This window comes from Nerophis lumbriciformis, linkage group LG26, assembly GCF_033978685.3.
Source record: "Nerophis lumbriciformis linkage group LG26, RoL_Nlum_v2.1, whole genome shotgun sequence".
NCBI classification, from domain to species: Eukaryota; Metazoa; Chordata; class Actinopteri; order Syngnathiformes; family Syngnathidae; genus Nerophis; species Nerophis lumbriciformis.
The window spans coordinates 10,525,001-10,655,000 of NC_084573.2; the positions used below are offsets into that span (position 1 = coordinate 10,525,001).

The 130,000-nt window shown below is 36.2% G+C and overlaps 4 protein-coding genes across 4 annotated transcripts in view; 1 reads left to right on the plus strand and 3 right to left on the minus strand.

Moving 5' to 3' along the window:
• Positions 1-5,178, minus strand: part of LOC133623581 (interleukin-17A-like) — a 9,547-nt gene extending 4,369 nt beyond the window's left edge. The window contains exons 1-3 of the mRNA XM_061986801.2: positions 5,068-5,178; positions 4,829-5,001; positions 975-1,118 (exon numbers count right to left, since the gene is read on the minus strand). Coding sequence (XP_061842785.1) covers positions 975-1,118; positions 4,829-5,001; positions 5,068-5,076 — 326 coding nt within the window. The 5' untranslated portion in view covers positions 5,077-5,178. The remainder of the gene's footprint in view (positions 1-974; positions 1,119-4,828; positions 5,002-5,067) is intronic.
• A 4,965-nt stretch (positions 5,179-10,143) lies between these two features.
• On the minus strand, positions 10,144-53,744 carry mcm3 (minichromosome maintenance complex component 3). Its single transcript, XM_061987405.2, has 17 exons — positions 53,573-53,744; positions 53,347-53,459; positions 46,967-47,175; positions 46,758-46,888; positions 41,817-42,055; positions 38,885-38,990; positions 38,663-38,816; positions 36,271-36,402; positions 35,990-36,198; positions 35,749-35,923; positions 29,411-29,537; positions 25,108-25,258; positions 22,908-23,048; positions 22,473-22,579; positions 14,561-14,634; positions 11,720-11,813; positions 10,144-11,644 (listed from the first exon to the last, which is right to left on the minus strand). The coding sequence occupies exons 1-17, from the start codon at positions 53,645-53,647 to the stop codon at positions 11,446-11,448; spliced, it is 2,436 nt and encodes an 811-aa protein (XP_061843389.1). The 5' UTR covers positions 53,648-53,744; the 3' UTR covers positions 10,144-11,445.
• Positions 53,745-56,843: 3,099 nt separating this feature from the next.
• paqr8 (progestin and adipoQ receptor family member VIII) lies at positions 56,844-66,714 on the plus strand. The gene is made up of 2 exons (XM_061987404.2): positions 56,844-56,990; positions 60,787-66,714. The coding sequence occupies exon 2, from the start codon at positions 60,824-60,826 to the stop codon at positions 61,880-61,882; it is 1,059 nt and encodes a 352-aa protein (XP_061843388.2). The 5' UTR covers positions 56,844-56,990; positions 60,787-60,823; the 3' UTR covers positions 61,883-66,714.
• A 35,254-nt stretch (positions 66,715-101,968) lies between these two features.
• Positions 101,969-109,980, minus strand: lft1 (lefty1). The gene is made up of 4 exons (XM_061986692.2): positions 109,707-109,980; positions 106,799-107,045; positions 104,979-105,218; positions 101,969-102,505 (listed from the first exon to the last, which is right to left on the minus strand). Exons 1-4 carry the CDS (start codon positions 109,978-109,980, stop codon positions 102,181-102,183), a joined length of 1,086 nt encoding a protein of 361 aa, XP_061842676.2. The 3' UTR covers positions 101,969-102,180.
• Positions 109,981-130,000: the final 20,020 nt, after the last annotated feature.

Sequence of the window (130,000 nt, forward strand, 5' to 3'; positions counted from 1 at the left end):
TACGGTATCGAGCACTATTTTTTGGATAACCTTATTAAGACATATATATATATATATATATATATATATATATATATATATATATATATATATATATATATATATATATATACATACATATACACATATGTATACATATACATATATATATACATATACACACACACATATATATATATATACACACACACATATATATGTATATATATATATATGTATAAAAAAGTTAATAAAAAATGTTTTTGTCATGTACTCATGTACATACAATACATGTACTCATACATATACATGTATTCATACATGTACTAGTATACTGTACAAATATATAGTGTGTGTGTATATATATATATATATATATATATATATATATATATATATATATATATATATATATATATATATATACATACACACACACATATGTATGAACAATTAAACATTGTTTAAAAAGACGCAGCAAACTCCAAAAGGCATCCATTGTATTATTTAGATTCAGCCCCTCAGGTTATCCAGCAGTTATATAAATCATGACATGATATTTCTGAATAGACAAAATGTCTATTTTACTTTTGTCAGTCTATATTTGTTGACAAGCACACGTAGACGGGCGACCTCATCTCTCACATCACCTGTACTTCTGCACAACTGCCAGCTCGCAATCATTTTCGCAGAGCAGTTTCAGTCTTGATAAATCATCTCCTCCCAGTATTGTGTGCGTTCTGATGATCCGCGTACATTCTGCATGTTGCTTTATGATGGGTTTTTTGTGATATTTGTTTAGTATTACTAAGTATTTCATTATATTCATGTTCATATTTTTTTTTAAATATTTTGAAAAAGTGCTTGGATCCGGTTCACTTTTACCGTGGAAGCACAGAAAGCGTGTCCAAAGTATTGATTTATCAGCACCAGCATCAGATAAGAACCCAGACTGCTGTCAGTGTTGGCGCGCACTTCCTTGTTTCTGTGCTCACCTGTGCAAAACCAGGACCTGATACTCGATAGGTCGGACCTGCAAGGTCGCGTCTTCGATGCCGCCCGGCTGGCCGAGACAGCCGCTCGTCAGGCAGCGGGCGTTGGACAACACCCTTGGGAGACGCCAGGCCATGTTGGACTCTCTGGAGGAAAGACGAAATATGTTGTGCTGTAATAATTGTGTCATAAAACAGGATCTTTACCTGTCTCAATCCCATATTGATACCACACTGATATCATCCAAACAACAAATATGTGATATGTGCCATATCATGTGTGACGCAAGCAGTCCTGCAGCGTGTTTACTTGTGTGTGATATCATGTGTGACGCAAGCAGTCCTGCAGCGTGTTTACTTGTGTGTGATATCATGTGTGATACAAGCAGTCCTGTAGTGTGTTTACTTGTGTGTGATATCATGTGCGATACAAACAGTCCAGCAGTGTTTACTTGTGTGTGATATCATGTTCGATACAAGCAGTCCTGCAGTGTTTACTTGTGTGTGATATCATGTGCGATACAAGAAGTCATGCAGTATGCTTACTTGTGTGTGATATCATGTGCGATACAAGCAGTCCTGCAGTGTTTACGTGTGTGTGATATCATGTGCGATACAAGCACCCCTGCAGAGTGTTTACTTGTGTGTGATATCATGTGTGATACAAGCAGTCCTGCATCATGATTACTTGTGTGTGATATCATGTGCGATACAAACAGTCCTGCAGCGTATTTTCTTATGTGTGATATGTGTGATACAAGCAGTCCTGCAGAGTGTTTACTTGTGGGGGATATCATGTGCGATATAAGCAGTCCTGCAGCGTGTTTACTTGTGTGATATCATGTGTGATACAAGCAGTACTGCAGAGTGTTTACTTGTGTGTGATATCATTTGCAATATAAGCAGTCCTGCAGCATGTTCACTTGTGTGATATCATGTGTGATACAAGCAGTACTGCAGAGTGTTTACTTGTATGTGATATAATGTGCGATACAAACAATCCTGCAGTGTTTACATGTGTGTGATATATCATATGTGATACAAGCTGTCCCGCAGCGTGTTTACTTGTGTGTGATATCATTTGCAATATAAGCAGTCCTGCAGCGTGTTCACTTGTGTGATATCATGTGTGATACAAGCAGTACTGCAGAGTGTTTACTTGTATGTGATATAATGTGCGATATAAACAATCTTGCAGTGTTTACATGTGTGTGATATATCATGTGTGATACAAGCTGTCCCGCAGCGTGTTTACTTGTGTGTGATATCATGTGCAAAACAAGCAGTCCTGCAGCGTGTTTACTTGTGTGTGTGATATGTGTGATACAAGCAGTACTGCAGAGTGATTACTTGTGGGGGTTGTCATGTGCGATACATGCAGGCCACCCGCAAACGAAGTAACATAATTAGTAAACCCTGTGCTTTGTAGCTTTTCCCTCTCCTAGGTTAGTTGCACTTGGTAAAGTCAATAGGTTTGTTAGTGTTTTTCATCTATAGGTATAAAAACAAGCTAACTAGCATTCTGCTACTTCTTAAATTACTATATTACTTGGTAAATATTGGACCAAAACTCGGATATATATATATATATATATATATATATATATATATATATATATATATATATATATATATATATATATATATATATATATATATATATATATATACACATATATATACATACATACATATATATATATATACCCGTCAGTCTACCCCAGGGCAGCTGTGGCTACAAATGTAGCTTACCACCACCAGGTGTGAATGAATGATGGGTTCCCACTTGTCTGTGAGCGCTTTGAGTATCTAATAATAGAAAAGTGCGATATAAAATCTAATCCATTAAATATATACACATATATATACATATGTATACACATATATACATACATATATACATACATATATACACATATATACATATACAGTATACACATATATGTGTATATATACATATATACACATATATATATATACATATACAGTATACATATATATGTATACATACATATATATATATATACATATACATATATACATACATATATATACACATATATATATACATACATATATACACATATATATATGTGTATATATACATATATACACATATATATATATACATATACAGTATACATATATACATATATATGTATATATACATTTATATATACATATACATACACATATATATATACATACCTATATATACACATATATAAAGGGACGGCGTGGCGCAGTGGGAGAGTGGCCGTGCGCAACCCGAGGGTCCCTGGTTCAATCCCCACCTAGTACCAACCTCGTCATGTCCGTTGTGTCCTGAGCAAGACACTTCACCCTTGCTCCTGATGGGTGCTGGTAGCGCCTTGCATGGCAGCTCCCTCCATCAGTGTGTGAATGTGTGTGTGAATGGGTAAATGTGGAAGTAGTGTCAAAGCGCTTTGAGTACCTTGAAGGTAGAAAAGCGCTATACAAGTACAACCCATATACATACATATATATATATATATACACATATATTATATACATATACACATATATATATACATGTATATATATACATATATATACACACATATATACACCCACACACACACACGCACGCACGCATACATATATATATATATATATATATCCATCCATTGTCTACCGCTTATCCCTTTCGGGGTCGCGGGAGCCTATCCCAGCTGCATTAGGGCGGAAGGCGGGGTACACCCTGGACAAGTCGCCACCTCATCACAGGGCCAACACAGATAGACAGACAACATTCACACTCATATTCACACAATAGTGACCATTTAGTGTTGCCAATCTATCTATCTATTATATCTATCTATCTATCTATCATATATGTATATATATATATGTGTATATATATATATATAGAAGGATATATATATATATATATATATTTATATATATATATATATATATATATATATACATATTTACTTTTATATATATATATATACACATATATATACATCTATATACACATATATGCCGTATATATATACATATATACATATATATACACATATATATAAATACATGTATATACATATATACACATACATACCGTATTTTTCGTAGTATAAGTCGCACCTGCCGAAAATGCATAATAAAGAAGGAAAAAAATATATATAAGTCGCACTGGAGCCCGGCCAAACTATGAAAAAAACTGCGACTTATAGTCCGAAAAATACGGTATGTATGTATATACATATATACACATATATGTATATACATATAGTACATACATACATATCTACACATATATATATGTATACATATAGTATATATATATATATATATATATATATATATATATATATATATATATATATATATACATGTATATACATATATACACAAATATATATATATATATATATATATATACACATATGTATGTATATATCAATGTGCAATTAATTAATGAAATATATTAATAAACAATGTATTATTGTTTACAAAGTACAAAGAAGAAGAATGCTGATTAACATTTTAAACTTGATTAGAAAAGCAATCATCTTATTCGTCTCACCATAACGTATTTACCTATTTATCAATGAGACCACTATTTATTATTTATACATTTAATGTATTTACTCACTCATGTATGTATTTATTCCCAGTTGCGTTACGGATTGAGCACCAACAAATGTGTTAGTAATTGACCTTGGATGAAATAAACTCGGCTTCTTCCTGCTCTTTTTCGGACACGCTAAATTGTATCGTGTTGGAACTGTATGCATGTTGCAAACACCATACCCCCATATCGCACCACATTCCTGTCCGTATCGGCCCGAGGCGCCCAGGCGGTACGGGGAGTGGCGCGGAGGACTCACCTGTAGGTCCAGGGCGAGAGCGACACGTTGGCCAGGTGGTCTTGGTGGGCGCTGGTCATGTGACGCAGCAGCGGGTCCAACAGCAGCCTGACGGTCGTCCGGTCAGGAGTCCTGCGGTCCGCTCGCCCATGCAAGCCGACGGCCAGGCCCAGCCGCAACACAACTCCCAAAACCTTCAACGGCGAAACAAGTTGAATATCGTTTGACGAAGTGAACGCAAGAAAAGACGTTTGACTCACCAGGAACATGGCAGACACAATCGGAGGCGTTTACAAGAGCTTTCTATCCGCTCGCTGTCCTCTTTTATATCTTCAACTACAAACGATATCTTTGCGATATCTCTTCCGCTCGTCGTCCACAACAGCAACTTCACTCGCGCGCGTAGGCGAGCGTCACTCTCGTGATGAGTCAGCACAACTTCAAAAGGTGCCCCTCTTCTTTCCACTTCCTGTTTGTCTCTCGCACCTGTCCCCGGCCGTGCCAATCAGGATGCTTGGACCTGTGCTACCCCTACCGTCTCTGCATCCTGGGGTCATGCGTCAACTCTTTTGCCCACCTTTTGAGTTATTAATGCAGAGCATTTTATTGTGTTAAACATTCGAACCAATTTTTTTATGTCAAGTTTGTTTTTTAAAATTAATAACAATGATTCATATTAACTTATTATTTTTGACAGCCTTAGTAATTAATATTTTTCATCAGATTAATAATAATGCTAATTAATCCACTTTAACATAATGTTGACAGCCTTATTTTTGTATCAAATTAATTGGCATTCACATAATTAATTAATATGAATTTAACCATATTAATTATTAATAAAAATTAAGATTTTTCAACAGATTAATTATGGATTAATCAGCATCACCAAATTCATTTTGACAGTTAAAATTATTCATCGTATTAAAAAATTAGATTAATCCACATTAACATGTTCAAATTTAGTTGAAATTGTTAGTCATATTTTTGATGAAAAATTCATTTTGGCAGCATTAGTTAAAGATTTTAATCAAATTAATAAAAAAAATTGGCATTAACATTTTAATTCAGGCAGAAATAGTCATCAGATTAATGATGGATTACTCAGCATCAGCAAATACATTTTGACAGCAGTAGTTCAAATTTTTAATCGGATTCAAAACGATGAAAAATTAATCCACATTAACGTGTTCATTTTGACAAATTCAGTAAAAATTGTTAGTCATATTGATAATGATTAAAGATTAATCTACATTAACGTGTTAATATTGACAGTTAATTGTTTAATCAAATTAATGATGGATTAATCAGCATCACCAAGTTAATTTTGACAGCAGTAATTAAAATTTTTACTCGGATTAAAAATCATGAAAAATTAATCCACATTAACGTGTTCATTTTGACACATTCCGTTAAAATTGTTAGTCATATTGATAATGATTAAAGATTCATCTGCATTAACATGTTCATGTTGACAGTTAATTGTTTAATCAAATGAATGAAAAAATATTGGCATTAACATTTTAATTCAGGCAGCAATAGATAGTTTTTAATCAGATTGAAAATTATGAAAAATTATTACACATTAACGTGTTCATTTGAAAAAATTCAGTTAAAATTGTTAGTCACATTGATAATGATTGAATATTCATCTGCATTAACGTGTTCATGTTGACAGTTAATTGTTTGATCAAATTAATGATGGATTCAAGTTAATTTTGACATTTTCATCGGATTAAAAATTATGAAAGATTAATCCACATTAATGTGTTGAAACAAAAATTGAGCTGTTTGGCCACAATAACCAGCAATATGTTTGGAAGAGAAAAGGTGAGGCCTTTAATCCCAGGAACACCACACCTACCGTCAAGCATGGTGGTGGTAGTATTATGCTCTGGGCCTGTTTTGCTGCCACATCAAAAATGGTGAAGGAATGGCTAAATCAGGCTAGAATGAAGGTTTTAGAATGGCCTTCCCAAAGTCCTGACTTAAACGTGTGGACAATGCTGAAGAAACAAGTCCATGTCAGAAAAGCAACACATTTAGCTGAATTGCACCAATTTTGTCAAAAGGAGTGGTCAAAAATTGAAGCAAAAGCTTGTGGATGGCTACCAAAAGCGCCTTATTGCAGTGAAACTTGCCAAGGGACATGTAAGCAAATATTAACATTGCTGTATGTATACTTTTGACCCAGCACATTTGCTCACATTTTCAGTAGACCCATAATAAATTCATAAAAGAACCAAACTTCATGAATGTTTTTGTAACCAACAAGTATGTGCTCCAATCACTCTATCACAAACAAATAAGAGTTGTAGAAAGTATTGGAAACTCAAGACAGCCATGACATTATGTTCTTTACAAGTGTATGTAAACTTTTGATCGTGATTATATATATATATATATATATATATATACATACATACACACACGTACAGTATGTGCATGAGTACAGTGTGTATATCCAGTATGAGTCATCTGTGTTGTGTTGTTTATCTGTTGTGATGATCAGCACAGATAAGTACATGGTAAAACTTCAAGCGTATACTGTGTAGGAGTGTTTAAGTAGGTCATGGAGTACTTCATCTACTTTGATCCTCTACTTTGTACACATCGCAACACGATCTCAAGTCATCTTTGACACTTCTTCTGTTTTTCCAACACGTGCCAAGAACAAGGTCACAAATCAGTTGGAGTGTCCGTTGTAAATACTATGAACGTGTGACTTTACAAGTATATATAGTGTATATATACGGTATAGAGACATACACATACATAACATTCAAATATATACACTATATATACACACACACATATATATATATATACACACACACACACACACACACACACACACACACACACACACACACACACACACACACACACACACACACACACACACACACACACACACACACACACACAGGTAAAAGCCAGTAAATTAGAATATTTTGAAAAACTTGATTTATTTCAGTAATTGCATTCAAAAGGTGTAACTTGTACATTATATTTATTCATTGCACACAGACTGATGCATTCAAATGTTTATTTCATTTAATTTTGATGATTTGAAGTGGCAACAAATGAAAATCCAAAATTCCGTGTTTCACAAAATTAGAATATTACTTAAGGCTAATACAAAAAAGGGATTTTTAGAAATGTTGGCCAACTGAAAAGAATGAAAATGAAAAATATGAGCATGTACAATACTCAATACTTGGTTGGAGCTCCTTTTGCCTCAATTACTGCGTTAATGCGGCGTGGCATGGAGTCGATGAGTTTCTGGCACTGCTCAGGTGTTATGAGAGCCCAGGTTGCTCTGATAGTGGCCTTCAACTCTTCTGCGTTTTTGGGTCTGGCATTCTGCATCTTCCTTTTCACTATACCCCCCAGATTTTCTATGGGGCTAAGGTCAGGGGAGTTGGCGGGCCAATTTAGAACAGAAATACCATAGTCCGTAAACCAGGCACGGGTAGATTTTGCGCTGTGTGCAGGCGCCAAGTCCTGTTGGAACTTGAAATCTCCATCTCCATAGAGCAGGTCAGCAGCAGGAAGCATGAAGTGCTCTAAAACTTGCTGGTAGACGGCTGCGTTGACCCTGGATCTCAGGAAACAGAGTGGACCGACACCAGCAGATGACATGGCACCCCAAACCATCACCCAACCATGCAAATTTTGCATTTCCTTTGGAAATCGAGGTCCCAGAGTCTGGAGGAAGACAGGAGAGGCACAGGATCCACGTTGCCTGAAGTCTAGTGTAAAGTTTCCACCATCAGTGATGGTTTGGGGTGCCATGTCATCTGCTGGTGTCGGTCCACTCTGTTTCCTGAGATCCAGGGTCAACGCAGCCGTCTACCAGCAAGTTTTAGAGCACTTCATGCTTCCTGCTGCTGACCTGCTCTATGGAGATGGAGATTTCAAGTTCCAACAGGACTTGGCGCCTGCACACAGCGCAAAATCTACCCGTGCCTGGTTTACGGACCATGGTATTTCTGTTCTAAATTGGCCCGCCAACTCCCCTGACCTTAGCCCCATAGAAAATCTGTGGGGTATTGTGAAAAGGAAGATGCAGAATGCCAGACCCAAAAACGCAGAAGAGTTGAAGGCCACTATCAGAGCAACCTGGGCTCTCATAACACCTGAGCAGTGCCAGAAACTCATCGACTCCATGCCACGCCGCATTAACGCAGTAATTGAGGCAAAAGGAGCTCCAACCAAGTATTGAGTATTGTACATGCTCATATTTTTCATTTTCATACTTTTCAGTTGGCCAACATTTCTAAAAATCCCTTTTTTGTATTAGCCTTAAGTAATATTCTAATTTTGTGACACACGGAATTTTGGATTTTCATTTGTTGCCACTTCAAATCATCAAAATTAAATGAAATAAACATTTGAATGCATCAGTCTGTGTGCAATGAATAAATATAATGTACAAGTTACACCTTTTGAATGCAATTACTGAAATAAATCAAGTTTTTCAAAATATTCTAATTTACTGGCTTTTACCTGTACGTACACACATATACACGTACACCCATATATACACACACACTCATATACACTCATATACACACACACACGGGCACGCACGGACACGCACGCACACGATTCTTGTTTCAAACATATTTAATTTGGTATAAAAATGGACTTTCAAAACAGGTTACATGTTACAGGTTTGTAAAAAAAAAAGCTGCTTTTGCCACAAATTCATTTTCATAAAAAGACAAAAAATCAATTTAGAATCTGGATGAATACGAATCGCGATTCAGATGTTTAGTGAGACTCATTTTTAAGTCAAATGAGTCTCACTTTAAGATTCGGAATAATCACAAATAATCACAGTTGCTACAAAAAGCTGTTTAATTCAAGCGGTACTTTTGTTGACATTGTTACAGGTAAACTTTGCCAGTGCTTGTTGTCAATGTGTCACGAATGTGTTTGGTTCTTGGATCATAATGAAACTTGCTGTGCTTCTCTGACAGTATCATCGGTATTTATTACATGTATTAACCACACACACTATCAATACAGCAACACATGATGTACACACACACACACACACACACGGTATGCAGTATTACTGTAGTACATACACACACATGTATGCAGTATTACTGTAGTACATACACACACGGTATGCAATATTGCTTTAGTACACACGTATGCAGTTTTACTGTGGTACAGACACACGGTATGCAGTATTATTGTGGTACAGACACACAGGTATGCAGTATTACTGTGGTACATACACACACGTATGCAGTATTACTGTGGTACTTACACACACGTATTCAGTATTACTGTGGTACTTACACACAAGTATGCAGTATTACTGTGGTACAGACACACACAATATGCAGTATTACTGTGGTACATACACACACAGTATGCAGTATTACTGTAGTACATACACACACGTATGCAGTACAAGTGTAGTACAGACACACATGGTATGCAGTATTACTGTAGTACATACACATTGTATGCAGTATTACTGTAGTACATACACACGGTATGCAGTATTACTGTAGTACATACACACGGTATGCAGTATAACTAATACATAGGCTCGGTATGCAGTAAAACTAGTACATACACACACTTATGCAATATTACAGTAGTACATACACACACTTATGCAATATTACAGTAGTACATACACACACTTATGCAGTATTAATGTAGTACATACACACGGTATGCAGTATTACTGTAGTACATACACACGGTATGCAGTATAACTAATACATAGGCTCGGTATGCAGTAAAACTAGAACATACACAAATGTATGCAATATTACAGTAGTACATACACACACTTGTGCAGTATTACTGTAGTACATACACACACACCCACAGTATAGAGTATTACTGTAGTACACACACACACACACACACACACACACGGTATGCAGTATTACTGTAGTACATACATACACACGGTATGCAGCATTACTGTAGTCCACACACACACGGTATGCAGTATAACTGTAGTAGATACACACACACGGTATGCAGTATTACTGTAGTACATACACACATACGGTATGCAGTATTACTGTAGTACATACACACACTGTATGCAGTATTACTGTAGTACATACACACACGGTATGCAGTATTACTGTAGTACATACACACGGCATGCTGTATAACTGTAGTACATACACACGGCATGCAGTATATGTGTAGTACATACACACAGCATGCAGTATAAGTGTAGTACATACACACAGTATGCAGTATTACTGTAGTACATAAACACGGTATGTAGTATTACTGTAGTACATACACACACTGCATGCAGTATAAGTGTAGTACATACACACGGTATGCAGTATAAGTGTAGTACATACACACTGCATGCAGTATAAGTGTAGTACATACACACGGTATGCAGTATAAGTGTAGTACATACACACTGCATGCAGTATAAGTGTAGTACATACACACGGTATGCAGTATAAGTGTAGTACATACACACTGCATGCAGTATAAGTGTAGTACATACACACGGTATGCAGTATAAGTGTAGTAGCAGAGCGTTGTGGTGATATTTGAATATAGTATTTACAAGATGTTACCATGACGACAGTCTCCATAGAGAGACGGTGTCAAGGAGAGCATCTTTCTCAGATGAGGAAGATGATGTCATCAGCCACCATGACCTGGTTGTCATCTTGCATGCGGCGCAGAGCCACGCCCACTTCCTGCCGCGTGAAGCCCACCTCGCGGTCTTTGTTGACGGCGTCCATCAGCGCCTGCATCTTCACCGACTGAGCGTGTGCGGACTGGAAGACGGCGAACAGAGACGACTTGAACTCCTTCAACCTGGCAGGAAGACAAAACAAAACGTTTCCAAGTTGGCTTTTTGACTTTGGGGTGTGGCGCTGACGAGGCGCACACCTTTCTGACGCCAGCTCGCCGTCTTCAGAGGAAACTTGCGCTTGTTCTTCTGCCGCCTGCTCCGCCTTCGCTCTTTTAGGGGCAGCAGTGTGAACTGAAACACAATCACAACGTATCATATTGTTTCACTGTATCAATATATCATTCAGTATCACAACGTGTACTATTGCTTTACTGTATCAATACATCATACAGTATCACTATATTACACCGTATCATTATTTCACTGTATCAATATATCACACCGTATCATATTGTTTCACTGTATCAATACATCATGCAGTATCATATTGTTTCATTGTATCAATATATCATTGAGTATCACGTGTACTATTGTTTCACTCTATCAATACATCATACAGTATCACTATATTACACCGCATCATTATTTCACTGAATCAATACATCACACCATATCATATTGTTTCACTGTATCACTATATCATACAGTATCACTATATCACATCGTATCATATTGTTTTACTGTATCAATATATCATACAGTATCACTATCACACTGCATCATATTGTTTTACTGTATCATCATACAGTATCATATTGTTTCACTGTATCAATACATCATACAGCATCACTATATCACAACGTATCATTGTTTCACTGTATCAATATATCATACAGTATCACTACATAACACCGTATCATTGCTTCACTATCAATATATCACACCGTATCATATTGTTTCACCGTATCAATACATCACACTGAATCATATTGTTTCACTGTATCAATATATCATACAGTATCACACCGTATCATGTTGTGTCACTGCATCAATATATCATACAGTATCATATTGTTTCACTGCATCAATATATCATACAGTATCACTATATCACACCATATCATATTTCAATGTATCAATATTTCATACAGTATCATATTGTTTCACTGTATCAATATATCATACAGTATCACTATATCACACCGTATCATTGTTTCACTGTATCTATATATCACACCGTATCATATTGTTTCACTGTGTCAATATATCATACAGTAACACTATATCACAACATGTATTGTTTCACTGTATCAATATATCATACAGTATCATGTCGTTTCACTGCATCAATATATCACACATTATCACATCATATCATTGTTTCACTGTATCAATATATCATACAGTATCACTTTAGCAAATCGTATCATATTGTGTCACTGCATCAATATATCATACAGTATCATATTGTTTCACTATCAATACATCATACAGTATCACTATATCACACCGTATCATATTTCACTGTATCAATATATCATACAGTATCATATTGTTTCTCTGTATCAATATATCATTCAGTATCACTATATCACAACATGTTTCACTGCATCAATACATCATACAGTATCATATTGTTTCACTGTATCGCTACATCATACCTTAACACTATATCATACTGTGTGACTACATCCCACTGTATCATATTGTTTCACTGTATCTCTATATCATACCATAGCACTATTCTAAAGTATCCCTATATCAAATAGCATCATATCATAGAGTATAATACATTACTGAATCATACTGTATCACTATATCATACTGTGCGACTATATCCCACAGTATCATATTGTTTCACTGTATCTCTATATCATACCATAACACTATCCTACTACCGTATTTTCCGCACCATAAGGCGCCCTGGGTTATAAGCCGCGCCTTCAATGAACGGCATATTTCAAAACTTTGTCCACCTATAAGCCGCCCCGTGTTGTAAGCCGCATCTAACTGCGCTAAAGAATGTCAAAAAAACAGTCAAATAGGTCAGTCAAACTTTAATAATATATTAAAACCAGCGTGATGTGGGCGCAAATGGAATCGTATATCAACATGGACGAAGCTGCGTGAAAAAAGCCACCCGGCCTCTTCGCGTAAACTTAAACTTACCTTAACCACTCGCTCATCTTTTCTTCATCCATCCCTTCGAGTTAGCTTTTATGATGACGCCGGCTGGAAAGGTCTCTTTTGGCAAGGTCTTCCTTTTGAATATCACCATGGGTGGAAGTTTCTGGCCATTAGCATGGCAAGCTAGAACCACAGTGAAGGATGACTTCTCATTCCCTGTGGTGCGAATATTCACCGTACGTGCTCCCGTTGTATCCACAGTGCGGTTCACAGGAATATCAGTTGCTGTGAAATAGTAATCCGTGTGCGGATGGAGAGATTGCGTCTTTTCATGAACCGGATCCCTGTCGTTTAGTAGGAGCCATTTTGTGGTCTTTACAGATGTAAACACACAAAGGAAATGAAGTACGGTAATATCCGCGCGCTTTTTCTTCTTCTACGCGGGCGGGTGGTTGCTTACAGTAGAAGAAGAAGCGCTTCCTGTTCTATGGGGGCGGGTGCTTACCTTGGCGGTTGCTTGCGTAGAAGAAGAAGCGCTTCCTGTTCTACCGGGAAAAAAGATGGCGGCTGTTTACCGTAGTTACGAGACCGAAACTTTATGAAAATGAATCTTAATATTTATCCATATATAAAGCGCACCGGGTTATAAGCCGTCAGCTTTTGAGAAAATTTGTGGTTTTTAGGTGCGCCTTATAGTGCGGAAAATACGGTATATCAAATAGTATCATATCATAGAGTATAATACATTACTGAATCATACTGTATCACTATATCATACTGTGCGACTATATCCCACAGTATCATTGTTTCACTGTATCACACAGTATCGCTATATCATACAGTGTGATTACATCCTACTGTGTCGTATCATTTCACCATATCGCTATATCATACCGTATCAGTGTAAGACAGAAGTATATTTGAAACAGGAGAATAAGTCAAATATAATTTAACAAAGGTGTCAGACTTACTGTCAGGGACTTGTTGTTCTTCACTGAAGTCATAAGGACTGTAAGGTTCACTGCCCTGAGACTCACGTCGCCCCCTTCAGGACACACAAGGTATTGTTAGTGCTGCAAAGGCTGCATTCATCCATCCATCCATTTATGCATCAAAAGTATGTCTGTAGTACACTATGTGTACATACAGCAGTGTGTATGTACGTAGTACACTGTGTACATACTGTGGTACGCATGTACATAGTACACTGTGTACATATTGTGGTACACATGTACGTAGTACACTGTGTACATACTGTGGTACGTATGTATGTAGTACACTAGAGGTACATACCGAAGTACATATGCATGTAGTACACCAAGTTTACCGTTCAGTAGTAGTAGTAGGTAGAGTATGTGTACCTACATTAGTAATAGTAGTAGTAGGTGTACCTACTTTAGTAGTAGTAGTAGTAGTAGTAGTAGGGAGAGTATGTGTACCAACATTAGTAGTGGTAGTAGGTAGAGTATGTGTAGTAGTGGTATGTAGAGTATGTGTACATACATTAGTAGTAGTATGTAGTAGAGCATGTGTACCTTTTCTTGTGAGATGGTTGCGACTGCTGTGTAGTATGTAGGGTAGTAGTAGTAGTAGTGTGTATGTACAGTATGTAGTAAAGTATTAGTAGTAGTGTGTATGTACAGTATGTAGTAGAGTAGTAATAGTAGCAGTGTGTATGTACAGTATGTAGTAGAGTAGTAATAGTAGCAGTGTGCATGTACAGTATGTAGTAGAGTAGTAATAGTAGCAGTGTGCATGTACAGTATGTAGTAGAGTAGTAATAGTAGTAGTGTGTAGGTACAGTATGTAGTACAGTAGTAGTAGTAGTAGTATGTATGTATGTACAGTATGTAGTGAAGTAGTAGTAGTAGCAGTGTGTATGTACAGTATGTAGTAGAGTAGTGTAGTAGTAGTGTGTATTCACAGTATGTAGTAAAGTATTAGTAGTAGTGTGTATGCACAGTATGTAGTAGAGTAGTAATAGTAGCAGTGTGTATGTACAGTATGTAGTAGAGTAGTAATAGTAGCAGTGTGTATGTACAGTATGTAGTAGAGTAGTAATAGTAGCCGTGTGTATGTATAGTATGGTGTAGTGTAGTAGTAGTGTGTATGTAAAGTATGTAGTAGAGTAGTGTAGTAGTAGTGTGTATGTACAGTATGTAGTCGAGTAGTAATAGTAGCAGTGTGTAGGTACAGTATGTAGTAGAGTAGTGTAGTAGTAGTGTGTATGTACAGTATGTAGTAAAGTATTAGTAGTAGTGTGTATGCACAGTATGTAGTAGAGTAGTAATAGTAGCAGTGTGTATGTACAGTATGTAGTAGAGTAGTAATAGTAGCAGTGTGTATGTACAGTATGTAGTAGAGTAGTAATAGTAGCCGTGTGTATGTATAGTATGGTGTAGTGTAGTAGTAGTGTGTATGTAAAGTATGTAGTAGAGTAGTGTAGTAGTAGTGTGTATGTACAGTATGTAGTCGAGTAGTAATAGTAGCAGTGTGTAGGTACAGTATGTAGTAGAGTAGTAGTATGTACGTACGTACAGTATGTAGTAGAGTAGTAATAGTAGCAGTGTGTATGTACAGTATGTAGTAGAGTAGTAATAGTAGCAGTGTGTATGTACAGTATGTAGTAGAGTAGTAATAGTAGCAGTGTGTATGTACAGTATGTAGTAGAGTAGTAATAGTAGCAGTGTGTATGTACAGTATGTAGTAGAGTAGTAATAGTAGCAGTGTGTATGTACAGTATGTAGTAGAGTAGTAATAGTAGTAGTGTGTATGTACAGTATGTAGTAGAGTAGTAATAGTAGCAGTGTGTATGTACAGTATGTAGTAGAGTAGTAATAGTAGCAGTGTGTATGTACAGTATGGTGTAGTGTAGTAGTAGTAGTGTGTATTTACAGTATGTAGTAGAGTAGTAGTAGTGGTGTGTATGTACAGTATGTAGTAGAGTAGTAGTAGTGTGTATGTACAGTATGTAGTAAAGTAGTAGTAGTGTGTATGTACAGTATGTAGTAGAGTAGTAGTAGTAGTGTGTATGTATAGTATGTAGTGGAGTAGTGTAGTAGTAGTGTGTATGTACAGTATGGTGTAGAGTAGTAATAGTAGCAGTGTGTATGTACAGTATGGGTACTGTAGTAGTAGTGTTTATGTACAGTATGTAGTAGAGTAGTAGTAGTAGTGTGTATGTACAGTATGTAGTAGAGTAGTAGTAGTGGTAGTGTGTATGTACAGTATGGTGTAGAGTAGTAATAGTAGCAGTGTGTATGTACAGTATGTAGTAGAGTAGTAGTAGTAGCAGTGTGTATGTACAGTATGGTGTAGTGTAGTAGTAGTGTGTATGTACAGTATGGTGTAGTGTAGTAGTAGTGTGTATGTACAGTATGTAGTAGAGTAGTAGTAGTAGTAGTGTGTATGTACAGTATGGTGTAGTGTAGTAGTAGTGTGTATGTACAGTATGTAGTAGAGTAGTAGTAGTAGTAGTGTGTATGTACAGTATGGTGTAGAGTAGTAATAGTAGCCGTGTGTATGTACAGTATGTAGTAGAGTAGTAGTAGTGGTGTGTATGTACAGTATGTAGTAGAGTAGTAGTAGTAGTGTGTATGTACAGTATGTAGTAGAGTAGTAATAGTAGCAGTGTGTATGTACAGTATGGTGTAGTGTAGTAGTAGTAGTAGTGTGTATGTACAGTATGTAGTAGAGTAGTAGTAGTGGTGTGTATGTACAGTATGTAGTAGAGTAGTAGTAGTAGTAGTAGTAGTGTGTATGTATAGTATGTAGTGGAGTAGTGTAGTAGTAGTGTGTATGTACAGTATGGTGTAGAGTAGTAATAGTAGCAGTGTGTATGTACAGTATGTAGTAGAGTAGTAGTAGTAGCAGTGTGTATGTACAGTATGGTGTAGTGTAGTAGTAGTGTGTATGTACAGTATGTAGTAGAGTAGTAGTAGTAGTAGTGTGTATGTACAGTATGGTGTAGAGTAGTAATAGTAGCAGTGTGTATGTACAGTATGTAGTAGAGTAGTAGTAGTGGTGTGTATGTACAGTATGTAGTAGAGTAGTAGTAGTAGTAGTGTGTATGTACAGTATGTAGTAGAGTAGTAATAGTAGCAGTGTGTATGTACAGTATGGTGTAGTGTAGTAGTAGTAGTAGTGTGTATGTACAGTATGTAGTAGAGTAGTAGTAGTAGTAGTGGTGTGTATGTATAGTATGTAGTGGAGTAGTGTAGTAGTAGTGTGTATGTACAGTATGGTGTAGAGTAGTAATAGTAGCAGTGTGTATGTACAGTATGTAGTAGAGAAGTAGTAGTAGTAGTGTGTATGTACAGTATGTAGTAGAGTAGTAGTAGTGGTAGTGTGTATGTACAGTATGGTGTAGAGTAGTAATAGTAGCAGTGTGTATGTACAGTATGTAGTAGAGTAGTAATAGTAGCAGTGTGAATGTACAGTATGTAGTAGAGTAGTAGTAGTAGCAGTGTGTATGTACAGTATGGTGTAGTGTAGTAGTAGTGTGTATGTACAGTATGTAGTAGAGTAGTAGTAGTAGTAGTGTGTATGTACAGTATGGTGTAGAGTAGTAATAGTAGCAGTGTGTATGTACAGTATGTAGTAGATTAGTAATAGTAGCAGTGTGTATGTACAGTATGTAGTAGAGTAGTAATAGTAGTAGTGTGTATGTACAGTATGTAGTAGAGTAGTAGTAGTGGTGTGTAAGTACAGTATGTAGTAGAGTAGTAATAGTAGCAGTGTGTAGGTACAGTATGTAGTAGAGTAGTAGTAATGGTGTGTATGTACAGTCTGTAGTAGTAGTAGTGTGTATGTACAGTATGTAGTAGTAGTAGTAGTGTGCATGTACAGTATGTAGTAGAGTAGTAGTAGTAGTATGTATGTGTGTACAGTATGTAGTAGAGTAGTAATAGTAGTAGTGTGTGTGTACAGTATGTAGTAGATTAGTAGTAGTAGTAGTAGTGTGTATGTACAGTATGTAGTAGATTAGTAGTAGTAGTAGTAGTGTGTATGTACAGTATGTAGTAGAGTAGTAGTAGTGTGTATGTACAGTATGGTGTAGAGTAGTAATAGTAGCAGGGTGTATGTACAGTATGTAGTAGAGTAGTGTAGTAGTAGTGTGTATGTACAGTATGTAGTAAAGTATTAGTAGTAGTGTGTATGCACAGTATGTAGTAGAGTAGTAATAGTAGCAGTGTGTATGTACAGTATGTAGTAGAGTAGTGTAGTAGTAGTGTGTATGTACAGTATGTAGTAAAGTATTAGTAGTAGTGTGTATGCACAGTATGTAGTAGAGTAGTAATAGTAGCCGTGTGTATGTATAGTATGGTGTAGTAGTAGTGTGTATGTAAAGTATGTAGTAGAGTAGTGTAGTAGTAGTGTGTATGTACAGTATGTAGTCGAGTAGTAATAGTAGCAGTGTGTAGGTACAGTATGTAGTAGAGTAGTAGTATGTATGTATGTACGTACAGTATGTAGTAGAGTAGTAATAGTAGCAGTGTGTATGTACAGTATGTAGTAGAGTAGTAATAGTAGCAGTGTGTATGTACAGTATGTAGTAGAGTAGTAATAGTAGCAGTGTGTATGTACAGTATGTAGTAGAGTAGTAGTAGTAGTGTGTATGTACAGTATGCAGTAGAGTAGTAATAGTAGCAGTGTGTATGTACAGTATGGTGTAGTGTAGTAGTAGTAGTGTGTATTTACAGTATGTAGTAGAGTAGTAGTAGTGGTGTGTATGTACAGTATGTAGTAGAGTAGTAGTAGTGTGTATGTACAGTATGTAGTAGAGTAGTAATAGTAGCAGTGTGTATGTACAGTATGTAGTAGAGTAGTAATAGTAGCAGTGTGTATGTACAGTATGTAGTAGAGTAGTAATAGTAGTAGTGTGTATTTACAGTATGTAGTAGAGTAGTAGTAGTGGTGTGTATGTACAGTATGTAGTAGAGTAGTAGTAGTGTGTATGTACAGTATGTAGTAGAGTAGTAGTAGTGTGTATGTACAGTATGTAGTAGAGTAGTAGTAGTAGTGTGTATGTATAGTATGTAGTCGAGTAGTGTAGTAGTAGTGTGTATGTACAGTATGGTGTAGAGTAGTAATAGTAGCAGTGTGTATGTACAGTATGGGTACTGTAGTAGTAGTGTTTATGTACAGTATGTAGTAGAGTAGTAGTAGTAGTGTGTATGTACAGTATGTAGTAGAGTAGTAGTAGTGGTAGTGTGTATGTACAGTATGGTGTAGAGTAGTAATAGTAGCAGTGTGTATGTACAGTATGTAGTAGAGTAGTAGTAGTAGCAGTGTGTATGTACAGTATGGTGTAGTGTAGTAGTAGTGTGTATGTACAGTATGTAGTAGAGTAGTAGTAGTAGTAGTAGTGTGTATGTACAGTATGGTGTAGTGTAGTAGTAGTAGTGTGTATGTACAGTATGTAGTAGAGTAGTAGTAGTAGTAGTAGTGTGTATGTACAGTATGGTGTAGAGTAGTAATAGTAGCAGTGTGTATGTACAGTATGTAGTAGAGTAGTAGTAGTGGTGTGTATGTACAGTATGTAGTAGAGTAGTAGTAGTAGTGTGTATGTACAGTATGTAGTAGAGTAGTAATAGTAGCAGTGTGTATGTACAGTATGGTGTAGTGTAGTAGTAGTAGTAGTGTGTATGTACAGTATGTAGTAGAGTAGTAGTAGTGGTGTGTATGTACAGTATGTAGTAGAGTAGTAGTAGTAGTGTGTATGTACAGTATGTAGTAGAGTAGTAATAGTAGCAGTGTGTATGTACAGTATGGTGTAGTGTAGTAGTAGTAGTAGTGTGTATGTACAGTATGTAGTAGAGTAGTAGTAGCAGTAGTAGTGTGTATGTATAGTATGTAGTGGAGTAGTGTAGTAGTAGTGTGTATGTACAGTATGGTGTAGAGTAGTAATAGTAGCAGTGTGTATGTACAGTATGTAGTAGAGTAGTAGTAGTAGCAGTGTGTATGTACAGTATGGTGTAGTGTAGTAGTAATGTGTATGTACAGTATGTAGTAGAGTAGTAGTAGTAGTGTGTATGTACAGTATGGTGTAGAGTAGTAATAGTAGCAGTGTGTATGTACAGTATGTAGTAGAGTAGTAGTAGTGGTGTGTATGTACAGTATGTAGTAGAGTAGTAGTAGTAGTGTGTATGTACAGTATGTAGTAGAGTAGTAATAGTAGCAGTGTGTATGTACAGTATGGTGTAGTGTAGTAGTAGTAGTGTGTATGTACAGTATGTAGTAGAGTAGTAGTAGTGGTGTGTATGTACAGTATGTAATAGAGTAGTAGTAGTAGTAGTAGTAGTGTGTATGTATAGTATGTAGTGGAGTAGTGTAGTAGTAGTGTGTATGTACAGTATGGTGTAGAGTAGTAATAGTAGCAGTGTGTATGTACAGTATGGTGTACTGTAGTAGTAGTAGTGTGTATGTACAGTATGTAGTAGAGTAGTAGTAGTAGTGTGTATGTACAGTAGGTAGTAGAGTAGTAGTAGTGGTAGTGTGTATGTACAGTATGGTGTAGAGTAGTAATAGTAGCAGTGTGTATGTACAGTATGTAGTAGAGTAGTAGTAGTAGCAGTGTGTATGTACAGTATGGTGTAGTGTAGTAGTAGTGTGTATGTACAGTATGTAGTAGAGTAGTAGTAGTAGTAGTGTGTATGTACAGTATGGTGTAGAGTAGTAATAGTAGCAGTGTGTATGTACAGTATGTAGTAGATTAGTAATAGTAGCCGTGTGTATGTACAGTATGTAGTAGAGTAGTAATAGTAGTAGTGTGTATGTACAGTATGTAGTAGAGTAGTAGTAGTGGTGTGTAGGTACAGTATGTAGTAGAGTAGTAATAGTAGCAGTGTGTAGGTACAGTATGTAGTAGAGTAGTAGTAATGGTGTGTATGTACAGTCTGTAGTAGTAGTAGTGTGTATGTACAGTATGTAGTAGTAGTAGTAGTGTGCATGTACAGTATGTAGTAGAGTAGTAGTAGTAGTATGTATGTATGTACAGTATGTAGTAGAGTAGTAATAGTAGTAGTGTGTATGTACAGTATGTAGTAGATTAGTAGTAGTAGTAGTAGTGTGTATGTACAGTATGTAGTAGAGTAGTAGTAGTGTGTATGTACAGTATGGTGTAGAGTAGTAATAGTAGCAGGGTGTATGTACAGTATGTAGTAGAGTAGTAATAGTAGTAGTGTGTATGTACAGTATGTAGTAGAGTAGTAGTAGTAGTAGTAGTAGTGTGTATGTACAGTATGTAGTAGAGTAGTAGTAGTGTGTATGTACAGTATGGTGTAGAGTAGTAATAGTAGCAGGGTGTATGTACAGTATGTAGTAGAGTAGTAATAGTAGTAGTGTGTAGGTACAGTATGTAGTAGAGTAGTTGTGTGTATGTACAGTATGGTGTAGTGTAGTAGTAGTGTGTATGTACAGTATGTAGTAGAGTAGTAGTAGTAGTAGTGTGTATGTACAGTATGTAGTAGAGTAGTAATAGTAGCAGTGTGTATGTACAGTATGTAGTAGAGTAGTAGTGTGTATGTACAGTATGTAGTAGTAGTGTGTATGTACAGTATGTAGTAGAGTAGTAGTAGTGTGCATGTACAGTATGTAGTAAAGTAGTAGTGTGCATGTACAGTATGGTGTAGTGTAGTAGTAGTGTGTATGTACAGTATGTAGTAGAGTAGTAGTGTGCATGTACAGTATGTAGTATAGTAGTGTGCATGTACAGTATGTAGTAAAGTAGTAGTGTGCATGTACAGTATGTAGTAAAGTAGTAATGTGCATGTACAGTATGGTGTAGTAGTAGTAGTAGTGTGTATGTACAGTATGTAGTAAAGTAGTAGTGTGCATGTACAGTATGTAGTAGAATAGTAGTATGTAGTAGAGTATGTGTACCTTTTCCTGTGAGATGATTGCGACTGCTGTGTAGTCGCTTCTTGGTCTTCGTCGTCAGAGGCAGAATCTTCGTCCTTTCTAGAACGTTTCTTTTCTTTCTCCAGAACCTGCAAGGTACACGTTTATGATACTACTATATTTATGACGTACCTTCTTGAAGTACACAAACTGTACCACGTTTATAATACTACTATATTCATCACATACCTTCTTGAAGTACGCAAACTGTACCACGTTTATAATACTACAATATTTATGACATACCTTCTTGAAGTAGGCAAACTGTACCACGTTTATAATACTACTATATTTATCACGTACCTTCTTGAAGTACACAAACTGTACCACGTTTATAATACTACTATATTTATCACGTACCTTCTTAAAGTACACAAACTGTACCACGTTTATAATACTACTATATTTATCACGTACCTTCTTGAAGTATGCAAACTGTACCAGCTCCACGGCCACTTCAGAGTCCTGCAGTTCTACAGCTTTGCTCATGCGGGCTTTGGCGTGCGCTGTGGACAAGCGGATCAGGGTCTCTAACGTACGCGCCGTCACTGGCGACGTCTGCAAGTCAACACGGGAGAACAATGTCATTGTATGCTGACTCAGCACCTAAAAAGTTCTCTCAAAATCAAAACCAGTGAAGTTGGCACGTTGTGTAAATGGTAAATAAAAACAGAATACAATGACTTGCAAATCCTTTTCAACCTATATTCAATTGAATAGACTGTAAAGACAAGATACTTAATGTTTGAACTGAGAAACTTTCTGGGTGTTGTTGATAAATAGCTTTGCATAGAGTTTTAACTAGCACTTACAAATGTAGCGACAAACTGTAGTTACTGACAGTGGTTTTCTGGAGTGTTCCTGAGCCCATGTGGTGATATCCTTTACACACTGATGTGATACTTAACGTTCAAACTGGAAACATTTTTGTTATATTTTGCAAATATTAGCTCATTTGGAAGTTGATGCCTGCAACATGTTTCACAAAAGCTGGCACAAGTGGCAAAAAAGACTGAGAAAGTTACTTATTTGGAACATAACACAAGTGAACAGGCTAATTGGGAACAAGTGGGCGCCATGATTGGGTATAACAGCAGCTTCCATGAAATGCTCAGTCATTCACAAACAAGGACGGGGCGAGGGCAAATTGTCGAACAGTTTAAGAACATTTCTCAACGAGCTATTGCAAGGAATTTAAAGACTTCACCATCTGCGGTCCGTAATATCATCAAAAGGTTCAGAGAATCTGCAGAAATCCCTCCATGTAAGCGGCAATGCTCGTGACCTTCGACCCCTCAGGCGGTACCGCATCAAAAAGTGACATCAGTGTGTAAAGGATATCACCACATGGGCTCGGGGAACACTTCAGAAAACCACTGTCAATAACTACAGTTCGTCGCTACATTTGTAAGTGCTAGTTACAACTCTATGCAAAGCCATTTATCAACAACACCCAGAAAGTTTCTCAGTTCACACATTAAAATATCTTGTCTTTACAGTCTATTCAATTGAATATAGGTTGGAAAGGATTTGCAAATCATTGTATTCTGTTTTTATTTATGATTTACACAACGTGCCAACTTCACTGGTTTTTGTGTGTATGTATATATATATATATATATATATATATATATATATATACATACAGTACATACATACATATATACTGTATACAAACCCCGTTTCCATATAAGTTGGGAAATTGTGTTAGATGTAAATACAAACGGAATACAATGATTTGCAAATCATTTTCAACCCATATTCAGTTGAATATGCTACAAAGACAACATATTTGATGTTCAAACTGATAAAAAAATTTGTTTTGCAAATAATCATTAACTTTAGAATTTGATGCCAGCAACACGTGACAAAGAAGTTGGGAAAGGTGGCAATAAATATTGATAAAGTTGAGGAATGCTCATCAAACACTTATTTGGAACAACCCACAGGTGAACAGGCAAATTGGGAACAGGTGGGTGCCATGATTGGGTATAAAAGTAGATTCCATGAAATGCTCAGTCATTCACAAACAAGGATGGGGCGAGGGTCACCTTTGTCAACAAATGCGTGAGCAAATTGTTGAACAGTTTAAGAAAAACCTTTCTCAACCAGCTATTGCAAAGAATTTAGGGATTTCACCATCTACGGTCCGTAATATCATCAAAAGGTTCAGAGAATCTGGAGAAATCACTGCACGTTAACCGGCAATGCCCGTGACCTTCGACCCCTCAGGCGGTACCTCATCAAAAAGTGACATCAGTGTGTAAAGGATATCACCACATGGGCTTGGGAACACTTCAGAAAACCACTGTTGGTAACTACAGTTGGTCGCTACATTTGTAAGTGCTAGTTAAAACTCTATGCAAAGCCATTTATCAACAACACCCAGAAAGTTTCTCAGTTCACACATTAAAATATCGTGTCTTTGCAGTCTATTTAATTGAATATAAGTTGAAAAGGATTTGCAAATCATTGTATTCTGTTTTTAGTTACCATTTACACAACATGCCAACTTCACTGGTTTTATATATATATATATATATATATATATATATATATATATATATATATATATAAAAACATATTTGTGTTTATGCATGTTTATAGTTATGCTGACCCGGGCGATGTCAGCACCAAGCTGCTCCTGACTCCTGAGCCTGGAATATTCTTCTGCGATGTGATTGGCCGCCTCCTCCGTCAACACGGGCGTCACTCCCTTGGCAATGTGGATGTACTTCCTCATGAACTCCTTGCTCACCATCTTCTCCCTGAAATGTTGGGTCACTCATCAATCAGCACTTTGCATTCATGTACTTGTGGCAGGCCGCATATTTTTTTACTTTTTTTTTACGATTTTTATCTTCCAGGTCACATATCTGATCCCAGTCCCGTTGCACAAAAATATACTTTGTTTGTTTTTAAGTTCCAGCAACATGCTGGTGAGTCAGCACAGAGTGCAGAGCAGCAGCAGAGTAGTACAAAGTTAGCATCAATATTCAAATAAATGCAAGTAGAAATACATTTGATGTCTATTTTGTCCGATTAAAATCTTCTGTAAACGTTTGGACAAGTTGAAAACGATAGCTATGCCAATTCCTTAGGCCGTGAATCTTTGAACAGCTCAAGTCCGAAGTTTCTTCGGCGCAAAAAATGATGACTAAAGTAATGAAGCTGTAATTGGGGCGGCGTGGCTCGGTTGGTAGAGTGGCCGTGCCAGCAACTTGAGGGTTCCAGGTTCGATCCCCGCTTCTGCCAACCTAGTCACTGCCGTTGTGTCCTTGGGCAAGGCACTTTACCCACCTGCTCCCAGTGCCACTCACACTGGTTTAAACGTAACTTAGATATTGGGTTTCACTACGTGAAGCGCTTTGAGTCACTAGAGAAAAGCGCTATATAAATATAACTCACTTAAATTGACAGTTTAGCTAAGAAACAGTGTATATTATTTCTTAATTATTAATTTACCGTATTTTCCGCACTATAAGGCGCACCTAAAAACCTCAAATTTTCTCTAAAGCTGACAGTGCGCCTTATAATCCGGTGCGCCTTATATATGGACCAATATTGAGCCACAACAGGTCTCGCAACTACGGGATGCCTAACGTAACCCCAGACTCTACTGTAGCATCTATTCTATGCGCCTTATAATGCGGTGCGCCTTATATATGAACAAAGTTTTAAAATAGGCCATTCATTGAAGGTGCGCCTTATAATCCGGTGCGCCTTATAGTGTGGAAAATACGGTAGTTAAAATGAATTCATCATGTATATAAGAAAAATGTTCCTTTAGTTTTTATGAGTCCCTTCTTTTGCAGTATATTTGATGAGTACCGTATTTTTCGGACTATAAGTCGCAGTTTTTTTCATAGTTTGGCCAGTGTGACTTATATACGTTTTTTTCCTTCTTTATTATGCATTTTCGGCAGGTGCGACTTATACTCCGGTGCGACTTATACTCCGAAAAATACGGTATTTACTTCTGTAATCAGTCTGACCTAAGCCTTGATAATAATGGTTGTGATCACACATACTTTCATATCTTTTGACAAGGTTCACCCTGTTAACCAAGTAGATTATTGAATAGAATTCAACGGATTACTAATTCAGTATTAATATTTAAGTGGGCCCCGAGGTCAAAAAGGTTAGAAACTGAGCGGCTAGTAGACCCCGAGAGTAACAAGCGGTTGCCTTGTTGCCTTTCCATTAAGAACAATAAATAAGTTTTTAGTATAAGTTTGCGGGTTTCAAGGAATGTAATGCCGAGCGCATATCATTATGTCAAGATAATGGCACTAGCAGTTACTTCATTTAAGAATATTTTTCAACATATTGAGCAAAAAGGTCTCTTTTTTTTCTACCAAGAAAAGTGCACTTGTTATTCGTGAGAATATACTTATTTTAAGCTACTTTTGGATTCATTGAGGTTAGCTAATTCCCTTTGGGACAGAGGACCCTATTGTATTTCGTGCGTTTTATTATTATTATTATTCCGCCGCCTCTTTGAGCTGTAATTTGACCCCCTTAACATGCTTCAAAACTCACTATATTTGACACACGCATCAGGACTGGCGAAAATTGCCATTTAATAAAAAAAAAAAAACCCAAAACTCAAAATTGCGCTCTAGCACCTCCTAGGAAAAAAAACAGACAAAACTCGTAGAGACATGAAACGAAAACCTCTATGTAGGTCTGACTTAGACCTAGATTTCATACATTGACATCCTTCAGCAAAAATCAACAAGAAGTTGGCAATTCCCCCTTCAAAACTAAATTCTAGTACCGTATTTTCCGCACCATAAGGCGCCCTGGGTTAAAAGCCGCGCCTTCAATGAACGGCATATTTCAAAACTTTGTCCACCTATAAGCCGCCCGGTGTTGTAAGCCGCATCTAACTGCGCTAAAGGAATGTCAAAAAAAACAGTCAGATAGGTCAGTCAAACTTTAATAATATATTAAAAACCAGCGTTCTAACAACTCTGTTCACTCCCAAAATGTACGCAAATGTGCAATCACAAACATAGTAAAATTCAAAATAGTGCAGAGCAATAGCAACATAATGTTGCTCGAACGTTAATGTCACAACACACAAAATAAACATAACGCTCACTTTCTGAAATTATTCTTCATTCATAAATCCCTCGAATTATTCTCCTTCGTTGTCCGAATTGAAAAGTTGGGCGAATGTGGGATCCAAAATGTCGTCTGGCGCTGTCTCCCTGCCTCCCTGTCTTGGTGAACGTCACGTGTGTTCGCCTTCTGTCATCCACTGTTCCCACGCAGTTAGCAGTCTAGCTTCGAAATGCCCTGTTGACACCAATATCTAGCGGCTGGAGGTCTTTTGTCAATCCACCCGGAATGACGGCGAGTATTGAATTAAGCGCGTAAGCGTGTCTCTTAATGTGATGTTATGAGCTAGCAAATATAACAACTACACTACCCAGCATGCAACGATAGTGACGAGCATGCGCGGTAGCCCTGAGAAGCGTTGTTGTATGCTGGGAGTTAGAATGTGGTTATGAGCACGCTGTGAGTAAACGTTGAGAACGCAGTTAACACGCCTCGTCTGCATTATTTATAATTAGACAGACAACACACTTAATAGGAGCCATTTTGGGGTCTTTACATAAACACACAAATGGAAATGAAACGTCACATATCCCAGCATGCACCGCGCGCTTCTTCTACGGGGAAAAAAGATGGCGGCTGTTTACCAAAGTTGCGAGACCGAAACTTTATGAAAATGAATCTTAATATTTATCCATATATAAAGCGCACCGGGTTATAAGGCGCACTGTCAGCTTTTGAGAAAGTTTGTGGTTTTTAGGTGCGCCTTATAGTGCGGAAAATACGGTAAAAACGGTCACTTTTGCGTCTTTGAGCTGTAATTTGACCCCCTTAACATGCTTCAAAACTCACCAATCTGGACACACACATCAGGACTGGCAAGAACTGCGATCTAATAAAAAATAAAAAATAAAAAAAAACTCTAAATTGCGCTGTAGCGCCCCCTAGGAAGAAAACACAGACACAACTGGTCATAGGAAGAAAACTCAGACAAAACTGCCTGTAACTTCCAGTAGGAATGTCTTAGAGACATGAAACAAAAACCTCTATGTAGGTTTCACTTAGACCTACATTTCATATATTGACAACCCCCAGCAAAAATCAACAGGAAGTTTGCAATTCCCCCTTCAAAACAAACGTTTTGTAAAAACCGGTCACCTTTTTTCAAACATTATCTCCTCTGAGCGCGTTTGTCGTGTCGGCTTCAAACTAGCACAGGAGAGAGATTGAACCCTTCTGATTAAAAGTTGACCAAAGAGTTTTAATTACTGCTCCGGTTTGGATTTTATGTGCCGTCAAAGTCGGTCCCGTCCATCGCTGCTTGCAGCTTTAATTATACTTGTTTTGGAAAGTCTTAACAAGCCAAATTTTCTTGTTCTATTGGCAGATTATTTTGCTTAGTTCAAATAAAATACCCCTCATTTTTGTATTTTTTTTTCTTGTTTTTGAACACTGACTTTTTGCAGTGCAGTATGCACACTGAAGGCATGATGCCACCATAGGTTTTCGTTAATGTTAAATCTTACTTGTGAAAAGTAATCCCCCGATTCCTATTTCCAACAATCCGCTTAGTTGAGCAGGAAAACGCTGAACCCCATCTTTGTTTTCTACCTGTCAACCGGCTCCTCATCACCACTTCAAGATGGCGGCCCAATTTCTCGCGTCACAGCAGCCAATGCTGCGTCTACTTATAAGATGTCTATACTCACAAGCATGTGAATGGGTTCTTGCCAAGCAGCAGGCCCAAAATAAAGCACAGGCTGTATATGCATATGTATATATTTTGAGACTTTTTTCTTCAGCGGACACTTTTATATCCATAACATTTCTACCGCCGTCACTTGTTGGTTACGTACTTCTTTTTCCTGATCCCGTGCAGAAGGTTGTTGTGCTTCTCGTAGACTTGCAGCTCTTCCACCTCTTGAGCCGCCACGTCCGGGTCGTCCGTCGCGAGAACGTCGACAGAACCGCCAAAAGCCATGGCTGAAACCATCGTTGGGAAGACACATGCGTATTAGACCACCAGCACGTTATTGGTCCTGACCACGCGCCATTGGAGCAATTGTTTGTTGCAAAAATAACGCGGCTAATGCCGACGCAGAGAAGAGCGCCACATTTGTACCAAAGAAAGGAAAAGTGTTGTTGACAGTTCCATTAAAAAGCAGATGAGTTTTATTGAAGTACATTTAGGACAGGAGACGAGCACAGTGCGTACCCATTTACATACTGGTAAATATTCTGTTTGGAATAAAACAAGTAAACAAAAAACTGCAAGTTTGCAATTTGTTCATCTCAATTTTAGATTGTATCGTATATTTACACGCCATGTTCAGTGTTACATTTTTGTTAACTATTTTATAATTGTTTTATTCAAAACAGACAATTTACACTTGCACTTTAATTAAATGTTGGATTGTATTATTTCCATACAATGTGTAATGCTTTATTTTGGTTCACATGTTTTATTCAAGACAAAAAAAATTAATTTGCACTTTATTCATCTCAATGTTGGAATGTATTATTTGCATACAATGTGCAAGATTACATTTTGTTTTACATAAGTGTTTTATTCACGACAGAAAATGCACTTTATTCATCTCAAATATTGGACTGTTGTATTTATTTGCATATAAAGTGCAATGTAACATTTTTGTTTATATAATTGTTTTATTCAAGACAGAAGACGCACTTCACTAATCTCAAATATTGGATTGTTGTATTTATTTGCATACAGTGTGCAATATTACATTTTTGTTTACCGTATTTTCCGCACTATAAGGCGCACCGGATTATTAGCCGCACCTTCAATGAATGGCATATTTCATAACTTTGTCCACCAATAAGCCGCCCCGGACTATAAGCCGCGCCTACGCTGCGCTAAAGGGAATGTCAAAAAAACAGTCAGATAGGTCAGTCAAACTTTAATAATATATTAAAAACCAGCGTTCTAACAACTCTGTTCACTCCCAAAATGTACGCAAATGTGCAATCACAAACATAGTAAAATTCAAAATAGTGCAGAGCAATAGCAACATAATGTTGCTCGAACGTTAATGTCACAACACACAAAATAAACATAGCGCTCACTTTCTGAAGTTATTCTTCATTCGTAAATCCTTCGTCTTCGGTGTCCGAAGTGAAAAGTTGGGCAAATGTGAGATCCAAAATGGCCGGTTCCGTCTCGTCGAAGTCATCGGAGTCAGTGTCACTGTTATCCAGCAGTTCTGTGAATCCTGCCTTCCGGAAAGCTCGGACCACAGTTGTGACCGAAATATCTGCCCAGGCATTTACGATCCACTGGCAGATGTTGGCGTCGTCTGGCGCTGCCTCCCTGTCTTAGTGAAGGTGTGTTCGCCTTCTGTCATCCATTGTTCCCACGCAGTTAGCAGTCTAGCTTCGAATGCCCTGTTGACACCAATATCTAGCGGCTGGAGGTCTTTTGTCAATCCACCCGGAATGACGGCGAGTATTGAATTAAGCGCGTAAGCGTGTCTCTTAATGTGCTGTTATGAGCTAGCAAATATAACAACTACACTACCCAGCATGCAACGATAGTTACGAGCATGCGCGGTAGCCCTGAGAAGCGTTGTATGCTGGCAGTTAGAATGTGGTTATGAGCACGCTGTGAGTAAACGTTGAGAACTCAGTTAACACGCCTCGTCTGCATTATTTATAATTAGACAGACAACACACTTAATAGGAGCCATTTTGGGGTCTTTACATAAACACACAAATGGAAATGAAACGTCACATATCCCAGCATGCACCGCGCGCTTCTTCTTCTTCCGGGGGCGGGTGGTTGCTTACAGTACAAGAAGAAGCGCTTCCTGTTCTATGGGGGCGGGTGCTTACCTTGGCGGTTGCTTGCGTAGAAGAAGAAGCGCTTCCTGCTCTACCGGGAAAAAAGATGGCGGCTGTTTACCGAAGTTGCGAGAACGAAACTTTATGAAAATGAATCTTAATATTTATCCATATATAAAGCGCACCGGGTTAAAAGCCGCACTGTCAGCTTTTGAGTAAATTTGTGGTTTTTAGGTGCGGCTAATGGTGCGGAAAATACGGTACATAACTGTCTTATTAAAAAAATGATAGTTGTAAGTTTGCACTTTATTAATGTCAATATTGGAAGGTATTATTTGCATACAACGTGCAATTGAGCCTTTTTGTCTTTCTATCCAAGACAGAAGATGCACTTTATTAATCTCAAATATTGGACTGTTGTATTTATTTGCATAGTGTGCAATGTTGCATTTTTGTTTACATGACTGTCTTAAAAATATATTAAAGTTTGCACTTTATTAATGTCAATATTGGAATGTATTTTTGTATTTGCATATAATGTGCAATGTAACATTTTTGTTTATACAATTGTTTTATTCATGACAGAAGATGCACTTTATCAATCTCAAATATTGGACTGTTGTATTTATTTGCATACAGTGTGCAATGTTGCATTTTTGTTTACATGACTGTCTTAAAAATATATTTAAGTTTGCACTTTATTAATGTCAATATTGGAATGTATTTTTGTATTTGCATACAGTGTGCAATGTTACATTTTTGTTTACATAACTGTATTATTGAAAAAAATATATATACCGTATTTTCCGCACTATAAGGCGCACCTAAAAACCACAAATTTTCTCAAAAGCTGACAGTGCGCCTTATAACCCGGTGCGCTTTATATATGGATAAATATTAAGATTCATTTTCATAAAGTTTCGGTCTCGTAACTACGGTAAACAGCCGCCATCTTTTTTCCCGGTAGAACAGGAAGCGCTTCTTCTACGCAAGCAACCGCCAAGGTAAGCACCCGCCCCCATAGAACAGGAAGCGCTTCTTCTTCTACTGTAAGCAACCACCCGCCCGCGTAGAAGAAGAAAAAGCGCGCGGATATTACGTACGTTTCATTTCCTTTGTGTGTTTACATCTGTAAAGACCACAAAATGGCTCCTACTAAACGACAGGGATCCGGTTCATGAAAAGACGCAATCTCTTCATCCGCACACGGATTACTATTTCACAGCAACTGATATTCCTGTGAACCGCACTGTGGATACAACGGGAGCACGTACGGTGAATATTCGCACCACAGGGAATGAGAAGTCATCCTTCACTGTGGTTCTAGCTTGCCATGCTAATGGCCAGAAACTTCCACCCATGGTGATATTCAAAAGGAAGACCTTGCCAAAAGAGACCTTTCCAGCCGGCGTCATCATAAAAGCTAACTCGAAGGGATGGATGAAGAAAAGATGAGCGAGTGGTTAAGGTAAGTTTAAGTTTACGCGAAGAGGCCGGGTGGCTTTTTTCACGCAGCTTCGTCCATGTTGATATACGACTCCGTGCGCGCCCACATCACGCTGGTTTTAATATATTATTAAAGTTTGACTGACCTATTTGACTGTTTTTTTTTACATTCCTTTAGCGCAGTTAGATGCGGCTTACAACACGGGGCGGCTTATAGGTGGACAAAGTTTTGAAATATGCCGTTCAATGAAGGCGCGGCTTATAACCCAGGGCGCCTTATGGTGCGGAAAATACGGTATTTAAGTTTGCACTTTATTAATGTCAATATTGGAATGTATTTTTTTTATTTGCATACAATGTGCTACATAACATTTTTGTTTATACAATTGTTTTATTCAAGACAGAAGATGCACTTCCATCCATCCATCCATTGTATTTATTTGCATATAATGTGCAATGTTACATTTTTGTTTACATAACTGTCTTAAAAATATATTTAAGTTTGCACTTTATTAATATCAATATTGGAATGTATTTTTTGATTTTCATACAATGTGCTCTAACATATTTGTTTATAGAATTGTTTTATTCACGACAGAAGATGCACTTTATTCATCTCAAATATTGGCCTGTTGTATTTATTTGCATACAATGTGCTAAGTAACATTGTTGTTTATATAATTGTTTCATTCACAACAGAAGATGCACTTTATTAATCTCAAATATTGGCCTGTTGTATTTATTTGCATACAATGTGCTAAGTAACATTGTTGTTTATATAATTGTTTCATTCACAACAGAAGATGCACTTTATTAATCTCAAATATTGGACTGTTGTATTTATTTGCATACAATGTGCAATGTTACATTTGTGTTTACATAAGTCTTATTAAAAAAAAATAGATTTAAGTTTGCATTTTATTAATGTCAATATTGGAAATATTTTTTTATTTGCACACAATGTGCAATGTAGCATTTTTGTCTTTCTATCCAAGACAGAAGGTGCACTTTATTAATCTCAAATATTGGACTGTTGTATTTCTTTGCATACAATGTGCAACGTTACATTTTTGTTTACATAACTGTCTTAAAAATATATTTAAGTTTACACTTTATTAATGTCAATATTGGAATGTATTTTTTGATTTTCATACAATGTGCTCTAACATTTTCGTTTATAGAACTGTTTTATTCACGACAGAAGATGCACTTTATTAATCTCAAATATTGGCCTGTTGTATTTATTTGCATACAATGTGCTATGTTACATTTTTGTTTATATAATTGTTTCATTCACAACAGAAGATGCACTTTATTCATCTCAAATATTGGACTGTTGTATTTATTTGCATACAATGTGCAATCTTACATTTGTGTTTACATAACTGTCTTATTCAAAGAAAGATAGATTTAAGTTTGCACTTTATTAATGTCAATATTGGAATGTATTTTTTATTTGCATACAGTGTGCAATGTTACATTTTACTTTACATAACTGTCTTATTAAAAAAAAGATAGATTTAAGTTTGCACTTTATCAATGTCAATATTGGAATGTATTTTTTTATTTGCATACTATGTGCAATGTTACATTTTTGTTTATACAATTGTTTTATTCACGACAGAAGATGCACTTTATTCATTTCAAATATTGGACTGTTGCATTTATTTGCATATAATGTGCAATGTAACATTTTTGTTTATATAATAGTTTCATTCCAGGCAGAAGATGCCCTTCACGAATTTCAAATATTGGACTGTTGTTTGTCTTGTTAAAAAAAAAAGATAGATTTAAGTTTGCACTTTATTAATGTCAATATTGGAATGTATTTTTTATTTTGCATACAATGTGCAATGTAGCATTTGTGTCTTTCTATCCAAGACAGAAGATGCACTTTATTAATCTCAAATATTGGACTGTTGTATTTATTCGCATACAGTGTGCAATGCTACATTTTTTTTTACATAACAGTCTTATTAAAAAAAAAAAGATAGATTTAAGCTTGCACTTTATTAATGTCAATATTGGAATGCATTTTTTTATTTCGCATACAATGTGCAATGTAGCATTTTTGTCTTTCTATCAAAAACAGAAGATGCACTTTATTAATCTCAAATATTGGACTGTTGTATTAATTTGCATACAATGTGCAATGTTACATTTTTTACATAACTGTCTTATTCAAAGAAAGATAGATTTAAGTGTGCACTTTATTAATGTCAATATTGGAATTTATTTTTTATTTGCATACAATGTAGCATTTTTGTCTTTCTATCCAAGACAGAAGATGCACTTTATTAATCTCAAATATTGGACTGTTGTATTTGCATACAATGTGCAATGTTACATTTGTCTTTACATAAATGTCTTATTAAAAAAAAGATAGATTTAAGTGTGCACTTTATTAATGTCAATATTGGAATGTATTTTTTTATTTGCGTACAATAAGCAATATTACATTTGTGTTTACATAAGTCTTATTAAAAAAAAGATAGATTTAAGTTTGCACTTTATTAATGTCAAATATTGGACTGTTGTATTTATTCGCATACAGTGTGCAATGCTACTTTTTTTTTTTTTTTACATAACAGTCTTATTAAAAAAAAAAGATAGATTTAAGCTTGCATTTTATTAATGTCAATATTGGAATTTAGTTTTTATTTGTATACAATGTGCAATGTTACATTTTTGCCTTTTTAATCAAAGACAGACATTTTGCCTCCCTGAGGAAGCCCTTTTGTTTGTTTTTTTACATAAATATTTTATATAAAGCGCAACATATACTTATTCCAACTTTGCATCAAGTTAAAATGCGGTGTAAGTTCATGCATCCTGTGCATTGTTTGTCTCATTCCAAACGACTTTTTCATTAAATAAAAGCAAAACTTTGTCATTTGAATGAATTGCTTTTCTAATTTGGTTTAGTACGGAGGAGCAGCTGCAGTACCTGCGCCCTCCTGCTGGCGGGGGTCCCGGTAGCGATGCATCCTGAGGACGTGATCGGAGATCTCGCGGTCCTGCTCGGCGTCCATCTGATCCAGGACGATGAAGAGCAGGTCGAAACGGGACAGCAGGGAGTCCTGCAGCCCGATGTTCTCCATGGGGGTTTTGTACTGGTCGTACTGCGGGGACAACAAGGAGCGTGCTCAGTGGCGTCCGCGTCAAGACGGCTCCTCCCCGCCACTCACCCTGCCGTAGACGGGATTGGCGGCCGCCAGAACGGAGCAGCGGGCGTTCAGGCGGGCATGGATGCCGGCCTTGGCGATGGTGACGCGACCCTGCTCCATGACCTCGTGGATGGCGGTGCGGTCCATGTCGGACATCTTGTCGAACTCATCGATGCACACCACGCCGCGGTCGGCCAGCACCATGGCGCCCGCCTCCAGACGACGCTCCCCTGGGAAAAACACATTGGTGAATATGCGAGGAAAGAGGCGCTCGTGGCCCGTCGGTGGCATCGTCGTCGTACCCGTCTCCTGGTCGGTAGTGACGGCGGCGGTCAGACCCACGCCGGAGGAGCCGCGCCCGGTGGTGGGGATGGCTCTGGGCGCCGTGTGGAGGACGTAACGTAGAAGCTGGGACTTGGCGACCGAGGGATCACCTGGATAAGAAAAAAAACAAAGATTTAGAAAAAAAAAAAATCAAAAAATTTCATTTTTTATTTTTTTTAATTTTTTATTTAATTTAAGGCTCCTTTCAAGTTTGTTACCAGGGACCGAGAAGGAGCTCAGTTATAAATTAAAAAAAAAAAAAAAAGTCCCATTACCTTTTTTTCTATGTTTAACTCTATAGATAAACTTCAAATCTGTAGTTTTTAAAATGCTCTTTGTTTAAAGAAAACCCTGTTTATGGCAAAAACACCATAAAAGTAGAATGTTTGACGTGAAGTAATAGAAGCCTTAAAATGGTCAATAATTCTTAAATTTTTTTAACAATGAGGTTTTTTTTTTAATCCCACTAAAATTCTAAAAGATCCAAAAGAGTACCACTCATAAACGTGTTAAAAACCTTATTTAGATGAACTTCAGATCTGTCGATTATACGTTTTTATTACGGTACTCGTGTTTTGTGTTGGTTTGTTTTATGCCCTTTTTTCAATAGCAAAAATGCAATATTTGTCCCAAAAAATATTTCCAAGGAGAGTATATTATGTGAGGTAATTGGAGCCTAAATAGGTCATCAATTCATGACATTAATTATGATTCAATATTTTTTGAGCAATGACAGTTTTGTTTATTTTTTTTTTTTAATTCCACAAAAATTCCTAGGGATCCAAAAGGGTCCCACTCAACAGTTAAATAGTCCATACCGGTACATGTATTTTTTTCTACTTTTAATGTTTAGTTCTCTACATCAACTTCAGATAATAATAATAATAATAAATTTTATTTGTAAAAAAACAACTTTACTTTAAGCAAACAACCTCAAAGTGCTACAATGTATTGAAAAAAATAATAATAAAAAGATAATAAAAAAATAAAAAAAAATAAAAACTAGAACAGCCTAATAGCTAGAACTAGTATGCATACATCTATAAAAAGGCTTTTTTTAAAAGAAGGGTTTTTAAGCCTTTTTTAAAAGCATCCACAGTCTGTGGTGCCCTCAGGTGGTCAGGGAGAGCATTCCACAGACTGGGAGCGGCGGAGCAGAAAGCCCGGTCTCCCATAGTTCTGTCGATTATAAGGTTTTATTATTACCCAAGTTTTTTTGTTTCTTCATTTTACGCCCTTTTTGTCATAGAAAATACTTTTTTTTTTTTAATAAATAGCAAAAACACAAAATATGCAACATTTACCTAAAAAAATTATTTCCAAGAGGAATATTTTCTGTGAAGTGATTGGAGCCTTGAATAGGTCAATAATTCATAACATTGATTTTAAATTATTTGTTTAATCCCACTAAAATCCTTGGGGATCCAAAAGGGTCCCAGTCATAAAAGTTTTAAATAGGCCATACATTTTGTTTTACTTTTAATGCTTAATTCTCTAGATTAACTTCAGATCTGTCTATTATACATTTTTAGTATCTTTTTATGTTATGTTTGTTTTATGGCCTTTTTGTCATAGAAAATGTTTTTAAATAGCAAAAACACAAAATATGCAACATTTTCCCCAAAAAATATTTTAACGTAGAATATGTCAGAAAAATTGTATGTAAATTATCAAAAAACTTTCCGTTCTCTGAGTTCCCAATGAACAGACAAGAGGCTGTTTTTGTTGCACCAAGCAAAGGCTTGGAAAATTCCATTGTGTACGACGGGAGGAGACGGGATGGGGGTTATCTGTTGTGATCCAAGACTTGCCCAAGATGAAGCCAGGACCAGGCCAAGCCATCTTTTTCTTTTGTGTTAATGTAACCGAAAACAATGACTGTTTACATACTCCCCATCCCTTTAGAAACAGATGTTATGTAAGCAGGGAAAGTCCAAATAAAAAGAGGTGGCGTACAATCTTTGGCCAGAGCGTGGGTGACACTGTAAGAAGTTACAGGTTGAGCAAAATTTAAATCTGCCTCTGTTTGATTCCTTGCTTCTTGTCCTGTTTAATAGATGTCATCAGTGTTTGAACCTGACAGAATATTTTATGTCAATTTTATCCTTGAATGACATTATTTCATAACATTGATTTTGATTCATTATTTTTAAGCATTGACAGTTTTAAAGAAAAAAACAGCCTGAATGGCAGCTTTGTGTTATTGGAGTCAACATGGCAACTTTTTCTCGTTTCATCTCACCCGTTTGCTCTTTTATTCCACCTTTTTAATGTGATTTCCGTAAATAGTCCTTTTTAAAATGACACCTTCGACACAGAAGTAAAGATGCTCAACAAGAAGCACATTAAAAGTGGGACTCCTTCCCGTACCAATGAGGAGGATGTTGATGTCTCCTCGGATGCGGGAGCCGTTTTCCAGCACCTTCTCGACGCCGCCGAGCAACATGCAGAGGATGGCCTTCTTGATGTACTCGTGACCGTGGATGCTGGGGGCCAGCGAGCGAGACAGCTGATCGAAAACGTTCTGGAAGAAAAGCGGCGTGTTAGGCTTTCGTGGAGCGCGTTCATCCCGTCTCTGCAGGGAGGACGTACGCCGCGACCGCGACTGAAGTTCCGAATTTTGCTGATGTCGTCCGCAGAGAAGACGGGGGCCACCTCCTTGCTCATCTGCTTGACGTGACACGCTATCATGATGGTCCTGGGGACAAAAAGCGTTAAAATCAGTCCGCGCTTTACCATTACCGATTATAAGTAAGAACCCTGCGAGGCCTATTGTTGGGCCGCGAAATAATGTAATTATTTTTTCAGCGTTACTCAGTTGTAATACACTTTTCCACCACTTGTGGCAATAACAACAAAACATAAGAAGTCCATAGCCTAAAGTCAAAGACAAGTGTCTTAAGCGCAAAAATTATGACTAAAGTGTTGAAGCTATATTTTGATTTTGAAAACATTTAAAAATATTAGTTATTAAATTCAGTTAGAATGTAATTTTATTTCATTATTATTTATTTATTTAATATATTTGTTTTAGCACTGTATTATTTGAGTGGGGCCCCTGGCTCATTTGTAATGGAAAATTTGGGTACTGAAGTCAAAATGGTTAGAAAAACCTGCCCTCGATTGCAGCGAATAAATATCTGTTTTGCAGTGGTCCTCAGTTGTAATACACTTTTCCACCACTTGTGGCACTAAAAACAAACAAATGAAGTCTGTAGCTCAAGTCAAAAGTTTCTTAAGCGCCAAAAATTATGACTAAAGTGTTGAAGCTATATTTTTATTTTAACAGTTTATTTTAAAAACATAGAAAAATATTCGTTATTAAATTTAGTTAGAATGTAATTTTGTTTATTATTTTTTATTTATCTAATGTATTTGTTTTAGCACTGGTTTATTTGAGTGGGGCCCCCGGCTCATTTGTAGTGGAAAATTTGGGTCCCGAAGTCAAATTGGTTAGAAAAACCTGCCCTCGATCGCGGCAAAGAAATATCTGTTTTGCAGTGGTCCTCAGTTGTAATACACTTTTACAACACTTGTGGCACTAAAAACAAACAAAAGAAGCCCATAGCTTATAGTCAGACAAGTTTCTTAAGCGCAAAAATTATGACTAAAGTGTTGAAGCCATATTTTTATTTATCGTTTAGTTGAAGAACATAGAAAAATATTTGTTATTAAATTTAGTTAGAAAGTCATTTTATTTCATTATTATTTTCAATTTATTTAATCCATTATTTTTTGTTTTAGCACTGTATTATGTCAAAATAGTTAGAAAAACCTGCCCTCAATTGCGGCGAAGAAATATCTGTTTTGCAGTGGTCCTCAGTTGTAATACACTTTTCCACCACTTGTGGCACTAAAAACAACCAAAACATGTCGCAGAAGGGGCGGGACTAACTGGAGTGCTTGCAGAAGCAGCAGAAGTATCATCCAATACATAAACAGGGATGATGTTTGATAAGAAATTATCGAGTTCGAGCCCATTATCGAATCCTCTTATCGAACCGATTCCTTATCGATTCTCTTATCGAATCCAGATAGGTTGTTGTATATGGAAAAAAACAATATTTGGTTTAACAAAAGCTCACTTTTATTTTATAAGAAAAAAATAAAAATATTGACTGTTACCCCCTAAAAAAATAAAATAAATAAATATTGACTGTTGTTACACAAAGTATATTAAGTGGGATTTTTCAGAAAAACAAATATATACAGTTACACAAAAACAACCTGTCTCTGTGATCACTATAAGTGTATAAATAATAATATAGTATTAAATAAAATCAGTCCCTTGGGCACAAAACTGAAAATACAGCTCTCCAAAAAGTGCACTCCTGCTGCTATTGGAACATCCTAACTACACACACACAGGCAGACGGCTAACAAACAATCCAAGACGTCTAATAAAGTTCCAAATCAGATTAATCATCTCGGCTCTTTATTGTTGTTGATCTTGCTTTGTCTTTTCCTATCTTTACTTTTGTCTTGCACTGGACTGTAATTTTTTATTTTTTTGAACTGAAATACACACAATGACAAATGTATAAGCTATGTGATTCAATTAACATACTGAAATTTAATACACAATATGTAAATATTAGCTTCACACAAATATACAGTACTATCATCAAACAAATACTTCTGAGTGTCGAAACTATTTCGATAGTGGAAATACACGACTGGCAGCCATTTTAAGTCCTCAAAACATCCATTGAAACAGTGCACAAAAATCGTTTTTCAATAAACATCTTAGTATCAAATTTAACCACTTTCCACCTTAATATTGAGGTACATAAACAAATAAACAGTTTACTTACACTTATCTTTTCCAATGCTTGTAAGAGCTAACACAACTTGTCTACTTCTCAATTGTCTCATGAACTGAACAGACGTCGCCAACCCGGAAGTGCCCAAACTAATGACGCGTAGTATTTTCATATCGCCACAAGGTGTCAGTAAGAGTCTACAATCAAATGGGCAAAACATTGCCGTCCCACAGGGCATTTCCTGTGGGAAGTGATTTGTTCCCAGGGATTCGAATAAAGAACCAACTCTTTTTCTTTACTTTAGTGGCATCAATAACGGGAACCGGTTCTCAAAAAGGGATTCGAGTCCATGGGATCGATTCTTTTCTCATCGAACAACCGGGAGAACCGGTTTCGAACATCATCCTACTCATAAATAAATGGCGGCTTGCCACAATTCAATTCGGTGTTACCCATTATGCCCAGGCTCATAAACACATTATGATGGGACTTTGTGTAAAATGCAGCTTGTCGTTACAAAACAGTTGATGGCATCTGATCAGCATCTGGCTTGTGACCAAAACTCCCCCCACAAAGAGTTAATTTGTATTCCTACACATTTGTTTACTTTTTATTTTTTGCTCAAACATGTGTCATGGCCAATTATGCAAAATAAACACCAATTCCATAGGAAACATCTTCATTGATCGGTTATAAATGTATGATCCCAATAATTTTCTTCAGTAGAAATTGCAGAGTGTGCAGTTTTGGCAAGTTTTCACCTGAAGGTCCCGGAGGTGAAGCCACCCTTCTTCCCAGGCAGGCAGCGGTAGGTCCCCACCACCTGGACCCGGTCCCCTGGCTTGACCACGTCCACCAGGTCGTTGTCCAGGATGATGTCCACCGAGCGAGGAAGCTGACCCGCCGGCGCTTTTTCGGGCATCTCCTGCACCGTGATGGTCTGGTGGTCCTTGTAGACGGACAGACCGAACTCCGTCTCCAGAGGGTTGTTCTCCTCGTCCTGGTGGGGGAGCAGGCCAAAGGGGAGGAGCTTAAGCATCAAAAGCCAATTTCAATAACAACTTCAGAAGTCTCTAAATATGGAAGTATTATTGCAGCAAGACTATTTGCTAATGCGTATTTCAGTCTGTGCACCTGTAATTAGATTTGTTGACTTGTCCGTGTGTAAAAAAAAATTTTTTTTTCTTTAATCAGATTTGTGTGTCCGTGTACTAATTTGTGCGTCTGTATCACAATATGTGTGTGCGTAATCTGAAGACCAGCGTGTTCGTGTTTAAAGTTGTCCGTATTGTGATTTGCACTTGTAAAAATATCTGTTGCGATTTGTGCGTGTGTAAAAAAATGCGTCTGTAATCAGATGTGTGTCTGTGTACTCATTTGTGCGGGAAACCCTACTTTAGGGGTTCTACCACTACAGACGGAACCGGGGCCCACTCAATTATTAACACTGAATTAGTGTTCTTACTCTTGATTTATAACCATATTCAATAATGTGGGTAATTATCAAGGCTTAGGTCAGGCTGATTACAAAAAAAAAAAAAAATCTTAAATAAAATAAATGAATTGAATTAAAAAATAATAATCATTTTTACCAAATATTTTAAATTTGTATTTATTTAAAAATAAAATAAATTACAAAAATAAATTATAATTAAATTGGTAATGATATGTTTCTTAATAAAACATCGTCATATAGACTTAAACACTGATGAAAAATACATTAACATTTAAAAAACATACTTTTTTTTTATACAATAAACGAGGTCAGCTGATTACGAAAAACAATCATTCTTAAATCAAATAAATGAATGAAAAAAAAATACAAATGTTTAAAAAACATTTTAATTTTATTTTTATTTATTTAAAAATAAAATAAATTACAAAAATAAATTCTAATTAATTTGGTAATATGTTTCTTAAACATCATATGGACTTAAACACTGTTGAAAAAATACATTTACATTTAAAACAATACATACTTCTTTTTTTTTTACAATAAACTAGGTCAGCTGATTACAAAAAATAATTCTTAAATCAAATGAATTTAATTTAAAAAAATGAAATCAAAAATGTTAAAAAAATATTTTATTGTATTTTTATTTATTTAAAAATAAAATAATTTACAAAAATAAATTCTAATTAAATTGGTTATGATATGTTTCTTAATTAAACATCATCATATAGACTTAAACACTGATGAAAAATACATTTACATTTAAAACAATATACTTTTTTTTTTACAATAAACTACCGTATTTTCCGCACTATAAGGCGCACCGGATTATTAGCCGCACCTTCAATGAATTACATATTTCATAACTTTGTCCACCAATAAGCCGCCCCGGACTATAAGCCGCGCCTACGCTGCGCTAAAGGGAATGTCAAAAAAACAGTCAGATAGGTGTCAAACTTTAATAATATATTAAAAACCAGCGTTCTAACAACTCTGTTCACTCCCAAAATGTACGCAAATGTGCAATCACAAACATAGTAAAATTCAAAATAGTGCAGAGCAATAGCAACATAATGTTGCTCGAACGTTAATGTCACAACACACAAAATAAACATAGCGCTCACTTTCTGAAGTTATTCTTCATTCGTAAATCCTTCGTCTTCGGTGTCCGAAGTGAAAAGTTGGGCAAATTTACGATCCACTGGCAGATGTTGGCGTCGTCTGGCGCTGCCTCCTCGTCTTAGTGAAGGTGTGTTCGCCTTCTGTCTTCCATTGTTCCCACGCAGTTAGCAGTCTAGCTTCGAATGCCCTGTTGACACCAATATCTAGCGGCTGGAGGTCTTTTGTCAATCCACCCGGAATGACGGCGAGTATTGAATTAAGCGCGTAAGCGTGTCTCTCAATGTGCTGTTATGAGCTAGCAAATATAACAACTACACTACCCAGCATGCAACGATAGTTACGAGCATGCGCGGTAGCCCTGAGAAGCGATGTTGTATGCTGGGAGTTCGAATGTGGTTATGAGCACGCTGTGAGAAAACGTTGAGAACTCAGTTAACACGCCTCGTCTGCATTATTTATAATTAGACAGACAACACACTTAATAGGAGCCATTTTGGGGTCTTTACATAAACACACAAATGGAAATGAAACGTCACATATCCCAGCATGCACCGCGCGCTTCTTCTACGGGGAAAAAAGATGGCGGCTGTTTACCGTAGTTGCGAGACCTAAACTTTATGAAAATGAATCTTAATATTTATCCATATATAAAGCGCACCGGGTTATAAGGCGCACTGTCAGCTTTTGAGAAAGTTTGTGGTTTTTAGGTGCGCCTTATAGTGCGGAAAATACGGTAGGTCAGCTGATTTTTTTTTTTTTTTAATAATTCTTAAATCAAATAAATGAAGTTAGTTAATACAAATAAAATAAAAAGTTTAAAAAATATTTAAATTATTTTTTTATTTAAAAATAAAATACATTACAAAAATAAATTCTAATTAAATTGGTAATGATATGTTTAATTAAACATCATCATATAGACTTAAACACTGATGAAAAATACATTAACATTTAAAATACATACTTTTTTTTTTTTACAAAAAACTAGGTCAGCTGATTACAAAACATATTTTTTTTAATTAAAAAAAAAAAATTAAAAATGTTTTAAAAATATTTTTATTTATTTAAAAATAAAAAAAATGACAAAAATAAATTCTAATTAAATTGGTAATGATATGTTTCTTAATTAAACATCATATAGACTTAAACACTGATTAAAATACATTTACAATTTAAAAAATATATACTTTTTTACAAAAACAAACTAGGTTGTAATAAAATAAATAAATTCTAACTAAATAAATAATCATCATGATATATGTTTCCTAAATAAGCCATCAATAAAATTAAAGTGTAAATAAAACACACAGCTTCACCACTTTAGTCATATTTTTTGCACTTAGGAAACTTCTCCACAACAGTAGCTCAATACTTCTGTTTGGGGCGGTGTAGCTCAGTTGCTAGAGCGGCCGTGCCAGCAACTTGAGGGTTCCAGGTTCGATCCCAGCTTCTGCCATCCTAGTCACTGCCGTTGTGTCCTTGGGCAAGACACTTTACCCACCTGCTCCCAGTGCCACCCACACTGGTTTAAATGTAACTTAGATATTGGGTTTCAGGGTTTCACTATGTAAAGCGCTTTGAGTCACTAGAGAAAAGCGCTATATACCGTATTTTCCGCACTATAAGGCGCACCGGATTATTAGCCGCACCTTCTATGAATTACATATTTCATAATTTTGTCCACCAATAAGCCGCCCCGGACTAAAAGCCGCGCCTACGCTGCGCTAAAGTGAATGTCAAAAAAACGCTGCGCTAAAGTGAATGTCAAAAAAACAGTCAGATAGTTCAGTCAAACTTTAATAATATATTGAAAACCAGCGTTCTAACAACTCTGTCCCAAAATGTACGCAAATGTGCAATCACAAACATAGTAAAATTCAAAATGGTGTAGAACAATAGCAACATAATGTTGCTCGAACGTTAATGTCACAACACACAAAATAAACATAGCGCTCACCTTCTGAAGTTATTCTTCATTCGTAAATCCTTCGAATTCTTCGTCTTCGGTGTCCGAATTGAAAAGTTGGGCGAATACGGGATCCAAAATGGCCGGTTCCGTCTCGTCGAAGTCACCGGAGTCAGTGTCACTGTTGTCCAGCAGTTCTGTGAATCCTGCCTTCCGGAAAGGTCGGACCACAGTTGTGACCGAAACTATCTGCCCAGGCATTTACGATCCACTGGCAGATGTTGGCGTATGTCGACCGGCGCTATCTGCCCGTCTTAGTGAAGGTGTGTTCGCCTTCGGAGCTGTGTGAAAAAAGCCACCCGGCCTCTTCGCGTAAACTTCCCTTAACCACTCGCTCATCTTTTCTTCATCCATCCATCCCTTCGAGTTAGCTTTTATGATGACGCCGGCTGGAAAGGTCTCTTTTGGATGGGTGGAAGTTAGCATGGCAAGCTAGAACCACAGTGAAGGATGACTTCTCATTCCCTGTGGAGCGAATATTCACCGTACGTGCTCCCGTTCCACAGTGCGGTTCAGTTGCTGTGAAATACGGTAGTAATCCGTGTGCGGATGGAGAGATTGCGTCTTTTTATGAACCGGATCGTTTTGTAGGAGCCATTTTGTGGTCTTTACAGATGTAAACAGGAAATGAAACGTACGGTGATATCCGCGCGTTTTTTCTTCTTCTTCCGGGGGCGGGTGAAGCGCTTCCTGTTCTATGGGGGCGGGTGAAGCGCTTCCTGTTCTATGGGGGCGAGTGCTTTCATTGGCGGTTGCTTGCGTAGAAGAAGAAGCGCTTCCTGTTCTACCGGGAAAAAAGATGGCGGCTGTTTACCGAAGTTGCGAGACCGAAACTTTATGAAAATGAATCGTAATAAAGCGCACCGGGTTATTAGGCGCACTGTCAGCTTTTGAGAAAAATTGTGGTTTTTAGGTGCGCCTTATAGTGCGGAAAATACGGTAAATATAATTCACTTCACTGTTTGTTAGATATTGTCATTACTGCCACAAGTGGTGGAAAAGTGTATTGCAACCGAGTACCGCTGATAAACCCATTTTTGGTGGCTCTTTAGGGGGCGCTGGCTGCCCAACAACGGGTCCTATGGTTAAGAAACACGGCTGTACTGCTGATGGCGAATAAAGCAGGTTTTGTACGTGAATATGGAGCATGTATGACGTTACCTTGGTTGGGTAGATGGCGCTTGAAGGAAAGGCGTCCAAAGATGTCAGATCGGTGTACTTCCTTTCCATGGTCTTGTTGGTGGCGGGGCAGTAGTGGACACTGCGTACCACTTTGGGCCGCACAAGAGAGCCTGAGGGATACACACGGACACGGAGGCGGTGAATAAGTTGCCTCTCGTGCATTTGATGCCGACGGCGTAGAAACTCACACTTAGTGATGATGCCCTCCACACACACCATGCTGCCCAGCAGCCTGGAAGTCAGCGTTCGGGGGCTGACGTGCTTGGATCCGAAGCTGCCCTCCAGGCCCACGTTGAACTCCTCGTACTGCTTGGCGTAGGTGGCGTCCACGGTGGCCACCAGGTCCTTCAGGGCCAGCTGGAAGGCCATCAGCTCTTCGAAAGCATTGCTCATCAGCCTGGTGGGAATGCGGAACCTTCAAGCGGTTGCTAATCTTGCACCGTGTCTCATACACCGATACTTTAACACATTATAATGGGACTGTCAGAGAATGCAGCTTGTTGTTGCAACCCCGGACTGTAGATGGTAGGGCGGCACAATTAATTGACATTGAGGCAGGGCTGGGCGATATATTGAATATACTCGATATATCGCGGGTTTGTCTCTGTGCGATATAGAAAATGACTAGGGATGATGTTTGATAAGAAATTATCGAGTTCGAGCCCATTATCGAATCCTCTTATCAAAACGATTCCTTATTGAATCCAGATAGGTTGTTGTATATGGAAAAAAACCACAATATTTGGTTTAACAAAAGCTCACTTTTATTTTATAAGAAAAATAAATAAATAAATGTTGACTGTTACCCCCTAAAAAAAATAAAAAAAATATTGACTGTTACCCAAAGTATATTAAGTAGGATTTTTCAGAAAAACAAATACATACAGTAACACAAAAACAACCTGTCTCTGTGATCACTATAGGTGAATAGCCATACCTTGAGGCGTTTTATCCGGTCCATTATTTTTGCTGCTTGTGTGACATAACAGGAAATGACGTAGCTCAGTCTAATGACTGAGCTACGTCATTTCCTGTGATGTCCCACAGGGCATTTCTTGTGGGACGGGATTCGAATAAAGAACCAACTCTTTTTTTTTACTATAGTGGCCTCGATAACGGGAACCGGTTCTCAAAAAGGGATTCGAGTCCATGAAATCGGTTATTTTCTTATTGAACGGTTCTTTTCTTATTGAACGGTTCTTTTCTTATCGAACAACCGGGAGAACCGGTTTCGAACACCATCCCTAAAAATGACTATATCGTGATATTCGAGTATACGTTCTCACGCAGTTGCATTAAGACTGCAGGCTCTTCTCACTCTTTCATGCCTCTCCTTCACACAGAGACATAAAACAAGCGCACCTTTTTACACACGTCACATACGTATACGCTTTCACGGAGCAGAGAGGTAGCGGAATGGGTAACATTAGCTGTGATGCTAGCGGAGCAAATGGTAATACGAGAAATAATTAATGCCCAAGAAAAACAGCAGGGGGTCCATCTTCTGGCGGTGGTTTGGCTTCAAGTGGGAATATGTTGAGCAGACAACCGTAATATGTCAAGTAAAAGCGTTGCTACAAAGTAGCATTACTGCTAATTCGTAGCATCATTTGAAAAGTCACCCGCTACAGAATGAAGAGTGCTTGAAACTCCGCATGTCAACATCTCCGGCCGGTGCCACACCCACAAAATGCCTAAGCAACCTGCACATCTACACCGTATGAAAAAAATAGTCAACAACAGAAGGAGATAATGTCCGCAGGAACCTACCACATAGCGAAGGACATACACTATTTGATTTCCTATTATGTAGCTCATTTTTATTTGACACTTATTGAAATATCTTGTGTGATATCATGCACAAAAGTGCACTTTATTTGTTTTAAACTATTGTAGTGGCATTCTGTACAAAAAGTGCACTTTAATTGAGTGTTGTTTTGATATGTCATCTTAGTCAGTGGTCCCCAACCTTTTTGTAGCTGCGGACCGGTGAACGCTTGAAAATTTGTCTCGCGGACCGCGGGGGGTTGATTTTATTTTATTTTTTTTAATAAAGAAATACAATCACGTGATCCCTGCAGACTGTATTGATATACATTGATATATAGTGTATATATTGTGTTTTTATGTTGATTTAATAAAAATAAAATAAAAAATAATATTTTTTTCCCCCTTGTTCGACCCGGTACCAATCGGTCCGCAGACCGGTACTGGGCCGCGGCCCGGTGGATGGGGACCACTGATCTTAGTGACATCATGCACAAAAGTGCACTAATAGCTTGTTTTAAAATGTCTCTGACAATCTCGCACTTTCTGTTTTGGAAATGACATGAATGTTTGTGCCACTGCTTAATAACTGTTTAATAAATACACTTTTGCTAAATTGACTTAGTTGTGTAGAAATAATTAATTCCCAAGAAAAATTAGCAGGGGGTCCATCGTCTGGTTTCAAGTGGGAATATGTCGAACAGACAACCGTAATTCGTCATGTGTGGGGCAAAAGTGTTGCTATAAAAAGTAGCATTACTGCTAATATGTAACATCATTTGAAAAGTCCCCTGCTAGAGAATGAAGAGTGTTTGAAGCTCTGTATGTCAACATCTCCTTTCGGGGCCACACGCCCACACCATCAAAAAGCCAAGGCAAACATTTCCAGATCAACACCGTATAAAAAAAATAGTGATTTTTTTAGTTGTGATTTCCTTCTCTGCATGAAAGTTTAAAAGTAGCATATATTAATGCAGTAGGAAGAAGAATGTTTTAATGTAGACACATAGAATCATCATACTGCTGTGATTATATGCATCAAGTGTTCATTCAAAGCTAAGGCAAACTATGGAGATATATATTGTGTATCGCGACACGGCCTAAAAATATCGAGATATTAATAAAAGGTCATATCGCCCAGCCCTACATCGAGGTCTTAATTAGTGCGATAACGTAACTGCAAGGATTTTTCGTGCCGGTGTGGTAACATTTCAGCTTTGAATCGGTTGGGCAACCGAAACACATTTCTATTTTATATTCGTTCTTACTTTACTTATTTCAAAAATCAATATCCCTTGTAAATTATAGTTTTCCCCTCTTAATTTAAATAACCTACGAATACATGCTGGAAGGCTGTTGTTCTTTACTCGAAACATAATTTCCATTGCTTTTAAAAACAATATCTGAACATTTTAACGCATTCACTAAATCGTCCCTAGTGTGTGAATGTGAGTGTGAATGTTGTCTGTCTATCTGTGTTGGCCCTGTGATGAGCTGGCGACTTGTCCAGGGTGTACCCCGCCTTCCGCCCGAATGCAGCTGAGATGGGCTCCATCGACCCCCCGCCACCCCGAAAGGGACAAGCGGTAGAAAATGGATGGATAGAACTCATAAATAATGGATTGGTAGGTTCTTAGTAGCACGCTTTGTGTTATTCTAATTACCCTTTTTTGAAGTTTCTTTATTGGGTCCATGTTTGTTTTATAAACATTTCCCCAAACTTCAACACAATGTTAAATATGAAAAAATTAAAGAATAATATAACATATGCAGACATTTATTATTCCGCATGGGTCTTACTTTATAAAGAATAGCAATGGATTTGGATATTTTTCCGTGTATATATTCAATATGCAGTTTCCAACGTAAATTATGATCAATTATTATTCCCAAGAATTTAGTTTCATATACTCTAATGTTGACAAACGTACTTACTAATAAACGACAAGTTGACTTGTATGTTCACCATTTTATTTTAAGGACAAACTTGCAATAATAAACATATGTGCAGTGTTAGGTCTGTAACGCTGTTACTTTCGGCGGTAAATAGTAATCTAACGCGTTATTTTTTTATATTCAGTAACTCAGTTACCATTACTACATGATGCGTTTCTGCGTTATTTTTTTATGTAGTATCGGCTAGCAACCGAGAGGATCTGAGTGTGTTTTATTGGAGAGCTGCAGAAAGGGCGACGGAGAAGAGGAGCGCTTCTCTGTGTGTGGGGCGTGTCTGTGTTTACTAACAAGACATGGCAGAGCCAAAGTCGAGTTTCTTAACATGGAGATATTCTCACTACTTTTCTTTTGTCGACCACAAACAAAAGAACATTTTAGTTAAATGTAAGTTGTCTTGGATCAAAGATCCTATCCGAAGCAATTCAAATCTGCTGCAACAGCTACAAAAGCAACATGCTTCGACGAAGCTAGTAAAGAGAGACACACTTCACCTCCTAAGCAACAGCGGCTGGATTTAAACGAGGCACTGCGCACTGAAGGTACACACACTCTGTCAATTCTCTTATATACTCTTTCATTCTAGACTTCTAGAGTGTTTGATTATCACATCATTCTAAATGTATAAACTATAAAGGTCACAAACATAAAGAGGGATGCTAGTGGGCCAGGCCAATCTTTCCTTTTCTCTAAACTAAAACTGGGGAAATGCGTAGAGTGTTCTGGGCTTCTGACATGATTTTATTTCAGAAAAAAACACCTGGTTATGCTTTGTGTATGTAGTGTGTGCCTTCCTTGGTTTACAGCTAGTTTGTTATTATGCTGTTTGTTACTTATATATGTTATGTTGCAGCTATTTAAAATAGTTTTGTCAATTTGTTCTGGCCTGGAACAAATTGGCTCTTTGAAACATATCTCTGTCTTTGTGTGTTGTATGTAGACCAGATTGCTTAGCAGAGTTCAGTGATGCAAATGCATGTCAAGTTGATCAACACATTGTATTATTCTCCAGTGCAATAACAGTACTGAAATTAAGGCTTAAAGGGCATTAAAGGGGGCCTTAAAAAAAAAAATATATATATATATATATATATATATATAAGTAACTAGTTACTTTTCACAGTAACGCATCACTTTTTAGTAGAGATGTCCGATAAATGCGTTAAAATGTAATATCGGAATTTATCAGTAGAGTTTTTTTTTATTATTGGTTTCGTTTTTGTTTTGTTTTTTTTATTAAATAAAAACCTCCCTCCCCCATTTACACAAAAGAGTTGTTTCTTTCTGTTATTAATATTGTGGTTCCTACATTATATATCAATATATATCAATACAGTGTGCAAGGGATACAGTCCGTAAGCACACATGATTGTGCGTGCTGCTGGTCCACTAATAGTACTAACCTTTAACACATACTTGCCAACCTTGAGACCTCCAATTTCGGGAGGTGGGGGGTGGGTGCGTGGTTGGGGCGTGGTTAAGAGGGGAGGAGTATATTTACAGCTAGAATTCAGCGTGGCGCAGTGGAAGAGTGGCCGTGCGCAACCCGAGGGTCCCTGGTTCAATCCCCACCTAGTACCAACCTCGTCATGTCCGTTGTGTCCTGAGCAAGACACTTCACCCTTGCTCCTGATGGGTGCTGGTTAGCGCCTTGCATGGCAGCTCCCTCCATCAGTGTGTGAATGGGTAAATGTGGAAGTAGTGTCAAAGCGCTTTGAGTACCTTGAAGGTAGAAAAGCGCTATACAAGTACAACCCATTTATCATTTATTTAAGTCAAGTATTTCATATATATATATATATATATATATATATATATTTATATATCCCCGCGACCCCGAAGGGAATAAGCGGTAGTAAATGGAAGAATGGATGGATATATATATATATATATATATATATAAAAAATAAATACTTGAATTTCAGTGTTCATTTATTTACACATATACACACACATAACACTCATCTACTCATTGTTGAGTTAAGGGTTGAATTGTCCATCCTTGTTCTATTCTCTGTCACTATTTTTCTAACCATACTGAACACCCTCTCTGATTATGCATTGCTGTGTGGCACACACAAAAGTGCTTTCATCAAATGCACTAGATGGCAGTATTGTCCTGTTTAAGAGTGTCACAACATTGCTGTTTACGGCAGACGGACTGCTTTACTGTAGACGTTCTTTATATTGTGGGGAAAGCGGACTCAGGTCCGAGCTGGAGGGGGCGTGGAATCCAGCTCCGCCTGAATTTCGGGAGATTTTCGGGAGAAAATTTGTCCCGGGAGGTTTTCGGGAGAGGCGCTGAATTTCGGGAGTCTCCCGGAAAATCTGGGAGGGTTGGCAAGTATGCTTTAACAGTTAATTTTACTCATTTTCATTAATTACTAGTTTCTATGTAACTGTTTTTATATTGTTTTACTTTCTTATTTATTCAAGAAAATGTTTTTAATTTATTACTTATTTTATTAAATTTTTTAAAAAGTACCTTATCTTCACCATACCTGGTTGTCCAAATTAGGCATAATAATGTGTTGATTCTACGACTGTATATATCGGTATAGGTAATTAAAGTGTTGGACAATATCGGCAAAAAGCCATTATCGGACATCCCTACTTTTAGTGTACGTAACTTAGTTATTTTTAAGATTATGTAACTAGTAACTGTAACTAGTTACTGGTTTTCAGTAACTAACCCAACTGTATATGTGTAATGTACCATAAGATTTTTTTTATTAAAATAAAGCCAATAATGAAATTTTTGTGGTGCCCTTTATTTAGAAAAGTACCGCTATACATTTTGGTACCGGTACCAACATATTGGTATCGGGACAACACAAAGTGTGCTTACTTTGCAGCTCGGGCCTCATTCTTCCTCCTCAGGTCGTTAATGTTGACAATGACGCGAGACTTGTTCTGGTCGATCATGTCCCGAACTTTGCTCTGATAAACCCCCTGGTCGTGCTGGGGAGAAGCAGAAGAAAACTCCACAGTGACTTCGACTCCACATTCGCTGGGTTAGGAGTCCAATTCGGTTTCCTCCGACAACGAGCGCATGTGCCGCAACAATAACTTACATCATCATCCAAGAAGTCCAGATAGTCCCTCTGGGCCTCCCTCATCTCCCGGTCGTCCACAACGTCGGTAGCCATGTCCAAGTAGTTCCGTGAAAAAAAAAGTTTGCGAATATTCCACAGTCGCGTTGTTAAACGTGCAGCCTTTCACAGTCCACCCGCACAATGAAGAGGTTTTTCCCGCCAATGCGTCACCGGCGCGGGCACGACGTAAAACGCCATTGGGTACAAGATGACACGTGACCAGGCATGCTAAACCAATAAGACTTCAATGTTCGGCCACGTGATCTTGCCGCGCTAAGAACCCCCGCGAAAACGAAGCCGGAAAAGACGAGCGACCGGAAGTGTTACCAATGAAACGGTTGATTTAACTTCACTTTTACATCCAAATTTGGATTATTTACAGAACTTGTGTGAGCCTATGGCTTTACATTTTGTTATATATATTTTTTTTTGCATTCTATTTTAGACTTAGACTTCCTTTTTATTGTCATTCAATTTTGAACTTTAAAGCACAGATAAGAACGACATTTCGATACATAAGCTCATGGTAGTGCAGGATAAAAAACCAATAAGGTGCATATATAAATAAATAAATATATATAAATAATATATAAATATTTTGGTTACTTTATTGCGTTTACAACCCTCTGGCGCTGTTTTGTACACTTTTTGTACTATTTTTGTACTTGTTTTGATTATTATTATTTATTGCTTGTATGTAATTCTGCATATTATAAATAAAGGTTTATAAAATAATAAATTATATATATATATATATATATATATATATATATATATATATATATATATATATATATATATATATATATATATATATATATATAAAATTTTTAATTTTTTAATTTTATAAACCATTTTTATAGTATGCAGAATTACATACAAGTAAATAATAAATACATAAATAAAGGTTTATAAAATAAATAAATAAATAAATAATATATATATATACATATTATTTCATTTATTTTTATTTATATATATATATATATATATATATATATATATATATATATATATATATATATATCATTTTAATTTTTTAATTTTATAAACCCTTATTTATAATATGCAGGATTACATACAAGCATAAAACAAACAAACAAACAAAAAAACAAAAAAAATAAATATATATATATATATATTTAATTTTTTATTTTATAAACCTTTATTTATAATATGCAGAACTACATACAAGCATATATATATATATATATATATATATATATATATATATATATATATATATATATATATATATATATATGCTTTTTATATATATATATATATATATATATATATATATATATATATATATATATATATATATATATATATATATATATATGCATACTGTGATGAGATGGCGACTTGTCCAGGGTGTACCCCGCCTTCCGTCCGATTGAAGCTGAGATAGGCTACAGCGCCCCCCGCGACCCCGGAGGGAATAAGCAATTCACCACTACATGGTAACACCCGAATAAGTTTTTCAACTTGTTTAAGTCAGGGGTTCACGTTAATCAATCCCAGAATTAAAAAAAAACAAAACACAAAAACAAAACAAAAAAGCTTCACTTTTACAACCTAAAAGGGCAATTTGGCTCGAACTGTTTAGAAATTGTGTTTCTGAATCGAACACTCAAAAGTATCGACGAATGGGTGCACCGCACCAAATTTGACGGTGGGTGGCGCCACACATCAAGTGACACATGACAAACAGGGTTTGGGTGATACTGCAAACTTTGGCATCGATACGGATTGTGAATGTAATCATTTGAGTAAGATGTTAAAATGGAAAAACAGGACAAAGTAGGAAAATATATGCATTGTTCTTTTGTTTTTAATCAACAAACTTATTCGTGAGCAATTGATATACAAATACAACAATGTAAAATAATGGAAATATAGCAACACAATAATACAGTCATTCGCTTTGAAATAGTTTTAAAAAAAATAGTTGTTCTATTGAAAATACAAAAATACTGAAGCCATCCTGTTTAAAAAAAAAAAAAAAAAAAAAAATCCCAAATTTTAAATTTAATTTAATCTAAGATAAGCGGTAGAAAATGGATAAATGGATGGATGGAATCTAATTTAATTTAATTTCATTCAATTTCTCATGTTTGTAAATAATATAATAAAGTATATAAAATACTGTTAGAAAAAATATCTGTTTTATCCAGTGCTTTCATGTTTTTATTTCTATTTTTATCCATGTTTCTGTTTTAGCTAGTGTTTATCTAGTGTTTTTCATATTTTTATTTTTATTTAAATTTTCTATTATATATTCTAACTTTGTATTTTTTTTTAACCTTTTTTATTATTTTTTTTTATTTTTTATTTAATTTAATTTTTTTCAATATACTTTGTAGCAGTATGAGATTTTAACACATGTGAAGTGCGTTACAAATGTAATTCATTATTATTATTATTATTAAATGCACAAATACTGCTATTGGTTTCCCAAAGCCATCCTGTTTTAAAAAAATGTTTTCCACATTTTTAATTTAATTTAATCTAATACACGTATTTCAATTTTATTTATTTCAATTTCATTTATTTTAATTTAATTTAATTTAATTTAATTTAATTTAATTTTATTTTATTAAATTTTATTTTATTTTGTTTTCAATGTTTTTGACTAATACCCCAAAATATACTGTAGCTATAACAATATGAACAACAATGTAAAATAATGGAAAAATATCAACAAAATAATAGTTATTTCGTTTAAATTATTTTAAGAAAAAATAGAGACATGTTAAAATACTACTATTGGCCAAAAAGCCATCCAGTTTTCAAAAAGATATTCTAAAAAAAAATGTTTTAATTAATTTTCCTATTTTGTAAATAATACACCAACAAATACTGTAACTATAACAATATAAACAACAACGTAATAAATAGGAGGAACACAACAACAAAAAACGCACACATATCCATGAAAATAAACGGAAGATAAATGAAAAGTACAGAGCCAATGCGATACAGACCTTGGTACAGAGCCAATGCGATACAGACCTTGGTATCGACGTCATCGATATTTGTATTGACCCACTCTACCAGTAGGTTGGAATGATGAAGTGGTCTTAAAAATCACTGAAATACAAATAAAAGACAAATTAATATAAATAAATTGTATATTTCATGTGCTGTGATATCATTTAGGGGCGTGTCTCGTCACTCTAACACCGCCCCTAATTATTCCGTATCTGCCAACTTCCAGGCCAGCTGCGTTGTTTGTATGTTTTAAATCGCCTTTAACGCCTTTTTCCACCTTCCCAAATATGTCATGTTGCAATGATATCACGCCTTGCAGCGTCTTCAGGTTGAGTTGATCTTCTTTTATTCCTATGTTTGCAGGTTGAAAGGCAGTGGGTGTTAGAGTGGACACCAACAGGTGAGACCTGTTGATTTATTTGCAACATGAAATGTGTTTGAGTATATTTGTCATGCATTTTGTCAATAACTTTAACAAGTGACCCGAAGCGCCATTCAAAAGTTCAACTTTCAATTTGAAATCAGATGAAATGTTGTGTTTGTGACACACACAAAAAAACCACACAAACACACACACACACACTTGCCTTGCTTCACATGACAGCGTACAGGTTTGACTGCATATTTTCTCTCTCTCAGTGGTGAAATGTGAAGCAGTGTCAGCGCTGTTGTGATGAATTCTCTTTTTATGTTGAAAAAAGTGACAAAACAAAGCTCATAAGAACATTCTTTTGTGTATCTTGGCTTTGTGTCACGTGTGTCTGCTTGCTGACAGACTTTTCTTTGCAACTTTAGTTCCCCTGCAAACATTTCTTTGTGAAACCAAGGAGTTCTACTGGCAACCAGTGCAAAAACATTATTATGATCTTTATTATTATGGTAGTAGTATAAAATAAATGAATTAATACAAACCTGGTAGTAGTATCGAATAAATAAGTACAAACCTGGTAGTAGTATCAAATACCGGTACATAAATACAAACCTGGTCGTAGTATAAAATAAATGAATACAAACCTGATGGTAGTGTAAAATAAATGAATGCAAGCCTGATAGTAATATAAAATAAATACAAACCTGGAGGTAGCATTATAAAAACAAATAAATACACACCTGGTTGTACTAGTACAAAATAAATAAATACAGACCTGTTGGTAGTAGTATAAAATAAATACAGTAAATGCAAACCTGGTGGTAGTATGAAATAGATAAATACAAACCTGGTGGTAGTAGTATAAAATAAATAAATACAAACCTGCTGGTAGTAATATAAAATAAATAAAAAATACAAACCTTGTGGTAGTAGTTTATTATAAATAAATACAAACCTGGTGGTAGTTGAATAAAATAAAATAAATACAAATCTTGTGGTAGTAGTATAAAATAAATAGATGAATACACACCTGGTGGTAGTAGTATAAAATACATAAATGAATACAAACCTGGTGGTAGTGTAAAATTAATACATAAATACACATTTGGTGGTAGTATAACATAAATAAATACAAACATTGTGGTAGTAGTATAAAATAAATACATACAAACATGGCAGTAGTCAAAATATATATATAAATACAAACCTAGTTGTAGTATAAAATTAATACATGAATACAAACCTGGTAGTAGTATAGAATACATAAATACAAACCTGGTGGTAGTATAAAATAAATGAATACAAACCTGATGGTAGTGTAAAATAAATAAATAAATGCAAACCTGGTGGTAGTATTATAAAAACAAATAAATACACACCTGGTTGTACTAGTACAAGATAAATAATTACAGACCTGGTTGTAGTAGTACAAAATAAATAAATACACACCTGTTGGTAATAGTATAAAATAAATAAATGCAAACCTGGTGGTAGTATGAAATAAATAAATATGATCCTGGTGGTAGTAGTAGTATAAAATAAATAAATATACAAACCTGATGGTAGTAATAAAATAAAATAAATAAATACAAACTTTGTGGTAGTAGTTAATTATAAATAAATACAAACCTGGTGGTAGTAGTATAAAATAAATACAAACCTGCTCATAGTAGTATAAAACATATACATACAAACCTGGTGGTAGTAGTATAAAATAAATAGATGAATACACACCTGGTGGTAGTAGTATAAAATAAAATAAATACAAACCTGCTCATAGTAGTATAAAACATATAAATACAAACCTGGTGGTAGTAGTATAAAATAAATAGATGCATACACACTTGGTGGTAGTAGTATAAAATACATAAATGAAAACAAACCTGGTAGTAGTATAAAATGAATACATAAATACACACTTGGTTGTAGTATAACAGAAATAAATACAAACATAGTGGTAGTAGTATAAAATAAATGAATTAATACAAACCTGTAATGAATGCAAACCTGATAGTAGTATAAAATAAATAAATAAATACAAACCCGGTGGTGGTAGTAGTAGTAGTAGTAGTAGTATAAAATAAATAAATACAAACCTGCTGGTAGTAATATATAAATAAATACTAACCTTGTGGTAGTAGTTTATTATAAATAAATGCAAACCTGGTGGTAGTAGTATAAAATAAATACAAACCTGCTCTCAGTAGCATAAAACATAAATACAAACCTGGTGGTAGTAGTATAAAATACATAAATGAATACAAACCTGGTAGTAGTATAAAATGAATACATAAATAAACATTTGGCTGTAGTATAACATAAATAAATACAAACATAGTGGTAGTAGTATAAAATAAATTAATTAATACAAACCTGGTAGCAGCATCAAATAAGTACAAACCTGGTAGTAGTATCAAATAAATAAGTACAAACCTGGTAGTAGTATAAAATAAAATACATAAATACAAACCTGGTGGTAGTATAAAATAAATGACTACAAACCTGATGGTAGTGTAAAATAAATGAATGCAAACCTGATAGTACCGTAGTATAAAATAAATAAATAAATACAAACCCGGTGGTAGTAGTAGTATAAAATAAATAAACACAAACCTGATGGTCGTAATATATATATATATATATATATATATATATATATATATATATATATATATATATATATATATATATATATATATATATATATATATATATATATATATATATATATATAAAATAAATAAATACAAACCTTGTGGTAGTAGTTTATTATAAATAAATACAAACCTGGTGGTAGTAGTATAAAATAAAATAAATACAAATCTGCTCATAGTAGTATAAAACATATAAATACAAACCTGGTGGTGGTAGCATAAAATAAATAGATGAATACACACTTGGTGGTAGTAGTATAAAATACATAAATTAATATAAACCTGGTAGTAGTATAAAATGAATACATAAATACACATTTGGCTGTAGTATAACATAAATAAATAAATAAATAAATGCAAACATAGTGGTAGTAGTATAAAATAAATAAATACAAACATGGCTGTAGTAGTATTAAAAAGATAAATACAAACCTAGTTTGTAGTATAAAATTAATAAATGAATACAAACCTGGTAGTAGTATAACACTTTTCCGACGGTATAACATATGTGGGGGTTCGTTGACCGATTTGTCTCGTATTAGACCCACGCGCCGTACCTAATCAATTGGCCCATTTTATTATTTGTTCGTGAATAGCGTTGCCATGGTAACACGAAATGTTCCCAATTTAAATTTCCACCATCGGCGCTAGTGGCACCTTTCCGACGGTATAACATATGTGGGGGTTCGTTGACCGATTCGTCTCGTATTAGACCCACGCGCCTTACCTAATCAATTGGCCCATTTTTTTATTTGTTCGTGAATAGCGTTGCCATGGTAGCACGAAATGCTCCCAATTTGGATTTCTGCCATCGGCGCGAGTGGCACCTTTCCGACGGTATAACATATGTGGGGGTGCGATGGCCGGTTCTTCTCGTAGTGGCGGTAATAGAAAAGTGCGGAAAAATAATAATAATGATAAAGTTAGAAGTATGAGCAATAACAATATGGTCCCATAATAAATACAAACCTAGTATTAGCATAAAATAAATAAATACAAAACTGGTATTACCATAAAACAAATAAATACAAACCTGCTATTAGCATAAAATAGATAAATACAAACCTGGTATTTGCATAAAATAAATAAATAGAAACCTGGGAGCAGTTTAGATTTGTTAATGAAAAAGGAACAATAGCAAAAGACAGTTGATTTATTCAAAATTTTTTCAGCGACGGCCGTATTGTCCAGTCCAGTGTGTTCCCGGCGATGTCAGGAGATCTTGTGCAGAGACTCCGCACCTTCATCACCAGAGTCAAGCACCTGGGTCACCTGGACATCACTCCGGCCGCCTTGCCGCTGCCCAGCCCGACCGTCTCCTACGCCCAAGTGCCCGACTTGTTCCAGGAACCCTACGTCCTGTCAGGCTACCGTCCCGTCCGGCAGAAGTGGCACTGTTACCTCCTCAGCCTCTTCCAGGTACACAACGAAAGTCTCAACGTGTGGACTCACTTGCTGACCGTACCCGTGTTGCTGCTCCACTGGCGGGTCCGAGCGGGCGCCCTGGGGTTCAGCCTGGGCGCAGCCTCCCTGCCGCTGTTCCTGTTCCTGGTGTCCTCGCTGATGTATTTGCTCCTCAGCGCCGCGGCTCACCTGTTCCAGTCGCACTCTGAGCACGCGCACTACTTCTTCTTCTTCATGGACTACGTGGGCGTGGCCGTCTATCAGTACGGCTGTTCCCTCGGACATTACTTCTACGCGTCCCAGTCGGCGTGGAGGAGCAGCTGCCTCGGACAGCTCTTCCTGCCCGGAGCCGCTTTCTTCGGCTGGCTGTCCTGCGCCGGCTGCTGTTTCGCCAAATCCCGATACCGCCGACCGTACCCCGTGGGCAGGAAGGTGTGCCAGCTGATCCCGACCTCGCTGGCGTACGCGCTGGACATCAGCCCCGTGCTCCACCGCCTGCTCACCGCTCCCTGGGCGGAGGAGCCCTCGCTGCCCTTCCACGCGCTCCAGATCGCGTGCTTCCTGCTGTGCGCCATCTTCTTCTCCTGTCCCGTCCCGGAGCGCCTCTTCCCGGGCCGCTGTGACTTTGTGGGCCAGGGGCACCAGATCTTCCACCTGCTCCTGTCGTTGTGCACCCTGTTCCAGCTGGAGGCGCTGTTCCAGGACTACGTCAGGCGGAAGGACACGCTGGTCGAGGTGTTTGGCGAGAGGCAGCTGTGGTGGGCCTGCACCGTCTTCCCGGTCCTGTTTCTGTCTTGCGTTTTGACTGCGCTTCTCGCCATGAGGCACAAACACAAGCAACTGCAGGTCCAGAAAGATAAATGAGTATGCACACGCTTCACTCGTGGGAGGAGGAGCAATCGCATTTATTCAGAGTTGCTTATGCATGGGCTTTAGCCAGTGTATCGGGACTTTGATTAGTATGTATTGCTAATAACCAAGGTGTCGGTATCTTTAATTATTGGCAGGAGGAGCGATCGCACTGATTATTAAGCACATCAAGGCTAAATTCAAGCTTGGGAGGTGTGGATCACAGTGCTCACGTCCGCCAAATACTTTGACTAATGGATTATTGCAGTCCTTACTATTTATAGTTGTTATTAATAACTGGAAAGAGGAGCGATCACACTGATTATAAAACACATCAAGGCTAAATTCAAGCCCGGTGGGTGTGGATCACAGCACTCATGTCAGTCAAACACTTTGACAGGTCGACTTTTTCAGGTCTTACTATTTAGTGTTGTTATTAATAACTGGCAAGAGGATCGATCGCACTGATTATAAAGCAGATCAAGGCTAAATTCAACCTAGGTGGGTGTGTATCACGGTGCTCACGTCCGCCAAATACTTTGACTAATGGATTATTGCAGTTCTTGATATTTAATGTTGTTATTAATAACTGGCAAGAGGAGCGATCACACTGATTATAAAGCAGATCAAGGCTAAATTCAAGCTAGGTGGGTATTGATCACAGTGCATACGTCCGCCAAATACTTTGACTCATGGGTTATTTCAGGTCTTACTATTTATCTTTGGTATGACTAGCAAGAGGAGCAATCGCACTGATTATAAAGCACATGGAGGCTAAATTCAAGCTTGGTGGGTGTGGATCACAGTGCTCACGTCCTCCCCCAAATACTTCGACTAATGAATTATTTCAGTTCTCACTATTTATCGTTGTTATTAATTACTGGCAAGAGGAGCAATCGCACTGATTATAAAGCACATCAAGGCACAATTCAAGCTCAGTGGGTGTGGGTCACAGCACTCATGTCAGTCATGCCAGTCAAACACTTTGACAGGTGGACTTTTTCCGGTCTTGCTATTTAAGGTTGTTATTAATAACTGGCAAGAGGAGCGATCACACTGATTATGAAGCAGATCAAGGCTAAATTCAAACAAGGTGGGTATGGATTACAGTGCATACGTCCGCCAAATACTTTGACTCGTGGGTTATTTCAGGTCTTATTATTTATCTTTGGTATAACTAGCAAGAGGAGCAATCGCACTGATTATAAAGCACATGGAGGCTAAATTAAAGCTCGGTGGGTGTGGATCACAGTGCTCACGTCCCCCAAATACTTTGCCTAATGGATTATTTCAGTTCTCACTATTTATCGTTATTAATTACTGGCAAGAGGAGCGATCGCACTGATTATAAAGCACATCGAAGCTCAATTCAAGCTCAGTGTGTGTGGTTCACAGCACTCATGTCAGTCATGCCAGTCAAACACTTTGACAGGTAGACTTTTTCAGGTCTTGCTTTTTAATGTTATTAATAACTGGCAAGAGGAGCGATCACACTGATTATGAAGCAGATTAAGGCTAAATTCAAACAAGGTGGGTATGGATCACAGTACATACGTCCGCCAAATACTTTGACTCGTGGGTTATTTCAGGTCTTATTATTTATCTTTGTACAAGTCGCAAGAGGAGCGATCGCACTGATTATAAAGCACATGGAGGCTAAATTCAAGCTCGGTGGGTGTGGATCACAGCACTCATGTCAGTCAAACACTTTGACAGGTGGACTTTTTCAGGTCTTGCTATTTAATGTTATTGATAACTGGCAAGAGGAGCGATCACACGGATTATAAAGCAGATCAAGGCTAAATTCAAGCTCGGTGGGTGTGGATCATAGTTCTCACGTCCCCCAAATACTTCAACAAAAGGATTATTTTAGTTCTCACTATTTATCGTTGTTATTAATTACTGGCAAGAGGAACGATCGCACTGATTATAAAGCACATCAAGGCTCAATTCAAGCTCGGTGGGTGTGGGTCACAGCAGTCATGTCAGTCAAACACTTTGACAGGTGGACTTTTTCAGGTCTTGCTATTTAATGTTGTTATTAATAACTGGCAAGAGGAGCAATCGCACTGATTATAAAGCAGATCAAGGCTAAATTCACACTAGTGGGTATGGATCACAGTGCTCACGTCCGCCAAATACTTTGACACATGGGTTATTTTAGGTCTTAGTATTTATCCTTGGTATAACTAGCAAGAGGAGCGATCGTACTGATTATAAAGCACATCGGGGCTAAATTCAAGCTTGGTGGGTGTGGGTCACAGTGCTCTTGTCCCCCAAATACTTTGACTAATGGATTATTGCAGTTCTTACTATTTATAGTTGTTATTAATAACTAGAAAGAGGTGGACTTTTTCAGGTCTTACTATTTATTGTTGTTATCCAAGGTGTTATGTCAGTGTTATCAATAACTCCTACGAGGAGCGATTGCACTGATTATAAATACCGTCTCGGCTCAGATTCACGTTTTTAAAGTCAAACTGGATGGTTGTGGATGACAAGTACTTTGACTAGTGAATTATATCATGTCTTTTTGTTTATTGTTAGTAATAACTGGCAAGAGGTCTTACTATTTATTGTTGTTATCCAAGGTGTTGTGTCAGAGTTGTCAATAACTGGCACGAGTAGCGATCGCACTGATTAAAAATCCTGTCTCGGCTACCCACATTTTTAAAATCAAGTTAGGTAGTTGTGGATGGCAAATACTTTGACTAGTGAATTATTTAATGTCTTTCTGTTTATTGCTATTATCCAATGGTAATTATAATTGGCAGGAGAAGCAATCACACTGATTATAAAGCATGTCAAGGCATTAGTCAAGCATGGTTGGTGTGGATCACAATGCTCACATCCGTCAAATACCTGAATGGATTATTTAAGTTCTTTCTATTTATTCTTGTTATCCAAGAGGAGCGATCGCACTGATTATGAAGCTAGCCAAGGCTCAGACCCACCTATAAAAACAAGCTGGGTGGGTCTAGATCGCAGCATTCCAGTTAGTCAAACACTTTGACTTGTAGATTATTTCAGATCTTTCTATTTGTTATTATCCAAGGTAAAAATAATAATAATAACTATCCAGAGGAGCGATTGCACTGTTTATAAAGCACATAAAGGCTAAAATCAAGCAGGGTGGGATCACAGCACTCATGTCGGTCAAACACTTTAAATATGTTTTTCTATTGTTGTTATCCAAGGTGTCAATATTATTGATAACCAGCAAGAGGAGGAGCAATCACACTGATCATAAAGCTTGCCAAGGCTCAGACTCACCTTTTTAAAATCAAGCTGGGTAGGTGTGGATCGCAAACACTTTGACTTGTGAATTATTTCATGTCTTTCTATTTGTTGCTATTATCCAACGGTAATATTAACTGTACCTGTCAAGTGGAGCAATCGCACTGAATATAAAGCATGTGAAGGCTAAGACCGAGCTGGATTGGTTTGGATCGCAGTGCTAACACCAAACACTTTGACTAATGGATTATTTAAGGTCTCGCTATTTATTGTTGTCATCCAAGGTTTCTGTGTTATTAATAACTGGTAAGAGGGAGCTACCCATAAAATTAAGTTGGGTGGGTGTGGATAACAGTGCTAATGCCGGTCAAATACTGACTGGTGGATTCTTTCAGGTTTTTCTATTTATTGTTGTTATCCAAGAGGAATGATCGCACTGATTATAAAGCTAGTCTAGGCTCAGACCAACCTTTTTAAAATCAAGTGGTAGTGGATCACAAACACTTTGAATAGTGAATTATTTCAGGTCTTTCTATTTATTGCTATTATCCAACGTAACAGTAATTTTAATAAATGTCAGGAGGAGCGATCCCACTGATTAAATATGTCAAGGCTAAAATCAAGCTATGTGGGTGTAGATAGCAGTGCTCACTCACACCAGTCATATACTTTGACTAATGGATTATTCTAGGTATTTCTATATATTGTTGTTATCCAAGGTGTTATTGGTGACTAGCAAGAGGAGCGATTGCACTGATTATAAAAATAGCCAAGGCTCAGACCCAATTGTTTTAAAATAAGCTGGGTGGGTGTGGATCGCAAACACTTCAACTAGTGAATTATTTATTGTCTTTGTTTGTTGCTATTATCCAACTGTCAATATTAACTGTTGACTGTACCTGACAAGAGGAGTGATCGCACTGATTACAGAAGCATGTGGAGGATAAAACCAAGATGGCTTGGTGTGGATTGCAGTGCTAACACCAAACACTTTGACTGATGGATTATCTCAGGTCTTGTTATTTATTGTTGTTATCCAAGGTTTCTGTGTTATTACTAACTGGCAAGAGGAGCGATTGCACTGATTATAAAGCTTGTCGAGGCTCAGAGCCACCTATAAAATTAAGCTGTGTGGGTTTGGATCACAGTGCTAATGCAGGTCAAACACGGACTGGTGGATTCTTTTAGGTTCTTCTATTTATTGCTAGTATCCAAGGTGTTATTAATGACTGTCAGGAGGAGCGATCGCACCAATTATAAAGCACGTCAAGGCTGAGATCAAGCTGGGTGCGAGTAAATCACAGTGCTAATGCAGGTCAAACACTGACTGGTGGATTATTTTAGGTCTTTCCATTTATGGCTATTATCCAAGGTGTTATTAATGACTGTCAGGAGGAGTGATCGCACTGATTATAAAGCACGTCAAGGCTGAAGTCAAGCTGGGTGGGAGTGGATTATAGCGCTAATGCCGGTCAAACACTGACTGGTGGATTCTTTCAGGTCTTTCCATTCATGATTATTATCCAAGGTGTTATTAATAACCGCCAGGAGGAGCGATTGCGACTGTTCAAGTATGTTTGTGTTGAAATAATAAAATTCATTGCACAAGTTGACGTCCATTGTGGTTCATTCATAATTAATAGTTTCTCAGTTCACTGGTGAAAGTACCCGTGGGGGAAAAGGTTCACTTTGCAGTCCTACTGAGACATGTTGCAGTTTATAAATAAAGGTTTATTTAAAAAAAAAATTGTTAAAAAATAAATAAATAAAATAAAAAGTAGCATCTGCGCATAGCATAGATCCAACGAATCGATGACTAAATTAATCGCCAACAGTTTTTATAATCGATTTTAATCGATTTAATCGGTTAGTTGTTGCAGCCCTACATCTAACCGGTCTCACAACCGTAGACCTCCACATCTAGCTCCATAACCGTCCGAGACCAGCCACCCGGACAGCTGCTGCAACAATTGGTTTGCATAACCAAATAATGTTCTGCACAAACTGTGAGAAACCGTCCCAGGGAAGCTCATCGGGGTGAACGAACGCAAGTGCCTTTTACTGATGGTATTTTGAATGCACTGATTATGAAGCAGATCAAGTCTAAATTCAAACCAAATACTTTGACTCGTGGGTTATTTCAGGTCTTACTATTTATCTTTGGTATAACTAGCAAGAGGAGCGATCGCACTGATTATAAAGCACATGGAGGCTAAATTCAAGCTCGGTGGGTGGGGATCACAGTGCTCACGTCCCCCAAATACTTTGAATAATGGATTTCAGTTCTCACTATTTATCGTTGTTATTCATTACTGGCAAGAGGAGCGATCACACTGATTACAAAGCACATCAAGGCTAAATCTAAGCCCGGTGGATATGGATCACAGCTCTCATGTCAGTCAAACACTTTGACAGGTGGACTTTTTCAGGTCTTGCTATTTAATGTTGTTATTAATAACTGGCAAGAGGAGCGATCGCACTGATTATGAAGCAGATCAAGGCTAAATTCAAACTAGGTGGGTATGGATCACAGTGCATACATCCGCCAAATACTTTGACTCGTGGGTTATTCCTGGTCTTACTATTTATCTTTGGTATAACTAGCAAGAGGAGCAATCACACTGATTATTAAGCACATGGAGGCTAAATTCAAGCTCGGTAGGTGTGGATCACAGTGCTCACGTCCCCCAAATACTTTGAATAATGGATTTCAGTTCTCACTATTTATCGTTGTTATTAATTACTGGCAAGAGGAGCGATCGCACTGATTACAAAGCACATCAAGGCTCAATTCAAGCTCAGTGGGTGTGGATCCCAGTGCTCATGTCCCCCAAATACTTTGACTAATGGATTATTTCAGTTCCCACTATTTATCGTTGTTCTTAATTACTGGCAAGAGGAGCGATCGCACTGATTACAAAGCACATCAAGGCTAAATTCAAGCTCGGTGGGTGTGGGTCACAGCACTCATGTCAGTCATTTCAGTCAAACACTTTGACAGGTGGTCTTTTTCAGGTCTTGCTATTTATTGTTGTTACAAACCCCGTTTCCATATGAGTTGGGAAATTGTCCATCCATCCATTTTCTACCGCTTATTCCCTTTGGGGTCGCGGGGGCGCTGGAGCCTATCTCAGCTACAATCAGGCGGAAGGCGGGGTACACCCTGGACAAGTCGCCACCTCATCGCAGGAGTTGGGAAATTGTGTTAGATGTAAATATAAACGGAATACAATGATTTGCAAATCCTTTTCAACCCATATTCAATTGAATGCACTACAAAGACAACATATTTGATGATCAAACTCATTTTTTTTTGCAAATAATAATTAACTTAGAATTTCATGGCTGCAACACGTGCCAAAGTAGTTAGGAAAGGGCATGTTCACCACTGTGTTACATGGCCTTTCCTTTTAACAACCCTCAGTAAACGTTTGGGAACTGAGGAGACACATTTTTGAAGCTTCTCAGGTGGAATTATTTCCCATTCTTGCTTGATGTACAGCTCAAGTTGTTCAACAGTCCGGGGGTCTCTGTTGTGGTATTTTAGGCTTCATAATGCGCCACACATTTTCAATGGGAGACAGGTCTGGACTACAGGCAGGCCAGTCTAGTACCTGCACTCTTTTACTATGAAGCCACGTTGATGTAACACGTGGCTTGGCATTGTCTTGCTGAAATAAGCAGGGGCGTCCATGGTAACGTTGCTTGGATGGCAACATATGTTGCTCCAAAACCTGTATGTACCTTTCAGCATTAATGGCGCCTTCACAGATGTGTAAGTTACCCATGTCTTGGGCACTAATATACCCCCATACCATCACAGATGCTGGCTTTTCAACTTTGCGCCTATAACAATCCGGATGGTTCTTTTCCTCTTTGGTCCGGAGGACACGACGTCCACTGTTTCCAAAAAAATTTGAAATGTGGACTTGTCAGACCACAGAACACTTTTCCACTTTGTATCAGTCCATCTTAGATGAGCTCAGGCCCAGCGAAGCCGACGGCGTTTCTGGGTGTTGTTGATAAACGGTTTTCGCCTTGCATAGGAGAGTTTTAACTTGCACTTACAGATGTAGCGACCAATTGTAGTTACTGACAGTGGGTTTCTGAAGTGTTCCTGAGCCCATGTGGTGATATCCTTTACACACTGATGTCACTTGTTGATGCAGTACAACCTGAGGGATCGAAGGTCACAGGCTTAGCTGATTACGTGCAGTGATTTCTCCAGATTCTCTGAACCCTTTGATGATATTACGGACCGTAGATGGTGAAATCCCTAAATTCCTTGCAATAGCTGGTTGAGAAAGGTTTTTCTTAAACTGTTCAACAATTTGCTCACGCATTTGTTGACAAAGTGGTGACCCTCGCCCCATCCTTGTTTGTGAATGACTGAGCATTTCATGGAATCTACTTTTATACCCAATCATGGCACCCACCTGTTCCCAATTTGCCTGTTCACCTGTGGGATGTTCCAAATAAGTGTTTGATGAGCATTCCTCAACTTTATCAGTATTTATTGCCACCTTTCCCAACTTCTTTGTCACGTAAAGTTAATCATTATTTGCAACAACAAAAAAAGTTTATCAGTTTGAACATCAAATATGTCGTCTTTGTAGCATATTCAACTGAATATGGGTTGAAAATGATTTGCAAATCATTGTATTCCGTTTATATTTACATCTAACACAATTTCCCAACTCATATGGAAACGGGGTTTGTATTAAAAACTGAGAAACGAACGCAAGTGCCTTTTCCTGATGGTATTTTGAATGCACACAGACACCGTGACGAGATCCTGAGGCCCATTGTTGTGCCCTTCACCCGAGACCCTCACCTCATGTCGCAGCATGACAAAGCTTGGGCCCCATGTTGCAAGGATCTATACACGAATCCTGGAAGCTGAAAACATGCCAGTTTTTGCACGGCCAGCATACTCAGCGGACATGTCACCCTTTGAGCACGTTTGGCATGCTGTGGATCGGCGTACACGACAGCGTGTTCCACTTCCTGCCAACATCCAGCAACTTGGCACAGCCGCCGAAGAGGAGTGGAGCAACATTCCACAATCAACAACCTGATCAACTCTATGCCAAGGAGATGTGTTGCACTGCTTGAGACAAATGGTGACTGCTCCCCCCCCCCCCCCCCCCCCCCGACCGCCCAGACCCCCATTAAAGAAAAACTTCACATTTCAGAGTGGACTTTTATTGTGGGTAGCCTAAGGCACACCTGTGCAATAATCATGCTGTTTAATCTACATCATGATATGACATACCTGTGAGGTGGGATGGATGATCTTGACAAAGAAGGAATGCTCACTAACACAGATTTAGACAGAGTTTTCAACAATACTTGAGAGGAATAGGTCTTTTGTGTATATAGTCAAAGTTTTAGATCTTAAATCCTTAAAGTTTTGTAATCAAACAAGTACAAACCCTGTTTCCATATGAGTTGGGAAATTGTGTTGGATGTAAATATAAACGGAATACAATGATTTGCAAATTCCATTTCATGGAAGCTGCTTTTATACCCAATCATGGCACCCACCTGTTCCCAATTAGCCTGTTCACCCGTGGGATGTTCCAAATAAGTGTTAGATTGTCACAATGGGGGGTCGCAGCTTGCTGCGGGGTTGTTCTTCCAACGCTAAAATACGGCTCCGGACGACAGCGTGAAGGTGGGCTTGGATTTATTGACATAAATCACTCACTACCACAAAACACCAAAATACAACCAAAAAAGGCAAGTGTGCCTAAAACACAAGAAGCTCCTAATTAGCAGAAGCTATGGCATGGACTAGGAAAACTTGCATGGTCAGAACGAGACATAAGCCGGTGTGACACAAAGACAATGCAGGCAGAACGAGTGATGAACAAAGGTAGGCTTAAATAACAGTGACATGATTGGTGACAGGTGTGTGTGAGTCCGAACGTGAAACAGGTGCGTGACGTGACAGGTGAAAACTAATGGTTGCTATGGTGACAAAACAAACAAAAGTGCACAAAATGTCCAAAAACAAAACCGAACATGACTAAAACAAAACATGATCACACAGACATGACATGGATGAGCATTCCTCAACCTTCTCAGTCTTTTTTGCCACTTGTGCCAGCTTATTTGAATAAAAAAAAATAACACATTTTTCCAGTTCGAACGTTAAGTATCTTGTCTTTGCAGTCTATTCAATTGAATATAAGTTGAAAAGTATTTGCAAATCATTGTATTCTGTTTTTATTCACCATTTACACAACGTGCCAACTTCACTGGTTTTGTACAACGTAGCTGTTGTTTTCTGTAGTTGGAAGTTCACTACAAAGCACTTTTAATGGTCATGACCTGACAGAGTTGATTTGGAAACACCCCTCGGGCCAGATCTGAAGATTGGCACGCGGGCCGTAGTTTGGACCACCAATGGTATGTAAATGATCACGACAAGAGAGTTTGATGGGTTTTTTATGAGTAAGGGGAGAAAGTCAAAAATTTCACTTATTCCTACTACTTTTCAGACATGAAAAACTTCAACTTTCATTGTCAATGGAGGGAAATTCCAGGAATCAATTCCGACTACAATTCAGCTGCTGTAGATGACATAAGAAGTCGTATACGCAGCAAGTATTATTACTACCTGGCCACACCTAAAAGCTGCATGGGTGTGTCTGTACACACGACAAGCTCATTATCTCGCCGTGGGATGTTTCACTACGGATTCTCGGTGCCGTGCTGAAGCGTCATGAGTAACCTCTGATTTATTTAGTAGTTATTTTTTAAATGGCGTGTGCGTGCGTGTGAGAGAAGAGACACATTTTACAGTCTCTTAACCCAAAACCAGTGAAGTTGGCACGTTGTGTAATTCTAATTAAAAACAGAATACAATGATTTGCTAATCCTTTTCAACTTATATTCGATTGAATAGACTGCAAAGACAAGATATTTGATGTTCCAACTGATAAACTTTTTTTTTTTTGCAAATAATCATTAACTTAGAATTGAATGGCAGCAACACATTGCAAAAAAGTTGTCACAGGGGCATTTTTACCACTGTGTTACATGGCCTTTCCTTTTAACAACACCAATTTTTGAAGCTTTTCAGGTGGAATTCTTTCCCATTCTTGCTTGATGTACAGCTTAAGTTGTTCAACAGTCCGGGGTCGCCGTTGTGGTATTTTACGCTTCATAAATTTTCAATAGGAGACAGGTCTGGACTACAAGCAAGCCATTTTAGTACCCGCACTCTTTTACTATGAAGCCACGCTGTTGAAACACGTGGATTGGCATTGTCTTGCTGAAATAAGCAGGGGCATCCATGATAACGTTGCTTGGATGGCAACATTTGTTGCTCCAAAACCTGTATGTACATTTCAGCGTTAATAGTGCCTTTACAGATGTGTAAGTTACCCATGCCTTGGGCACTAATGCACCCCCATACCATCACAGATGCTGGCTTTTCAAGTTTGCGCCTATAACAATCCGGATGGTTCTTTTCCTCTTTGTTCCGGAGGACATGACATCTACAGTTTTCAAAAACAATTTAAAATGTGGACTCGTTAGACCACAGAACACTTTTCCACTTTGCATCAGTCCATCGTTGATGAGCTCGGGCCCAGGGAAGTCGGCGGCATTTCTGGGTGTTGTTGATAAATGGCTTTGGCTTTGCATAGTAGAGTTTTAACTTGCACTTACAGATGTAGCGACCAACTGTAGTTACTGACATTGGTTTTCTGAAGTGTTTCTGAGCCCATGTGGTGATATCCTTTACACACTGATGTCGCTTTTTGATGCAGTACAGCCTGAGGGATCGAAGGTCACGGCTTAGCTGATTACGTGCAGTGATTTCTTCAGATTCTCTGAACCCTATGATGATATTACGGACCGTAGATGGTGAAATCTCTAAATTCCTTGCAATAGCTGGTTGAGAAAGGTTTTTCTTAAACTGTTCAACAATTTGCTCACACATTTGTTGACAAAGTGGTGACCCTCGCCCCATCCTTGTTTGTGAATGACTGAGCATTTCATGGAATCTACTTTTATACCCAATCATGGCACCCACCTGTTCCCAATTTGCCTGTTCACCTGTGGGATGTTCCAAATAAGTGTCTGATGAGCATTTCTCAACTTTATCAGTATTTATTGCCACCTTTCCCAACTTCTTTGTCACGTGTTGCTGGCATCAAATTCTAAAGTTAATGATTATTTGCACAAAAAAAAGTTACTGACATTGGTTTTCTGAAGTGTTTCTGAGCCCATGTGGTGATATCCTTTACACACTGATGTCGCTTTTTGATGCGGTGCCACCTGAGGGATCGAAGATTTCGGACATTGCCGCTTACTTGCAGTGATTTCTCGAGTTTCTCTGAACCTTTTGATGATATTACGGACCATAGATGGTGAAATCCCTAAATTCCTTGCAATAACTCGTTGAGAGATGTTGTTGTTAAACTGTTGGACAATTTGCTCACGCATTTGTTGACAAAGTGGTGACCCTTGCCCAAATCCTTGTTTGTGAATAACTGGGCATTTCATGGAAGCTGTTCCCAATTAGCCTGTTCACCCATAGGATGTTCCAAATAAGTGTTTGATGAGCATTCCTCATCTTTCTCAGTCTTTTTTGCTACTTGTGCCAGCTTTTCTGAAACATGTTGCAGGCATCAAATTCCAAATGAGCTAACATTTGCAAAAAATTACATATTTTTACAGTTCGAACGTTAAGTATCTTGTCTTTGCAGTCTATTCAATTGAATATAAGTTGAAAAGGATTTGCAAATCATCGTATTTTGTTTTTATTTACCATTTACACAACGTGCCAACTTCACTGGTTTTGGGTTTTGTACCACACAGCTGCTGTTTTCTGTAGCTGGAAGTGGAATTCTTGCAGGCCGAAATGTGAACACTCCTACTGACACACGTGATATCATTTTTTCCATACTTTGTAAGTAAACATTGAAGAATGAGGTCCCTCTTTACAGTGTGCGCTGAAACAAAAAGCTGACACATCTTAACTCAAACGACATTCCTGAAACATTCCAGTCCGGTTTTAAATCCTCCCCGAGCACAAAAACTGGATTTTTAAAACCACTGAATAATCTGGTTTTAATATCAGACATGGCGGCTCGGCCATATTTATGCTTTTAGATTCAAAGGCAGCCTCTGACAATGTGTACTACTATATTCTTTTGTCATGCGGTACCGTACTACATTGATTTAAAGTAGCAGTAGAGTGAAAAAAACATATAGATACAAACCCCATTTCCATATGAGTTGGGTTAGATGTAAATATAAACGGAATACAATGATTTGCAAATCCTTTTCAACCCATATTCAATTGAATGCACTACAAAGACAAGATATTTGATGTTCAAACTCATAAACTTTATTTTTTTTGCAAATAATAATTAACTTAGAATTTCATGGCTGCAACACGTGCCAAAGTAGTTGGGAAAGGGCATGTTCACCACTGTGTTACATGGCCTTTCCTTTTAACAACACTCAGTAAACGTTTGGGAACTGAGGAGACACATTTTTTAAGCTTCTCAGGTGGAATTCTTTCCCATTCTTGCTTGATGTACAGCTTAAGTTGTTCAACAGTCCGGGGGTCTCCGTTGTGGTATTTTAGGCTTCATAATGAGCCACACATTTTCAATGGGAGACAGGTCTGGACTACAGGCAGGCCAGTCTAGTACCCGCACTCTTTTACTATGAAGCCACGTTGATGTAACACGTGGCTTGGCATTGTCTTGCTGAAATAAGCAGGGGCGTCCATGGTAACGTTGCTTGGATGGCAACATATGTTGCTCCAAAACCTGTATGTACCTTTCAGCATTAATGGCGCCTTCACAGATGCTGGCTTTTCAACTTTACGCCTACAACAATCCAGATGGTTATTTTCCTCTTTGGTCACGACGTCCACAGATTCCAAAAACAATTTGAAATGTGGACTCGTCAGACCACAGAACACTTTTCCACTTTGTATCAGTCCATCTTAGATGAGCTCGGGCCCAGCGAAGCCGACGGCGTTTCTGGGTGTTGTTGATAAACGGTTTTCGCCTTGCATAAGAGAGTTTTAACTTGCACTTACAGATGTAGTGACCAACTGTAGTTACTGACAGTGGGTTTCTGAAGTGTTCCTGAGCCCATGTGGTGATATCCTTTACACACTGATGTCGCTTGTTGATGCAGTACAGCCTGAGGGATCGAAGGTCACGGGCTTAGCTGCTTACGTGCAGTGATTTCAACCCTTTGATGGTATTACGGACCGTAGATGGTGAAATCCCTAAATTCCTTGCAATAGCTGGTTGAGGAAAGGTTTTTCTTAAACTGTTCAACAATTTGCTGACGCATTTGTTGACAAAGTGGTGACCCTCGCCCCATATATACCCAATCATGGCACCCACCTGTTCCCAATTTGCCTGTTCACCTGTGGGATGTTCCAAATAAGTGTTTGATGAGCATTCCTCAACTTTATCAGTATTTATTGCCACCTTTCCCAACTTCTTTGTCACGTGTTGCTGGCATCAAATTCTAAAGTTAATGATTATTTGCATGTTTATCAGTTTGAACATCAAATATGTTGTCTTTGTAGCATATTCAACTGAATATGGGTTGAAAAGGATTTGCAAATCATTGTATTCTGTTTATATTTACATCTAACGCAATTTCCCAACTCATATGGAAACGGGGTTTGTACCTCGGAATCTTGTTCACGAGTGAGGGAAGAGTGGATCGTGACATCGACAGGTGGATCGGTGCAACGTCTGCAGTAATGCGGACCCTGCATTGATCCATCGTGGTGAAGAAGGAGCTGAGCCGGAAGGCAAAGATCTCGATTTACCGGTCGATCTACGTCCCCATCCTCACCTTTGGTCTTGACCTTTGGGTTATGACCGGAAGGACAAGATCACGGGTACAAGCGGCTGATATGAGTGTCCGTCGTCGGGTGGCGGGGCTCTTCTTTAGAGATAGGGGGAGCAATTCTGTCATTCGGGAGGAACTCAGAGTAAAGCCGCTGCTCCTGAAAATCGAGAGGAGCCAGAAGAGGTGGTTCGGGCATCTGGTCAGGATGCCCCCCGAAAGCCTCCCTGAGGAAGTGTTTAGGGCACTCCCCACCGGTAGGAGTCCACAGGGAAGACCCAGGACACGTTGGGGGGACTATGTCTCCCAGCTGGACTGGGCTTCTCTGCTTAGGCTGCTGCCCTCGCGACCCGACCTCGGATAAGGGGAAAAATATGAATGGATGTTGCTTTAAAACTACTCTAATTGATCCAAAAAGTACTTAGATGGATGTAGCAGAGTAAGAGTTACTACAGTACACACCTGCACAGGAACAAGTTCTTTTAAACTACCATGAATGGTAGCTAATACTTGAACCTTATGAATAATACCTGCTGCTACTCTGATGTCCGTAAGTGAAGTTTTATGAATGAAGGAATGTCATTGCACCATTCAAATACCTTTGCGACACACTCCTTGGAATGTGTGTGTGCTGCAGGTGTCACCGGGTGGCTCCTCCCCCCCGTGTCACCAACGACAAGAATCCTACCTTCAAGTACCTGCCCGTCATTCAAAAGCAGCTTTAGGTGAGTGACGGTCCGCAGTTGGTGACACTCAAGAAGTGAGCAGCACACACGGTAAGTTTCATGGTTTTCTGATGAATGTAGTCCTCGTGTGTGCCTACCAAGACCTAGATGTAGTCCTCGTGTGTGCCTACCAAGACCTAGATGTAGTCCTCGTGTGTGCCTACCAAGACCTAGATGTAGTCCTCGTGTGTGCCTACCAAGACCTAGATGTAGTCCTCGTGTGTGCCTACCAAGACCTAAAAGTAGTCCTCGTGTGTGCCTACCAAGACCTAAATGTAGTCCTCGTGTGTGCCTACCAAGACCTAGATGTAGTCCTCGTGTGTGCCTACCAAGACCTAAATGTAGTCCTCGTGTGTGCCTACCAAGACCTAGATGTAGTCCTCGTGTGTGCCTACCAAGACCTAGATGTAGTCCTCGTGTGTGCCTACCAAGACCTAAATGTAGTCCTCGTGTGTGCCTTCCCAAGAACTAAATGTAATCCTCGTGTGTGCCGACCAAGACCTAGATGTAGTCCTCGTGTGTGCCTACTAAGACCTCACTGTTGGCTTTGGAAGGTCATGTGACCTTTAAACTCAACAAGGTTGATGCTGATCCACCTTTTGCTTCTCTATTTTCATTTGAAAGTACATTGATTGTAAAGTACCATTGAGTACATTGATTACAAAGTACCATTGAATACATTGATTTAAAGTACCATTAACTACATTAATTGTAAAGTACCATTGAGTACATTGATTTTAAAGTACCTTTAAGTACATTCATTGTAAAGTACTATTGAGTACATTGATTTTAAAATACCATTGAGTACATTGATTACAAAGTACCATTGAATACATTGATTTTAAAGTACCATTGAGTACATTGATTACAAAGTACCATTGAATACATTGATTTAAAGTACTATTGAGTACATTGATTGTAAAGTACCATTAAGTATATTGCTTAAGTACATGGATTTTAAAGTACCATTAACTACATTAATTGTAAAGTACCATTGAGTACATTGATTTTAAAGTACCTTTAAGTACATTCATTGTAAAGTACCATTGAATACATTGATTTTAAAGTACCATTGAGTACATTGATTACAAAGTACCATTGAGTACATTGATTTTAAAGTACCATTGAGTAGATTGATTAAGTACATTGATTTTAAAGTACCATTGAGTACATTGATTGTAAAGTACCATTGAGTATATTGCTTAGGTACATTGATTTTAAAGTACCATTAAGTACATAGATGTTAAAGTACCATTGAGTACATTGATTTTAAAGTACCATTGAGTACATTGATTTTAATGTACCATTGAGTACATTGATTTTAAAGTACCATTAAGTACACTGATTATAAAGTACCATTAAGTACATTGATTGTAAAGTAATAAGTTGATTGGCAACACTAAATTGGCCCTAGTGTGTGGATGTGAGTGTGAATGTTGTCTGTCTATCTGTGTTGGCCCTGCGATGAGGTGGCGACTTGTCCAGGGTGTACCCCGCCTTCCGCCCGATTGTAGCTGAGATAGGCTCCAGCGCCCCCCCACGACCCCAAAGGGAATAAGCGGTAGAAAATGGATGGATGGATGGATTGTAAAGTACTATAAAGCACATAGGGTACAAAGTACCATTGAGTAATTTGATTGTAAAGTGCCATTGAGTGCATTGATTTTAAAGTACCATTGAGTACATTGATTAAGTACATTGATTTTAAAGTACCATTGAGTACATTGATTTGAAAGTACCATTGAGTACATTGATTTTAAAGTGCCATTGAGTACATTGATTTTAAAGTGCCATTGAGTACATTGATTAAGTACATTGATTTTAAAGTACCATTGAGTACATTGATTTTAAAGTACCATTGAGTACATTGATTTTAAAGTACCATTGGTACATTGATTAAGTACATGGATTTTAAAGTACCATTGAGTACATTGATTTTAAAGTACCATTGAGTACTCTGATTTTAAAGTCCTATTGAGTACATTGATTAAGTACATTGATTTTAAAGTACCATTGAGTACATTGATTTTAAAGTACTATTGAGTACATTGATTAAGTACATTGATTTTAAAGTACCATGGAGTACATTGATTGTAAAGTACCATTGAGTACATTGATTGTAAAGTGCCATTGAGTGCATTGATTTTAAAGTACCATTGAGTATATTGATTAAGTACATTGATTTGAAAGTACCATTGAGTACATTGATTTTAAAGTGCCATTTGAGTACATTGATTAATTACATTGATTTTAAAGTACCATTGAGTACATTGATTTTAAAGTACCATTGAGTACATTGATTAAGTACATTGATTTTAAAGTACCATTGAGTACATTGATTTTAAAGTACCATTGAGTAGATTGATTAAGTACATTGATTTTAAAGTACCATTGAGTACTCTGATTTTAAAGTACTATTGAGTACATTGATTAAGTACATTGATTTTAAAGTACCATGGAGTACATTGATTTTAAAGTACCATTGATTATATTGATTTTAAAGTACCATTGAGTACATTGATTTTAAAGTACTATTGAGTACATTGATTTTAAAGTACCATGGAGTACATTGATTGTAAAGTACCATTGAGTACATTGATTGTAAAGTGCCATTGAGTGCATTGATTTTAAAGTACCATTGAGTATATTGATTAAGTACATTGATTTGAAAGTACCATTGAGTACATTGATTTTAAAGTGCCATTGAGTACATTGATTAAGTACATTGATTTTAAAGTACCATTGAGTACATTGATTAAGTACATTGATTTTAAAGTACCATTGAGTACATTGATTTTAAAGTACCATTGAGTAGATTGATTAAGTACATTGATTTTAAAGTACCATTGAGTACTCTGATTTTAAAGTACTATTGAGTACATTGATTAAGTACATTGATTTTAAAGTACCATGGAGTACATTGATTTTAAAGTACCATTGATTATATTGATTTTAAAGTACCATTGAGTACGTTGATTAAGTACAATGATTTTAAAGTACCATTGAGTACATTGATTTTAAAGTACTATTGAGTACATTGATTAAGTACATTGATTTTAAAGTACCATGGAGTACATTGATTGTAAAGTACCATTGAGTACATTGATTTTAAAGTACCATGGAGTACATTGATTGTAAAGTACCATTGAGTACATTGATTTTAAAGTACCATTGAGTACATTGATTAAGTACATTGATTTTAAAGTACCATTGAGTACATTGATTTTAAAGTACCATTGAGTACATTGATTTTAAAGTACCATTGAGTACATTGATTAAGTACATTGATTTTAAAGTACCATGGAGTACATTGATTGAAAAGTACCATAAAGTACACGGATTACAAAGTACCACTGAGTCCTCCTTTCCTCCTCTACTTTTCCCAAATAAAATCGATAAGAGACTCAAAAAAGAACCGAATCAAAAGTGGAACTGGAACATTCTTGTCAACTGCCATCCCTGTGACTCATGTTTACGTCGTCATCCTTTTTGCTCGTCCCTAATTCACCACTGCAGTATTACATAATGGCCTTGCACCTACTAGTTATTGAAGTACTTAGTAGTAGTATTTGTTGTTTGTGTGTGTTCAACATGACAGCAGCGTCACAATGGCTCCCATCGCAGTGGCGGACATGTTGTCTTCTCTTTCGTCTACTGAGGCGGCCATCGTCTCCCTGCTCGTCTTCCTCATCCTCAGCATCAGTCTGGTGGCTCTTTGCAACGACTGCAGGCGGTGAGTCTCCCGTCTCTCACGTCACACACCAACGGGCTCTTCCAGCGCCACCAAACTCAGACTTGTTAGACTTGATGGGCGGTTTCTGTCTTAGGGTGTTGCCTGCCTGGAGAGCACGCCAGTGACTTAGCATTTTTGAAGGCTTCACCAACAGTCCCTTGGAAACTCAAATATTTACAAACAAAATTTGAGGATACGCCCCTTATTAAACTAAAAAAACACACATTTTGTAACATATTAGCCTAAGAATCAAAACATCTCAGTTTAGCTAGCGAGCTAGCTAGCTAGCTAGCGTAATCCTTCTAACTTCTGCTGCTTGGACTCCAAATGTGACTTTTTAAAGGTAGTGAAATGTTGTCTTTAAAGCAACAACAACATAGAAATTATAAATATTTGCTAAAGTGTAAATGTTAAACATTTTCAAATGTATAAATAACACGCATGATAGTTAGCATTTTTAAAGGCTTCACCAACAGTCTTTAGACAACTCAAATATTTACAAAGCTAGCTAGCGTAATCCTTCTAACTTCTGCTGCTTGGACTCCAAATGTGACTTTTTAAAGGTAGTGAAATGTTGTCTTTAAAGCAACAACATAGAAATGACAAATATTTGCTAAAGTGTAAATGTTAAACATTTTCAAATTTATAAATAACACGCATGCTAGTTAGAATTTCTAAAGGCTTCTCCAACAGTCCCTTGGAAACTAAAATATTTACAAACAAAATTTGAGGATACGCCCCTTATTAAACTAAAAAAACACACATTTTGTCACGTATTAGCCTAAGAATCAAAACTAGTCCGCCAAAACGTCTCAGTTCAGCTAGCGAGTTAGCTAGCTAGCGTAATCCTTCTAACTTCTGCTGCTTGAACTCCAAATGTGACTTTTTAAAGGTAGTGAAATGTTGTCTTTAAAACAACAACATAGAAATGACAAATATTTGCTAAAGTGTAAATGTTAAACATTTTAAAATGTATAAATAACACGCATGATAGTTAGCATTTTTAAAGGCTTCACCAACAGTCTTTAGACAACTCAAATATTTACAAAGCTAGCTAGCGTAATCCTTCTAACTTCTGCTGCTTGGACTCCAAATGTGACTTTTTAAAGGTAGTGAAATGTTGTCTTTAAAGCAACAACATAGAAATGACAAATATTTGCTAAAGTGTAAATGTTAAACATTTTAAAATGTACAAATACCACGCATGCTAGTTAGCATTTTTAAAGGCTTCACCAACAGTCCCTTGAAAACTCAAATATTTACAAACAAAATTCAAGCACAAGCTCCTTATTAAACTAAAAAAAAGACACATTTTGTCAAGTATTACCCTAAGAATCAAAACTAGTCCGCCAAAACGTCTCAGTTTAGCTAGCTAGCTAGCGTAATTCTTCTAACTTCTGCTGCTTGGACTCCAAATGTGACTTTTTAAAGGTAGTGAAATGCTGTCTTTAAAACAACAACAACATAGAAATGACAAATATTTGCGAAAGTGTAAATGTTAAACATTTTAAAATGTATAAATAACACGCATGCTAGTTAGCATTTTTAAAGGCTTCACCAACAGTCCCTTGACAACTCAAATATTTACAAACGAAATTTGAGGATACGCCCCTTATTAAACTAAAAAAACACATTTTGTCACGTATTAGCCTAAGAATCAAAACTAGTCCGCCAAAACGTCTCAGTTCAGCTAGCGAGCTAGCTAGCTAGCGTAATCTTTCTAACTTCTGCTGCTTGGACTCCAAATGTGACTTTTTAAAGGTAGTGAAATGTTGTCTTTAAAACAACAACATAGAAATGACAAATATTTGCTAAAGTGTAAATGTTAAACATTTTCAAATGTATAAATAACACGCATGCTAGTTAGAATTTCTAAAGGCTTCTCCAACAGTCCCTTGACAACTAAAATATTTACAAACAAAATTTGAGGATACGCCCCTTATTAAACTAAAAAAACACACATTTTGTCACGTATTAGCCTAAGAATCAAAACTAGTCCGCCAAAACGTCTCAGTTCAGCTAGCAAGTTAGCTAGCTAGCGTAATCCTTCTAACTTCTGCTGCTTGAACTCCAAATGTGACTTTTTAAAGGTAGTGAAATGTTGTCTTTAAAACAACAACATAGAAATGACAAATATTTGCTAAAGTGTAAATGTTAAACATTTTAAAATGTATAAATAACACGCATGATAGTTAGCATTTTTAAAGGCTTCACCAACAGTCTTTAGACAACTCAAATATTTACAAAGCTAGCTAGCGTAATCCTTCTAACTTCTGCTGCTTGGACTCCAAATGTGACTTTTTAAAGGTAGTGAAATGTTGTCTTTAAAGCAACAACATAGAAATGACAAATATTTGCTAAAGTGTAAATGTTAAACATTTTCAAATGTATAAATAACACGCACGCTAGTTAGCATTTTTAAAGGCTTCACCAACAGTCCCTTGACAACTCAAATATTTACAAAGCTAGCTAGCGTAATCCTTCTAACTTCTGCTGCTTGGACTCCAAATGTGTCTTTTTAAAGGTAGTGAAATGTTGTCTTTAAAGCAACAACATAGAAATGACAAATATTTGCTAAAGTGTAAATGTTAAACATTTTCAAATTTATAAATAACACGCATGCTAGTTAGAATTTCTAAAGGCTTCTCCAACAGTCCCTTGAAAACTAAAATATTTACAAACAAAATTTGAGGATACGCCCCTTATTAAACTAAAAAAACACACATTTTGTCACGTATTAGCCTAAGAATCAAAACTAGTCCGCCAAAACGTCTCAGTTCAGCTAGCGAGCTAGCTAGCTAGCTAGCATAATCCTTCTAACTTCTGCTGCTTAGACTCCAAATGTGACTTTTTAAAGCTAGTGAAATGTTGTCTTTAAAACAACAACAACATAGAAATGACAAATATTTGCTAAAGTGTAAATGTTAAACATTTTAAAATGTATAAATAACACGCATGATAGTTAGCATTTTTAAAGGCTTCACCAACAGTCTTTAGACAACTCAAATATTTACAAAGCTAGCTAGCGTAATCCTTCTAACTTCTGCTGCTTGGACTCCAAATGTGACTTTTTAAAGGTAGTGAAATGTTGTCTTTAAAGCAACAACATAGAAATGACAAATATTTGCTAAAGTGTAAATGTTAAACATTTTAAAATGTACAAATACCACGCATGCTAGTTAGCATTTTTAAAGGCTTCACCAACAGTCCCTTGAAAACTCAAATATTTACAAACAAAATTCAAGCACAAGCTCCTTATTAAACTAAAAAAAAGACACATTTTGTCAAGTATTACCCTAAGAATCAAAACTAGTCCGCCAAAACGTCTCAGTTTAGCTAGCTAGCTAGCGTAATTCTTCTAACTTCTGCTGCTTGGACTCCAAATGTGTCTTTTTAAAGGTAGTGAAATGTTGTCTTTAAAGCAACAACATAGAAATGACAAATATTTGCTAAAGTGTAAATGTTAAACATTTTAAAATGTACAAATACCACGAATGCTAGTTAGCATTTTTAAAGGCTTCACCAACAGTCCCTTGACAACTCAAATATTTACAAACAAAATTTGAGGATACGCCCCTTATTAAACTAAAAAAACACACATTTTGTCACGTATTAGCCTAAGAATCAAAACTAGTCCGCCAAAACGTCTCAGTTCAGCTAGCGAGTTAGCTAGCTAGCGTAATCCTTCTAACTTCTGCTGCTTGAACTCCAAATGTGACTTTTTAAAGGTAGTGAAATGTTGTCTTTAAAACAACAACATAGAAATGACAAATATTTGCTAAAGTGTAAATGTTAAACATTTTAAAATGTATAAATAACACGCATGATAGTTAGCATTTTTAAAGGCTTCACCAACAGTCTTTAGACAACTCAAATATTTACAAAGCTAGCTAGCGTAATCCTTCTAACTTCTGCTGCTTGGACTCCAAATGTGTCTTTTTAAAGGTAGTGAAATGTTGTCTTTAAAGCAACAACATAGAAATGACAAATATTTGCTAAAGTGTAAATGTTAAACATTTTAAAATGTACAAATACCACGCATGCTAGTTAGCATTTTTAAAGGCTTCACCAACAGTCCCTTGGAAACTCAAATATTTACAAACAAAATTTGAGGATACGCCCCTTATTAAACTATAAAAACACACGTTTTGTCACGTATTAGCCTAAGAATCAAAACTAGTCTGCCAAAACGTCTCAGTTCAGCTAGCAAGCTAGCTAGCTAGCGTAATCCTTCTAACTTCTGCTGCTTGGACTCCAAATGTGACTTTTTAAAGGTAGTGAAATGTTGTCTTTAAAACAACAACAACATAGAAATGACAAATATTTGCTAAAGTGTAAATGTTAAACATTTTAAAATGTATAAATAACACGCATGCTAGTTAGCATTTTTAAAGGCTTCACCAACAGTCCCTTGACAACTCAAATATTTACAAGCAAAGTTTGAGGATACGCCCCTTATTAAACTAAAAAAACACACATTTTGTCACGTATTAGCCTAAGAATCAAAACTAGTCCGCCAAAACGTCTCAGTTCAGCTAGCGTAATCCTTCCAGCTTCTGCTACTTGGACTCCAAATGTGACTTTTTAAACGTAGTGAAATGTTGTCTTTAAAACAACAGCAAAGAAATGACAAATATTTACTAAATAATATAAATATAAAAACATGTTTTAAATAAATAAATAAAAAAGGACAAACAGGTTTAACACTGCCAACAAGTTGTCCTTATTTATGTTTTTTAGTTTCAGTTGGTAGATGAGCTTCATTTGCAGTAAAACATGAAAGTGAAACAACTTAAATCATTAGACTAACATAATAATAAAAATAATAATAATAATAATTTAGAAAAAAAAATAAATAATAATAATTATAATAATGATGATAATGGTAATAATCCATCCATCCATTTTCTACCGCTTGTCCCTTTCGGGGTCGCGGGGGGTGCTGGAGCATATCTCAGCTGCATTAATAATAATAATAATAACAATAATAATGATGATGATAATAATAATGATAATGATAATAATGATAATAACAATAATAATAATAACAATGATCATGATGATAATAATAATAATAATGATGATGATAATAATAACAACAATAATAATAATGATGATGATGATAATAATAATAATGATAATAATGATAATAATTATAATAATGATAATAACAGTAATAATAATAACAATGATCATGATGATAATAATAATAATGTTGATGGTAATTATAATAATAATAATAGTGATGATGATGATGATGATGATAATAAAAATAATGATAATGATGATAATAATAATGATGATACAAATAATAATAATGATAATAATAATAATCCTAAAAATAATAATAACGATGATAATAATAATAATAATAATAATAATAATAATAATAATAATAATAATAATAATGGTAAAACTAAATTTTTGTAGCTTCGTCTAGCAACATTAAGCACTTTTACACTCAGAATTTTTCCTTCCTACTTTAAGGTTAGTTTACTGCGGATTTTAAAATACTATTGAGTACATTCATTTTAAAATATTATTGAGTACAGTTTCTTTAATGTACTAAATCAAATCAAATCAACTTTATTTATAAAGCACATTTAAAATGTACCACAGGGGTAGCCAAAGTGCTGTGCAATGGGAAGGTTAAACGATAACACAAGAGAAACGAGCAAGCACAACACAACACAAACAGAGCACGATAAAAAATAAATAAATAAAATAAATAAAGCATAAATACAGGTTCACAGCAGGTGCATTGTGGGACTAATAGTCATAGTTGACTAATTTTGTGAATTGGCCTTTTTGTCACTTAATTATGATTCTGATACAACACAGGACACAAAGAAACAGCATAATACATCAATCAATCAATTCGACATTATCAACAGAATCAAATGATGGCCTCCTTGACCAGCATCTAACAGGATTAATTATTATCATTCGCACAGTGCAGTATCGCAGCTGAGATTGGCATGAAGGCCGCTGCCAGTTTTTCTGGACGCCCTGCTTTCCTCCTGATGGTCACATGACTAAAGGATGCAAATATTTGGCGCCGTGTATCAGTGCATCTGTGTCTCCACACACACCCGGACCACGAGGTGACGAAAATCTAATCTTATCTGCTGCTGCTCGCCACATTCCTCGTCTTGTTGGAAGCAGAACGCTCGCGGAGATGACTGTAGTACATGAAATTAAAATCAATTACTTATGAGTTTGCAGCATTAATAGCGTCGTTGTGGTTTCGCCTTTGTCGGCAAGGAACCGTATTCGGAAATACAAAAGCAAATAAGAAAATATGTAATATATTACAACCAATAAGAAAAGTAAAAAACAAGAAAAGTATGATTGTAAAAAATATAAATAAAAATTCGTAAAAAATATAAAATAGAAAAAATAATCAATTCAGTCTTTTATGTTTCGTTACTTTGATGAATCGTTTAATGAGTCACAGGAGTCAAACTCAAACCCGGCCCACCACAGCATATATTCACATATTAATGGGATGTTCTATTTACCCCAAACAGTTACTTCATGCAAAATGTATTTACATTTAATGTGTTTAGTTATGTTTATTTATTTATTTATTTATTTTAGTCATATACCTATTTTATTCATTTGTTTATCAATGTATTAATTTATTTTAGTCATTTTAACTTTTTTATAATTTTCTTATTTTAGTCATTTACTTATTTTATTTATTTGTTTATGCATTTATTTATTTATTTATTTTAGTCATTTGCTTTTTTCATTTACTTATTTTTATTTATTTATTTAATTAATTAATTTACTTATTTTATTTATTTTAGTCATTTACATATTTATTTATTCATTTATTTATATTAGTCATTTACATATGTATCTATATTTATGTTTTTGTATTTCTCTTTGTATTTATTCTTTATTTAGTCATTTACTTATTTTATTTATTTATTTGTTTATCTATTTATTTATTTATTTTAGACATTTACTTATTTTATTTATTTACTTATGTATTTATTTTAGTCATTTACTTATTTTCTTTATTTATTTTATTTAGTCATTTACTTTTTCTTTTTTTTTTTGTCATTTACTTTTTTCTTTATTCATTTATTTTAGTCATGTACTTATTTTGCATATCTTTATTTTAGTCATTTACTCATTTTATTTATTCAATTAATTATTTGTTTTAGTCATTTACTTATTTTGTTCATTTATGAAATGTAGTCTTTTACTTATTTATTTATTTATTTTAGTCATTTACTTGTTTTCTTAATTCATTGTTCTTTATTTATTTTAGTGATTTACTTATTTTATTTATTTGTTTGTTTATTTTCGTCATTTACTTATTTTATTCATTTGTTTGTTTATGTATTTATTAATTTTTTGTCATTTACTTATTTTATTTATTTATTTATTTTAGTCATTTACTTACTTCATTCATTTTTAGTAATTCTTATTTTATTCTTATTTATTTATTTATTGTTTGATTATTTACATGGGTCTCAGGAGGATGTGCTTGTTACAAACTAGCAGCTCCAAGGTGAATCTAGCTCAAGCACAGCGGCAACAAACAATATTTAGCAACAATGTCAATAAAAAACATGATTAAATATCGTGAATATCGCAATATTGGCAGTGTGAAGCCGCTTCTATTGTAAGTCAGCAAATAAACGCCAGTTTTTAGGTAAGTTTTCTTTTTAGTGGGTTAGGGTTTCTTTAAGTTTCATTATCCCTGGAGGACGCGGACGAGACAAACATACTACATTACGCAGCGTAAGAGGATACAGCTCTAGGGTATAAACAGGGGTAAGTGGGTCGATACAAATATCAACAGTAACGATACCAAATATAGGTTCAGTTTACATTTTATTTTATTTCTGTGGTGTTTGTTGTTGTTTACAAAATTTCTGGAAACAAGAGAACTTTAAATGCAAAAAGCAGAGGGATTAAATCAGAGCCAAAGGTTGTTCTATTATCATTTTTTTGCCAAATAATGATATATATTTTTATCACAAGAGGCTACAACGTATATCGATATACAGATTTTAGGTCATATTGCCCATCCCAGAGTATATTACACTTTTTTATGATTATTTGAAATATGATCATCACTTTTACATGAGCATTGTATTAACATTCAACATTAGAGTTAAATTCTATATTTTTTATGTATGAGTGCCCCCAAAATTATATTTTCTTAATCTTAATATATAGCACAAGCACACAGGTAAATAACCATATTTGGTCATTTAGATCGCACAAAATGGAGCCATGTCCTGTTTATAAAAAACTATATTTAACACTGTGACTCCCAGCCAATTAGCAAAGAAGGATGAATAATAAAACATATAAATTGGCATCATAATAATACATCATAATTATTAGGACACGTCACAAAAGACCAGAAGTATTAGTGGACATAAGTAAAAAGTACTTCACTGAAGTCAACATTTTTACTGTCTGTCAAGATTGGCAGTTTTCCAGCTGTTTTGTTATGATGAAATAATATAGAGATGAAAGGATCTCTTTAAAAATGCAACTAAAAAAGTGTATCAGTACACAAACACACACACACACACACACACACACAAATCATGACTTTTCTATTTCTTCTCAGGAACTCGGGCAACGCGTACGACGTGAACCGAGGAGTTACGGTATGAACTTCCTGTCACTATGAATTCTATTTTAGTACCACCTTTGATATTTAGGCAATGTTACAACGCTTCATAAATGTTGACTTTAAAATCCAACTTTGATTATTGTATTTACCGGACTATAGAGCGCACCGGTGTATAAGCCGCACACACTCAAATTTAGGAGAAATTATTTTCTTAAGCCGCAGATGAAATTAGTTATTTACACAGAAAGAGAAGAGATCCCGGATTAGGTCAATTTAGCAAAGAAGAGATCCTGAACTTTAAAGAAGAGATCGTGGATAAGTTCAAATTAAATGGTAGCACAGTCTGAGAAGCAAAGAAGAGATCCTGGATGAAATACAAATTAAATGGTAGTATTGTATTGGAACCAAAGAAGAGATCCTGGATATGTTCAAATTAAATGGTAGCATAATATGAAAACCAAATAAGAGATCCTGGATAAGTTAAAACTAAATAGTAGCATAGTATTAGAACCGAAGAAGAGATCCTGGACTCTAAAGAAGAAATCCTGGATAAATTCTAATTTTAAATGGTAGCATAGTTTTAGAACCAAAGAAGATATCCTGGATATGTTCAAATTAAACGGTAGCATAGTATTTGAACTGAAGAAGAGATCCTGGACTTTAAAGAAGATATCCTGGATGTGTTCAAATTAAATGGTAGCATAGTATTAGAACCAAAGAAAAGATCCAGGATATGTTCAAATTAAATGATAGCATAGTATTAAAACCAAAGAAGAGATCCTGGATATGTTCAAATTAAATGGTAGCATAGTATTAGAACTGAAGAAGAGATTCTCGACTTTAAAGAAGATATCCTGGATGTGTTCAAATTAAATGGTAGCATAGTCTTAGAACAGAAGAAGAGATCCTGGACTTTAAAGAAGATATCCTGGATAAGTTCAAACTAAATGGTAGCATAATCTTAGAACCATGTAATAGATCCTGGATAAGTTCAAATTAAATGGTAACATAGTATTAGAAGCAAATAAGAGATCTTGGACTTTAAAGAAGATATCCTAGATAACTTCAAACTAAATGGTAGCATACTATTAGAAGCAAATAAGAGGTGATGGACTTTAAAGAAGATATCCTGGATATGTTTAAATTAAATGGTAGCATAGTTTTAGAACCGAAGAAGAGATCTTGGACATTAAAGAAGATATCCTGGATAAATTCAAACTAAAGGGTAGCATAGTCTTAGAACCAAATAAGAGATCCTGGATATGTTCAAATTAAATGGTAGCATAGTATTTGAACCGAAGAAGAGCTCCTGGACTTTAAAGAAGATATCCTGGAGAAATTCAAATTAAATGGCAGCATAGTATGAGAAGCAAATAAGTGATCCTGGACTTTAAAGAAGATATCCTGGATAAGTTCAAACTAAATGGTAGCATAGTAATAGAACCAAAGAAAAGATCCTGGACTTTAAAGAAGATATCCTGGATGTGTTCAAATTAAATGGTAGCATCATATTAGAACCATAGAATACATCCTGGATAAGTTCAAATTAAATGGTAGCATAGTATTAGAAGCAAATAAGAGATCTTGGACTTTAAAGAAGATATCCTGGATATGTTGTAATGAAATGGTAGCATAGTTTTAGAACCGAAGAAGAGATCCTGGACATTAAAGAAGATATCCTGGATAAATTCAAACTAAATGGTAGCATTGTCTTAGAACCAAATAAAAGATCCTGGATATGTTCAAATTAAATGGTAGCATAGTATTTGAACCGAAGAAGAGATCCTGGACTTTAAAGAAGATATCCTGCATACGTTCAAACTAAATGCTAGCATAGTCTTAGAACCAAAGAAGAGATCCTGGACATTAAAGAAGATATCCTGTATGTGTTCAAATTAAATGATAGCATAGTCTTAGAACCAAAGAATCCTGGATAAATTCAAATTAAATTGTAGCATAGTATTAGAACCGAAGAAGAGAACCTGGACTTTAAAGAAGATATCCTGGATACGTTCAAACTAAATGGTAGCATAGTATTAGAACCAAATAAGGGATTCTAGATATGTTCAAATTGAATGGTAGCATAGTATTAGAGCCGAAGAAGAGATACTGGACTTTAAAGATATCCTGGATATGTTCAAAATAAATGGTAGCATAGTATTAGAACCGAAGAAGAGATTATGGACTTTAAAGAAGATATCCTGGATACGTTCAAATTAAATGGTAGCATAGCATTAGGAGTAAATAAGAGATCCTGGACTTTAAAGAAGATATCCTGTATATGTTCAACTTAAATGGAGCATAGTTTTAGAACAGAAGAAGAGATTCTGGACTTTAAAGAAGATATCCTGGATACGTTCAAACTAAATGGTAGCATAGTCTTAGAACGAAATAAGAGATCCTGGACTTTAAAGAAGATGTCCTGGATGTGTTCAAATTCAATGGTAGCATAGTCTTAGAACCAAAGAATATATCCTGGATAAATTCAAATTAAATGGAAGCATAGTATTAGAACCGAAGAAGAGATCCTGGACTTTAAAGAAGATATCTTGGATACGTTCAAATGAAATCAAAGTACTTCCTGGTGTACTCGGTTTCTAAGTTTGTTATCCATCTTTTTCATATTTGATACCATGGATGTACGTTATTAGGCAAACTAAACATAGGCATTTTTTTGTTTTACTTTTCAAAAATGAACGATGAAAAAACAGGCCGTTATCAGTTTTTTTTTGGGTTGGTTTGAAAAGAAAAACAAAAAATTCCAAGTTGGAAAGTGTTGTTGACTGTGTGCTTGTGGTTCTTCTCACATGGCAGGTTGACGGCAGAGGTGAGTCGCCCGCTGCACGATTGTGACGTCTTCTCCTTGGAAGATTCCACTTATGTTGGGATTGTCTCTTGCAGACTCCACCTACATGGCATGGAGGGACCATAAAAACATGCCCATTAGCACGCTGGAGAGATCCAACCCCGCTCACTAAAACCGATCTTGATGCCCTTTAGAAAAAACACGAGGAAGGAAAGAATAATCAGTAAGTCGTTAGGATGTCTCCAAAGGACAGAAGGACAGATGAACTAAGAGCAATCCGATGTAGCTCCAAAAAATATGGTCAACTATGGAATCAAGCCTCGTAGCTTGTTGTGTTATCCATGACAAATTAGCAGTGATGGGCAAGCGACTCGGAAAATCATGTGTGTGTATATATATATATATATAAATATATATATATATATGTATATGTATGTATATATATATATATATATATATATATATATATATATATATATATATATATATATATATATATATATATGTTTATATGTGTGTGTGTATATGTATGTATGTATATATATATATATATATATATATATATATATATATATATATATATATATATATATATATATATATATATATGCACCCCCATTTAACAGCATTCCTATGTCAATGTTAACGTCACTGAGAGTGTACAACTATTACTATTAACTATCTGTCATTTAGCTGGGGACACCCTACAATTACCTCTCGGGGTCCCCGCACCCCACTCTATGTATTTATTTAGTTTGCCTTTTCTTTGGCACACCCCTATCATGTTATTAATGTTCTCTGCCTACAGTAAAAAATTAAAAATCAATCTATATCTAAACATTAAAAAACAATGACTTGTGTGTGTTATGATTTTGGTTTAAAGAATAAACAACTAAAAAAGGAAAAATCTCATCCCGGGAGATTTTTTTTAGAGAGTGTTTTTTTTTTTTTTTTTTTTTGAGTGGTCTGCTTGAAGCGTCCCTCTGTCTCTGGCTCCCTCGTCGTCATTTGACATGAGTGCATGCTAACTAGTTTCGATGCCTCTGATTGGCCAGTCCGTAATCTTAGCCAATTGTGACTCATCATACGAACACCAACCAATCACCACAGATTTTCTCCGCATGTATGGACGTTCTCATTCATCCAGGTCATTGTGTTTTCTCCGTATTTTATTTTGGCCTGTCCGTTTTCTGTCTTTGTAGCTTGTAGCTTTAATGCAAGCAAGAATCGCTACCGGTTCAAAGCGTAGCGAAGCTTCCGCGAGGTGTAGTTAAGCTACACTACACTAGTTACTGCCCATCACTGCAAATAACTGTAACGTCTAATAATATATTTCATGAATAATGAATTAATTTTATCTTTACGATACGCAGCTGTCCCCGCTCAATCTTTTCAACCTGCGTGTTTTTTTGTGTGAGCATCACAGTAAGAACGTCACATGACCAAAAACTGTCTTCGACCAAAAATATCACAATAAACTAATTTTAACGAGCAATTAAAAATGTTCAAGTCTGGCGCGTAACCTCGTTTATGTTTGTCATGTTTTTGTAGATTGTTTCCCGTTTTTATGTCTTTATTTGTGGAGCAATATCAAATTGAACTGAGTGTTTTTTTGTTTTTGTTTTTTTTTCCCCCACAATGTTGAATGATATTTCCAGGTGCAAAGTGCAGAGTTGAAATCTCTACTGTTGTTTTTATTGTTTTGTTTGCAATCACACTTTAAATGCGCTGCATAGAATAAAGGAAATAGCACAAGCAAGCAATGTGATTCATCTGATTTGACCGTAAGGCGTGTGGCTGCGGAATTGGAGAAAAAAAAAGTGTGAAATTTGCTGAAAAAGTTAGCATGCTAATGTTAGCATATTAGCAGGCTAACATTATAAAGCTAGCACATGACTGTGTAAGAAGAAATAGCAAAATGCCCTGTGTTGGTGTAGACATAGAAAGTAGCAAAAAAAGCTAGCATAAAACGTTAGCATGCTAATATGAGAGAAGCTAGCACAAAACGTCAGACATTTTTATTAACATTGTGTTGATTGTACACTAGTGGGAGTGGAGGGTGAAACCTGTTAAAAAATACTATCAATAAATGATGTGATTTGTATTCACTTTTACTTTTTCTTCTGTAGTGGTCTAATATTTATAACAATTTCTGTATTTATTTATATATATATATATATATATATATATATATATATATATATATATATATATATATATATATATATATATATATATATATGAGTCGTGGTTAAAATGACAAATACTGCAAATATTGCAAAATATGCTTATTTGTTTTTAATTTTAGGATATATATATATATACATATATATATATATATATATATATATATATATATATATATATATATATATATATATATATATATATATATATATATATATATATATATATATATACATACATACTGTATATATATATACATACTGTATATATATATACATACTGTATATATATATATTCTAAAATTAAAAACAAATAAGCATATTTTGCAATATTTGCAGTATTAGTCATTTTAACCACGACTCATATATATATATATATATATATAAATATATATAAAGATATATATATATATATATATATATATATATATATATATATATATATATATATATATATATATATATATATATATATATATATATATATATATATATATATATCCTAAAATTAAAAACAAATAAGCATATTTTGCAATTTATCATCGCCTTAATGTGTAGTATTTGTCATTTTAACCACGACTCATTTGGTCAAAGTCCCTAGGAGGCGTTCGTTAAAGTACAACCAGTTTTTGAGCGGAAAAATGGCCAGAAACCGTTGGGGCAAAGTTTGCCGCCAGGCCACGCCCACATCTTATGGCGTAGGAAAAAATGGTGTGCAATTTATCATCGCCTATATGTGGAGTATCTTTAATTTTAACCGGGACTCATTTGGTCAAAGTCCCTAGGAGGAGTACGTTAAAGTGCGACCTCTTTTTTGAGCCGAAAAAATGGCAGACAAAAACCAAGATGGTTTTCAGGTATGGGTTCCTGAGACTTTTATGATCGATGTCTCCTGCAATTTTCGATACGTGAAAACTGCTAATGTTTTCTCATTTGGGGCTAGAGAACTAAGTTTAAAATTTCCTTTTTTTGGACCCCCAAAATATAAAGTGACACCATTCCTGATTTGCCTGCAAAATATGGGGACTTTTTGTGCATGCTAAAGGCCTCGAAAAGGCGTCCAAACGTAATCAATAGGGCCCTTCCGGGGCTTTCTCCGCTGCTCGGGCCCTGGATAACAAAATAAATATTATATTCAGGAAAATAAAAACCTTCAAAAAAGGAAACCACCCATCTCAACGTGCTAGTATCGACCCTATCAATATCCCACCTCTAATTTATAGCTACCGTTCCAAAATAAGAGACATTTTCACAAAAATTTGGAAATTATTTTCAAATAGTCTTGAAAGTTAACATAGAGTAAAAAAAAATAAATAAATAAATAAAAATAAAAATTACAGGTATTTATTACCACGGTAGGGGCGCCAATTTAGAAGGGCAAAGTTCATGTTTTCTTGCACTGCCGTAGCAACCGTCGGTGCAGTCGTTTGCCGTGACGAAGACGCAGGCGTGTCAAGGCGTCCAACTGAAGCAGGGCTTGCTTGTTATTCCTGCATTGCCACTTTTCATACCACTATGATTAGTAGTAGTCCTAGTTGTAGTATGTGCCGTCGGGGAAGGGAAACACACCCAAGTGACAATCCTCAAGTCAGAGATGGACCTACTCAGATGGACAACACTTTCTGTAAAGTCACCAAACAACACTCGTGTTAAAAAATAATAATAATAATAATAATGTCAATGGTTTACGGAGCCCCCAAAGGGACATGGGGGGGAGAGGGGGAAATTATTATTTTTTATTTTTTTTTAAACATGTATCTCGTGCGCACGAGAAACTTGTTATAAAGTTATAAAAAAAAAGGTTTATAATTTTTTTTTTTTTTTTTTAGACATGTATCCCGTGCAAACGAGATACATGTCTAAAAATAAATAAATAAATAAATCATAAAAAAATGCATTTGTTTTATAACTTTATAAGAAGTTTCTCGTGCGCACGAGATACATGTCTAAAAAAAAAAATTTAAATTAAAAAAAATTATAAACATTTTTTTTCCCCCCATGCCTCTTTAGGGGCTCCGTAATGGTTCCTGCAGTGGAAAAAGTTCTAGTTTCTGAACACCTGCAGTGTTGTTTTCAGCCGCCAGGAGGAAGCAGAGACATACCACTCCACACGTCCATAAAAATTTTTGGGAATAATATATACCTGTGTTTTTCAACCACTGTGTCGCGGCACACTAGTGTACCGTGAGATATTGTTTGGTGTACCGTGGGAAATTATGCAATTTCACCTAATTGGTCGGAAAACATTTTTTTGCAAACAAATAACTATAATCCGGAAATAATGTGCCGTTGTAGCGTGTCTGTGCCAGTGTTTTTCAACCACTGTGCCGCGACACACTGGTGTGCCGTGGGAGATTATCTAATTTCACCTATTTGGGTTAAAAATATTTTTTTGCAAGCCAGTAGTTATAGTCTGCAAATGATGTGTTGTTGTTGACTGTCGGTGCTAACCGTGTAATACTCTTCCATATCAGTAGGTGGCAGCAGGTAGCTAATTGCTTTGTAGATGTCCGAAACAGCGAGAGGCAGGGTGCAGGTAAAAAGGTGTCTAATGCTTAAACCAGAAATAAACAAAAGGTGAGTGCCCCTAAGAAAAGACATTGAAGCTTAGGGAAAACTATGCAGGACGAAACTAAAACTCAACTGGCTGCAAAGTAAACAAAAACAGAATGCTGGACGACAGCAAAGACTTACTGTGGAGCAAATACGGCGTCCACGATGTACATCCGAACATGACATGACAATCAACAATGTCCCCACAAAGAAGAATAAAAAACAACTGAAATATTCTTGATTGCTAAAACAAAGTAGATGCGGGAAATGTCGCTCAAAGGAAGACGTAAAACTGCTACAGGAAAATACCAAAAAACGAGAAAAAGCCACCAAAATAGGAGCGCAAGACAAGAACTAAAACTCTACACACAGGAAAACAGCAAGAAACTCAAAATAAGTCACGGCATGATGTGACAGGTGGTGACAGTACACCTACTTTGAGACAAGAGCTATATTGATGCATGCTTGGTTATGCTTTAAAGCAGACCTGGGCAAATTAAGGCCCGGGGGACACATGCGGCCCGTTAAGCTTTTCAATCTGACCCGCCGGACATTCCCAAATAATTTTTTTAGATCTTTAAGATGGAAAGTGTAGCTGCCATTATGATGTGCAGTGATGTTTTCTAATGACTGTAAGTCTTCAACTATACAAAGTATTTTGATGGTTGGAATCTGCGTTTATGGATGATATACTAGTTACTATTGTCATCTAATTAGTTACTATGGTAATCTAATTAGTTACTATGGTCATCTACGTCACAGCAGCTGAGACGAGGCACCAAGCAGTGTGGGCGGGAAGCGTTTCCACAGACGCGGATGGAGATTTTCACAACAAAGTTCTAAAGCTTAGTGACATATCAGATATATCAGATTGTAGGTGGGTTTATTTTGTACCCTTCACGTTCATATTTCACTGTTTGTTGCATTTTTGTTGCGTTTCACTTGATTGTAAAATATGTCGATCGAAAGGGGGCGTGACGTTCATACTTTGTCAATATTCAGTGTTTTATCGTTCATAGAAACATTTAAAATTCCTTTATGTTTTTTAAGGTGGTCTGTGATAACGTTTTTAGCATTCAATCAGACATTATTGTGAGGTTTTGTATTAGTGTTCCTAAAAATAGATATACCGGCCCCCAGACACATTTTGTTCTCTAAATGTGGCCCCCCTGAGTCAAAATAATTGTCCAGGCAATTTATAAATAAAGGTTTATAATATCAAAAAAAAAAGGAAAAAAAGGATGTGATAGTGTCCCCCTGGAATTTTTCAATGAAAAAAATTTGAATCGGCTCAAAAAAAGGTTGAAAAACACGGATATATACAAATAAATTTAATTGGGTTAAATACAATGGGTCGAACGAAAATACTCGAATTTTTATTTTTATTTTTATTTTGAACTAAATTTAACTGGACACACCACTTTAACTTTAACATTTTATATATAACTAAAAAAAATACATACATATTTATATTATATATTTGGTCTTGTTACATGGAAAAAATATATATGTTTTTTCACAACGACTGGACAACAAAGTATGAATGTTTCGCCTTGCAAACGCTCGAGTCGTTGTTTCCTGTCGGACCTTTTAAGTGACGGACACAATGTTCCAGACAAGCAGCAACAAGGGTAGAAATCCACACGTGGAAACTTCATCACGAAACTTGGTCAAAAATGTAAGTAAATAATGATAATTAGTTTGTTTTGTATTGAAATTGCTGACTTGGTGATGTCTTTTGTATCCGTGGTCGTGTTATTTGTCGTTTAATACATGTAGCGCTAAAATTGGACCAGTAGAGGGCGATAACGCTCCACTGTGTGAATGTTATCTCATTTCTATATGGGGAAAGCTCTGTACTTTTATTGTGTGAATGTAGCCACACTAAATGGACATTATACTTTTGTAATGTTTATTTTATTATTTTTATGTTCAGTCTTACAAACCTAAACGGAGGAAGAAGTGTAAAGAAAGGAAAATAATTCAAAAGAAGGAACATCGTTCCTCAACAAAACTTCTGGAGCTTCTGTTCCGCGGACCCCGAAAGGGTCTTTTCCATTAAAGTGTTAAAAAGTCACATATTATTTTACATTTTTACTTTCATCACTTAAATATCTATAGGTCAACTTCAGATGTATCCGTTGACATAAAGTGTTTTTTTTTTGGTTTTTTTGTTTGTGTTGTATGCCTTTTTGTCAAAACCCTCTTGAATAGAATAATTGCATATCCAAAGTCCAATATGTCCAAAGTGCAGTCCTTAAATAGAAAAATAATTCATAACAAAATTACTTTTGGTTCATTATTATTTTTTGAGCAATGATAGTCTAAAAAAAACCAATCACACTAAAGGTCTCGAGGACCCAAAAGGGTTGCTTTCATTAAAGTGTTAAAAAGTCATATATTAATATGTTTTGTTACTTTCAAATATAAAATATTTACTAATCATATATTTATTTAGTATATATTTTTATAATCACTTAATCAAATATAGTAATGACTAGGGCTGCAACTAACAACTAATTTGATAATCGAATAATCTGTTGATTATTACTTTGATTAATCGATTAATAATCGGATAAAAGAGACAAACTACATTTGTATCCTTTCCAGTATTTTATTGGGGGGGGGGAAACAGCATACTGGCACCATACTTATTTTGATTATTGTTTCTCAACTGTTTGTACATGTTGCGGTTTGTAAATAAAGGTTTATAAAACAATAAAATAAAATAAAAAGTAGCCGCTGCGCATGCGCATAGCATAGATCCAACGAATCGATGACTAAATTAATCGCCAACTATTTTTTTAATCGATTAGTTGTTGCAGCCCTAGTAATGACATATATATATATATATATATATATATATATATATATATATATATATATATATATATATATATATATATATATATATATATAATGTATGTATGTATATTAGTTTATATTTTTTTAGAATCACTTAATTAAATATTGTAATGACATATATTTCATATAGGGTTTTTAATCATATTTATTTTTATATTGGTTTTTATATTGGTTTTATATGTATTTATTTATTGTTTTTATTCAGTCATTGGTGGAGCTAAGGATAATATTTGAATATTGTTTTTAATATTGTTGTGCAGCACTTTGGAAACATTTTTGTTGTTTAAATGTGCTATATAAATCAAGTGGATTGAATTGGATTGGATATATATCAAGAACTCCATCCAGCTGTATAATCACTTTGCCATACAGTAATAGATAATATTAGATGGATATTGATCCTCTTATTAGTAATATTGATACAGTATCAGATGGATATTGATGATTATAGTAATATTGATACAGTATCAGATGGATATTGATGATGATAGTAATATTGATACAGTATCAGATGCATATTGATCCTCTTATTAGTCGTATTGATACAGTATAAGATGCATATTGATCCTCTTATTAGTAATATTGATAAAGTATCAGATGGATATTGATGATGATAGTAATATTGATACAGTATCAGATGGATATTGATGATGATAGTAATATTGATACAGTATCAGATGCATATTGATCCTCTTATTAGTAATATTGATACAGTATCAGATGCATGTTGATCCTCTTATTAGTAATATTGATACAGTATCAGATGCATATTGATGATATTAGTAATAGTGATACAATATCTAAGTGGAATATTTGATGTGAAGTAATTGGAGCCTTAAATCGGTCAATATTTCATAACATTTATTTTGATACATTATTGTTTTTAGAGCAATGATAGTTTTTTTTGAATAATTCCATTAAAATGATTGGGGATACAAAAGGGTCATGTCATAAAAATTATTAAAAAAAAAAAAAACATGATATATTATTATTTATTTATTTTTTACTTTCCACCTGCTTTCTAGATCAGTTGCATATCCATGCTTTGATTTGTACGTTTTATGATTATTTTTTTAAGCCTTTTTTGTTATGAAAAACAGATTTTTTTATGGCAAATACAAAATATGCAATATTTATTCATTTATATATTTCAAAGTGGAATATTTGATGTGAAGTAATTAAAGCCTTGAATAATTTAATAATTCATAATTTTAGAGCAATGACAGGTTTTTTTTATAATTCCATTAAAATGATTGGGATCCAAAAAAAAAAAAAAAAAAGATATAATATTATTTATTTATTTTTTACTTTCCTCCTGTTTTCTAGATCATGTTTTTTAATTTGTACGTTTTAAGATTAAAAAAAAAAAAAAAAGAAGCCTTTTTTGTTTTGAAAAACAAAGTTTTTTTTATGGCAAATACAAAATATGCGCCTTTTATTAATTTATATATTTCAAAGTGGAATATTTGATGTGAAGTAATTAAAGCCTTGAATAATTCAATAATTCATCATTTTAAAGCAATGACAGGTTTTTTATAATTCCATTAAAATTATTGGGGATCCAAAAAAGTAGTGTCATAAAAATGATTTGTAAAAAAAAAAAAAAAAAAAGATATAATATTATTTATTTATTTTTTACTTTCCTCCGGTTTTCTAGATCATATTTTTTAATTTGTACGTTTTATGATTTTTGTATTTTTTTAAGCCTTTTTTGTTATGAAAAACATAGTTGTTTTTTTATGGCAAATACAAAATATGCGACATTTATTCATTTATATATTTCAAAGTGGAATATTTGATGTGAAGTAATTAAAGCCTTGAATAATTCAATAATTCATAATTTTAGAGCAACGACAGTTTTTTTATAATTCCATTAAAATTATTGGAAATCCAAAAGAGTAGTGTCATAAAAATTATATAAAAGAAAAAAAAGATAAAATATATATTTATTTTTTTTTACTTTCCTCCGGTTTTCTAGATCGTGTTTTTTTATTTGTACGTTTTATGATTTTAAAAAAAATTTTAAAAAAATTTAAGCCTTTTTTGTTGTGAAAAACGTAGTTTTTTTTATGGCAAATACAAATATGCGACATTTATTTATTTATATATTTCAAAGTGGAATATTAGATGTGAAGTAATTAAAGCCTTGAATAAATCAATAATTCATAACATTGATTCATTATTATATTTTGAGCAAGGACATTTTTAAAGAAAAAAACCCAGCCTGCTTGTGTTATTAGAGTCAACATTGCAACTTTATCTTGTAACATTTCACCTGTTTGCTCTTTTATTCCACTTTTTTAATATTACTACTATTTTTTTATGATGATATTTTTAAAATGTGCCGCCCTTTGGACACCCCTGGTCTAAAGAGACTTTTCAGTGAAAGAAAATAGTTTATTTTTTGCAAACATAAATTGGCTCATATTATGTACAAGATGGCGGACGGAATTTCCACTCATGCAAATTTGAATTTAAAACAAAAAAAATATATCAAAATGTACAAAATAGATTTAAAAAAAAAAAAAAAAAAGTGCTGTGAAATGAGATGTTGTGTGTTTAAATAAGAAGTACTTGTTTATACGCCATGAAATGTAACCATGTTGATGGCGTTTAAAAAAAAAAAAAAAAAAAGAGTGCTCCAGCTTTAAATCCAGCAGAGGGCGCTGTCTCAAAAGTCAATCACCTGTCCCTACACTTGCGCATGTCCAGTGTGTCTTTACGAAGAATACGAGCGATGTGTTGGTGTGTGACGTCACACGATAGAAACGTTGTCCATGGTGCAGGCGCAGCGTTCGGTGATCATGTTGGGGAACTCGGCGACCTCGATCTCCGTGTAGTCGCCCTTCTTCACCAGGTACATGATGGGCAGCGGGGCGCTCTCGGACACCGTGCACCGCCTCTCGCCGTAACCGTAGTTGCGCTTGGGCTGCCGGCAGCCTCCGACGCACCTGAAGGCCTGGTAGCCCGCCGGCTCGATGATCCAGTACTGCGTCCAGGTGAGGGCGCGGAAGTCGATGAAGTGCTGCTCCCTGCAGCACGTGTCTTTGGTCTGGCGCACGTCGCAGTCGCCTTGGGAGCTGCCGTGCGTGGAAGGAAGAAGGCACGCATTGTTACTATTTTTGATTCACCTTATTTCGTGGCTAGTTTTGACATGGTTTTTTTTGCCTTATTATGGACACTCCTGCATATAATATCGTATTAATAGGCTTGGACAGATACATACAAATATCAATTCTAGTATCAGATTGATACTAGTATGTGTTGTTGTGCTTTTAAATGGTTAAGCTGTTTAAAAAAAGTTAATGGACACAATAGAACAGGGGTGTCCAAACTTTTTCCAATGAGGGCCAAACATGGAAAAAATCTGAAAAACATGTGGATCTTTTTCTTTTTCAAAATCAATGCAATGTATATACTTTTTTAAACTTTAGGGCTCCCCTTAAGTTTGGTCCCGGGCACCCTCAAGGGTGTCTGTGATAAAAATGTTTTTAAATAAGTCATATTATATTCATTTATTTTTATTTGTATATATTTTTTGTTTTCAAAATGAATACAATATTTTAAACCTTTAGTACTCCCTTCAAGTTTGGTCCCGGGTCATAATTTTTTTTTTAAATAAGTCATATATTTTAATTTTTTTACTATTATAATTTATATACTTTTTTCGTTTTCAAAATATATATAATATTTTAAACCTTTAGGGCTCCCTTCAAGTTTGGTCCCGGGGACCCGAAAGGGTCTCAGTCATAAAAATGTTAAAAATAAGTCATATATTTTACTTTTTTTTTACTATTATCATTTATATAATCTTTTCGTTTTCAAAATCAATACAACATTTTAAACCTTTAGGGCTCCCCTCAAGTTTGGTCCCGCGGACCCAGAAGGGTCTCAGTCATTAAAATGTTAAAATTAAGTCAGATATTATTATTTTTAAATTATTGTTATTATTCATATTATGTTTTCTTTTTCCAAATCAATACAATATATACCTTTTTTTTGCCTTTAGGGCTCCCCTCAAGTTTGGTCCTAGTGACCCGCTAGGGTCTCTGTCATAAAAATGTTAAAAAATATATTATTTTTATTACTATTATCATTACTTATATAATTTTATTATTTTCAAAATCAATACAATATTTTAAACCTTTAGGGCTCTCCTCAAGTTTGGTCCCGGGGACCCAGAAGGGTCTCCGTCATTAAAATGTTAAAATTAAGTCAGATATATATATATATATATTTTTTTATTTTTTTTTATTTTTTATTTTTTTTATTATTATTATTATTATTATTCTTTTTTTTTCTTTTTTTTTCTAAATCAATACAATATATACCTTTTTTTTATTTATTTTTTTTACCTTTAGGGCTCCCCTCAAGTTTGGTCCCGGGGACCCGGAACGGTCTCGGTCATACAAATGTTTGAAATAAGTCATATATTATAATTGTTTCATTATTATTATTATTATTATTATTATTATTATTATTATTATTATTATTTATATATATTTTTTTATTCTTCAAAATCAATGCATTTTTTTTTTTACCTTTAGGTCGTAAAAATAAATAATGTATTATTTATTTTAACACTTAAATCTCTAGATCAACTTCAGGTCTATTTATGTTGATTTAATTAAAAAATTAAAAAATAAAATAAAAACGATACCGATAATTTAAAAAAACGATACCAATAATTTCCGATATTACATTTTAAAGCATTTATCGGCCGATAATATCGGCAGGCCGATATTATTGGACATCTCTAGTTTGAATGGGGAAATTGTGGAAGTTTGAAAAATGGCCAATTCATTTTAAATGGTGAAAATGCAACAAAAAAAAGGAATTATGGGAAATCCGGGAATTTTTTTTAGAATTGTTGCAGTAGCGCACACAATTCCCAAACAGGCTGAATATTTTGAAGTTGGAACGGTTTGAATCAGAAGAAAAGTGTGGAAGTTGTGGAACTTTGAAGAATGTCCTATTGACTTCAATGGGAATTTCAGAGAAAAATGGGAATTTCGGGAAAAGCGGGAATTTTTTGGAAAATGGTAAAAAAAAAAAACCTGAATGGTTGGCGTTGAAATGTTGAAATTCCTGGAATTTCGGAAAAAACAGGAATTTTTCCAGTTCAAAAAACAACTTAGTTTTTTGTCCTATGCTTTGGAGCAGTCACACCAATATTGATCACCATATCAAAGGGAAACATCAATTTAAAAGAAGTATCGACATCGACCTGTGTCGACTTAAGTATCGGCCTCCCTTCCTATATACTTTTATGTCGACCAATCGACATAAAAGTCGATTGGTCGGCTTTTATGTCCCGTGTTTATGCCGCTTCGTCTTCTCCCAATTTGCAAAAAGGTGACTTTTGTGACACCTTGTTTGGTTCCAGGGTTCCTATTTTACTCCTAATTCTGTTTCCACGGTCGTTATCATATTGTTTTTACCCTGAAAAACGAGCAAAAGAGTCGACGGGTGTGGCGAAGTGTCGCTGTGGATTGGCGGGATGTCTGCGTTTTAAAAAGGTGGTTTGCTTCCGGTCCATCAAAAGCTTCTTACCCGTAGTCTTCCAGGCTGAGAGTGTAAAGGAGGAGTTCTGGCTTCCCCAGGGTGTTGTCCGTCTGCTCCTGGGTGGTAAAGCGGACACTCTTGGCCGCTTCCGCCGCGTAGCTGCCGGGTCTCTCGCCCTCGATCCACACCTCCAAGTGCATGGGCGTCTTCTGCAGGCCTTTGGACCAGTAGTGGACGGCCTGGGTCACGTCGAAGCTCTTCCAGCCCGTTTCGTGAATGGGAACCAACCTGCCGAGCAAAAACCGCCAGACGTCACACGTGAATCCAATCGACGGACGCTGTCGCTTAGGGGTGTGGGGGAAAAAATCGATTCGAATTCCAATCGCGATTCAGAATCGATTCTCATTTTTAAAAATCGATTTTTTATTTTTATTTTTATTTTTTTAATTTTTTTTTTTAATTAATCAATCCAACAAAACAATGCACAGCAATACCATAACAATGCAATCCGATTATAAAAACCAAACCCGACCCAGCAACACTCAGAACTGCAATAAACAGAGCAATTGAGAGGAGACACAAACACGACACAGAACAAACCAAAGGTAGTGAAACAAAAATGAATATTATCAACAACAGTATCAATTAGGGATGTCCGATAATGGCTTTTTGCCGATATCCGATATTCCGATATTGTCCAACTCTTTAATTACCGATACCGATATCAACCGATATATGCAGTCGTGGAATTAACACATTATTATGCCTAATTTGGACAACCAGGTATGGTGAACATAAGGTACTTTTTTTTTTTAATTAATAAGATAAATAAATGAAAAACATTTTCTTGAATGAAAAAGAAAGTAAAACAATATAAAAACAGTTACTGTATTTTTCGGACTATAAGTCGCAGTTTTTTTCATAGTTTGGCCGGGCTCCAGTGCGACTTATATATGTTTTTTTCCTTCTTTATTATGCATTTTCGGCAGGTGCGACTTATACTCCGAAAAATTCGGTACATAGAAACTAGTAATTAATGAAAATGAGTAAAATTAACTGCTAAAGGTTAGTACTATTAGTGGACCAGCAGCACGCACAATCATGTGTGCTTACGGACTGTATCCCTTGCAGACTGTATTGATATATATTGATATATAATGTAGGAACCAGAATATTAATAACAGAAAGAAACAAGCCCAGGATGCTTTTTGGGTTGGTGCACTAATTGTAAGTGTATCTTGTGTTTTTATGTTGATTTAATAAAAAAACAAACAAACAAAAAAAACGATACCGATAATAAAAAAACGATACCGATAATTTCCAATATTACATTTTAACGCATTTATCTCTAGTATCAATATTAGTTACAATTTCAACATAGCAGTGATTAAAAATCCCTCATTGACATTATCATTAGACATTTATAAAAAAAAAAAAAAAAAAGAACAATAGCGTCACAGTGGCTTACACTTGCATGGCATCTCATAAGCTTGACAACACACTGTGTCCAATATTTTCACAAAGATAAAATAAGTCATATTTTTGGTTCATTTAATAGTTAAAACAAATTGACATTATTGCAATCAGTTGATAAAACATTGTCCTTTACAATTATAAAAGCTTTTTACAAAAATCTACTACTCTGCTTGCATGTCAGCAGACTGGGGTAGATCCTGCTGAAATCCTGTGTATTGAATGAATAGAGAATCCTTTTGAATCGGAAAAATATCGTTTTGGAATCGAGAATCGTGTTGAATCGGGAAAAAAAATCGATTTTGAATCGAATCGTGACCCCAAGAATTGATATTGAATCGAATCGTGGGACACCCAAAGATGCACAGCCCTAGTGTCGCTGGCAGGTGACTCACCTGGAGTCCACCAGCGAGGTCCGGTTGGAGCCGTCGGGCAGCTCCTGGACCCAGTAGACGCTGACGCGGGCGTTGCTCGCCGGCCGGTGGCTCCTCTTGTCCACGGCGAGGCGCTTGTGGTGCGACGCCCGCTGGTAGAGCTTGAGCTCGGCCATGGTCACCTCGCTGTTGTCGGGGATCCTCGACTCCATGTCGAACACCATCCGATTCCGGGTGGTGTCGGAGTACACGTACTCGCCGGAAATGTCTACGAAAGGAGCACCTCTTTAGTTCACATTTTTTATGCACGACATAAGACCAAAGGCAACACGATTGCGCGTAATGCATGATTGAAGTCGGTGCTTCATTTTTAAACACAATTTTGCATACTGCAGGGGTTAAGTGGGTGCCTAATTTACGCACAATTACACAAAAGTCAGTGGAAATTTAAACTAGGGTTGTATACCAGTTCTAGTATAGTATCTCCGGTTCTAATGAATCAAAAACGGTACTAGAGTCTGTTTGAAAAGTACCGGTTACTAGAGATGTCTATCGGCCGATAAATGCTTTAAAATGTAATATCGGAAATTATCGGTATCGGGTTTTTTTTTATCGGTATCGGGTTTTTTTGTTTGTTTTTTAATTAAATCCACATAAAAAAACACAAGATACACTTACAATTAGTGCACCAACCCAAAAAACCTCCCTCCCCCATTTACACTCATTCACACAAAAGGGTTGTTTCTTTCTGTTATTAATATTCTGGTTCCTACATTATATATCAATATATATCAATACAGTCTGCAAGGGATACAGTCCGTAAGCACACATGATTGTGCGTGCTGCTGGTCCACTAATAGTACTAACCTTTAACACTTAATTTTACTCATTTTCATTAATTACTAGTTTCTATGTAACTGTTTTTATATTGTTTTACTGTCTTTTTTATTCAAGAAAATGTTTTTAATTTATTTATCTTATTTTATTTTATTACGTTTTTTAAAAAGGACCTTATCTTCACCATACCTGGTTGTCCAAATTAGGCATAATAATGTGTTAAATTCCACGACTGTATATATCGGTATCGGTTGATATCGGTATCGGTAATTAAGAGTTGGACAATATCGGAATATCGGATATCGGCAAAAAGCCATTATGGGACATCCCTACCGGTTACCCTTTTTTTTTTTTTTTTTTTTTTTAAACGGGCATGACAGAGCGTCATCACGTCATGACTTTGCTGGTTTTACGAGCATGTTCGGCAGCGCACGCACACAGAGTACTTACAAGCAGACACGGCGTGTAGACAGAAAAGGGAGAACGGACGCATTTTGGCTTAAAAACTAACGATAAAGGTGAAGTCATAACACTGAAACGCCCTCAGGAAGAGGTGCTTTAAGACATGGCTAGTCGCCAGTGTTTTAGCTACTTCTAAATCACTAATCCTCAAATAAAGTAAAAGTTTCTTACATGTAGCATTATCACCGGAGGACGAGGAAAAGCTAAACATGCTTCGCTACACACCGTAGAAGGATACGATAGCTAACCATCGTCACCTCTATCAAAAGCCAGCGCTCTTCAATGTAAACAAATGCCATGGGTGGATCTACACATGACATCCACTGTAATGATACCAAGTTAAATAGCGTATCTAGTCGATACTACTATGATTACATCGATATTTTTTATCATCACAAAATCTTTAAAAAAAAAATAAAAAAATTATAAGATGTTTATAAACTCAGGAAATATGTCCCTGGACACATGAGGACTTTGAATATGACCAATGTATGATCCTGTAACGACTTGGTATCGGATCGATACCTAAATTTATAAATCCCCTACTCAGTGGACTAGTGGTTAGAGTGTCCGCCCTGAGATCGGTAGGTTGCGAGTTCAAACCCCGGGCCGAGTCATACCAAAGACTATAAAAATGGGAGCCATTACCTCCCTGCTTGGCACTCAGCATCAAGTGTCGGAATTGGGGGTTAAATCACCAAAAATTATTCCCGGGCGTGGTCACCGCTGCTGCTCACTGCTCCCCTCGCCTCCCAGAGGGTGATCAAGGGTGATGGGTCAAATGCAGAGAATATTTTCGCCACACCTAGTGTGTGTGTGACAATCATTGGTACTTTGACTTTAACTTTTTTAAACAAATGCCATGGGTGGCTCTACACCTGACATCCACTGTAATGATACAATGGCGTATCTAGTCGATACTAGATATTTTTTATCATCACATAATCTTACAAAAAAAATGTTTATGTTATGTTTATAAACGCAGGAAATACGTCCCTGGACACATGAGGACTTTGAATATGGCCAATGTATGATCCTGTAACTACTTGGTATCGGATCGATACCTAAATTTGTGGTATCATCCAAAATTAATGTAAAGTATCCAAACAGCAGAAGAATAAGTGATTATTAAATTTGAACAGAAGTGTAGATGTTAAAACGGAATATTAACAGTAAATGAACAAGTGGATTAATAATGTTTATATATTATATTTTGACAAAATAATAGGTATATAAATGACACAATATGTTACTGCATCTGTCAGCAGACTAAATTAGGAGCCTTTGTTTGCTTACTTACTACTAAAAGACAAGTTGTTTTGTATGGTCACTATTTTATTTAAGGACAAACTTGCAATAAGAAACATGTTTAATGTACCGTAATTTTTTTTTTTTGTTAAAATAAAACCCTTTATTTAAAAAAGTATCGGGACAACCCTAATTTAAACACAATTACGCGTAATGCATGAGTTGAATCGGTGCGTAATTTACGCATAATTACACCTAAGGCATGATTGAAGTATGTGCGTAATTGGAAGATAATTACGCACATGCATTAAAGTCGCTGCGTAATGTACGCACAATTACACGCACATTACGCACAGGACGGGATTGGAGTCCAAATTCTTACCGGCGTTGCCGGGAATCCCTCTGAGAATCCCCGCCAGGCTGGGCAGGGCGCGGCGCCTCCTGCTGTGGTGCGCCTTCAGCATGGACAGGTACTTGTTGCGGACGTGGGCCGGAACCACCGCGTTGTCCAGGTCGCGCCTGTGGACCACGGGCACCTCGTCCAGGCCCAGTTCGCGCAGCAGCGCCTCCTTCAAGTCCTGCTGCGTGAAGGCTGCGCCGGCGCCCAGGAGGACGAAGAAGACGCAGCAAGCAGTGGCGGCGCGCGGGAAATCCATGAGTGTAGATGAGGATGTGCACGCGAGCGCGGTCGGCATGGAGTGAGGAAGTGGGGTCCCCCGGCACCTCGCTGGGGCCCCTTTTATATCTGCAGGGGCCCTCCCGGGGGGGAGGGGGCGGGGTGTTTTATCAGAGGAAAGGTGCGAGCATGCAGGAGATCTTCAAACAGCAACAACGTGTCATGCCTGTCATTTGTCTGCCTAATGATGCACGTCTGCAGGTAAAATACACACAAATATTCTTATTCATACTTATTGGAATATATTGGAATATACGTCAATATGCAGTCATGGAGTTGTAATCATGTAGACTTCTTTTACTTGCTCTTCTTCATTCATAGTAGTTGTACTTTCAAATGTCTTATATAGTGGTTGATGTAGTAGTTGTTGATGTAAATGTGTAGTAGTTGTTCGTGTTAATTTATAGTAGTTGTACATAAAAAAAAATTATATAGGGGTTGATGTAGTAGTTGTTGATGTGAATTTATAGTAGTTGTACATAAAAAATGTAATATATAGTAGTTGAGGTAGTAGTTGTTGATGTAAATGTGTAGTAGTTGTTCGTGTTAATTTATAGTAGTTGTACATTAAAAAAAATTATATAGGGGTTGATGTAGTAGTTGTTGATGTGAATTTATAGTAGTTGTACATAAAAAATGTAATATATAGTAGTTGAGGTAGTAGTTGTTGATGTAAATGTGTAGTAGTTGTTCGTGTTAATTTATAGTAGTTGTACATTAAAAAAAATTATATAGGGGTTGATGTAGTAGTTGTTGATGTGAATTTATAGTAGTTGTACATAAAAAATGTAATATATAGTAGTTGAGGTAGTAGTTGATGTAAATGTGTAGTTGTTGTTCGTGTTAATTTATAGTAGTTGTATATAAAAAAATGTCATATATAGTAGTTGTTGATGTAAATGTGTAGTAGTTGTTTGTGTTAATTTATAGTAGTTGTACATGAAAAATGTCATATATAGTAGTTGAGGTAGTAGTTGTTGATGTAAATGTGTAGTAGTTGTTCGTGTTAATTTATAGTAGTTGTACATAAAAAAAATTTCATATATAGTAGTTGTTGATGTAAATGTGTAGTAGTTGTTCATAAAACATGTCATATATAGTTGTTGATGTAAAAGTGTAGTAGTTGTTTGTGTTAATTTTTAGTAGTTGTACATAAAAAAAATTATATAGTGGTTGAGGTAGTAGTTGTTTATGTGAATTTATAGTAGTTGTACATAAAAAATGTCATATATAGTAGTTGAGGTAGTAGTTGTTGATGTAAATGTGCAGTAGTTGTTCGTGTTAATTTATAGTAGTAGTACATAAAAAAATGTCATATATAGTAGTTGTTGATGTAAATGTGTAGTAGTTGTTTGTGTTAATTTATAGTAGTTGTACATATTTTTATATTCATATATATATGTATGTGTGGATGTGTATATATATATATATATTAGGGCTGCAACGAACGATTAATTTGATAATCAATTAATCTGTCGATTATTACTTTGATTAATCGATTAATAATCGGATAAAAGAGACAAACTACATGTCTATCCTTTCCAGTATTTTATTGGAAAAAAACAGCATACTGTTTTTTTTGTTTGTTTGTTTTTTGTTATTTATTTTTTATTTTTTATTTTTTAGTTGCTCTAGCGCCCCCCGCGACCCCGAAGGGAATAAGCGGTAGAAAATGGATGGATGGAAAACAGCATACTGGCACCATACTTATTTTGATTATTGTTTCTCAGCTGTTTGTACTTGTTGCAGTTTATAAATAAAGGTTTATAAAAAAATTTAAAAAATGCCTCTGCACATGTGCAGCATAGATCCAACGAATCAATGACTAAATTAATCGCCAACTACCGATGGTTGTTGCAGCCCTAATATATATATATATATATATATATATATATATATATATATATATATATATATATATATATATATATATATATATATATATATATATATACATATGAGGCGGCGACTCATATGTATAGGCTCCAGCGACCCCCACGACCCCTAAGGGAATAAGCGGTAGAAAATGGATGGATATATGTAGTGATACATATATATGGATGTAGTAGTTGTGAATGTGTAGTAGTTGTACATAAAAACAATTGTATATAGTAGTTGATGTAGTAGTAGTAGTTGTTGTTATGAATGTGTAGTTGTTGTACATAAAAACAATTGTATATAGTAGTTGATGTAGTAGTTGTTATGAATGTGTAGTAGTTGATGAAAAGTGGTTCTACTTGTTCATATGAATTGATGGTAGTTGTTGATGTGAATGTGTAGTATTTGTGTCCAGTAGTACACAGTACACAGTAGTAGTGTCCCAGACAGAGCACGTCTCGACCCCGTCACACACACACACACACACACACACATGCACACACAGAGTGTGGTGTACATTCCAGCAGAAGACGTCGGTCGGTCACACGTTGCTTTCATGTGTGTGCCAACAGAAAAAGAAGCGCCGCAGATTGAAAACAAAGACGGAGGACTCGATGTTTATTCCGGGTCCCGGCGGCGGCGGCCATTCTTGTCTCGTGTCCTGCAGATTAAAATTATGGAGCAAACAGACAGTTAATCCGAGGCTAGTGGGGGGCGGGTCAGGGGGCGGGGCCACGGATGTGTATTGGCTTCGACTCTTCACAAGTTGGTGATTATCTGATTCCATTGCAAGGATTTGCCTTTTTTGTCACACAAACATTAGAAGAGCTCTCAGTGGCTGCACACACAAACCTCACTCCACTTTTGTGTATTGGCTTCCTTTGCTTCAACATGTCAGACAGACTGGAGGAACTCACTGCAACAAATCCTAATAACATACATATACACATACATGTACTATATCTACTACTACTACTAGTAGTATTGTGTGTATCCTTTGCTTCAACATGTCAGACAGACTGGAGGAACTCACTGCAAGAACATGTATAAATACATACACACACACATATATATATATACATGTATACATATAAATACATAGACACACATATACACATACATGTACTATATCTAATACTATGTATATGTATATATATATATATATATATATATATATATGTGTGTGTGTATTTATATATATATATAAATATATGTTTGTGTGTGTATGTATTTATATATGTGTATATATGTTTCTGTGTGTATGTATTTGTATATGTGTGTGTGTGTATATATATATATATATATATATATATATATATATAAGTTTGTGTGTGTATGTATTTATATATGTATATATGTTTATGTGTGTATGTATTTGTATATGTATATATATATATATATATATATATGTTTATGTGTGTATGTATTTGTATATATATATATATATATATATATATATGTTTGTTTGTCTGTGTATGTATTTATATATGTATATATGTTTCTATGTATGTATTTGTGTGTGTGTGTGTGTGTGTGTATATATATATATATATATATATATATATATATGTTTGTGTGGTGTATGTATTTATATGTTTGTGCGTTTGTATGTATTTATATGTGTACTGTATATATATGTTTGTGTGTATATGTACTTATATATTTGTGTGTGTGTGTGTATTTATACATGTGTGTATATATACATATGTTTGTGTGTATGTGTATTTTTATATAGATGTATATGTTTGTGCGCGTGTATGTGTATATAGATATATATATATATATATATATGTTTGTGTGTATATGTATTTATATATGTATATATATATATGTTTGTGTGTATGTATTTATATATGTATATATATGTTTGGGTGTGTGTGTATTTATATATGTATATATATTTGTGTGTGTATGTATTTATATATAGATGTATATGTTTGTGCGTGTATATGTATTTATATATATATATACACACACACATATATATATATATATATATATATATATATATATACACACACCCATATATAAATACATATACACACAAACATATATATATATATATATATATATATATATATATATATATATATATATACACGCACATATATAAATACATACACACACAAACATATACATCTATATATATACATACATACACACACAAACATATATATATGTATATATATATATATATATATGTTTGATATATATATATATATATATATATATGTTTGATATATATATATATATATATATGTTTGTGTGTATATATATATATATATGTTTGTGTGTGTATATATATATATATATATATATATATATATATATATATATATATATATATATATATGTTTGTGTGTATATGTATTTATATATGCATATACACGTTTGTTTGTGTGTATGCATGTAAATACTATAGGGGTGTGAATCTTTGGGCACCAAACAATTTGATCCGATTCAGATTCCATGGGTGACGATTCGATTCAGAGTCGATTCCCGATTCAAACCAATTGTCGCAATGTGTTATTTGGTATAATAATGATATATTATGAAACTTTTTCAAAACAGGTTCCAGGCCAGAACAGCTCCTTATAGTTGCATGCAGATGACCTAAAGACGTCTTATAAATATATATATGTGGACAATAACATTTGTATTTGTCGACAAGTGGTGATGTCATCGCTCGTGTTGTTCCGGGCGGAAGTGGGTCAAATGTAAACATGTCTTGTGCCTTGCTAGCTGGCTAACAAGACTTGGACGAAGTTGTGTGAAAAATAACTTTCACTATCATTTTAGCCAAAGTCAGCCAGCTAAACTTTGTTTACATCGATTCAAGTACTTTTTAAAGCAGCGTCAACATTTTATTAAAGTCAAGTTAATTTTTGTAACAGTTACAGTGTAAATACATATTTATGAATGAATGAGTCATTGTTGTTATTAGTAAGCAAATGCCTAAAATAACTTAAGCTGCGTTTAGAAGTCGATGGAAAAATGAGAGCCATTAAATATGTGTGAGCTTTATTATCCCATTAGTCGATTAATCGTTAGAATAATCGTTGACCTATTGACTATCAAAATTATATACATCCACTATATTGCCAAAAGTATTTGGCCACCTGCCTTGACTCACATATGAACTTGAAGTGCCATCCCATTCCTAACCCATAGGGTTCAATATGATGTGGATCCACCTTTTGCGGATATTACAGCTTCAACTCTTCTGGGAAGGCTGTCCACAAGGTTGCGGAGTGGGTTTATAGGAATTTTCCACCATTATTCCAAAAGCGCATTGGTGAGGTCACACACTGATGTTGGTCGAGGAGGCCTGGCTCTCAATCATCCCAAAGGTGTTCTATTGGGTCCAGGTCAGGACTCTGTGCAGGCCAGTCAAGTTCATCCACACCAGACTTTGTCATTAGGGACCTTACTTTGTGAACTTGTGCACAGTCATGTTGGAAGAGGAAGGGGCCCGCTCCAAACTGTTCCCACAAGGTTGGGAGCATGGAATTGTCCAAAATGTTTTGGTATCCTGGAGCATTCAAAGTTCCTTTCACTGGAACTAAGGGTCCAAGCCCAACTCCTGAAAAACAACCCCACACCATAAATCCTCCTCCACCAAATTTCACACTCGGCACAATGCAGTCCGAAATGTAGCGTTCTCCTGGCAACTTCCAAACCCAGACTGGTCCATCAGATTGCCAGATGGAAAAGGGTGATACATCACTCCAGAGAAGGCGTCTCCACTGCTCTAGAGTCCAGTGGCGACGTGCTTTACACCACTGCATCCCACGCTTTGCATTGGACTTGGTGATGTATGGCTTAGATGCAGCTGCTCGGCCATGGAAACCCATTCCGTGAAGCTCTCTGCGTACTGTACGTGGGCTAATTGGACGGTCACATGAAGTTTGGAGCTCTGTAGCAACTGACTGTGCAGGAAGTCTTTGCACTATGCGCTTCAGCATCCGCCGACCCCTCTCTGTCAGTTTACGTGGCCTACCACTTCTTGGCTGAGTTGCTGTTGTTCCCCAAATCTTCCGTTTTCTTATAATAAAGCCGACAGTTGACTTTGGAATATTTAGGAGCGAGGAAATTTTCACGACTGGATTTGTTGCACAGGTGGCATCCTATGACAGCTCCACGCTGGAAATCACTGAAAGCGGCCCATTCTTTCACAAATGTTTGTAGAAACAGTCTCCATGCCTAAGTTGGGATGATGTTTGATAAGAAAATATCGAGTTCGAGCCCATTATCGAATCCTCTTATCGAACCGATTCCTTATCGAATCCAGATAGGTTGTTGTATATGGAAAAAAACACAATATTTTGTTTAACAAAAGCTCACTTTTATTTTATAAGAAAAAAATAAAATTAAATAAATATTGACTGTTACTCCCCTAAAAAATAAAAAATAAAAAAAATATATTGACTGTTGTTTTCCAAAGTATATTAAGTGGGATTTTTCAGAAAAACAAATATATACAGTAACACAAAAACAACCTGTCTCTGTAATCACTATAGGTCAGGGGTCGGCAACCCAAAATGTTGAAAGAGCCATATTGGACCAAAAATACAAAAACAAATCTGTCTGGAGCCGCAAACAATTAAAAGCCATATTACATACAGATAGTGTGTCATGAGATATAAATTGAATTAAGAGGACTTAAAGGAAACTAAATGACCTCAAATATAGCTACAAATGAGGCATAATGATGCAATATGTACATATAGCTAGCCTAAATAGCATGTTAGCATCGATTAGTTGCAGTCATGCAGTGACCAAATATGTCTGATTAGCACTCCACACAAGTCAATAACATCAACGAAACTCACCTTTGTGCATTCATGCACAACGTTAAAAGTTTGGTGGACAAAATGAGACAGAAAAAGAAGTGGCAAAAAACACATCCCCGATAGTCTGAGAAAGTACATGTAAACAAACTACGGTGAGTTCAAGGACCGCCAAAATTAGTAGGACAAAACGGCGCTCGCCAAATACTCGAATCAGTGAAGCATGTTTAATATAAACAGTGTGCTTTATAACAATTAGGGAGGTTTGTGTCATGTTTGTCCTCCTACAGAAACCATATTAAAACAAAAAATATATTTTTTCCCCTCATCTTTTTCCATTTTTCATACATTTTTGAAAAAGCTCCACAGAGCCACCAGGGCGGCGCTAAAGAGCCGCATGCGGCTCTAGAGCCGCGGGTTGCCGACCCCTGCTATAGGTGAATAGCCATGCCTTGAGGCGTTTTTTCCGGTCCATTATTTTTGCTGCTTGTGTGACATCACAGGAAATGACGTAGCTCAGTCTAATGACTGAGCTACATCATTTCCTGCTCAGTCTAATGACTGAGCTACGTCATTTCCTGTGATGTCCCACAGGGCATTTCTTGTGGGACGGGATTCGTTCCCAGGGATTCGAATAAAGAACCAACTTTTTTTCTTTACTATAGTGGCCTCGATAACGGGAACCGGTTCTCAAAAAGGGATTCGAGTCCATGGAATCGGTTCTTTTCTTATCAAACAACCGGGAGAACCGGTTTCGAACATCATCCCTATGCCTACGTGCTTGATTTTATACACCTGTGGCCGGGCCAAGTGATTAGGACGCCTGATTCTCATCATTTGAATGGGTGGCCAAATACTTTTGGCAATATAGTGGACGTCATGTTTTTATTTGCTGGAAAAAAGGAAAAAGTGGGCCGTGACTGCCGTAAAGTGCTCAATCAGCGAGTCTGACTGCCAGCAGCTAAAGTACGTTAGCGCTCATCCTCCCTCGGGATGACGTTAGCCCTAATTGGCCAAATGAAGACGCGTGTTTGTGTGACATTTGTCAGTCTTGCTTCCTTCCCATGGCGATCAGAGACACGCTGCCCACTTCAAAGCCTGCCGATGATGCGGGAGGTGACGTTTCTCCTCAATCAAAGGCCGGCGAGCTCCCGCAATCAACAACCCACGTGTTAATTAACATCCACATTTGCATTCAAAAGACGTCCAATTTACGGACCCTTCCCTTCCATTTGTGCACACACACACACACACACTTTTTTTTACATACATTTACAGCGTGGAGCAATAGAGGGCGGAGCTTGCCCACAGAGTCAATATTGAACTTGTGTTGCTGGTCCAATTCCTCGTTATTGTCCTTCCCAGATCTCCAGCTCAAATATTTGAGGGCCGCCGCTAGTTTGCACCTTAATGGCCGCCCACTGCGCCCGCAGACGTGCAGCATCCGACAATCATCATCCACGCGTCTGTCGGAGGCGCCAAGTGCCAGACCGACTGGCGGACCCTCTTCCCGCTCACGCCACTAATCACACGACATAATCGCATTAATCATGCACACACGCAGATTAATCACACCATTAATCATACTGTGTGACCGCATCCTACTGTTTGACTGTATCACGATATCATGCTGTATCACTACATCCTACTGCATCGTACTGTTTGACTGTATCACGATATCATGCTGTATCACTATATCCTACTGCATCGTACTGGTTGACTGTATCACAATATCATGCTGTATCGCTGTATCGTACTGTTTGACTGTATCATGATATAATGCTGTATCACTACATCGTACTGTTTGACTGTATCATGATATCATGCTGTATCACTATATCGTACTGTTTGACTGTATCATGATATAATGTTGTATCACTACATCCTACTGCATCATACTGTTTGACTGTATCACAATATCATGCTGTATCGTTATATCATACTGTTTGACTGTATCATGATATAATGCTGTATCACTACATCCTACTGCCTCGTACTGTTTGACTGTATCACGATATCATGCTGTATCACTATATCCTACTGCATCATACTGTTTGACTGTATCACGATATCATACTGTTTGACTGTGTCACGATATCATGCTGTATCACTACATCCTACTGCCTCGTACTGTTTGACTGTATCACGATATCATGCTGTATCACTATATCATACTGTTTGACTGTATCACGATGTCATGCTGTATCGCTATATCGTACTGTTTGACTGTATCATGATATAATGCTGTACTACTACATCCTACTGCATCATACTGTTTGACTGTATCACGATATCATGCTGTATCGCTATATTGTACTGTTTGACTGTATCGTGATATAATGCTGTACTACTACATCCTACTGCATCATACTGTTTGACTGTATCACGATATCATGCTGTATCGCTATATTGTACTGTTTGACTGTATCGTGATATAATGCTGTATCACTACATCCTACTGCATCATACTGTTTGACTGTATCACGATATCATGCTGTATCACTGCATCCTACTGCATCATACTCTTTGACTGTATCACAATATCATACTGTATCATGTTTGACTGTATCACGATATCATGCTGTATCACTATATCATACTGAATCATATTGTTTGACTGTATCACGATATCATGCTGTATCACTATTTCATCCTGTGGCGTATTGTTTGACTGTATCACGATATAATGTTTTACTACATCCTACTGTATCATATTGTTAGTCTGTATCACATATCATGCTGTATCACTACATCCTACTGTATCATATTGTCTTGACTGTGTCACAATATCATGCTGTATTACCATATCATATTGTATCATATTGTTTGACTGTATTACGATATCATACTGTATCACAAAATCATGCTGTATTACTATATCATACTGTGACTACATCCTACTGTATCATATTGTTTGACTGTGTCACTCTATCACACTGTATCACTATACCATACTGTGTGACTTTATCCTACTGTATCATATTGTTTGACTGTATCACGATATCATGCTGTATCACTACATCCAACTGCATCGTACTGTTTGACTGTATCACAATATCATACTGTATCACTACATCCAACTGCATCGTACTGTTTGACTGTATCACGATATCATGCTGTATCGCTATATCGTACTGTTTGACTGTATCACGATATCATGCTGTATCGCTATATCGTACTGTTTGACTGTATCACGATATCATGCTGTATCACTACATCCTACTGTATCATACTGTTTGACTGTATCACGAAATCATGCTGTATTGCTATGTCCTACTGCATCATACTGTTTGACTGTATCACAATATCATGCTGTATCGCTATATCCTACTGTTTGACTGTATCATGATATAATGCTGTATTACTACATACTACTGTATCATACTGTTTGACTGTATCATGATATAATACTGTACTACTACATCCTACTGCATCATACTGTTTGACTGTATCACGATATCATGCTGTATTGTACTGTTTGACTGTATCGTGATATAATGCTGTATCACTACATCCTACTGCATCATACTGTTTGACTGTATCACGATATCATGCTGTATCACTACATCCTACTGTATCATACTGTTGGACTGTATCACGATATCATGCTGAATCACTATATCATACTGTATCATATTGTTTGACTGTATCACGATATAATGTTGTATTACTACATTCTACTGTATCATGGTTTGACTGTATCACATATCATGCTGTATCACTACATCCTACTGTATCATATTGTCTTGACTGTGTCACAATATCATGCTGTATTACCATATCATATTGTATCATATTGGTTGACTGTATTACGATATCATACTGTATCACAAAATCATGCTGTATTACTACATCATACTGTGACTACATCCTACTGCATCATATTGTTTGACTGTATCATACTGTATCACGACATCATGCTGTATCACTACATCCAACTGCATCGTACTGTTTGACTGTATCACAATATCATACTGTATCACTACATCCAACTGCATCGTACTGTTTGACTGTATCACGATATCATGCTGTATCGCTATATCGTACTGATTGACTGTATCATGATATAATGCTGTATCACTACATCCTACTGCATCATACTGTTTGACTGTATCACGATGTCATGCTGTATCGTTATATCGTACTGTTTGACTGTATCATGATATAATGCTGTGTCACTACATCCTACTGCATCATACTGTTTGACTGTATCACGATATCATGCTGTATCACTATATCGTTGTTTGACTGTATCACGATGTCATGCTGTATCACTATATCCTACTGCATCATGCTGTTTGACTGTATCACGATATCATGCTGTATCACTACATCCTACTGCATAGTACTGTTTGACTGTATCACAATATCATGCTGTATCACTATATCATACTGTCTGACTGTATCATGATATAATGCTGTATCACTACATCCTACTGCATCATACTGTTTGACTGTATCACGATGTCATGCTGTATCGCTATATCGTACTGTTTGACTGTATCATGATATAATGCTGTATCACTACATCCTACTGCATCATACTGTTTGACTGTATCACGATATCATGCTGTATCACTATATCGTACTGTTTGACTGTATCATGATATAATGCTGTCACTACATCCTACTGCATCATACTGTTTGACTGTATCACGATGTCATGCTGTATCGCTATATCGTACTGTTTGACTGCATCATGATATAATGCTGTATCACTACATCCTACTGCATCATACTGTTTGACTGTATCACGATATCATGCTGTATCACTATCATATTGTTTGACTGTATCATGATATAATGCTGTATTACTACATCCGACTGTATCGTACTGTTTGACTGTATTACGATGTCATGCTGTATCGCTATATCATACTGTTTGACCGTATCACGAAATCATGCTGTATTACTATATCATACTGTGACTACATCCTTCTGTACCATATTGTTTGACTGTATCACTCTATCATACTGTATCACTATACCATACTGTGTGACTTTATCCTACTGTATCATATTGTTTGACTGTATCATACTGTATCACGATATCATGCTGTATCACTGTATCATATTGTTTGACTGTATCGCAAAATCATACCGTATCACTATATCGTACTGTGTGACTAAATCCTACTGTATCATGTTGTTTGACTGTATCACAATATCATACTGTATCATATTGTTGGACTTTATCACAATATCATACTGTATCATATTGTTTGACAATCACAATATCATACTGTATTACTATATCATACTGTGTGACTATATCCTACTGTATCATGTTTCACTATCATACCGTATCACTATATCATACTGTGTGACTATATCCTACTGTATCATATTGTTTGACTGTATCACAATATCATACGGTATCATGTTGTTTGACTGTATCACAATATCATACTGTATCATATTGTTTGACAATCACAATATCATACTGTATTACTATATCATACTGTGTGACTATATCCTACTGTATCATGTTTTTTCACTATCATACTGTGTGACTATATCCTACTGTATCACGTTGTTTCACTAACATACCATATCACTATATCATACCATGTGACTATATCCTACTGCATCATGTTGTTTCACTATCATACCGTATCACTATATCATACCGTGTGACTATATCCTACTGTATCATATTGTTTGACTGTATCACAATATCATACGGTATCATGTTGTTTGACTGTATCACAATATCATACTGTATCATATTGTTTGACTATCACAATATCATACTGTATTACTATATCATACTGTGTGACTATATCCTACTGTATCATATTGTTTGACTGTATCACAATATCATACGGTATCATGTTGTTTGACTGTATCACAATATCATACTGTATCATATTGTTTGACTATCACAATATCATACTGTATTACTATATCATACTGCGTGACTATATCCTACTGTATCATGTTTTTTCACTATCATACTGTGTGACTATATCCTACTGTATCACGTTGTTTCACTAACATACCATATCACTATATCATACCATGTGACTATATCCTACTGCATCATGTTGTTTCACTATCATACCGTATCACTATATCATACCGTGTGACTATATCCTACTGTATCATGTTGTTTCACTGTCATACCGTATCACTATATCATACCGTGACTATATCCTACTGTATCATGTTGTTTCACTATCATACCGTATCACTATATCATACTGTGTGACTATATCTTACTGTATCATGTTGTTTCACTATCATACCGTATCACTATATCATACTGGGGCCCATGTATGCGCAGTACTCCCTCCACCCGGCAGGGGGAAACAGTGAGGTAAATGTGTCACTGATGCAGCAGTGTGGTGAGTAGAAGAAGATGGCACTATCCAAATGAATTGGTAAAATGAGACTTTTAAAGTGACTGGACAACAAAGTAGGAATGTTTCTTCCTGAGCCGCTGCTCCAGTCATTGTTTCCTGTCGGACATTTCCAGCGGCGCACACCCTGTTCCAGACCAGCAACAACGATAGAAATACACACGTGCAAGCTTCATCACGAAACTTGGTCATATTGGTTTAAGTAGATAGATATATTTACTTTGTTTTATATTGCAATTGTTGACTTAGTGATGTATTTAGTAGTGATGGGTTGATGATGCGTTTCGACACATTGCAAAACTGTATTGATACTGTGTCGATACTGTCACTAAATACTGACATCTGCTGGACATTAAAAATGGACCGACTCAACTGACACTGATTTTATGACCTAGACCAGTGGTTCTCAAATGGGGGTACGTGTACCCCTGGGGGTACTTGAAGGTATGCCAAGGGGTACGTGAGATTTTTTTTTAAATATTCTAAAAATAGCAACAATTCAGAAATCCTTTATAAATATATTTATTGAATAATACTTCAACAAAATATGAATGTAAGTTCATAAACTCAGTGAAGCACAAGCTCAGGTTTGTCACTGAAATGTCTGTCAAAAAGAACTGTGAAAAGAAATGCAATATTCAGTGTTGACAGCTAGATTTTTTGTGGACATGTTCCATAAATATTGATGTTAAAGATTTTTTTTTTGTGAAGAAATGTTTAGAATTAAGTTCATGAATCCAGATGGATCTCTATTACAATCCCCAAAGAGGGCACTTTAAGTTGATGATTACTTCTATGTGTAGAAATCTTTATTAGGGCCCGCAATGGGACATAAGGACCTATTGTTATTGTAACGTTTTATTATTCTTTATTATTATTATTATTCTCCCGCCGCCTCTTTGAACACTAATTTGACCCACTCAACATGCTTCAAAACTCACCATATTTGACACACTCATCAGGACCTGCGAAAATTGTCTTTTGATAAAAAAACCGAACCCCAAAAATCAAAATTGCGCTCTAGCGCCCCCTAGGAAAAAAAAAAACAGACTGCCTGTAACTCCCACTAGGAAGGTCGGAGAGACATGAAACAAAATCCTCTATGTAGGTCTGACTTAGACCTAGTTCTCATAATTGTATGTCTTCGGGCTAAAATCAACAGGAAGTTGGCAATTCCCCCTTCAAGACAAAAAAGTACTAAAAACAGTCACTTTTGCCTCTTTGAGCTATAATTTGACCCCTTTAACATGCTTCAAAACTCACCAAACTTAACACACACATCAGGACTGGCTAAAACTGTGATCTAATGAAAAAACCTAACCCCAAATCCAATAATTGTGCTCTACAGCAATTTTTCCATAAAACGCACAAAAAACTGCTCCTCGGATGAACAATCTGACAAAACTGCCTGTAACTCCCACTGGGAAGGTCGGAGAGAGATGAAACAAAAACCTCTATGTAGGTCTCACTTAGACCTACATTTCATACATTGACAACCTCCAGCAAAAATCAACAGGAAGTTTGCCATTCCCCCTTCAACACAACTTTTTTGTAAAAACCCGTCACCTTTCTTCAAACATTATCTCCTCTGAGGGCGTTTGTTGTTTCGGCTTCAAACTTACTCAGGAGAGAGATTGAACCCTTCTGATTAAAAGTTGGTGAAAGAGTTGTGATACCTGCTCCGGTTTTGATTTTATGACCCTTCAAAGACCCGCTGCACTGATGCTCCTGCGGTGCTGTTTTTTTAAGATGGCTGCTTAAAAGCAGGAAGCACCAACGTGCCCACACAATGCAGACAAGGTAGGTACACTACACAAAAGTCTTGGGACACTTCAGACTAAAAGTAGACAAAAGTATTGGGACACTTAGGACTAGCACCTGCCAAATACGCGGGCCCGTCCAACGCTGCTTGCAGCTTTAATTATAATTGAATCACTTGTTTATTTTTCAACAAGTTTTTAGTTATTTTTATCTTTTTTTCCAAATAGTTCAAGAAAGACTACTACAAATTAGCAATATTTTGCACTGTTATACAATCTAATAAATCAGAAACTGATGACATAGTGCTGTATTTTACTTTATCTTTTTTTTTTTTCAACCAAAAATGCTTTGCTCTGATTAGGGGGTACTTGAATTTAAAAAAAAATTCACAGGGGGTACATTGCTGAAAAAAAGGTTGAGAACCACTGACCTAGTATATACAATAATATAAACCAAGTCATTGTATTTCATTTAGGATTATTTAATAACTTCATTTAAATAAAAATATATTTTTTGTCTTTTTTAGATACAGTCAATAAATAATGTGAACATGGATCATAACATGGAAATCTAAGAGAACGTGTTGTGAATGAGGATGCTTGTGGACCTGGAATTTTTTTTTTTTTTTTTTTTTTTTTTTACACATTTTTATTTTTTTTTAAAAACAGTTTTTCTAACGTATTCAATTTTAGACGCTTTCTCTTCTTAGTTATTATTTCTCCGGCTGTAGAAAAGAGCCGCTCACAGGGCACAGAGGAGGCGTCAGTGGGACTCAGTTCGCGTATCGGTCACGTGACCAAAACAGCTCATGATCGGTCACGTGACTTTCTAAAAGCGGTACGCGCACCGACACAGGGTTTCGCTCTATGAGCTCGACGCATGCGCCGATGCATCGGTGTTGCCGGACCCATCACTAGTATTTAGTATTCGTTAGTCTTGTTGTTATTTGTCCGAGTGACTCTCTCCTTTAAAGCTCCTTTTAAACATGGCGGGCCCGCAGTCACGTGATGAGGCTTTTGACCAATCAGAAAGAAGATATCTCGGCAATGATTGGTTAAAAGCCCCATCACGTGACTGCAGACCGCCATGTTTCGTTGCATTAGCTTGTTGTTGTGCAGGATAAAAGAGCAATAAGGTGCAGATATAACTAAATAGATTACTGTTGCTTTTACAAAAAGGGTTAAAAACCCTTCTTTTTTGTTATATATATCTGTGCTAGTCTAGCTATTAGGCTCTTCTAGTTTTTGTTTTAATTTACTATTTATTTTACTCGTTGGGGCAGCTATTTGTGGTTTTAGCGTTGTTGTTTTTGTTTTTTAAATGCACTGTAGCACTTTGAGATTGTTTGTTTAATGTAAAGTGCTTTTACAAATAAAATCTATTATTATTAGGGATGTCCGATAATGGCTTTTTTGCCGATATTCCGATATTGTCCAACTCTCTATTACCGATACCGATATCAACCGATACCGATGTATGCAGTCGTGGAATTAACGCATTATTATGCCTAATTTGGACAACCAGGTATGGTGAAGATAAGGTGCTTTTTAAAAATAAGATGAATAAATTAAAAACATTTTCTTGAATAAATCCATCCATCCATTTGCTACCGCTTATTCCCTTTTGGGGTCGCGGGGGGCGCTGGAGCCTATCTCAGCTACAATCGGGCGGAAGGCGGGGTACACCCTGGACAAGTCGCCACCTCTTGAATAAAAAAGAAAGTAAAACAATATAAAAACAGTTACATAGAAAATGAGTAAAATTAGCTGTTAAAGGTTAGTACTATTAGTGGACCAGCTTATGTGTGCTTACGGACTGTATCCCTTGCAGACTGTATTGATATATATTGATATATAATGTAGGAACCACAATATTAATAACAGAAAGAAACAACCCTTTTGTGTGAATGAGTATAAATGGGGGAGGGAGGTTTTTTGGGTTGGTGCACTAATTGTAAGTGTATCTTGTGTTTTTTATGTTGATTTAATTTAAAAAACAAAAAAAACAAAAACGATACAGATAATTTAAAAAAACGATATCGATAATTTCCGATATTACATTTTAAAGCATTTATCGGCATCTCTAATTATTAGTATTATTATTATTACTGTATAGATAAATATATTGAACTTTAGCATATGCATCCATGTTTATGGATGTATGTTATATTGTCTTTATATATATATATATATGTATGTATGTATGTATGTATGTATGTATATATATCCATCCATCCATCCATTTTCTACCGCTTATTCCCTTTTGGGGTCGCGGGGGGCGCTGGAGCCTATCTCAGCTACAATCGGGCGGAAGGCGGGGTACACCCTGGACAAGTCGCCACCTCATCGCAGGGCCAACACAGATAGACAGACAACATTCACACTCACATTCACACACTAGTATATGTATGTATATATATATATATATATATATATATATATATATATATATATATATATATATATATATATATATATATATATATATATATATGTATATATATATATATATGTATATATATATGTATATATATATATATATATGTATATATATATGTATATATATATATATATATATATATATATATATATATATGTATATATATATATATATATATATATATATATGTATGTATGTATGAATCATCTTTAACCAATAACGTTAGTCCTGACTTTGAAAACAATCTAACAGTAGAACAATATAAACAAGTGTCAACATAAATAAAAGAAAACCTGAGAAATATCGATTTAATCTGCTAGTATCGACTCCATACTGACCACCACTTATATGGATGCAATTGATACTTGGTTGGACCCCCCAATGTGGGCTCTCAGGTCAAGTCCAAAGAACTTAATTGCATTTGAGACAAGCAAGGACTTGAGACGTCGCTTTTAATCCCGGCAGAGTCAGTTTAGACAAACGGGATCAGACACGATTACAATAATATTCACTTTTAACTACACTAGTGTTCAAGATAATTATTGCAGTATAATCGTAAATGATGCTGCATTGCGGTATATATATTTATTTAACAAAAGAAATCAGTCGCACTTTGTTTGGCAATGCTCTTTGTGAACGCTAGAGGGAGACACAGTAAGGGCAAATGCAGAGCGAGAGGATGGCCAACTTGGTCCTGGACATGGCGGCCTGTAGTCACGTGACGGCCGTTTTTGATCAAGCATCCAGGACAGGGGTGTCAAACTCGTTTTAGCCCAGGGGCCATATGGAGGGGATATTAAACTATTAAAATCATGGCATTAAAACTCAAAAAAATAAAGACAACTTCAGATTGTTTTCTTTGTCTTACTTTAGCCAAAAAATAGAACAAACACATCCTGAAAATATTACAATAAAAATATAGGAAAGTTTAGGAAAGAAGAAAGCGCATGAATGTTTATAACTGAATACATTTACATACGCATACAAATGTGTTATCTTTTTTATTTTATTTTTTCATGAATTAACTAAAGGCTTAGTGGCCACATGTGTGGACAACACCTTTTAGCTCTTATTTCCAAAATTGTGTCCACTACTGAATTGGGGTCTTATGGCCGCTTATGTGGACACTTATACTGCCATCTGGTGGTGTCAGAAGAATATAACATACAATGGAATTTGGGGGGAAAAAAGTGTAAAAATAAGAATTAGCATGTCACTAAACATGAAGTACACGTTTGTGTACTTATGGACTAAGTACATCATACCAAAAGATGATTCTTAGTTTTTATTCTAATTAGGGTCCAACAAGCCCAAATAGCAAAGAGAAATAAAAAAAAGCATGTAAACAAACAGCTTGGGCCTTAAGAGGTTAAGTAACGTTTCTGACAACCTTTTTCCACAACACAATATAGAATGTGAGATATAACAGGATAATGCGTACATTCATCAATTAGTTTTCAAAACGCTTACAAAAATGTGGGACCCCAAAAATTAACTGGGGGACCCCATTTTTATGACTTGATGGCGTCCCTGGGACCACATTTTGAAAATTCCTAGCGCCAACACTGATGGCGTATCGGTGCGTGCAAAACAGCAGCAGGCGGCTGTGGCCTGCGGGCCGGTTCTAATACTAAGCAAATATCATCCTGGGGGCCATAGGGGCCTTGACTTTGACACATAGGATCTGGGACAGAGGTGTCAAACGTACGTCAGGATCAGGCCCGCGAACAGGTTTTATCCAGCCCGCGGGATGAGTTTGCTAAGTATAAAAATCAACAATCAATACATGGTAATTGTTATACATTGTATATATGACATAGACATAATATAATATAATATATCAGTATATATAATATACTGTACATATGTAAATATTACGTTTATATGTTATATTTTATATCGCTATATTTAGTCTATTTATACCTGCATTGTCCTTTCCATCCTTACACTTTCCATCATTGTAACTGAGCTACTGTGTGGAACAATTTCCCTTGTGGATCATTAAAGTTTGTCTAAGTCTAAACTGAAATTTTTGAATGAAAGAAACAGCTGTTCTAAATGTGTCTACTACAAACCCCGTTTCCATATGAGTTGGGAAATTGTGTTAGATGTAAATATAAATGGAATACAATGATTTGCAAATACGGTCCGTAATATCATCAAAGGGTTCAGAGAATGTGGAAAAAATCACTGCACGTAAGCAGCTAAGCCCGTGACCTTCGATCCCTCAGGCTGTACTGCATCAACAAGCGACATCAGTGTGTAAAGGATATCACCACATGGGCTCAGGAACACTTCAGAAACCCACTGTCAGTAACTACAGTTGGTCGCTACATCTGTAAGTGCAAGTTAAAACTCTCTTATGCAAGGCGAAAACCATTTATCAACAACACCCAGAAACGCCGTCGGCTTCGCTGGGCCTGAGCTCATCTAAGATGGACTGATACAAAGTGGAAAAGTGTTCTGTGGTCTGACGAGTCCACATTTCAAATTGTTTTTGGAAACTGTGGACGTCGTGTCCTCCGGACCAAAGAGGAAAAGAACCATCCGGATTGTTATAGGCGCAAAGTTGAAAAGCCAGCATGTGTGATGGTATGGGGGTGTATTAGTGCCCAAGACATGGGTAACTTACACATCTGTGAAGGCGCCATTAATGCTGAAAGGTACATATAGGTTTTGGAGCAACATATGTTGCCATCCAAGCAACGTTACCATGGACGCCCCTGCTTATTTCAGCAAGACAATGTCAAGCCACGTGTTACATCAACGT

Excerpts from the sequence above, each read along its gene's own strand:
- lft1 (XM_061986692.2), bottom strand. The coding sequence starts at position 109,980 with ATGGATTTCCCGCGCGCCGCCACTGCTTGCTGCGTCTTCTTCGTCCTC. Across the intron at positions 107,046-109,706 it reads AGGGATTCCCGGCAACGCCG|ACATTTCCGGCGAGTACGTG; the intron begins GTAAGAATTTGG and ends CTCCTTTCGTAG. Across the intron at positions 102,506-104,978 it reads CTCAGCCTGGAAGACTACGG|CTCCCAAGGCGACTGCGACG; the intron begins GTAAGAAGCTTT and ends CACGCACGGCAG.
- mcm3 (XM_061987405.2), bottom strand. The coding sequence starts at position 53,647 with ATGGCTACCGACGTTGTGGACGACCGGGAGATGAGGGAGGCCCAGAGG. Across the intron at positions 38,817-38,884 it reads ACTTCAGTCGCGGTCGCGGC|AACGTTTTCGATCAGCTGTC; the intron begins GTACGTCCTCCC and ends CTTTTCTTCCAG. Across the intron at positions 29,538-35,748 it reads CCGCCAGCAGGAGGGCGCAG|CCATGGCTTTTGGCGGTTCT; the intron begins GTACTGCAGCTG and ends CGATGGTTTCAG.
- paqr8 (XM_061987404.2), top strand. The coding sequence starts at position 60,824 with ATGTCAGGAGATCTTGTGCAGAGACTCCGCACCTTCATCACCAGAGTC.